Source organism: Lagopus muta, chromosome 13 (genome assembly GCF_023343835.1).
Source record: "Lagopus muta isolate bLagMut1 chromosome 13, bLagMut1 primary, whole genome shotgun sequence".
NCBI lineage: Eukaryota > Metazoa > Chordata > Aves > Galliformes > Phasianidae > Lagopus > Lagopus muta.
In genome coordinates this window covers 3,549,916-3,683,221 of record NC_064445.1, presented here as the reverse complement: position 1 = coordinate 3,683,221, position 133,306 = coordinate 3,549,916, and the positions used below count along the sequence as shown (strand labels likewise).

The 133,306-nt window shown below is 47.4% G+C and overlaps 1 protein-coding gene and 1 long non-coding RNA gene across 3 annotated transcripts; both read left to right on the top strand.

Moving 5' to 3' along the window:
- Nucleotides 1-9,609: 9,609 nt before the first annotated feature.
- On the top strand, nucleotides 9,610-12,163 carry LOC125699768 (uncharacterized). Of its 2 annotated transcripts, none has more exons than XR_007379695.1 (3): nucleotides 9,610-9,721; nucleotides 10,246-10,379; nucleotides 11,333-12,163. It is a non-coding gene; the product is annotated as an uncharacterized LOC125699768 (long non-coding RNA). The 2 variants fall into 2 exon arrangements; XR_007379696.1 differs by having other exon boundaries at nucleotides 9,611-9,721; nucleotides 10,189-10,379.
- A 9,680-nt stretch (nucleotides 12,164-21,843) lies between these two features.
- Nucleotides 21,844-123,950, top strand: HS6ST2 (heparan sulfate 6-O-sulfotransferase 2). The gene is made up of 2 exons (XM_048959273.1): nucleotides 21,844-22,418; nucleotides 121,294-123,950. Exons 1-2 carry the CDS (start codon nucleotides 21,907-21,909, stop codon nucleotides 121,991-121,993), a joined length of 1,212 nt encoding a protein of 403 aa, XP_048815230.1. The 5' UTR covers nucleotides 21,844-21,906; the 3' UTR covers nucleotides 121,994-123,950.
- Nucleotides 123,951-133,306: the final 9,356 nt, after the last annotated feature.

Here is a 133,306-nt window from a genome sequence, read left to right as displayed (position 1 = left end):
CAGGCTAGTGGAGGAGGAGGACGCTGTCTCAAGAAGCAGTAACTCAGTAAGGGAGCAGTGGAAAACTGAATGCGTGTGATTTCCCACTTGTGGTTGCAGCTGAAAGACCAGTACGTTTCCTGGGTATATGGCTAAGTATAGCAGGCAGTAGGAGTAGGGAGTTGCGTTACCTTCGTGTTTGGCACTGGTGCACAGCTGCTGGGGGTTTGCTGGGTTCTGCTGTCCGCACGTCAGAAAGTATGCAGACACACATATCCCCTTCCCCTCCAAATGTCTGCAGTCAGCACTCAGTGCTGCACTCTGGTCCCCTGGTTTGACAACCCAGCATCCCACCACGTGGGCAGAGGGGCACAGGCTGCCCACTGGGCAGGGGCTGCGGCTGCATCAGTGCTGCTGTAAGTGTGTGTTCACCCACACTTCGCATCTCATCGTGCTTGGTGCCTCTCTGGTCACTGCATCGGTCAATGTGACAGCTGAGTGTTTTTGTCTGTTATAATATCTGTTTGCATGCAATTTGTTTTCTCTTATCAGCTTGTCCCAGGTCTCTCTTACACATTTGCAGGAGTTATTTATATAGAACACTTCATTTTCCCACAGGTCTCTCTGCCTAAAGTAATATTGTAAGCTAATTCCCTCTGGTAAGCAGTCTTATCCAGACTTTCCTTGTTCATCTAGAATCCAGCAGCACAGTTTTCAGAGATCTGAAGCCCCAAGATATCATGCTGGAGCAGCTGAAGCCAGCACAGAAGATCAAATATTAAAGAAGACGGGTCCGAGCGAGGCATGGTGCTCCATGAGGCCTCCTGAAGCTCTCTGCAATGCTGCTGATTTCTGCAGACTTTTTTTTTATCGGATCCCATTTGCTGCATGTTTGTTTCACTCATTTGTACTGGAATTATTGTGTCTTGGATTTTCGGTTTGCCCTTCCTCACCAAAGACAAGTAGGCGGCATTGCCAGTAACAAATAGCTCCTGCTCTTAACATACTGTTATTCCAAAGGTTAGGTTATCTCCTTGACAGCTTGACATTCAAGGATCACAAAGCTTCTCCAGAAGAACCATGCACAGAATGATCTAATTAGGCTTTGACAGGTCATCCCACAAAACAATAGGTGGGACAGGAGGCATTTTATCTTGCTGCTCCGTGTGCTACATGTCAAAGGCATGAAGGCAGGAGAGCTTCAAAACAAACAGAGCTCTCAGGGCTGGTGGTTGCTGATGCAGTGACCTGTCTGATTCCCTTCCACCTCCCACTGCTTGGCTGGCACCAGCCTTGGTGCCCTTGCAGGCATTTTTATGCCAACTCCTGACTAAATGCTTCATAAGAAAAGCACCAGCCAGACCGAGCTGTTAGTTTTTCCATGAACTGTGCCTTTCAGCTCATTGCTGCCTCCTCTATTGTAATTTAGAATGAGATACTGTCGTGTTCTTGGCAGTAATTACACATGCATTATTATAAAGGTTTTGTTGATTAAAAAGGTAGAATGCATTATTTTAAATGGTCCAAATACTGTTTCCATTAAGATAAAGGGATTATTTAGTAGAATAGAATGTTGTTGAGCACTTATTTGGCATTTTTCCTCTTGAACGCACTTCAGCAATGTTTGTCTAGGAAAAAAAAGTCTTCTGTAAGACTGGAGGAGAGTGCTGGAACTCAGAATTTGACATTTCAACATCATCTGCTGGAAGACTGGAGCTCTTTAAAATGGCTTCCCAGTTTTGTGCAGTAGAGAAGGTAACCTGAACAGTTTCACATGCCTCCTGTGCAGGAGAATTGTCCAATGCTATGATCACCAATCCAGAAGAAGACATTTCCCTTTTTACAGAGCCTGTGTCAAGGTTTGTCCCCAGGCACTCAGGGCTCTGAGTGGCCCTGAGCATTTGGAAATGTGCTGTGGAAGGAGAGACACTGAGCACGGGGGGGCTGCCAGAGGGGAAACGTGAAAAATGTACCTTTAATTGCTTTTCAAATGATTATCCCGTTGTCCTTAGTAAATGTCACGTTGGAAGATGTCTCATACAACTAGTTGTTTTCCTCTTTAAAATAAAGGTTAGTTTAAGCTTATTGAGTAAATTAATTGCCATTGCAATGTACCATGGAAAAAATGCTTTCACTCCATCCTGAAGACAGCTGTGAGGCTGTAACTCTCCTTCTGGATATAAGAATAAGTTCTTTGCCAGGATAGTAATTATCTCAGCATCTCTCTCTTCCTTTCTCTGCTCCGAGAGAATCGAAAGACCCTGACAGGGTTTGCAGATCAGAAAACACGAGGGAATTCTCAGCCTCACTCCCCGAGGATTGATATTTCTGTCCTCACCTTCCCATAAGCTGTCCCCTTTCCTTCACACCAGAAATGGGAGCAGTGCTGGTGTGCACTAATGACGGCACGTTCCCCATATTCTCCTGTCCTGGCATTCATTGCAGGGTGAGTGTTTGCAGGAGACGAGAGGTAATGGCCTTAAATTATGCCAGGGGAGGATCAGGTTGGATATTACAAAAAAAAATTATTTTCAGAAAGAGTGGTGCTGCAGTGGCACAGGGCTGCCAAAGGAGAGGTGGAGTCACCATCCCTGGAGGTGTTCCAGAACCATGGGCATGTGGCACTGAGGGATGTGGTGAGGGGCATGGTGGGGTGGGCTGGGGTTGGACTTGGGGATCTTGGACGTCTTTTCCAGCCTTAATGATTCTATGATTCTGTGGTCCAAGGCAGAGCCATCACCTTGTGTGTTGACTGCTCTGCTGTGCTTGTTTTGTACTGTGAACAGATTGCATAGCTGGCGTGTGCCTTCCCCCTTCCAGGTTATTGACCATACAAATTAATTAAACCGATTCCAATATTGATCTCAATGGCAGTGTATACTTTGCAGCCCAAAGTGCTTTCTTTTAACAACTCATTCTCATCAATATCACAGCCAGTTCTTTCTCCACTTGGGCAACTCCATCTATGCAGCATCCACATGATGACCTTCCAGAAGAGGCCTTGCAAATTCTTCCTCTTGTCCAAGCCTTTCCCTACTGTTATCTAAAGTGTGATCACTTTTTCTTATGCTCCTAGCAGAAAAAAAGGGGGCAATATAGGCCTTGCAAATTCTGTAGATATAGAAACAATTATTGCTGAAAACAGTGGAATCACCCTCTATGTGTAAGGCAGCTTTCTCTTTGAAATCCAGTGCTTGTCAGTGTGTATCTTCCCAGGGCAGAGCTCCCTGCTCCAGCCCAGGAGCACATGGAGCCTCTGGGACTCCTCCTTGTCCTCCTCAGAGGGTAAGGCTACGTCTGCTGCCTCTCCAATTGCACTGACCTTCTATTGGTAACCACCACCCTTGTCTTCTGCAGAGGTGTCAGTTTGAATCTGCGTAGCTCCCAGGGGTCTGATACATCTCTCTGCCCTCCCCCATAAGTTGAAGAGAGCCTCTCTGCCCATTTCCAGTTTATCACGATCCTCTGCCTTGGGACTGACACTGTAAGATCTATTAATTTCTCATTGCTCCACGTTTAAACTGAAGACCCTCCTGTAACCCACTCATAACCTTCACAGGAGAGTGGAGTATCCTTGCCAATTATCTCAGAGATAGCTTTATAAACTCATTCCCTCCAAATACATTTTACAGCGGGAATAACTCATATGAAAAAAAGATTCACCTTCCTTTCAGCAATGTCACCGGAGTCACAGCACATTCAGAAAAAGTGGAGGCACCAGCAGGAGCTGTATGAAATCACACACGCTTCCTCCTTGCTCCTTCTTGTCTCTCTGCCATCTCTCCTGGCTGTCAGAGCTCTCGGTCACACCTCCAGTAAAAGCATCCCCATTTCTGAGTCCTCACGCCCTTTGACATAGTCGATTTGTTCTTACCTCCCTTAGGACCCAAAATAAATGGGAGATTTCTTCATTATCTTCCAAATGAGATGTGAAACTGAGGTCCTGACCACTTGTGATCATTAGAAAAATCCCATTGGCACTTCTTGCAAGAGCAAGACCATTAGCCCTGATGTCCTGGCAGAAGTCCAGTTTGGGTGATTATAATTACATTTTGCCTGCTTTTGTAGTTTCAAATGGACATTATGCCTTCCCTTCCTTGGTGTCCTGGCTCCCTGTGCAGGGCAGAGATTGCTGGTGCCTCAGTGAGGGCAGGTTGAACCCAGGGCTGCTTCACCGAGGTGGGTTCCAGCAGAGACAGGTCATGGGCTGCTTCTCTCCCAGCTCCACATCTTGGCTTTTCATTCAGCCCATGACTTCTATTATATGGGACTGCATAGTAGGTGTTTATTTTTATGGTGTTTATTTTTGTGGTGTTTTGAGTTTTTATAGGCATGCAATCTGGCCAAATAACATGCTCACCTGCTCCAGGTAGAGGAGTGAGATTTTTTTCCCAATCTTCTGCATGTTTTCTTCTTGTACTTGTATATAACCAGTAGTTCTCTGATCGTAGTAAACCCTAAGAACAGCCTGAGTTTGAACCACGCTGGAGAGGAACCAAACTGGGATGAGTTAGTCTTCAAAGCTGCCACAATGGGAATTCGGCATCCCAATCCCTTTGAGGCTGTGTTTCAAAAGCATTCATGGGGACTGTGAGCAGAATGCCACACAGCTGGGGAACACAGCAGACAACCTGTTTGCTGGCTGGGTTCTGGGTGGGCTTTAGGAAACTCAGAACATTTGGGGTAGGTTTTTCAGATACACACATGGCAAAAATGGTCCCAGTGCTAAAAACTGCCTCTAATCACATTTAATGCAAACTCAGTTACACAGATGATAACTGCTGCTGCCTTCGTCCTAAAATAGGCACTTCCTGTGAAAAGCAGGCACTTTCTTCAGTAAGAAAATACACTTTTAATGTGCCCATGGGCTCAGTTCCTTCAGGCTGTGGACACGCCAAGGACACTGCTCAGTCCTGGGCTTGCTCTCCGACTTTCCTGGAGCTGCAGATCCGCTGCCCTCCGGATGTGCTGGGAAGCTGCCCAGCTCTTTAAGACCTTTTCAATTCCCATTTTAAATCCGGAGTTTTGGTCTGAGTTCATTTTTTCTAGCGTTTTCTCCTGTGTTTGTTTGCCCATTTGGCTGGCTTGGTATGTGTTTCATTTCCCTGGCTCCTTTGGCTTTTCTTTGAAGTCTGATGAGAGCAAACATTTGAGCCGCCTTTCCTAGTGGGAAATTCCTTCCGTAACCCCACGGGTGCCAGCCTGGCTCTGCAGCAGCTCAGCAAGGCAGAGGGCTTAGGGGGGGGCATTGCAGAGCCATGCAGCCAACAGCATCCGCAATGCTGATTTCCAACGGCATCAAATGTGGATGTCCAAGCCAAGCTGAGGCCATGAAGCCTTCCCGACAGCATCATCTTTGCCACTGTGCAGCACGGGGACAAGCAGTGGCTATGATGGAAGCTGCATCCTGGGCACAGTTGTGTGTGCAGTGTCACCAGGATTCTTCCACCACTCCACCACTCACCGCTGCGTTGTGCCTCGGCATCTGTTGGCATTACCCCTCCTTGCTGTATTATGGAGTGGCCAAATACTGTGACAGAGAAGAACTTGTAGGAACAAAAGATATTTCTCCCTAAGCAAAATGTGGCTGGGAAGGGCTAAGGCTTTAGGAAGCTTTTACTCCCCTATCTGTATTTGTAATTAAGCTTTGCATTAATATCAGATGGAATTAAGGCTCAGAGCTCTTTTCCTATTAATCGGGAGGGTGGCTGCTGCTGAGCATACGTGTTTAAAGCAGAATTGTACCTGCTGATCTTGATGAATGGGTCATTCGTGCTCTGAGTTTTCTCTGAAATGAGGAGGAGAGTACACAGCCCTCGTGCTGATAAGACATGCTGTTATTTTGTGTTCTGTAGCCATTTCTCCAGGAAGCCGTTGCTTCATTTGCATTGCTTTTTTAACCTTATATGCTCAGTGGGCCCAGGCGAGGCTTCTTTCTTCTTGAATTAAATGTAATCAGGCTGAGCAGTGAGGAAGAAATGATGAACGAGGACATCATTTTGGAAAACACATATCTCCTGACTGCTTATCTCAATGACATAAGAGGACTTGAATACAGTATGGAAAATATATGCAGATAGGGGCTCATCATATCATGCTGGAGAATAATAGCTCAGAGGGCTAGACCTGGCCAGAAACTATTTATTATTTAGAGCATCACTGTTGTAATTTATAAAGGTTGATCATTAAAACTTTAATTCTCTTGGAGGAAAATGGCTGAGGAGTTCTGTCATTCGTCAAAGTTGCAGAGGAAAGGGACCAGGGGCAATGGAAGGAGCAACCTTGAGTGAAGAGTTGGTGGCAGTGGTGTGCAAATTTGGTGTCACTGGGGATGGAAAAACAAATTGCTGACCTGGCTGGGATTATACATGGTCCTTAACGCACGGCCAGGCCCAGGGTTTTGCTACAGGGGATCATGGGGGACAAGGACAGGTGGCAGGAGCATGGTGTGAGGAGGGGACAGGTCAGCAGTGCACAAGGAGCAAGCACCAAGCATGGAGATCCTGGGCTGGCAGCGGCGACTCACAAAATGTTGCAGCATATGAAGACTCTGGGGGGCAAGAGGAAGAGGAAACTCAAAATGAAACTTCACAAAGTGCAAGAGCACTGAGGTTGTCATTGGGAAGGCTGCTTTTCCAGCTCAGGGCGTGCTTGTTAATGGTGCTATAAACTGGGTGAATAAGGAGGAGAAGAAAGGGAGAATACCTGCCAAATAATTTGCTTTTAAAATACGCCAATGTACGGTTGAAGTTATTTATTTGTGATGTGACTTCCTCCAGATAGAATAAATCTGATAAAGTCTGGCCATGCAGAACTGAAATAGCATTTGAGCAGGCTTGTTCAGCACAGGTCAGTGTGCAATTATGGAAACATCCACATTTTCATCTGGATCAGAGCGAGCCATTGTGCCATGAAAAGGAAGGAGATATTTTGCACTGATAATATGAATCCCGTGAGAAACAAAGTGCCTTTGCAAATCCAAGCCATGGCCACGCTGTGGTGGGGAGTACAGCACATCCCAGAGCAAGGCCAGGGAGAGTCTGCATTAAGGGAGTACTAATCATGGTAAATAAAAATGGCAGAAGAGTGAGCATTTGGGAAATAAATGGAGGGCCTGGTCCCAGCTGAAGCCCTGCTCAACCCCGAACAACCCCCAGACTCCCACTATTTGAACTGTGAGACTGCCGATGGTCTGCAGTGCTAATTGAAGAATGCTTATGAATGCAGCGTGGCACAGTTTGCCTGACCTCCATGCTGAGCATATTTCATTGCAGAAAAGGCCCTGAATGTTGTGCGAATCCCGACACAGCAGCAGTAAATCAGCTCCCAAGGAGCAGCCAGGAAGCGTGCAGCCCTCCTCAAAGGTCTGCAGCAGCCGGATGCAGGAGAAGAAGAGCTTTGGTTAGCAAGCCGAGCCCTAAATGAATTGAATTACGAGAGGGTATTAATTAGTGTCTCTGCTTATTGGCATTGCCATAAGATTTGCCACTAATTCACAGAGCGACTGGTTTGCCTGGCTTATGAAATGTGTGCTCTGGGATGCAGTCCCCCAGTGCACTCTTCACGCTCCCGGTGTGCAGACACAGCCAAATGCAACTGTTGGGCATGAAATTTATGAGCTCATGTTTGCTGCTGGCCTCCCTCACTCTTGGGAGTTATCTGTCAGAGCCAGGCCAGCCTGGTGGTAGCTTGGAGGACTGCATTCAGAGTCCCTGAAGAACTGGGTGCAACACTCATGGCAAAATGACAGACCAAGGTTTGGCAGAGAAAACAGAACTGGGACTGGTTTTGGAAATCCACCAATGGCTTCCTTTCTGAAAATGACAGTTATCAAAATGACAGTTATCCTTTTGGTGTTTCTTTCCCTTTCCTCTTTCTCTTATTTCACTTCCAGTGCATACAATTTCCAGTTTTTGTTAGGTTCCCCTTCGTTTCTGATTTACTTTGGCCATTAACTCTAAGTCAAGTGCCCCAAACCCAAGGTGTTCTTCTGCCTATCGAAAAGCTGCTGAATCTTGGAAACTAATCATGAAAACTCAGCACGAGAAAGCAACAGCAGCTGGAGCAACACCTCCTTGGAAAAGGAGTGGCAGAAAACTCCAACACAAATGAGGTCTTCAAGCATAAAATGGTGTTTGCAACAGGTGTCCTCCTGCCCTGGGCTGTGGCGGCTGCTGTCTAATGTCCAGATTGTGCCTGGAGCTGCCTTAGGGAGATGCCATCCTCTCCTTCCTTCTCTTTCCATCTGTTAAATGGGAATAGAAATAGCACTTGCAAAGGGAAGTCAGGCAGGGGATGCATTCAGCAGCTCCTGTTTGGAAGACCACTGTGTGTGATCTTAGAGATCACACAATAAACGTCAAAGTGTTATCTATGGCAAAGGGAACCTCAGGCTTATAAAACAGCTGTTTTTGGGAGTGCCATAGAAATCTGTCAAGTGTTCTTCCTTCAAAAGATGTTATTGTGCAAGCCAAGGGCTCCTCACTTGCATGGAGATCAAAAACAATGCCTGTGAGTTCAGAAAGTGTGAAGGGGACAATAGTCTTCCCCTCACATTTGCACACTGGTCCTTAGATTGCATATAAATCAGCCCCACCTACGGAATGTGAGTGTTCTGAAATATTGTATTTGCTTTGGATCAGTTCACAACCAGATTGCTTTTATTTTGTTTCATAAGAAGTTGAGATTGGAGATGTATGGACATGTTACTCTTTATGTTTGCATCTGCCACGCTGGCAGGAGAAAAATGGTTGCTTGGGTTTTGTGAACGTTCTCCAATTATTTTTCTAAAATGGCTTGGATGAAATACTGTTGGTTCATATAATTAGCTGAAATAATAAACTGGCAAGAGTTTGTTTTTGTTTCCGTTCAGAAGGAAAAATATTGCAATGAGCTCAACACCCTGCATCTTGGCATGCACTGGAATGCTGTGGTGCGAGCAGCTCCGTTCGGATCATGGGCTGCACCCAATCCAATGGAGGTCCTGGTAGGGGGCAGCGAGCCCTGTGAGCCCCCACCTGAAACAGGCAAAGACTTCGGGGAAACCTGAGGGCTGGGACTGGGATTTGAGTTCTGCAGACTGCTAAAGCGATCTAATTTTGAGTTTGCCTTGGAAGTGTGTTTTTCTCTCTTAACCCTTCTGGATGGGACAGTACCGATTTTTACCCTTGACTTCTGCAACAGCCCTGCCTTTCCTCCCTGCTCTCAGAACACCCCTCCTGCACAGCATCTCCTGCTCCTCCATCCTGCAGGAGCTGTGTACACTTGGATTGAGGATCAATCACCATAATAGCTGTTGTCTTCAAGGTTTATTAATGCCTTCCAACTGAATTCCTGTTTTCCTGCTAATAACCCTTCCAGTGAAACACTTTTGTGGATACACAATTATTCATGTGGCAAACTTGCCACTCGAATGCTGGTAGGTAATTAGTAAGCTTTGCATCCAACCAGAAGCAAGTCATTTTTAATTTCTGCAATAGGCTTGAAGCTGGGATTATTGCATTGCAGGATTTTTACTTAAAGCAACACTCCGGAAGGAGGAACAGCTGCTGTCTGTTGAGGGAATGAGGGGGCACAGGTGCTCCCCATAGAGATTCATTTGGCCCCACAGTTCATATTAGTAGGCTGATCTCTACACTCATGTTTGCAGAGCTGAAACTGGAAGTAGTAGGGGTCTGAAATGAAGAAGGTGAAGAGAGGTGGGCTTGGTGTGCTGGCCTTTCCCTGTTAAGGAGAATTACAGGTACTATTTCACCAGCTTAGTAAATAGCCACTATCTGTCCCCAGCTGATTTTGGTAGATAGGTGCTACACAGGACTGGATGTAGAGCACAGCTTTAATTTCCCATAGCAGATGTGGATGCAGGACTGCACATGGACTAAAGATAGTATGTGCTCCTCTGCTTTGTCATCCTCTGTCACTTTAATGCATGTTATGTTGGATGGCCAGGATAGCTGGCTGAGCTAGGAGTCATCTCTCTGCTTCAAAATACTGCAACTTAAACAGTGTTTATTCTTTGCTAATTCATCTAGGTGGAAGTTGGAATTTGAGGTCAAAAGTGAAGAGGCAGAGCCTGATTGCTGTAAAGCACAGATTTAACTTGTGGTTTTCTATTTCTTCCTTACACTTTCCTTACTGGCCTGAGGCACGATGACAGAGCTGTCAGTGTCTTCAGGCTGACTATAACAATCTCCTGAACTATTCACTCAGGAAGCCAGTGCTTCTCTCAAATGCAGCATTGCTGTGGCCAACATATCCTTCTTCCAGACAACTGAATATGGAAAAGAATACAAAAGCAGAGCCAGTCAGTCACCCCTGGGTGGTTGTCAGCGTCTGGATGGATGAATGCAGAACTTAAGAGCAGCCATCTTCATCCTGTCACCTGTGTGCCTGAGTCAGAGGTAACTCCTAGGGAAGTGGGGTGCAAATTCTTCTCTGGAACTCTTCTGTGGACTTGTGGTAGAGCTTAATTATGAGTGTCCTGTAATGCTTCTCCTCTTTCTGCCCTCCATATGTCACACAGATCCTGCAGGGTCCCCTCCAACACCCTTTCCCCACCCATCTCCTTCACTGTGAGCAATGCATCGCCCTGCACGTGCTGCTCCAGCCCTGACCCAGCAGCAAGCACCCATCAATCTGCTGATGTCAGTTCAGCCTGCTTTTATTCATTTCTTTTATTATGCCGTTATGGCCCTCATCAGACACAGTGCTAATTAACTCAATCCCACCCTAACAACTCCCACCTCCCATATCATCTCCAGGGTTTCCAGTGCAGGGGTCTTCAGGCTGTGAGCACCTGGGAACTGTCCCCAGCTGTTGTGACAACCTATTGACGGGATGAACTGCTGGTCAGGAGGGGTTGGTTCTGCCCCATCCACCTTGAGAGGGGCAGAAAGCTCTCAGCACCTATTCTCAAATGGAAACCTTTTGTTTCCCTCTTGCTTTTATGCATTACAGTCACATTATAAAGAAGTCCTGCGGAACATTCAACTACTTACTGCACAATTATAATCATATTTGTATACCTACAAGTAGGTCACCAGTCTCTTAGGTTAATCAATTATAGTGGCATTCACTCCGGTTTCTTTCATAAATCACTGGTTTTTAGCGTATCCACTGAGATAATAGAGGAAAACCGTCTAATTTTGATCTAACTAGAATGAAATGTGAACGTGTGCAATTTGCTCTTACAAAGTGTATCTAATGTTCTCTACATCTTTATTTATTTGTGCTGTTTCATGCTGCATATCGCTTAAGTGGCAAAAAAAAAAAAAGCAGAGGCTGTTGCACTTAGAACTAAATGACCCACAATAATACAATTTCTGTGTTAATTTTGCATTGTTCTTCATGACAGATATTTTAATCACCCGTTCCTGATGCACTGATTACAAATCACAGTGAAATTGTGAAATCTGGGGCCCAGCAGCAAGCTCCTTGGGTGTGATGCAAGAATATTTGGGAGAGCTGTTTTGCTGTGTAAACCAAGCAGTCAAGTGGGAAGGGAGGACTTGACTCAGGCTGGAGGCTGTGAATGCTTTAGGACATAGTGGGATGCCACTGTGTAGCATCTGTTGAGCTACAGCCACTGCAGCTGCTTTAATGCCTACCCAAGCTCAGTGAATGGGCTCCATCAGAACCGAGCGTGTCTCTTTTATGCCTGTCTCACCCACGTTTTGGCTGGCAAGGGTGTTTGGACTGATCCATCAGCGCCTCACTGAGGGATGCACCTCACCTTGGCAGACAGGTGGAGAGTGTGTCAGATGGGACCATTCCCTGCCATGAGCCTCGTGGTATGCTTGCTGCAAATAAACAGCATTTGTTGGGAAGTGCAAACGAACTGTCTGGATGAGGTGCTGGCTCATACCCATTGCCTAGCTGCAAGCTGCTGCTCTCCATCCAGCCCCTCTTGGAGCAAGCATAATGCAAAGCAGATTTAGCTTTCTGTCTCCATGAATGTCTGCCTAAGCACCCACTTAGCTGCCAGTCTGGAAAATGCTGCTGTTGGAGAGGTTACAATGCAGGGAGCGCATCCTGAGCCAAAGTGGTGTGCAGGTGAAACAGGGCCTCTGTGCAGAGCTACTGACTGCTCTGGAAATGAGTTATTGGTTAGGAAATGGACTCTGCTTGGAGCTGTGGAGCAATTTTGTGTTGGTTTCGAAACAAGATCTGAACAAGCAGGTGAGCATCTGAGCTTAGGTGGCGAGCAGCTCCTTGGTCTTGCCCAACTTCCAGCCATGCTGCAAGCTTGCTCTGGTCATGCCATGCCTTACAGCTCCAGATGGGGGGTGAGCTCAGGGTCCCTGCAGACACTATGGCTCTGCCAGCAGGTGGGTCTGGCCCCCCAGAGAGGGCTGTGTGCCTGCTGTGTGCTCCTTGCAGCCAAGCATCCCTGTGTGGGAGGTTGGTGCTGGGAGAGGATGCTGCCGGAAATGTGCGTGGTGGGAGCCAGCTGCTGTCACATTGCTCATCCTAAATGAGTTTATGAAAGAGAGCTGGGTGGAAACAGTTCTTTTTTTAACCTTAGTTACAACCTTATGCTAAAAATATTCCTCTTTTCAGAAGCGGCTTCTACCTGAGAAATGAACAAACAGAGCCTTCAGAAACTCTTGTGAGTTTTTGTGTGTGTTTTAGCACAAAACCAAGGAATTTTTATGCTTGGGTCAGTCAGTTATTCTTGCTTTTTTTTTTTTTTTTTTTTTTTTTTCTCTCTCACTTGAAATTGTTTTCTGACAAAATCTTCTCCAGCCTGTGTGGCCTGGCTGGCTGGAAGGTCTGGCTTGTTACGAACATCATTACTTGCTGTTTGGTTTTTGGTAGTCCCAGGAGCCCTCAGCCCACGGGTGGCACTGGTCTTGGGCACTGAGTTGATTTGGAGGCCATGTCTGGGGATGGAGGCACACAGAATAAAGGGGAGGGAGCTGCGCTTCGCATTCAGCAAACAACCCTCGTGCTCCACAGCATGAGCAATGGGAAGCCGTGCAGCCCACCTCCGTGTGTCAGCTCTGCCACTGCCCAGCTCTGCTCTGGAGGAGTGTTTGTGAGGATTTACGTGTGTCAGGCTCCTACTTCAGGAGAGAAATCTGTCAGAAGATCATAAATGTCCTGAGCGATTTATGTTCACTGGTTTGGGCGCCTTAGCCCCAGGAGTAGATAAATTGTGGCTTAATGTTTTATTTCACACTTTCAGGGAATTTAGTGCTTTTGGAAAGCTCTGGGTCGATAGTCCCAGAGGGAAATTCTCTCTTGGTGGGATGGATAACTCACAGGAAGGGTGATCCCGATGCTGTGGGCTGCTCCCAGGCACCACGCAGTGCATAGCAGAAGGTGCTGGAAAGTGTCTTTTTTGGACATTTTGTATCTGAGTAGAGAGCATTAATCTGTTTATATTTCAATGGGAGTTCGGAAATCCTGCATGTCTGAAATGACAGCAGATGGCACAAAAGAGGGTTTAGTTGAGTTTTAGGTACGCAGACAAGTTAAATTAATTAACAGTAATCTCTTTAAAATGTATGGCAGAGTAATACCAGCCTAGTCTATAGAAAGATTCTTAGGGACTTAATAAAGCTCTGAGAGTAATTAATTATGCAATAACCCATGGTTAAGCAGATATTATCATCCAGTCAGTGGGCAGAATTTGTGTTTGCCATTTGCCAAAGAGGACCGTTAGTGTTTGCTTTGCTGGTGCCCACAAGGGGTGCCCACAGTCCCCCAAATGCCCACATGAGCACAGGATGTCATCAGCATTGAGGGTGAATGATTCCAGTGTAAAGCATGTGGGGTCAGAGAGGGAACATCGCTGGGGAAAATGGAGAATTTTGCTAAGAACAGATAGTTAGCTTATTACCTTATAAGCACCTATCTAAGCTCTGTTCAATTAATGAAACACGATTTAAAGTAAAAAGGATTGGTACCAACCAAACCACTGAAATATAAGCTCTTCTAATTATGCTATAAGATAATGTCTACCGAATTAAAATTTTAATTAGCTTAATTTAGGAACAGAAAAAGCATTAGACTTACAGCTCTTTTGAAACACACAAGTGATATCAAGGGGAAGGGGAAAGAAAGTGAAAATGGGTTGGGCTTTGAGTACATCCTCGCGCCCAGTGTTTGCCATGAGAGCTCAGAAGATCCCATTGGGTTTGGGTGGCCAGGTTGGCTGCAGCAACTGCATGGGAGTGAGGGGCTCTGGATGCGAGTGCCTGGGCACTGCAGTGTCCTTGGTCTTCTCCAGCACTCCTTTCTAACACCAGCTGCCTGTAGTCCCTCCAGTTCTGCTTTCAGAAGGGAGAAACATGCTGGTTATAACAGGCACTTTTGTTCTGTTGTGGTTTCTTTTTTTTTTTTTGGTTGTTTTTTTCTTTCCTTTGCTCTATTCATAGATTTAAAGGCCAAAACAGACCATTAAGTCCAACTAATCCTACATCCTGCTTGACAAAGGCCATCCCGCCCATCCCCTAATTCCTCAATACCAAGCCTGACCATGACCGTGTGATTATATACAGTCAGGAAAATGCACTATGAGAGCCTCTGTGTGCCTGAGCACGGAGCAGGACCCGGCTGCAAACACCCAACCTTGATTTAAAGACTCTAAGTGATGGATGATTGATCCCATTCCTCCCGAAACCATTCCAATGCTTAATTACATTTACAGTAAAATAAGTCATTGGGGCTGATGGCGTGGGGAGCTGTAACATGCAAAGTGCACGGCGTGTAGTTGTGTTTGGCTGTGAGGTAAGGAATCCAGCAAATCTCTTTTATGCCTTTTCAGGGAAGAAACAAAGACATTTGAACCATTTGCACAACACAGAAGCTCTTCAGCATGAGTCCTTAAAGGGCTGGAGGCTTGCTGGGGAAGCTTTGAGGAGGAGAGTCATAAAGAACAGAAGGTTTTATGATGCAAGGTTGAATGGGAAACTTTTATTGGAGAGGCTTGGCCAGCCTCTGTCCCATGGGAGAAAGGCGGAGGAATCTGAATGTACTGTTTTCTCTTCTGGAAGGTCAAAGCTGTTGCACACAACGCAACGCAGCATAGGACAAATACCCTTTCTCCTCTGTCATCACTGTCAGAAAGGGAGGAGGGGAACAAGTCCCACACACATTTCAGCAAAGCCCTGAAGGTAAAAATGATCTGTCGGCTTGAAATTTATCTTAATGAGCAAAATCCAGCCAATGGAACAGGGTGCAGATGAAAGTGACAGATGGAATCATTTAAAGTTTGATTCTCTGCATGAAAGAAAATAATATTTCTGATAAGTTTGTGTGTGGTTTTTTTCCTTCTTTTCTTTCGGTAGATAGTGTTCTGCACAGAGTCGCAGCCTCCAATTGGCAGTCCCAGGTCTTTGGCAGATGATTTTATTCAGGGTCAGACTCACAGCTCTTGAAAATTCAGAACCTGAGGGAGTTCTGGAACTCCTCAGCTCATGGTACACCACAGAACTGATCCAAGAGCCGGGGGCAGCATTTCTTGGCCAAGAGGTTTGTGCTGGGTAGGAGCTGAGACCCTGAGTCTGAAGCTGCCCAGGATCAGCGTACTGCGAATACCAACAGGCATCAAGCAGGCAGGCTGGGAGAGCATACAGAAATGTATCAATTTGTTCCTGAGTATTTTCAGGCACAACCAACTGCAAGAATTTACCACTGCTATATAAAAATATAGTCTGGGACCCAGGCAGGTCTGTAAAAGTTGTGTGAAGATGGAGGATGCATTTCCTTGTGGGAGATGTGCTGAATGTTGATGCTGAGAGGTGCTGTCATACGCCGCTTGTAACAGTACCATGCTATTGCTTATCTTTAATAGGGAATGGTAGGCAGAAGGAATAGAATCAGTGCTGTGCAATAAAATAATAGCTGTTTTACCATTTCCTTGCACAGGTAATTTTGCTTACTGTAATCTAGTGCAAACACAGCACAGTGCATAGTGTGTGCACAGCACCAGCAGACCATGCCACCCGTGGCTGAGCAGGAACAAAAGCATTACCATTCTTCTTTGCCCAATTATTTCCCAATTTGATCAATCAGCAATTAACAAAGGTTCAAGACAAAATAAAAGAGGTTTTCTGTTAGCTCCTATAATTTAAAAGCCTTCTTGGGTTGGATTTTACAAAGCAAAAGGCAAGTGCTTGACCATGCATGAGCACCACCAGCAGCTTCCAAACCCTGCTGTCCTGTAAGACAGATCCACATGGGATGTGTTAGCACCCTGCCATGCTTCTGGGTCATCTGGGAAGAGAAGACAAGCACTGCAAGGAATTTCTGCAGCTGGATTCCAGCAGCAGATGAAAATAGCTGCTCCTGTTTTAATTTGGAGAAGTGGCAGCACTGCACATGCAGGACTGGCAGTCAGAGCTGGGATTCAAAGAGCAGCTGTGCTTCTGGGAATGCAAATGCAGAGCAGGGCAAAACGTGGCCCCAGGCCATCTGGCCCCAGTGGCTCCAATTTGGGATCAGGAGGTAAGGATTTGTGCTTCCTGTTTTCTTCCTTTTAGCTACTGCAAAGTGTGTTAACACTGAACACGAGGCATTCTCAGGAAGCAACGAGTCTGCCGTGCTCCATGTCCTTCATTTGCACGTGGCCCAGCTGGGGTTTGTCTGCTGAGTTGGATGTTGATTCTTGCCTAAATCCAGAAGTTTCACTGCAATATAACATACATATTGCATTTCCTCATGGATTTGCGATGGCAGAGGAGGAAGATACAGAGAAAGGTGACCTTTTTCTTTCTTCTTTTTCATTTTCTTCTCTGAGAAGTCTTTCGCACATCAGGAAAGTGGAAGTCTTGCTTTATCCCTCTTGCTTTTTTTTTCTTGTTTGGAAGGGAACATTTGCTGGATGCTCTTTTACAAGACTAGATTTGAAAATAAAGGACTGAAAATTTATCGCCACATCTATGTAAAGGGTGAATTATTCATCTGCTGTCTCTGGTAAATCTGCTGTTGCAGAATCTCACTGTGAAACAAGAGCAGCTCTTTGTTTCGCTGGGCTGTGAGATCGCTCCCCGCAGATCCATCAGCTGCTCTCGGAGGCTCCGCATAGGAAGCCAGCCTCAGAGCTTCCTTTCCTTATTTGATTATACTCAGGGTTCTTTTGACTTCACATTCATTTATTCTTCACTTCGTTTTGCAAATGAGGTAACCACAGGAAACCATCCGTGGAAATTTAAGACTTCTTCCTGTGATTTTGTTGTTCCTCCATGTGATTCCCCTCTCACACAGGGTTAATTCCCCAGTTCTGTGGTTCCTGAATTCAGCGTCAGTTTCAAGAAGCAAATATTGCATCTAAGGTGCAATCTGTATGCAGAATGACTCCAAGTGATTATTAACTACTCTTGGAGCGAAGAGCGTCCAGGCAAAAGGGCGATACCATTTTACCTACATCCTTTTCAAAGTCAATGAAATTAATTGCTCTATGCTCCTTCACTATGGAGGGCAGATTTCATAGGCTGCTTGGATTTCTGAGTCCCTTTGGACCAAATCCCTCTGTATTTACTCCATACAGGAGTATCTATTATAATAACATTAGGTAATATTGTGACTTTTCCCATTGTTCCTTTCAGAGCAACACAAAATGATTTCCCTCTTGGCTTTAGAAAGATGCAACAAATATTGTTTTATAGTCTTCCCTAAGGTGTGAAACTGCTTCTGAAGCCCACTTTGCATTACCTGAGTTAGGCTTTTAGCTACCTTAATAGGGAGAATGCTGCAGGTTTTGTTCTGAAAGAGGTCAGAGCCACGAGGCTGATGTATGCAAGTTGGTGTACAAGAAAGTAAAAAGAGGTGGGGGGATTTGGGAGGATGAGTGCTTTGCCAGGCTGCAGTTGCAGACTGGCCCCAACTTGATCTCAGGACTAGGCACAAAATGTCTTTCAGGCCATATGGCTTCTGTGCTCACCCCCTTTCTAATGCCAGCTAATCTGCTGGTAAGTCCCTCCAAAGAAGGTGCTTCGTACTTTGCACACCTCGCCCATAATCTCTTTCAAGGCCTGGTTGCTCTTTGGCTCCAATGCCAGATGGAGCTAATATACCCATCACTGTAATTATTCAGACAAGCAAACAGTGGCAGCAGTACGGCCGTCCCAACTTCTCACTTTTCCCACTGATTCAGTGGCATACTTGAAAGAGTCCTTTCATCCCCATGGATCCTGTTCCCTGGACTTGTCCCAGGCTGTCCTCATCAAAAGGGAACTTGATGTTTCAGCAGTTTCTTGGCCAATTTCATGCTGGGATAAGGATCAGTGGTGATGAGATACAGAGTGAATGAATGATACTGACTGTTGCCCACTAGCTTGGTATATGTCCAGCCCCTCCTAGGGTCCTCTAAAACCTTTCACAAATCTATGTGTGAAATGGGAATTCTGCTGACAGCTCGTAAGTTGAAAACTAGCCTGCCTTTTGGCCAGCTCCAATGGATGGTGGAAATCCAAGGTTCATTGCAAAGAGCATCCTGGATGGATGGCATCTGAGGCCATGTGTACAGAAGGAGACACTTCTGAAAGCCTCCTGCACCCAGCAGATACTATACACATACCTCCCACTGAGCCCATCACCCCACATGTGATTTCTGCAAAGCTTATTTAATAGTCAGCAGCGGAATGAAACCATCAAGGATTATCTTCCAATCTCAGGTAGGTCCTTGCCATTTCCAGGTCGTTAACTCCAGCCTTTAAAGGTTGTCCAGTTTCCTACTCTTTGGTTCCAGCCTTCAAGGGTTGCCCAGTTCCCCATGCACCACAGAGCTTTGAGCAATGTTTGTATTTGTGAAGATCTACAGGGAGGGGTAACTGCTAGGTGAGCTCAATAGCTGGAAGAAAGAGGAGCTTTTGCACACTCCAGGCTCTCCTCGAAGCATTGCATGATCCAGAGAGAGACATTACACTCTCGTCAAGTGTGCTTGGTGTTAGGAATGAGCAGTGGTGATGCCATAGTGACTAGAAGTGAGGCTTTGAGGGCTTTGATGCCCATGTTACAAAGAATATGCAAACTTGTATTATTCATTTGATTAGCTGCTCTCTGATATGTCAAGTCCATGAATAATCAAGCTTCATTTTCTAATTAGTTTTACTCATCACCCTGCTGCTCCATGCCTCTGCTCATTTGCATACCCTTTTTCCAGATAAGGGCCTTATGCTGTGAAGCACCGGGAAAGCTCCTGTCCCACGATCCCATTTCCCCAGCCCTTTGCTGGATGTTTCCTTGCTCCCAGCTGTTCTCCTCTTCCCATGTAGTGCCCTGGCTGCAGAAGGTCTTTCTGCTCAGTGCTTTTCTTAAGCCTTGTTTCCTCCAGCAACAAGGTGGTGTGTTCACGTTGCCTGGCTGACCTGGCTGACGTGTCTTGACTCCAGGATCCAATTTCATCCAGAGTGGACAGAGAAGAAAGGCTATCAAAGCACTGGGTTTGTACAAAGCTTGCGGGAGCAGGAGGGGTCCTGCTGGGCAGTGGAGGGAAAAGCTGGAGCATGAGCTCCATCGTTTTGAGGATGTGCTGGGGAAAGAGTGGCTTTGAATGCCCTCACCACAAATGCGTTTAACCATTGGCTGTCTCCAGCCAAGAGAAATCATACCATAAAAGCAAGTTGCAGAAGCTAGGCTGGTGACAGTTATGATGATTGTTTTAAGAAATATGCTATTTTTGTAACATAGGAGGCTCTTCTGTAGTCATTCCATTTTTCTTCTCCACCTTCCTGCACAGATACTCAATAAGAATCATCACCTTACAACGGAACTTAGCAAAGCAAAGGGCTTGCTTATGATTCATTTAACCAGGTTCTTCTAATTGTACCGCTGTACAAATATGGTTTCTCCTCTGATTTCAGAATAACCCTACCTTGGCTGCTGTGGTTCCCAGCAGTTGGTGTGTCCCTGCCCATGGGGCTCGCAGCTCCTGCTGACATGAAACCATGATCTTCCCTATGAGGCAGAGGTGTTAATGCCCAGCAAAGCTCAGTTTGCACACTGACAGCCTGCTTACTTTGGAGCTGCCATGCCTTTTCAAAGCAGTCACCATTTGTCAGCCAAACACAGTGGTGAAATTCAGATGCTGTGAAGGTCTTTATGAGAGAGACAGGGGTGTGATAATCTGTACCGCACAAAGAGCTAACAAGAGTTTCCCACAGCTGCAAAGATCAATTTTGTGCTTGAGGCACGAGGCTTTGCATTGATCCATCTCTGGGCAAATACCTGGTGCCTTTACACACAAACCACTGCTTTCAGAAAGGTTTACAGGTGAACGGGGTCAGCCCAAGAGGAGTTCCTGCACCAGCTCAGCTTGATCCTGCTTTCATGTCCGTTTTGTCACTTTAGCTCCTTTCATTCCAGCAGCTCCTCGCCTTGTGCCTGCTGACCAGGAGCCCTGCTCCCATAGGGAACCAGCAGACCTTCATTTCATTTGAGGCAATCTTCATTTTGCTAGTGGTCCCGGATGAAAGCTGGGAGCATCGTTTGCATACAGCGGGTGAGAAGGCAGCAGGCTGGAGGCCATCACTCATCGCTGAAAGGATGATCATTGTTTGTTTAGCTCATTCCAGAATAATGGCTCTGCTGGGAACACCAACCCAGTATGCATCATATCTTTTATAGTATATATTAATTTAGCGTAGACATTAGGCCATCATTATTCCCTCCTTTTAATTCTCATGTCTTAGCATTCGGGATCAGTTTTAACCCAGCACACGTCTTTGTTATTTCATAGTGTAAAATAAATAAAGCTGGAGGCAAATACATTTTTTTTAATACAAACGATTGTGAGGAAGTGATGGATATAAAGCACGAAAACGTCTTTATAATTTTAAAGCTTGGATTTCAGAACACAGCGTTTTCATTAAACGCTGCAATCCATTCATTTTGGAGAGACAGATATAAACACAAGCAAATTAACTCAGTAGTTCTCATGCCTGGAATCTTTGTGATGAAATTGCTTATTACTGTGAGTGTAAATGTTTTCAAATAGTTGAGGCATCAGGAAAAAAAGCAGGAAGGGCAGGATAGGCTGCTCAGGGATAGAAACCATGGGGACATCCTCTCCAAACACCTCACGTCTTTGGTGAAAGGACTTCAGGTAACCTGTGGTTGCCCCATGGGAGGAGCAGAATGGAGGCTGCTTGGGATTTTTTTGTTCTTTTTATGATGAATAATGGTCTGGGAGGGTGGTTTTGAATCATTTTCTTTGCTGGCTGCTGTGAGCATTGGAAAATCCAGCTCTTAACTGATCGGGTGAGCAGAGGAAAGCAGCACACATGCCAGGAGCCGAGGGCTGAGCATCATTGGCATGGCATGAATACACGAAGCGCTGGATCGGTGATGAGTCCAGAGAGTCCTTGTGACTGCTGTATTTAGAGCTCATACGGCGCAGAGGGGTTTCAAAATACGCCGACAGAGACGGTGTGTGTTTGCCACCTGAACACAAGGAATCCACTCGGCGTGTGGAGCACCGCGATGAGCCCGGCACCAAAACCTGGGGGTCGGGTGGGGAAAAAAGCGCAGCGGGAGCTGAGCTGGGGGTGAGCAAAGCACACGGGCACGGGGAGGGCTGCGGGACGGACGGGAGTCTCTTCAGCGGAAAGGCGATCCGTAGGTTCAGGCCCGTACGTGCGGGCTGACCGCGCGAGACGAGCCAAGGGGTGCGGGCCGGCTGCGGACCGTTCGCTCCGGGACCGTAACAGCGGCGGCGCGCACGTGGAGCAGGGCGCCACTCCCGCTTCGGCAGCGCCGGGCCCGCGGCGGGGCGGGGCGGGGCGGGGCGGAGCGCGGGGCGGGGCCGTGCCGAGCCGGAGCTGAGGGGGGGCGGGCGGCGGCGCGGGGGCTGCCGGGAAGGGCCGGCGGCGGCGGCGGAGGGGCGATGGCGGCGGAGCGCGGCCGGGGCGGCCCCCGGCGGCGGTCGCGGCGGCTGTGAGCGGCGAGGGCGGTCGGCGGCGATGCGCGGCGCTCCCGGCGACGATGGAGGACCGGTCGCACAAGGTGCTGCTGGCGCTGGTGATGCTCTTCCTCTTCGCGGTGATCGTGCTGCAGTACGTCTGCCCCGGCACCGAGTGCCAGCTGCTGCGGCTCCGCGCCCTCAGCCCCGCCGCGGCCGCCGACCCGTACCGGGCGGAGGACGAGACGCCGGCCCGCTTCGTGCCTCGTTTCAATTTCTCCGCCGGCGATTTGCTGCGGAGGGTGGACTTCAACATCAAAGGGGACGACCTGATCGTCTTCCTGCACATCCAGAAGACGGGCGGCACCACCTTCGGCCGCCACTTGGTCCGCAACATCCAGCTGGAGCAGCCGTGCGAGTGCCGCGCCGGGCAGAAGAAGTGCACCTGCCACCGGCCCGGCAAGCGGGAGACGTGGCTCTTCTCGCGCTTCTCCACCGGCTGGAGCTGCGGGCTGCACGCCGACTGGACCGAGCTGACCAACTGCGTGCCCTCGGTGGTGGACAGCAAGAAGGAGGTGCGGCTCCGGCCCTCCAGGTGAGAGCTGCGGCGGATGGGAGCGGGCTCGGAGCGAACAAAGCCGTTCCCCCGCGCTGTGCTTTGAGCGTTTAAATGATAATAACCCGCAGGCTGCCGCAATTAGAAGGAGCTTAGCGAGCTGCCGACGGCGAGTGTAGGTCGGGCCCGGGTTGCCGTCGGGCTCCTCGGGCTGCCCCGGGGCTCTGGCGCATCCCCTGGCCGTGCTGCAGTTCCCTGTGCCCCTCGGATGAGTGCTGGCTGGGAAGGGCTGAAGTTTAGGTTACGCGAATGTTGGCAAAGCGGAGGTTGTTTTGCGTCTGAGTGTTAGCTGTAAATATTTGTGCTGCCCTCCAGCCTTAACCCTGTTTATTTTAGGTTTGCGTTTAGGATTTTAACAGCGCTGTTCTCTTTACCCCTGCACTTTCCATAGAAGTTGCCAATCGGACCGGAGTGCAGCTGGCTGCCCGGCCGGAGCTGCCCCTGCATTCCCAAAGCTCGTTCCACAACACTGCGATGGTCACAACAAGCAGCCCGTCCACGGCTGAGCGCTGTGCAGCACTGCGGTTGGGGTTTGGGTGTCCCTTCCCATTGCTTCGCTGGGAAATGAGGAGCTAAGGGTGTCGGTCCTATTGTGCTGATAGATTAATGGCAGGTCCCCTCACAATGAGGGTGCTGGTATACATCATGCTGTCTGAAGTCAAGTCTGAGCACAGATCTGCTTGAAATAGAGTGCGATTTCTTTCTAGAATTCCTTTTATATAGCGTGACACCACACTGCCATCTAGTAGAAAAATGGTTAGCGTCGTTATCTTTCTGTAGCCAGGATGAAGCTCTTCATGAGACTCAGCTATTGTGATTCTTGCTCTTTTGTTTTCCTCCTTGCTTCAAAATTCAGTTGTTTTGTTTTTGTGGCGCTCCATTTGCAAGCACAAGAAGCTCCATTTGCAAGCACAAGAAGCGAAGTCTTTGCCCTCTGGGCATATTATCTCCCCAGTTTACCAGGCTATGTACTTTATTTTACCTGTCCTATGAGTGCGTTGTTTATCAGCAGAAATGGAAATGCATAAGTGCTGTCTCTTTTGCAGAACACCTTCAAGTGAGAATTCTTTCCCCACCCCAGAGATGGCTCTGCCCTGCAAAGCTTTGGGGCACTGATTCCATTCCCTCCCCGGAGTCACTGGGTCCCCTTGGTGCTCAGGGTTAGTCAGAAAGATGGGACAGCCCTTGTCCTGGGCTGTGTGAAGCAGAAGGGAACGCTGGACTTGGAGAGCTGAGTTTTTGTCAGTGGCTTTTGGCTTTGATGGATTTTCTTTTTTTTTTTTTTTTTTCTTTTTTCTTCTTCTCTTTTTACATTACTGAACGTGCTTTTCTGAGTCAAAGCAGAAGAGTTACATCTACCTTCCCAGCAGCACAGAGTGATGGTTCCTTGTCCAGCAAAGCCACGTGTACCATCAGAACTGGCTTTGTGAAGCCTCTTGACTTGAGATGGAAACCCAGGGAGGGGAAGAAGATAAAGCTGTGATGATTGTGTGTTAGGTAGAGTTCTGCTCTCTAAAAGCCTTTGAAATTATGTTACGTTTTTAATAACCTAATTACACAGCTTGCTTAGTAGCTACAGTTATTCTCTCAAATAATGTCTTGACAAGCAATTATTTGGACTGCAACTTCTAAATGTTTAAAAATACAGAGGGAGACATTCTTAAATGAGCAATAATCTCTTCAGGTCTTTCTACACATTGTAACGTCCAGTCTTTAATTTTACTTTGCGTTCTCGATTTAGCAAAGTTCAGCTGACAACCAGTTAATTAGCTCCTATTTGGAGTGCCGGTAACGGACACTCATCCAGGCGCGTTCTGGGCAGATAATCGCTCCTTTCAGAGCGGTGGAGGTGTGGGATGAGGTGGCGGAGCGGAGGAGCCGTGCTGGCTGCGGCTCTGAGCGGGGCCAGCCTGGCTGTCCCTGTGCTGTGGTCTTTGGAGGGGGCTGGAGGGGTGCAAGGTCAGGGTGGGTGCATCAGAGCGTGGAGCAGGATTCAGTCAGGAGCTGGGGAGCACGGCATCCTCGAGTGAAGCTCGGTGACGGTGGGAATTCCTGCTTATAATGAGAGTGGTTAAAAGTGAATCTGCTGTAAGGGTGTTTTGGATGGCTCAGCAGCTGCATTTGGTGCTTTGTAGTTAATGTATCCTAGCTGCCTAGCCTTGTCTGGGAATAGAAATGAGAAATAGTTGTTGGTTTGCATCTGTATGTCATTAGTTTGCACAGAGGTTTGTGCTGAGGAGCACAGGGTGCCTGCTTGAGGCTGGTTAGATTGGCAATTAGCTGGAGCATTCCCTAGGAGCTTCTGCTTTTAAATAAAAGTTGAGCCTCTGTTTAGGAAGTCCAGAAGATCCCCTGTCCTGGATCTCTAAGGTTCAGCATCACCGTGATGTGACCTGATGGGATCAGCCTTGGGGCTTTGCCTGTGGAGAATCTAGTTGCCTGGATCACTTCTTCAGGCACTGCTCTTAATCCCATCAGTAATCTGACTGTGTTTTCTTTGGGAATCGCAGAGTTGAAGTTCCTGCACTGGAGCTGTAGATATAAATACTCAGGATGACTCTTAGTGATAGGTATATATATTTTTTACTTTGGATTTATCACAGCAGTACTTTCCTGCCTCTGAGCATGTCAGTTACCAAAACTTGCCCTTCTTTGTAGCGGCGGCCTGTGCTCCTTAATATGAATTAAGTATATAGAGCTGCTGCCTCGTCCTCCTGACTGATGGCAGCCTGTCCCTGAAGTCGACTTTGCTTTAGTTGGCCTTACCAAATGGGCATGGAAGGGAGCAGCAGCGCTGCAGCATCCTGAAAGGTCAAAAAAAGCAAAGGGGGAAAGCAGAGGCAGAGCTGGTGCTTTAGGAGCTCTGGATTTGCTGCTTGGGAGACTGGTGGAGTGGGCTGATGGCAGTGGTGGAAAGGAAGGGGCTGTCTCAAACACTTGGCATCAATGGTGAGAAAGGAGAAATGTGCCTTTTCCTAGTCATGAGTGACTGACTTGGGTCACTTGATTGATTGTGGAAGCCTCAAAGCTTTTGGCACGCTGAACTGAAGCAGCATTCAAAGCAACTGTGCATGAGAGCATCCCACGACTGAGATTCCACTCGGCTCTGGCTAATTATTATGGGAGGTATCTACTGAACTTGTCTGTAGCAATAAATCCAGTGGCACCGCTGTGAGAAACAAAAGGGCTTGGGGTTAGGCTGGAAAATGTAATGAGACGTGGGAGCAAATACAGTTACCTGTGTTTTTAAGTGATGTCATGACTTTGTACCCTCACTGGGTGAGTTGTGGCAGTGGATAGGGGTCAGGCTGTACTTGGTGTCCCTTCTGGCTGGTATTGAAAGAAGGAGGAGATGTCCTTAACGAGCTCTCAGAAGTCTGGAGCCAGCAAGTCTGGAGGCAGTGTTAGGCAGCTCATGCAAGCCTGCTGGGCCGGCAGCAGGGCTGGAAGTTGCTGGCTTTGGGAGAATCTGACGCTGGCACCATGTCCTTGTATTCTGTGGCAAAAAAGCCCTGGCACTGCATGGGCGTCCTTGCCATGTAAGAAGATTTGGAAGAGTTTAATTAACATCAAGGGGCATCTTACGAAAATCTAAAGAAAAGATGCATTCAAACATTTATGGTGTTTGGCTCCTTCGATCGAACAGATTAATCACCTCACTCTTAGACAATATGGTGGGAGTTACATTAGCAATTTTTTCCTAGGAGGCCGCATGTGGGGCTCCTTGCTGGTAGAGCCCCTGGAAGAAGGCAGCTCACTGCAGGCAGTGTGGCCATCAGCTCTGGCTCTCGGCTGCTCCTGGGGTGTGCCCCGTGTTTGGCTTTTTGCAGCTTCTGCTTGAAAAGGGAAAATCCGTGTAGCAGAAGCCTCTGCAGGGGTTTTGCATCAGTGCAGCGTTTCCCCTGTCTACAGGGGCTTTCGGCGAGTGCCAAGGTGCTCTGATGCACAGGGCTGATAATGACGAGATTCTGTCCAGCTTTGGCAGGAGGTGGACGATTAAAAACCACTGGATGCTGATGGAGCAGAAACCCTTTCTGCACAGGTGCCTTCCACCTGGGGAGCAGTCACAGCCTGTGCAATGTCAGGTGCTGGCTTCTTGTTGCTACTCATGCTGTGAGGCTGGTAGCGAGCGCTCCTGCGTCTGGATACTGCCTGAATTAGGCAGGGCTATCGCTTAGCCACAGTGTTGGTGACCTAAAGGCTGGAGGAGAAGGGCAGGGAACAGCCCACCGTGGCTGTGGGGTTCTCATGCTGTCACCGGGCTGAGCTGGGCCTGATGCGGTGTGATGGAGCAGTGGTGCAGCCTGCAGCCGGGGGCCCTGAGGGGATGGTGTGAGCACTGCCATACTGCAGGCTGCATGGCATAATCCCCTTACAAGGCCTGAGCTCGAACGCCTTGGTCATGAACTTAAATTCACGTTTTTAAAGCTTGCACAATAGCTCCCTAAATGGATAAGGCCTGTTTGCAGATGGCGTTGGACTTCTTAAAGACCATCTTAAAGGGATTAAAAAAATTCGTGTTCCCTATTAGGCCTTTTCAGTTCTGCTCTAACCGTTTAATAAAGCACAAAGTGACTTTTGGTGATTTAAATGCGGCGATCTCGTGCGCGTTTCCTGTTGCCTTTTATTTTAAATTCGGAAAATTGGTCTTTGGGGGTGAGGGATGAATATACTTCTGCAATAAATAACAAGCAGGGATGGCAGCAGAACAAGAGGCGAGGCAGTGAGGGTTCCCTGTGCTGCTTGTTCCATTTGTTATCCAGGTCAGTCCTCCCTGAAGAGCGGAGTGGGGATGGGAGCACCGTAGCACAGTGCAGTTGTACTGAGAGACACCATTTCTTTGTACTGAAAAGGTGCCTTTCTGCAAATACCCGTGGTTTGGTTGTTTTTCTTTTTTCTGGGAATAGATAAATATTAAAAGGAAACTATAAATATGTGCTTCAGTTGTATTAAAATAGACTCTGATTGTGCCATGTGATTCTTCTTCATAACTTGATAACCTTTGCTAAAGGTTATTGAAGGCACTTTGAAATCGAGCATCACCGATAGGTTATTTATTTTTATTAAAAGACAAATTGTCAAGTTTTACATTGGTTTTACGTATTAACTGAGATAATTTGTCCCTCATTTATTTAATCTGAATTGTCAGGAATCATGTTCTCTACTGATGTAAATGTCAGAAAAAAGGACTTATTAGTAGATTTGATTGCTTTTTAAATTTAACTAGCAGAGATGCACTGGCATGCCTAAGAGAATTGGTCTGTTTCTTGTGAACAGTTCAGTGCCTAATGAATCACTTCAATGTACTTTTCTGAAGGAAAGTGGAGCAATTTAAATGTGCAATGCATTGATTTACCTCAAATGGATTAGGCCTCTGTGTGCAATCCTTTGCATTAATTTACTTTCTCCATGACCATAATAATAAAGGCAGTGTTTCTGTGTGGTATCAGCTCAAATTAACTCACGTAAGTTGCTAGAAAGCAAAATAATAATATGTGGCTGACCACTGAGTGTGGGACTGGACCTTTCTGCAAGCACTCAAGTGTAAGGACGAGAGAAGTCTTTCCAAGGCACTGACCTTATTGTGGGGAAAGAAGTGTAGATGTAATCTGTGCAATTATAATGGATTTTGTGTGCATGGCCAGATCTGTTTTATAAAATAGCTGTTGTAATGATAGAAAATCTGTGACTGCAGTAGTAAGTTTTCTGTCCCACTCCCTGTAACATCCAGTCTGTGCAGCTGCAGCCTTGGGCTCTGCTGCCTGAGCAGCTGGGGGTGAGGATGCACAACTCTGGGCAGTGCCTTATTTAACCGCTTAGCTGCAGGCATGGCTCTCTGCTTTGTGTCATGCTGTGGGCTTGCTGGGGCTGAGCAGCCCTCCTGACTCTCAGCCTTTTTTGGAATTACCCATGCACGCTCCTTACATATTGGAGGGGATTAATTTCCTCCCACTTCTCCAGCCACTGTTCCTCGTTGCTGGACTGCTGCCTGGTGCCCTTCCTTGCTCCCTGTCTGCAGCTGGAAGCCTGCCTGGGCACAGCTGGGGAGGATGGAGGTGTCGGATGGGGTTTATGGACAAGAGGGGCTTGGTATGGGAGCAGCACGCTCCTGCCTTCCTCCTCCAGCAAGCCAGCATGGTTTACTGCTCATGATTGATTTGCTGATGCTGGCTATTGTACAGTGTGTTCCTGGATTAATAGGGTAGCGCCGAATTATTCAGGCATTATTGAAATGAATCACATTTGAGATGAGTAATAAGTAGCAGACTTTCGTATTTATGAATAATTAACACAGTAAAGTTTTTTCTTAAACAGACATGAAAAAATGATTTAATTTGTACTGTGAACGCTCTGTAAAATTAATGAAAGATAATTGCATTTTCTAATGTGAGACTAAGAAGCCAAAGCTATATATATGTGTATCTATCTGCATGTAAGTTCATACTGCTGATGTAAGTAGTAAATGTAGAATTCCTTCAGCACATTTGCACTGGGTGCGACCTGTTTTTAACATTCAGTGGTTTGGTGGGTTTTGGTGGTTGTTTTCTGTTGTTGCTTTGGTTGAAATAAGGAGTTTGTAAACACTTAGCACACTTGTTCGTTCCATACACTTGGATATCTGGCTGGACAGTATATGTACTCATATGGCAAGTTAAAGTTTTTGAATGAGTGACAATTAGGATTAGCTTTTTCCTTCCTCCTTGACCCCAGTCTTCTCCATCACCCATTCATGCTTTTAAAGGCAGAATCCATTTGAGGTATTGCTTGTTTACAGCTTTGAGTGGAATCTCTGTTTATTTAGCCTTGAAAAAAAATCGTTAGTGCTTAGAGGACCTACGAGTCATAAGATCCATTAGTGATGAGACTCAAATCATATTACTTCTTGGTTCTCGACGGCTTATGCAACTCTGAAGGAGCCAAACTTTTGATGTGAGAGCACTAAATATATGCAGCTATGAGAGAGAGGATCTTGTAGCATTAAACGATTTTGTGCATTTACATAAAAGCATGAAGATGACGATGCCTTTCATGAGATCCTTGTAGCAAATGCTCCTAATTTTCCATAATCAAAAGAACTGTGAAGTTTTTATGCTCTTAGAGGTCCGAGTAACTGGGAGATCAGTTCTTCCTTTATTCTATTTTCGCATTGGGTAAATTAGAACGTTGCAAGGCTCCCAGCAGCAGGGATCTGCCCTTTGAAAGTACAGTTTGAACTGTAGGGTCCTTCAGCAAACAGCCAAATCAAATTGCTGAAGCACTCTCTGGGAATGATTGTATTCTTCCTTGAACGGCAGCTGTTTTAACCCTCTGTTAAGAAAAGCAAAGTTTCATCTGTCAAAAGTTTCTCGTGTTGCTTTTTCAGGTTAACTGAGGAGAGAGCATCCTTAAGCAGGTCTAGGGAAGGTTAATCTAATTTATGTGATACTCAAAACTCTGCTGCTAGAGAAACTGAGACTTAGGTGGAAGTGCTTGATGTGTTGCCTTCTGTTTGCTGTCCGTTTGCCCGTGGGAAAGCTATTCCCAGGAGCAATCCTCAGCTCTTCGGGGGCTGTATTTTTATGGGAAGATGCTGCTGGGTCCTGCCTCTGTGCTTGCTGCACAGACTGAGGACTGCAGTGGGGAGGCTGTGGGCAGAGGCAGCTGTGTCTGTCCCTCAGGCAGCCTTCCACCTCCAGCCCATGCCACTGCTTGTGGAGAGGGAGGGAGGAAGGGGCTGCATGGCTTCTGTGTTTTGCAGAGCTCTTCTTTTTTTCTGTGGGGGTGTTGGATCCCATCAGTGCAGTGGGAGCACAGGGAAGTAAGACAAAAGAGCTCAAGGAAATGTCAGACGCAACAGGATGTGTCTTCCTGATGACTGCTGAGTGATTTGCAAAAACATAAATGGCATAAATTAGCCTTTAACTCTTTCAGTTCTTACTATGCTGCCAGCTGGTCACTGGTAAGACAAAAAGCATCTGTGTTGGCATGCTCCCCCCTCCATTACATTTTCTGTTTTTCTGCCCTGTGGGAAGCTGTCATGTTGGTTCCCTTCCCATGAAAGGAAGAGGGAAGCTTTCTGACTGCTGTGGTCACGCTGCTCACTGCCTTCACACCACAGCTCTTACATCAGTTGTTGGTTTCCCCCCACTTCCGTGGGTGAAGCTGTCTCAGTCTTCACTCTTTGGGCAGAACAGCTTGGAGGAGTCAGAAGCACATAGAGTTGTCCTGAAATATAGCCTAAGCATGTCCTAACGATGGGTCCGTGGGACTGGCTTATGGAAAAGAGTGGCGAGAAGAGCTAGGGTCTGCTCTCTCTCCTGCTAAATAAGAAAGTTTGGGTACATAACACTAGGCATTGATGGCCAAAGCCATCAAGCCCGCAGAATTCCTTTTCTGCTTCATGCTTGTGCATTGTCTGCTCCCAATGGGCCGCCGCAGCCACTCAGGGCAGATAATTTAATATCCTTGTCTCTTGAATAGTGTTCATTTCAAAATGTACCCTATAGAATCAAACCACTCCTTCTGGAATGAGTGAGGCAAAGCCCAGGTGAGTCCGTCTTCTTGAGTATAACTAATGCATTTTGCAGTCTGCAGTTGTAAATGCCTTTTTTCTTAACCCCATTTACAGGGGAGGGAAGGCACAAATGAAACCAGAGGAGCTGCACCTGCAGCTGCTTCCCCTGAGAAGTTGCTGGCTTGCTTTTCCTTCTGCTAGTCGAATTTTGTATGTCAGCAGCACTCTGGACTGGAATATGATCCCAGAATGTTATGGATAGAGTTAGATTTATAGGGTGGAGCTGAGATATAGCGGTAATACCTGCTGGATTTTGGAGGCTGCAGCTTGCTGGCAGCGGTGTAGAATGGGGCAGTGGCTGGGAATGAATTTTAACTGAGGAATAGTTTGGCAAGCTGTCTTAGCACCCTGTATTTTGCAGGATATCCAACGTGCTACCACGTGCAAGAAGAGATTGCAGTTTTTTTGGAAATAGTCACCAGAAAATGTCTAGGAAATGCTTTTGTGCATTGCCCTACGTTTGGGTTACTGAGCTCTTTTATTACTTTCAGGGACAAAAGTGTGTGCATAGCTGTCCTTGTCTGTGGGTTGGGTGAAGTGAGTTGGGCCTGAGGCTGGTAGAGGATGGTGCTTGGAAAAACCTGCCCTCCATCTTTTTATTGGGACATTTAACCCAAGGCATGCAGCTGAGAACAGTGCTGACATTTCAGGGTGGTTCCTGCTTTGCAGAGTTAAGGTTTCATGCGCTGGGGATGTCTTTGCTCTGGTTCTCCTTGCTGTAATCCTCCTTTTCCTACAACTTCAGCTGCTCAGAGCTGCAGCTGTGAGTGTACCATGAGGAGCAGTGCGTGTAGGGGTGGAGATTGCTGAGACAAGTGAAAACTGAGATTCCCCATTCCGGGGCCCAGAGAGCAGTTTGGGTAAGTAAGCTGATGCATCCATGTGGCAGTGTCTGTCCTGGTGGTACGTGGGCTTTGAGATGGAGTCCTGAAGACCCAAGAGCAGCAGCAGTTCCAGGCTTCTCATAGCAGTGAAGCCTCTGCAGCAGTAGATACTTTTGCTGGGCAGGTTTGGTTTGGAGCTTCAGGAGGGTGTGAGTTTGGACATCTTTTCCACCAGCCTGTGGGGAAGTGGGGCCAAAAGGCAAGCTCCATCTCACCCACATTCAGCCCTCGTGTCAGCCAATCTTTGCTATAAAATCAGTCAGTGTATCCTGCAGCACAGAGGTAAAACGGCACAGAAAGGACTTGAGAATAGCTGAGCTCACAGAGAGATAAAAATTTCTCAGAGCTGGGATTATGGAAGGATCTGGCTATTTGTAAGATAAAAGCAGATTCTGCCTTGGTTGTGGTGCTGGGGGATTTGTGGGCAGCGGCCGCCTGGCCCTGCTGCTGCTGCTTCTCTGTAGCACTGTTCTTTTTCAGGCTGACTGTGTACTGAGCTGCAAATTAATTTGCTTTGGAGGCTGCCACTATATTCTTTTTTAAGGAATCTGAGGTTTTCTTGTTTCTTGTCTGAGGGTTTATTTTTACCTTTTCCACCACGTTTTGTTATGTTCCTGGAGAACGCAGGACTGTTTTGCTTCTCCTCTGCCCATCCATCACCTGAAGTCACAGTCTCCCTAGGGTGAATTGATTCCTGCGATAAACCTGTGTATTCAGGGAAGAGTTATGGGTGTGAAGTACAAGATCATACTTTATTTTTTCCCTGTACAGTAAAAATACTTAATGTCCTATATATAAAGTTATATCAAGCTAAGTGAAATTCAGGTCTCTTTACTCCTGTGATTAAAAGATCTTCTTAAGGTTGCTTATATGTCTCATGGTACATGGTGGAATCCCAGTACTTCTACTTACTGCTTATGATGGAAGCCAGGTTGCTTACACCTGGGCTCTGACACCTCATGATGATCAATACTCCAGCTGAAATCTGATCATCAAGCAAAAATAAAGCAAGAAGGGGCTCTCTGAGCATTAGGTGTTACTGCTGTGACCTTCTCCTCTGTATGTCCAGCTTGCTTAGCTTGTTTCCTTATAGAGGGCAGCTTAGAGGTGGACACCTGATGTTGCTGCCTGGCTGCAGTGGTGTGGGAGGTCCAGAGGTGATGGTGAGCAGTGTAGAGGCAATGCCTGTGATCGGAGCCTTTTTGCAGTGTGTGAGGCAATGCGTTTGGATCTTTGTGTGTGAGCTCTTGGTGTGACCGTTTCTATTAAAAACAAAGCACAGATAAAACAGGCATTGCATTTCATCAGGTGATTTTTCCAGTTGCTCTCTGTTCGTAGCAAGCCATGCTAGGTTAGGCATCAAGTAAGGGGTGTCCCTGCAAACACAGGTCAGGTAGAAGTCATGGCTCACACGAGCGTTTGCAGATGGCTTGCCTAACCAGGGCTGCATCTTTTACAACGCAGCTAATCGCTTCTGTTACGGCAGAGAACGGACTTAATTTACTATGAAAAGTGGGCATCTGGGATGTGATTTAAAGGCAGCAGTTGTTGTTCTGGGCTGCTAGAAGGCACTGCCTTTTGGTATATGTGGGAATTTGTTTTGGGCTGTGTTATAGGGCTTGAGAGATGCACTTTCTACTGGAAAGTGGATTTCAGTAAGTCTGTGGATGCTGAATAACATGCTGTGGTTCAAGGGCACGACCTGTACTAATGTCAGTGGTCCTGAGCTCTGCAGTGTGTTGGAGTTGGTTTGGGATGTTTGGAGAAGAGAAGCAGAAAAAAAACTGGGCTTCTTAGCTCATGTGGACAGCATCCATTTATTTTACAAGCTGCTTTTCATCTTTGGGCCGTTGAGATGAAACATTCCTTTCTGTTAAGAACAAAAGCAAAAGCCTTCACTTTAATGCAGGTACCAGGGCTGGGAGTGCTGCAGCCACTTATTGCATCGCTTGGCTTTGATCCTCGGCTGCGGCGTAGGAGTGCACAGCACAGCTCAGGAAGGTGTGGTGGTGAAGTGCTTTCAAGTCCCCGGTCTAGACTGACGCCTGTGAGTGCTCCTTGAGCTGGTGGGGTCACTGACAGCAGCCCCATCCCCTGCTGGGTGCAGCTTTCCCTACAGGCATGCCCCAGAGGCAGGGAGATGGGCAGAATTGCTGGAAGAACGCTATTAGGCAGGCTGTTCCCTTCCTTTTTTGAAGATTCTCTTAGTGGTGTTTATTTTCTGCTCACTTTTTCTGTTAAACGAGTGCAGCCTGTTTGCAAGCTCTGCTGCTCCTTGGCCTGGGAGCAGGGTGAGTATCTGCCTTGCAGAGATTTTTGTGGTAAATTCTGCTGCTGCTGTACTTGAACACGAACCTGAGGGATTTCTTCCCTTCTTTTTGTAAACAAGTTGTTTTTGTGTTGGGTTGTTTTTCTTTTCCTAATGGAAAATTTCAGTTTGTCCTCCACTTAACCACAGCTCAGGCTTCTCCTGGAAAATGGAATGAATGAGTAACGCTTCCCTCTTTTCTTCTTCTGTGTTTAGCTAATAGCATTGTCTGTGGGTTTTGATTGCATTAAGCCCTTCTGTCCCCACCAACATGGCATCTTTCCCTGACAGCAGAGGACAGCCAGACTGCTTGGAGATGCAAAGCACCTTCTCCAAACCTTCCTCCATGGCGTTATTACCCTAAAACTTCAGAGCTGGCACATCGCTGCTTTAGGAGGTAAATGGGAGCAGTTGAGCCGTGAGCTGCTGCAATGAATGGTTCCTGGGGCCATCACCTGGCTGCCACTTGTGATTCCCAGCGAATGTTCTTCATCTTTTCACCTTTCATATAGGCTTGACGTTCTCTGAATTGCTGTGTTGAAACATGAGTTTCAAAATCAAATAGCAAATGACTGCACTAATAATGGATGTTGTTGTACTAGACATTATATTACAGAAGTCTCTGTGGTTAAGTGGAGTACCTCTGGAATCTTGTTCTTATCAAGACGTTTATGTTCCTGTCTAATTTTTGTGGAGAGTCATTTAGATGTTTTCCAGATTAGAGCATAATGGAACTGTTAGCTATAAATGTTCAGAGGAATCCATTACACACGGTGATTTAGTGGTTAGTCACTATTACTTGGGAGCTGCAGTGTCCAATTCAACACCAACCTTCAAAACCACGTGTTGTGGTCATCTTTTCTGCAAGATGCTCCTCCAGCATCCTACAGGAGATAAAGACCATCTGCTGCTCAGTATTTCGTATAGCAAAATACAAAAGCAATCTGGAGGGGACAGGGAGATACTGGAGAAACAACTCTGTCAAGGGCAAGCCAGCAGCAGGCAGTTTTTCCAGTAGTGTTTTAACCTTTTTCTTTCTGCTTGATTAAAATCCCATTCCACAGGATTTCAAGGTGATGGCCTGCAATCTGAAAGCCCTTGCATTGGCTTAAAATAAATGAAATGGAGTGCGGAGCAACTTTTGTATAAGGAAGACATCAAATTTGTGTGCCTTGGCATCTCTGAACAAAGTTGGGATTAACGTGCAAGCTCATGCAGTTGGGCATCCCAGTGCTCCTCTGTCACCTTTGTTTTCAGTGTATATCTGTTTCTGCAGCAGTTGGTGCTGGAGATGCCCAGAGGGCATCTAAATGTATTTCCCTGTCAATATTTTAATGGCAATGATTTAATAACGTGCTTTAAAAAGGACAAGAGTTGTGATTGTTAAGACTTGGCCTCGGTTTGGGATTCCTCCTCAGTATCTGGAGGAGGAATTGAAGATTTGTGCAGACTCACAAGGGTCAGCGCTCTGATCAATAGCTGAATTTAATGATAAAGCCTTGTAAAATATTTAGGATTTTTTTTTTTTTTTTTTTTTTTTTTTTTTACCTAATTCAGGTCAGATTCTTCTTTCTTCTTACCAGCTGCTTAGAAATCTGAAGAGTTCAAAAAGAAAACTGTGTAACACACATTGTCCATCCCTTTCATTTTCTTTACTTTAGAAAGTGACTTTGAGGGCCCTTTTCATTCATGAGCACAAGGTGAGCTCTTAGAAGGAGGTAACATCAGAAGCTCTCAGTTTTGTGTTGAAATTTGAGTTTTCTGGGAGCTGTAGCATGGCAACAGGGTTGCCAGGAGTCTGAACTAGCTGGGGAAGGAGTTTGTGCTGGCTGTTGTGCCTTCAGCTGCACATCTTCGGCTTGCTCCTGCAGGCATCCAAGTTCATGGGAAGGCCTAAGGGATGCTGTGGCGTGGGCACAAATCCTGGGGCTCTGCTCTGCACCAGGTGCTGACTCACAACCCCCCATTGCCTTCAGCCTGAGCAGAGCAGGTCTCCATCTGCAAGTGGTGCTCATCCCTGGGAAGCAGATAATTCATGCCCCGCATCCTCCTGAAGAGCAGGATCTGGCTAGCTGCAATGATGAGAGCTGCTTTCTTGCCCTGTCAGCTCTTTTTCACGCAGTTAATGCTGGGACCACAGAACTCTATTAAGAGTCGTATGATGGGATGAGAGATTAGAAGCCAGTGTGATACGGCACCGAGTGCTGCAGCCTTACAAAGAAGTGCTGCTGCATCCTCCTTAAACCGCTGCAATTAGCAATTGCTGCTTGTCCTGGCCCTGCAGGGTGCTGTGTGGGGAGGACAGCTCTCCAGCAGCCAGCCGGGTCACTTAAACAAGCACACAGCTTCTGACATCCTTCATTTTTAGCACTGGTTTTCCACATCTTGCTTTAAATTAGCAGTTAGCTGGGTTTCATCTCGGTGATGGGAGGCCGTTTTGTGATCTCTGAAGCATTCCGTAATGTGGCAGCATGCAGGAGTGGCAGGACATAAAATAGAGCTGTATTGCTTTCTAAGTGTGGTTTTAAACTTCTTTTTTTTTCTTTTAAACTGATTCCTTTTGGCAACTCGACTGAGCAGATGTATCACTGCTAACATTTCCTTAAAATCAAATCTGGTACACACAGTTTTTTTTTTACTGTCGATTTTAAAGGAGTAATTTCTTTTTTTTCCCTTTCCAGTAGACTGTGTTCATTTTGCTCTCATGACATTTTTCCAGTTTAATTGCTTCAGTATTGCATTGCATTCCGCTTTCACTTTTTAATTGGCAATCATATCGTGTCCGTGGTGGAAGAGAGAGAATTGTAGTCAGAGATTTGGACCGCTGTGGTTTTATTTCATGAAGACCGTGGGTGAGAAGGGCCTGGTTTAGCTGGAGCAATGTGGGTATATCAAGATGATTTTGAGGTAGAAATTGCCTCTTCCCAGTGGGTGGAGGTGCACTTCCTGCCCTTGCATGAGAACTCAGATCCACCTTCCCTGGGTGAGGTTTTAGCAATGGTTGCACCTGAAACCAGACAACAGCATTGTTTGTGCTTTTGCTCAGTTCTCATCCATTGAAACCACTCGTGCTTTTCTGTTAGCGGATGAACGCCGAGGCTCTGCTGAGTTAGTGTATAAATAGCTTTTGATATAGGAGTCCAGCCTATATAAATGTAATGTCCTGTCTGTGATGGTTCCTGCACTTAGTATTTTAGGGTTCTTAGGGTATGGCACAGACTGCTATTGATTGCTCCTTACAGGTGCCTGTAGTTAGCATAAAGCAGGAAGCACAACTTGTCTTGTGGATGCTTATAAATACCTCAGAGCTTCTGAGGACCCTGGGAGCCCTCATCCTGTGTCATCTCAGCACCTGGGGAGGTGGTGGGATGAAGCTGCAGCCCTGCAGGGATGGGCACTACCACCAGCCCTGGGGGGGAATCCCAGCCTGGGCAAGGAGGCATGAAGGAAAGCAAAGCAAGAGATGCTTCAGCATAATAATTTATCACTTCCCCCCACCTGCCTAGGCGATGTTATGCTGAGGTCACACTGATGGAAATGTGCTGTGCTGTCTGCATGCATCTTTCCTCTACCCTTTTGAAATGCATGCTGCAGGCTCTTGGAACGCAGCTTAATGAGAGGCAGGAATGTTTGCACCAAAATGGGTGATGTATTTACTTTGCTGGGATTGATTTATAGACCCTGGCTCTACCTGGAGAGGTTTGATTAGCATTATAAGTCACGCAGTAGACGTTGAGGAAACCTACCAGAAAAAAAAGGCTGGGAAATTCGAGGGAGAATTCTGGGCTAAATTGCAAGATTGGTTCTTCAGTTCATGTCCCTTGAAAAAAACCTAGGCCGTATGGGATATTTATTACTGACATTAAAAACATTCTTGACACAGCATCTTCATATTTAGAGGTGCTAGCAATAACAAGATGCTTCATTCTAAAATACAGGATATTTCATTCCTTAATATGACCCTTGGAAATAATAATGGAAATTCCACTGAGCAGCTGTGATTGCAGTTTTCATCTCTGTGATGCACGAGATTGCAGCAAATGTTAGGACCTGACTGCCAAAAGAGCACCCATGTGAGCATGCATCTGTCGTGGAAGTCAGATCTGTGCCTGAGCCTGACTGAGCTCCCAGTGGCCATTCTGCAAACAGTGGCAGAGTGGCTGTGTGTGCAATTTGCTTCTTAAAAGTTCTGAGTGCTGTTTATTTTATTTTTTCTCCTCTCCAAAGGAAGATGCATTGCTTAGGGGAGAAAGGGAGATCTTTTCCTGAAGGCTGCTGCCTAGTATTGATAAAATTTGTTATTGAAATTGATTGTGACTGCAGTTCTGCTTGAAGTCAAAGGGATGTTTTTATAGAATAAGAAATGTCTTTTTTTTTCTTTTTTTTTCCCCCCCATCTGTGTTCCTCCTGGAAGAGCACTGCAGCTGTTGGTAGGATTTCACTGGAAGGTATTGATATCTTTTGTTTGCTTTCCCAGGTGTTCCCCACTACATGCTGAAAGGATTCTGGAACCTAAATGAGTACAGTGCATGGATGAAGGAAGGAAGGCAGCTAGAGGGAGAGAGGAGAAAGTGAGGTTGTGTTTTGGGATGCAGCTGGAGTGAATGATGCTGCTGAGTGGGGAGGTGGCAAGTGGCCATCTGCTCCACTCCTGGTCTCTCTCCCATTGACCTTCACTTTGTTCATCAGTGCTTTCTCCTACAGTCTGTTGGAGAAGCATTCATGGAGAGGAAAGACCAACCACAATCTGCTTCCCAGAGCTTGCTCCTTTATTTCAGACCTTGCCTGTCTCCTGGGCTGGTCTCGCATCATCTGTCCTCATCCCAGAGCAAACGCTAATAGACCCAGCATCCATCCTGCTGACGCAGGCAGAGGGTCCTTGAGAGCAGGCAGTGACAATGCAGAGTTGGCATTTTCCACTAGGTCTGCTAATTAATTAAGGTCACATGTTCTAGCTATTAGTTTGGCCATTGCATTTCTCCATTAGGCAGGCAGTGAAATGACCTGGGAGGCCTGCAAGCAAGCAAAGTATTACCAGCTGAACTTGCTAGGTGCGTGCTGGTGATGCTAAGAAGCTGCTTTCAACATCTTTATGTAAGCAATCATTGCTTAGTTTTTGTTTTCCTGCTCTTTTTTTTTAAAGCCAAACTGAAAGAAAACCCTAATTTTAATCAAGGCTTATTGTTGAAATCTGGAGGACTTTCCAGTGCAAAGTACGTCACCTCCGCGATTGTCTAGACAGGTTACCCGTGTCCCTGTTAAACAACCTCATTATTTATTTATAGTTATTTATTATAATAAATGTGATTGCCTGCAGTAAGACGCAAACTCCACTGAGTCATATTTCAGATCACACAGCTGTGTTGTTTGAATTTTTCAGAATGCATAAAACATTGGCAGCTGCAGACAGGAGCAGCAGCCCCGTTAACTCTGCTGTCTCCGGTAGGTGCTGCCCCAGAAGGACAGGTTCCACCTTTGTGCCTTCAGGGAGGATGAGGAAGAGGTGCCCTTGCAGCCAGCATGCTGCCTGACCTCTGTGATGCCCTTGGATGAAGTGCAAAGTCGGATATTGCTATCAGTAAAGCTAGATATGTGTGTTCTTTTAAATAAGTAGTGTTTGGATCTTATTTCTTTCCATGTAGGAGAGATTTGAACAGGCAGCAGTCTCCTTGCTGTGCTTTTAATAACAGGTGTTCAACCTTGAAAATGTTCCTTGGCCTTTTCCCCTTGCTGTCTCAAGTCTTCAGCTTCTGGGACTGCTCTGGCTGCTTTTCATGTTGTTCTGGACCTTGTCTGTGAAGCTTTGAAGCTATTCCATTTGATATTGGACACGTGCTGCTTGCATGTGCCTGTCCTCTGGGTTGAGGATGCTGTGAGTTCAGCTTCTTGGCTCTAGGGACAAATAATCTCCTTTATTTATCCTAAATGAAGTGTAACCATCGTACCCATCTGTTCATTGAGGTGGAACCCAAAGCGTATGCAGAAGACAACCTTGCCTGCTGCCAAGGAACGGTGGTAGATTTTGTATGCATTCAGAGTGACAGGATTTCATACAGTAGATCTCTTTTGCTCAGCTTTGGTTAGGTTCATCTGATGGCAACATATGGTCATATGGTTGAGCTTGGCAAGAAGGATGTTTTCCTTCCTATGGAACTTAATTTTATTAAAGTGTGAAAGAACATTAAGCCTGGCATTTTGCAGAATTACTTGAGGGAATTGAAGCTGGTTGTTCCCAATGTAGCATTCTATAAAATACACAAAGACCAGAAGGAAGGAATGATTCACTTCTCAACTGTCAGCTGTGGTGCAGGAATGAGGTGAAGCTGGATTCGTGATTTGAAAATCTGTTCATCAGCACTGGAACTTGTCAAAACATAATTTCGGCTTGTTAATTTTAGTGAGCTCCTGAGTCAAAAGTAAATCATAAAGATTTGTAGAAGGAGAGCAAAACAGTGTTTTACAAGGAGTGCTTTTTTAAGCTTCATTTGTTTTTTCCTTTTTTTTTTTCTTTTTTTTTTTTTTCAGGGAAGATTTCATAAAACTTCTTCCTGTTGTAAAGTTAATGTGATCTTGCTCCAATAACACCTGCCTGATTGCAGAATTTGAGGTTTAATCAGGCACCATCAAATTCTATTTTCAAATGCGGAGTTTAAACAGTCTTTTAGGCTTAAGTTAACCTGCTCACTTTTGTTTCAGTGCACATAAAGCAGCAGGTAATCATTGTGTGCTGTATTTCTCTCATTAACGTTAATAGTTTAGCATTACAGCTTCTGCCAGACCACAAATAATTAAGGGGTCCTGTAAGTATGACTTTAAAAGAATTTCCAATTGTATGCAGTTAGGTAATGAATATCTTGGAGCAGAGACCAGGGAGAGGACTTAACAGATCCAGATCAGCTGGAAGTTAAGCATAAAGCCTGTTCGAGTTTCTTGGTTAATTTTATCCATAAAACCAACTGCCTGTTCTTCATGGGTGTTAACCCGATTATGCTCATGTTTTAAGGTTTAAAGGGGGAAAAAAAAGTAGAAAATTTAAACCTGAGAAGGGAATAATGAATGAGCCTTTCTGCTGTAATTAAGCAGGCTGATTAAGCAGACAGCGGGCTGATTCAGGCACTGCTGCTCAATGTACACCTGGTTGTGTCCAATCACTGCTGTTGGATGGGGTTAACTGGCTGCATCCTGAACAAGCTGCCAGGACAGGGACTAACAGAGACTGTTTGTGCATGGATGTGACAGGTGGACCTGAGAGAGAGCAGGAGATGGAGTGGTTTGGGAGGGAGATAACTGGGAGAAGGAGCCCTCCTGTAGTGTTATCTGCTGAGATGTGTCCGTGTCTAGTAATAGGTGCAAGTAATGCACATGCTGCACTAGTTGTGCAAATTACTGGAGGATCTCAGGATGGAAGAGACTCTATGGCTATCAGTTACTTAAAGGTAGTTCTGCTGGAGTAGAACAGCAGAGCTTTGGGTGGTTTGGGTCGTTCTTGGGCAGCGCAGGGTGTCTGCCTTCTTCAGTGTTGCATTGGGAGACATGCACAAGTCCAGCTGATCTGGGGGAAAAGCAGGAATGGAGGGATGTGTGGCTGGTGGCACCGAAGTTGCTGGCTGGGAGAAGGGCTGTTGCCCTCAGTGTTCTGACTGGATCTTAGCAGAGTGAGGTCTGTTTGTCAGGGCTGGGGAGAGGAATTTGCTGTAATTGAGCTGTGAGATGAGAGGGCCCCAGGAGGGAGCTGCTGAGGAGGAAAGGTTGTTCGATAAATGTTATGCAGAGAGGATCTGCACGCCTGAGATACAGCCTGGCTGGGAGGATCTCAGGTGGTTTGTTAAAGGAGTGTTAGATGAGCATAGAGATGAAGAGAAAGCGGGAAGAGGCGGCTGGGGAGGGGAGCACACCTGAGCCTGGGAGAAGGAAGACAGCTCATCCTCCCCCTGCCCTGCTTTCCACCCCTGATTAAACTTTGCTCACTTTAAAGAGGAGATGCCTCTTGGAAGAAGTTGTGTTAGTGGAACCGCTCGTGCCGGGTGTTTCTGGTGCTTCTTTTACTGAGATGAAACTTTGCTGTTATTTCCTGTCTCAAACTCCAGATAGGAATTGTAGAATTGCAGAATCATTAAGGTTGGAAAAGCCTGTGGAGATCATCTAGTCCATCCATCAGCCCATCCCCACCGTGCCCACTAAATATAGGAGCAGTTGAGTTTATTCGCTGCTTTCCTATTAATTTACCCTGTAACATATCCATTCAGTTTGTATTTGGCAAGATCTTCAGTCATACAATCCACCAAATAAATGCTCTTTAGTTGAAATAAAGAGCTGCTGTATTATTTGGGAGGATGTATTTCCCTTTTTCACTGCATCTCTTTTGCTGGTGTTAAGATCAATGTTAAATAAGCACCACTTTGAGGAGGGGAAAGACAAAACCCAAAAGCATTCAGGTGGGCAAGAACAGTAAGCAGTGGGAATGGCCCCAGTGCGGCCAGGAAGGAAGGTGATCGTTCATCACTCTGCCAATTCGTTAGGAAGATAATGCTTGAGGAAATTAAAGTGCAATGCAAAAGTGCTTGGGGTTCTGTCCATGGCCCGTGCATATGTTTGTGCTTTATTTGCAATTACTCTGATATTATGTATGTTTGGCTGGTAGCAAGTACATGAAATCTAATATCTGGCTCAGACTGTGCCTCTTTTATTTATAAACAGCTTTTCTTTTGCGTTACGCTGACGGAGCGTGATACAGAGACATCTTGCAATAGTCTATTTTGGTATAAGGTGCCAAAGGAAAAAAAACAAAAACGAAACACTGATGTGATTAAACAACTGAGATGTGCTGACAGATGTTTGCCTGACAGAGTTCACAGGAGGAGAAGCATTGTTGGGATCCAACCGGTGCTCAGGGATGTGCTGGTGTCCCAAACTGGGAGGGATGTAGGGGTAGCAAACAGGTTTGTAGTGTGCTCAGACTGCTGGTCTGGGTGCTGGGATGCATGCTGAACCTTCAGCCTTCCCCCTAGCCACACACAGCTTCCTGTCTTCTCCCACCTTCCTTTTTCTTCCTCAGCATCTCTTTTGGCTCTCAGCTATGTGGATTTCAGCAAGTTACTGCTTCTTTCAGCGGAGGCTTTTAATGTAGATCTTACCAAATAAAACCAAAGCAGCGGTGCTGCTCCTGGCCTACCTTGATGTCCTTCCATTTAAATTCCCAGCCCACTGTGTCTGTGCTTTAGAGGCAGTTTATACTGGGGCTTTGACAACTTTCGAGTATTAAATGGGCTTTGATTTGATGTCTGAATTCAACATAATACAGCTATGGCTTTTGAAAAGTCACAGTTGATTATTTCTTGTTCTTCTGTAGGTGGCAGAAAGGCCTTAAATATTTTGATGTTTTATTTGGAGGAGAAATAAAAAATGAATTCAGACCTGTTCAAGCAAACTGCCCCTCCTCCCCCCATTTTTTCCCCTCAGATTAGTAGAACAGAGTGGACCTTTTAGTGATGCATAATCAAGTTGCAAACTGGTGTTCTGACCACAAAGGCGTAATCCCCTGTAGGGATTATGGTGTGCTTTGCACAGTGCCCATCTGAGGATTCAGTGTGTGCTTCAGCCTTGCTGGTATCTGTAGCACTGTAGGAAAGGCTCATGAAAGGAGGATTTTAGCAATGTCTTTGCAATAGCAGGGTGGAAAGCGGGGTGCAAGCCCGCGTGCTTCTAAGTAAGCACAGTGACAAAAACATGCTGCCTCTTAGGTTAGGAGTCCTGTAACTCGTATGGATTGAGTTCACCCCAAAAAGGAAGAGCAGGATGAATTAATCCATCAGTTGTGGGCTACTGAAGATGCACTGCTTCTGGAGCCAACTCAGGTGGTTCTCACTTGGGTTTTCCCCTGATATTGTACAGATTTGGGAGCAGGGTGAGTGTAGAATAGAAATGCCCAAGATTAGCATCATACAAAGGAGTGAGGTAGTTATCCTCCTATCATCCTGTGCAGCCCTCTCTTCAGTGGTTTGAGCAGTGCTGGTTCTCCATAGCCTCCCGCTGTGTCCTTCTGTTAACCTGTGTCCCCATCTCACTGCATGCTCCAGCACCAGTAGGTGCAACAACAAAAAAAAAGCAAAAAAAAAAGGTGTGTTTGTGTCATCTTTGATCAGCTCCCCAAATGCACTGCTCACTACAGGAGCACGGATGGCAGTGCCTGCTCTGTTGCCTTGTGCAGGCAATGTGTGCCAGGGATGCTCTGGGCTGGGAGGCACAGCTGTTGTGTTGTGGCCCCATTAAATTGCCAGGCGCGTTGGTACAGCGATGTGAGCCGTGTGAAAGCATCTTCACATCTGCCAGGTCAGAACGAAGACCTGTCCAGCCCCTGGCCTGTCCCCAGCAGCAGATGCTTGGGGAGAAGTATGAAAAAGAATCCAAATCTATTCCCTCGTAGACTTTATTGAAGCTGACAACCCAATGTAAACTCTCAGGCGCTGCTAGTGTCTCTTTATATGTATTTGGCAATGCTTACAATGGCCAGAACTGCCCGGTTTTCATTACTGGGACTCAAGATGTTTTAGCAATGAACTGTATGCACAAGCCTTCGTAGGCCAGCTCTCTGCAGTTGTTTATAAGCAGCTGTCTGTGTTGCAGTAAACCAATCGGGGCTTGCCATTAAATCTTAATTAGTTAACAAATGGTAATGTATTTACATGATCTCTGCTCAGTCTCATTTATGTGGAGTGGGAGATAGCTGTGTGTGGCTGAGAGGAATGGATGTGCCTGAGCGGAGGGGAGGAGGGACAACGTGCTGCTGATGCTGGGAGCGCTTCTGTACAGAGAACTGCTCCTCTGCCCTGCTGTGCATGTGCTGGAGGAGGCCTGGCTGTTCCCCGTGACTGTGGAAGGATGTTAAATCATCGTTCTGTCCAGTGAAGGCGCTGGGTGAGCGTAAAGGCTAAATAAGTGTAAAAGATTTAAGCATTTCTAATTCATGGCGCAGCGCTCACAGGGGAATGCGCTCACCAAGACCTGCAGCATCTTTTCCTATTGAGTGAGCGGGTTAATGATGGCAAATTCGGGTGTGCTGGGGACGTGTGTGAGGTCATTTCTCGTGGTTGGCTGTAGGAAATATTTCAGCTGCAAAAAGCCACCATTTCCTTGCGGCTGCTTTGGGTTCTGCTTCTACAGTTGAGAGAGCACACTTTTTTTTTTTTTCCTGGGATAGTTTTGGAAAATATTTAATTAAGCAGCTCTAATGAGAGGCCATTATAACTGCAAACAGAATTATTGTTATCATCATTTCAGCTGTTAACATTTTAAGGGCAGTTGTTCACAAACTGTTCAGTAATTAGGGCCCAATTCGCTGTGGAAGAATTGCAGTTGTGCTGCAGCATCAAGCATGATGTGGGAAGCAGCAAGCGTGCAGGGGAAGGAGGTGGCCTTCCTTGGTGGATGAGGTGATCTTAGCAGTCTTTTCCATCCATAATCCTTCTATGATTCCTGTGATGAGCAGTAGGTGCATGGACCCATTGCTGTTCTCCAATATCATCTCCCTCCAGTGCAGGCAGAAGGCTTTCGGTCATAGTCATTGTGTGGGTTCCTCCAGCCTATGAATGATGCCTCAGTATTTGCCATAAGGTGAGGGGTATGCACCTTTTTTACTTGTGCTGAGCAACAGCCAGAGGTTTGGGGTAGAGCTGTAGAAAGTTGTTCTTCTGGCACCGCTGTGATGCTGGGGGTCTGTGGCACTTCTGTGAACACAGCGATGTCGGTGCATTAAGGGCCAGGTGGGCCTTCTGAGCTCCAGGAAATTAAACAGTACAAGGATGGGTAGAGCACAAATTGCCTTTCTGTTCTTGGTAAGAAGCAGCACCTTACACAGCTTGATGCATTGCAAGACATTCCTTAACTAGAAACAATTTGCAACTCTGCAGGGCTGTTCAGCTGTAGCTATAGTTAGAGCTGCAGCTATAGATAGCATTAAATTTATTTAAGTGCTTATAAAGTGAAATTTAGCATTTCCTCCAGGACTTATTTTAGAGCAAGTCTGTTTGAATTGCTCAGCACTTTCCGAGCCTCATGTCTGCACTTTCACACTGAGCTGATGCCTTTTGCTCCCCATGTTCCTGCTCTGCGTTCAGAACACCACCACCCATCTCTGTGCTGTTTCACCCTGGGGTCCTTGGTGCAGAAAAGTTGGTGGCATTTTGGGGAGGATTTGGACCTCACGTCCTCAGTGAAGCAACTCCTGTTAAATCATGTGCACTCTCCCTGCCTCAGCTTGTCGTCTTCCCTGTAGGAGTAAGGTGATGATTGGTGTGTTTTCCTATTTGCTCTCTTTGCATAAGCTGCAGTGCCTCACAGCAAGCTGGGAGGTGTGTGGGGCTCCTACAGATGTCCCAGGCCCTTCATGGGTTTGTGGTGAACCAGGCACAAGTGGTTTTGTATCAACGCTCCTGCGGTGCTGTAAGGGATAAGCCAAGATTTGTGATGCTGGAGAAGCTGGTGCTCATTTTTTCTCCCATCCTAAGCAGTCTGCTAGCGAAGGAATTTATGATAACAAAAATATTTTTTGTGCAAAGTGCAGTAACATAGAGCAATAAAGCCCTGTAATTGCTGCAGGAATATTCCATGTTAAACCAAACTATCAATTATAGTTTGCAGAGAGGTTTGAGAGACGCGAAAGGTGGTGCTTTCACGTGGAAAAAAATATTCATTATCTTCTCTCAAACACACCTTAATTGCCAACATCGAAGTTATTAATTAAGCAATAAATCTTGTAAAACTGGATTGGCTCATCCCGTGCTTTTGGAGAAGGGTATGTGAGGCTTCTGGATCTCAGCAAGAGAGCTGCTGAGGTGAATCTATTCCTCTCTACAGGGGCTGGATTCCAAGGAGTTGATTTAATGAGGGATGTGGTGGGTTGAGGTGCAGCCTACTTGTTTTGGCAACAAAGCTGTGACAGAAACAGCGACCACTTGAGTTCGCTGCAAGAATTCAGGGTTGGCATCGCTGCCATGAGGGTTCCCTGGCCCTGGGGCTCAGTCCAGCCGCACCAAAATGCTGTTTGGAAACAGCCATAGCAGCCATTGTTGGCAAGGAAAGGCACAGAAGGAGTGGGAATTCTGTTCTGCGTGTTTGTTTCCTATTATTTCTGGTAGAGTTTTGGGGTTTTTTTTGTTTTTCCTGGGGAGGATTTTCTCTCCTTTTCTCCCTTTTTCTTTTTTTTAAGTTGTGTTTTTTCACACCATAGCTGTCCTTCTACAGTGCACTGGTGCTTATGTCTACGTGTGCTTTCTTCAGAGGTGTTTTGTTTTGATGCTAGCAGAAGAACGTGGATAAAACTCAATTTTAAGACTACAAGTTTAGACCTGGAAATTTAATTTCTTCAACCTCTGGTAATTCAATCCTTGCTGAAAAATGGCTTTTCTGTATAACGTGGTTGGTCAGCATCATACCTTGTTAGCACAAGGAGAATCTCAGATCAGCCCTGTTGTGTATCAGATGCTCCTTGTTTTCTTTCTGTTTTCCTTTCCTGCTATTTGTTGTATAGCTCTGGAACTCCCTGCAGTTCATGCTGAAAAGCTGTCACAGCGAATGGCCCTCACTGTTCCACGGGAAGCTTCAGCACACAGCTGTAGTGGCGGTGTGCTTAACACCCTTCTTGTGCTTGACCCTTATTTTGTCCAGGTGTGGGCTCGTCACAAGAAGGAGGAAGGTCTTTATTCTGCTCTGTGACTGCAGAGAATGGCATTACCCTCCGTTTCACACTAGCTGTGGAGGAAGCTATGCCTCGGAAGTATTTGTCTCATCAATTTGCAAAGACATCTTTATTGCCCTTGGTGGGTCATAAAGGCTGCTTTCCGAGAGGGATGTTTACTGTAAAAGCTAATGAAGACATCATTGCTTTCTGTGGCATCTTGTAGCTTGTTCTCCAGAAAGAGTGATTGACTCTTTGGTTATGGCTGTATTTTAACTTGTGCGAGGTGTGTGTTTATGAATTCTTTATCAGGTTGTTAATGGTGGAGCTGAGGGAGCAGATGAAGAGATCGTTGTCAGAACGGTGCTTTGCAGCATGCAGGAGGATACCTGGCTCCGTTTGCTATCAACAAGCAGATGCTACTGTGTGTATCATTTAAATTCAGCATTTCATAATTATTATTTTTTAAGATTCCCCTTCCCTCGTCTCGGTGCAAGTGGGAAGAGCGTTCCCAATTACGCTTTTTATGACTATAGATTTTCCACTTCACATTCTCAAGAGCGTGGAAACATGATTAATGCAAAAGATTGTCAAACAGCATTAATCACTGTTGATTTCTCATTGATTCCTGCCCTCCCCTTCTCCCGGGGAGCCATGTGCTCTCACTGCCCGACTTATGTGCAGTGAATAAATCCCTTTGCCTCTATCGGTGCCCTCCGGCCCTGCGGTTCAGGGAGCACGGTAAGAGCTGCTCACCTGGGAACGAGGAGCTTTAGTCACAGCAGAGAGTGATAATGGGAGGAGAGGAGCGATGCTGTGCTTGGTGAAGCTTCGCTGCTGCACGTGCTGAACTGCGGATGCAAAACATGTGGTTTTACATCTAATGTGTATTTTCAGCCAGGGTGGCCTTTGTGAGACACAAATGACATAAGGTGAACAAACTGCTTATTAAGGTAAGACAATGAAGGCCCAATTTTAAAAGGTTAAGATGTACTAGAAAGTATCCGTGCATCCTCCAAGTCATTAATGCTATGCGGAATGCACAGCGTGTGGTATTTTGAAAGGCCACTGTAACCTTTTCAAGCATGAAGCATGCTAAAAGGAATCTATTTCCTTACTGCTTTGAAAAAGGAAATCGTTCTTAAAAAGTCTGGTTTCTGTTTGTTTAAAAGGAAACCTTATCTTGGAGTGTAAAAAGAGAGGGAGGATCCTTACAGTGAGTGGTGAGCTGCCTGCTGCAAGGGAACGAGATTGGGAGTATACAGGAGATGTGAAATTCTGCTTTTTGAAGAGAAGAATGTTCTCACTGCTTCGTTTTCTCTCCCCAGATTTCTGGCTGAATTTTAAGCCTGGCACAAGCTTGTTTTTGTCTCCGTTCAGAACTACGAAGTGCTGCTGGTGGTGGGCTGGTGGGCAATAGGACGGGTAAAGCACCGTGCAAATCCCATCTTACTGATATGCTGCCACTTATGGATTCTTTGGAGGGGGTGTTGCTCACCTTCCTGCTTTCCATTTGCAATTGCATTTGAATGGAGAGTGTTGTGAGGAGCTCAGAAGCCTGCTGGGACTCAAAGCACCAAGCTGCCTGTTGCTGAAGCCCGCTTGCTTGTTGGGTGTCAGGCTGAAGCAGCTGGGCTGCACAGCAGGCACCTTGCTTTTGCTGCTGAGGTCTTTGGAAAACAAATTGATGTTAAACAAATGCAAGTTTTGACTTAAGCCCGAAAGGAGGAGAGTGAGCCATCTTTCCATGAGCTTAATATTAGCACTGTGAAAGAACAATGTAATTGCTACTTGTAGTCTGTCCTTGGCATCTGTTGGCTAAATGGCTTCTTCGGGTACGTGCTACATCTCCTGCTTCACTTAGTACAGCTAAGCTCCTGATTGCAAGATGCTTCTTCCTCCTGACTGTTCAGCCGTTGTCTCCTGCAGCGTCAGTGGAATCAAGGAGCATCAAGAGCAGGGTTGTGCAGCCAGTGCTGCTGCTTCTGCCCATGAATCTTGAAAGCAAACTGCTCCGGAAAGCAGAGGTTTTGTGTATGTGTGGGAGAAAGAGATGAATTAAAATATTCTGTCCCTTCTGAACACGCGGAAAGAGATTCCTTATGTTGAGATGATCTCACTGAGTGGGTGTCTAAGAACTGAGTGAATGATGTGCAATGTGCTGGGGTTTGCTGCGTGTGGCATGGGAGGGGATGCTTGATTTGCTGGAGGGGAGAGGGAAATCGTGGTCCATCCAGGGTTTTTGAGCTCGGAGTTCAATTTGCAGGTGAGGCTCAGCAGGCTGGCAACCAGGCAGCTGTCACCCCCATCTCTCCTTGCAGTTACAGCTCCACCACCCATCTCTAGTGCTCGTTTTCCTGAAAGCCAATCGCGGTTCCGGTGACCTGTCTGGGACTCCTGAGGGGCCGTTTGTGGTGTGACATGTTCAGAGATCAGCTCATAGGAGGACGCATGAGGCAGGGGAGAAGCAGGGCTGCTGGCAGCTTCCCAGCTCGCTATCAGCCTTGGCTGAGGCTCGCAGGCATCGAGTTGCACTCCTGTGTGGAGGAACAGTGGTTTAATGTTTGATAGCGATCAGATCGGGAGGAGAGCAGAGCACCAGGCATCCGACAGGTTGTCAAACCTGTCACTTCCCAGCCTTTTCTTCCCCTTGACAAGGTTAGCCGCTGACTGACAAGGATACACTTTGCCAGAATGGCAGCGGAGCCTTTAGAAAGAGGAAAAATGCTTTCAGAAAATCCGTTTGGCTGCTTTCTGTATATCGCAGCATCTCTGGGCAAAGCAACGTTCTCAGGGGTGTCTTTGCAGTGACTTTGTGAAGTTGCTGGAGGAGCAGCAAGGCGCAGCATCTCCTCCCCAGGCCACAGCTGCTTGTGGAGCGAGGTATAAGTGGGACAAGAGCAGTGCTGCTGATTTGCAGTGGGTGCTCCTGCTTTGGGACTGGGCTTACCATGTAAATACGCCCTTGGTGACATTGGTGTAAGAGGTGATGAAACTTTGGGGAAGATGGATTTGTTTGCTCTGGAAAGATTTATCTCCTGACACCTCACTGCCCACACTTGCTTCTCATTTCTCCATTTTGTCTTCTTTTTTTATTTTTTTTCCTTTTTTTCCATGGTGTTGCAGGGGCGAAGCGCCACAGCCTGCCCATCCATTTGTCATGCAGTGTTGACTGACGAAGAAACCAACAAAACAGCAAAACAATTCTAGCTAAATACTTGCCTGCACATCCAGCATCACCTGCAGGGCTCCTCAGCTCCAGGCTTTTGTGACACAGAGTGGTGTTCATGGGTGCTTTTCCCTGTGTTGTGTGCATAATCATATAAGTCACTGCTTGCTGCCAAAGGAAAATCTCTTTTCCCAACCAGTGGCCAACCTCAGTTCCGTCAGTATTAATGCTGTAGGTTTGCAAAATCTCAGTGGGGTCTGCATTCACTGTAGGAGTGGAGGACATTTGTTAATCCATTTCCCATGACATACGTTATACTGCCTTGGATCTGGCTTAGTTTTTGCGCTTTCAGATGAAAATCGTAAAGATGATCGTCATAAGGCATAAAGAAGTTAGCACACACTCATCTATTTTAATTTTGTTTGAATGATGCCATCTGCTTTTCTGAATATGGCAGGTAGTTGGAGAGGGGGGAATGTACCGGTTGGGAACTGCAGAAACAAAACAACAGTATATTTCTTATTGCTGATGGATTTTTATTCCTCCCCCCCAAAACCCTTTTTTTTTTTTTTAAATGCAAGTTCAGTCATGGGTGAGAAAGCAAAAATCAATGTTAGGGAGAAACAAAGGAAACAAAGAAGAAAAATGGAATTATCAAATTAGTTTGGCTAAGGTTCACAAGCGAAGAACTTGAAAGGCAGGTATGCTGGTTAAATGAGAGCTGTGCATCCGTTTGCATCCTCTGTGCACGGTCTGTTCAGTGCCCTGGAGAGCTCTGAGCTCTAATTGCAGCAATGTTTTCCTCTCAGAACCAAGTGGCTACGTGTTTGCAAGGAGGTGGATGTTTGTTTGCTTTTGCAGGATGGATCAGTTGCTCACTTTTCTTTGTCCCTTGAGAGGCTGAAAGCTGCTCACCTGTGTTTCTGGACCAGGTTGCCCAAGAAGGTTGTGGATGCCCCATCCCTGGCTCTGGGCAGCCTGGTCTGGTGGTTGGTGACCCTGCACATAGCAGGGGGGTTGAAACTAGATGATCTTTGTGGTCCTTTTCAACCCAGGCCATTCTATGATTCTATGAACTCTGCTGTAAGAAGTGCCACTGGGGTGTTAGCTATCCCAGCAGGGGAAGCACTGGCTGTGACCTCAGCTGTGACATACACAAGTGTTCCCCACCCCGTATGGGACAGCTGCTTAGGACTAATTGCAAGACTCGCAGTGAATTCTTTTCCTGCTGAAGTATTATGATGACAGAGTGGGTGTGATATGTGGAAAGGTGTGCATTTGGAGCACATGCTGCGCTTTGCCGTGGGATCCAGGAAGCTGTAAACTGCTTTTTTTGTTGGCACTTCTATCAGCAAGGTGAGAAGCAGCTGCTGAGCTGAATGGTGCTGCGCAAGTTGAATGTTTGATATTCATCGTGCTGCTGTAAGCATCTGTTGGCGGGTGGGAAGAGTTCTTGGTAAGCAGACTCATTGCTTTATTGCTTAGCTGGGTGTAACTGCTGCTTGGAAGGCTGACAAGTTAGCAAAACCCACTGCTTTGTGTTGTGTGTGGAGCTGTTGTGTTTGTGGGTATGGACCGAACTAAACTGATAAGAAAGTCATTAAGCAAGTGCTCTAGACAGGAGAACGAAGAGCTGAAGCTGAGCTATTGTCATACTGGTCCTGCACAGGAGCACGTTATTAAAACTGCAGTTACGCATCAGCAGAAGTGGTGATGTATGGCAGTTGCTTCGTTGTGTTTCTTTCCATGTCATGTTGGGAATTAAGCTTAGCTTTGCAAGGTGATAGCAGTTTGACACCGGTATTAGAACCCAACCAGGTGAAATGACTTGTTTTGGAGGCTGAGAGGGAGCTGAGCTCTGCAAGATGCTTGCTGGGAAGTTGTGTGACTTAAACACGTATGTTGATGGGGGGTTGGTGGCGTCTCTACTTCTCTGCGAGAGGTTTCCTGTGGCTAAATTACATTTAAAAAAAACTTAGAAGTAAAAAACCAAAACTTCATCTTTTGACACAATGCCATATATCTACTATGTGTCTTCGGAATGTATGAGGACAGTCTCTGACCTGCGCAAATATCAGAGGTCCATACAGTTCCTTTAAGGTCACTTGAATAACCCCATCGAAGATCAGGTTGGCAGTGCCATTGACAGATCGCCTGGAGATTTGCTTACTGAAGCCTGTCTTCAGGAGCCGCTGTGTCTTGCTAGAAAAGGCTGTAATAAAATTGTTCAGTTCCAAACACACCGTTCTTCATTGTGACTGGTAATCAATAACTGTCTGTGCTGGTGTCGGCTCGGGCGCTGTCTCATGGGGACTTACTGTACAGTGAGTCCTCTATGCTAATCTGCACCTATAAATAACGATCCAGCTCGGCTGCAGACTGCTGCCTCCTTCTTGAGGGCTGAGAGGAGGAGCCCGAGTTGTTGAGGGGCTTGCTGGGCTTGATTAATTTGGATTCTGGATCTGTTTTTTTTCCTGAGAGGAGACAGGGCCTCATATATTCAGCCAGACAAGCAGTGCGTTTGCAGCGTCCCAGCAGCATAGGCGTCTTTGCATTCCTCAAGGCAGAATGAAACAAAAGCTGCAGTGTTTCTGGCCAGTGTGCTGGGAAGATGAGTTGTGGCCAGCCCATCTCGAGCATGATGGAGCGGCTGTAGGACATGTCTCTGAGTGCTGGCGCCATAAAGCCACCCAGCCTGTGGCTGGGACAGCCTCAAGTGGGTGCGTGGGGAGAGCTTATGTGCAAGGGGGATGCAGCACATGGCCATGGGAGAGCGTGGGTGAGTGCTGCTGGATCGTGATGCTTAGGAAGCAGGAGCAGAAGTATGGAAATGTGGATGTAGCTCAGTGTCTGCCCACGCTGTTTTAGAGCGCGGCTTGCAATGTTTCTCTCCATCGGCTGGAGCTGCCTCTGCAGCTTCCCTCATTGGGGCTACGTGGGGAACCGGGCTGGGGAGGCAGGGTAAAAATAACTGCGAGAATGTGGCTATGGCATGTGGTACCTCTGAATGGAGTGCTTGCCAAATTGTGTCCACGGGGTGAAGCAAGAATGCACTTTGAGTCTTGAATGGCGAGCTGTCAGGGAGAGAGAAATGAACCACAGCAGTTTTTCTGGCTTTATGCTGTTATCTGAATCATCTTAGGATAAGGGGGAGGCTTAAGTCTGGTTTTTGAGGTGTCCTGACTCAGCACAGTGCTCTGCATGGCTGTAATAGAGTGGGGTGGTACTCCAAAATGTGAGTATTTGGGATCTTCCTCCCTTTGGCGTTGAGCTTCCATGCTTAAATTGCAAGCTGGCAGTAAATGCTGCCAAAATGTCATGTAGATGAAGCAGCTTCCGAAGAGCTTTAGTGCCACAACCTTTCCCAACCCCTGCAATTACATTTTAATTCAATATTTCATTGGAGTTTTCAAATAATTTTAAATTAATAGGCACCAGATTGTAGAGGGAAGAGTTGGCACCGGTCTCCGTTTAGCTTACAGTCTTCTGCACTGCAGATATGTGCTCGATACACACAGCTGGGGAGCCAGGTTTTCTCTAAGGACAGCAGAATGACTGCTGTGAGCAGTGACAAACCAAAAGCCAGCCTGGGGCTGGGATGCCCAAACTGGTCCCAGTACAGGAGCTGCTGGGAGAAGGTGCTGGGGTTCGGGGAAGGAAAGTGGAGAGGAGGAAAGTATTATTTCAGTGCCATCATTGGTTTAGGAGAGCCAAAGCAGTTGCCCTGGTGCTTGGTAGTCCCACTGGTTTTCTAAGGAGAACACAGTGAGGGTGGGCACCTTTGTGTCAGACTGTTAAATACAGTGAGACTGGCTTGATTTAAGCTCTTGAGTTTAGATCAACAAGCAGCAGCCTTTGTTTGAATAACTGACTTGAGTTTTGGTTTTCTGTTTGTGTTTATTAAAGTGATTCTCATGGGCTGGCAGCCATAAAGTGTGCTGAGAGAGTTGGATGGATTTGTGTTTGTGTTAGGATTTGTATCATTCTTGATATCTTAATTGCAGTTGTTTTGGTTGTGGTTTTTGTACCAGATTCTCTTTTTTAGAAGGGAACTGGGATTCATTGAGTGTGCACAAGAGCAGCACTTGCAAAGCTCCAGTGCATCATAATTATCCAAAGCGTGTGAGATGCACACAAAGAATGCCACGACACCCTTTGCACTGGGACTGCTCTCCTAATGAGAAAGTGCAGAAGGTGAAGTGGGATGGATGGGCTGTTCCTGCCGTGCCTCTAAACATGGAGGCTGAGCAGGACCCCTTGCGTCTTCACCAACAAGACGACCCCCGAAAGTCCCCAGCTTTACCTCATTCTTGTTGGTCTTCCAAACCTGAGAGGTTTTTCTCCTTAAAACAGAGGCAAAAATCCTGTTTCTGGGTAACAAGTGATGAATAGATGTACCTGAAGTCTTCGGCCATTAATAAGAGTGAGAAAATGTGGTTTGAGAGTACTGTGCTCCTAGTGCTGTGGATTTCCAGCACAAATCATTACGGCATATTCTTGTCTTGCAGCCCTATCGCTTTCTCTGGGAATCCCAGTGGGAAATTGATGGCAGAGGTGTAAGTGCAGGTTTTGAGCCACTGCAAGTATTGCTAATAAATTCACCTTTCTGTCAGCTGAGGAGAAAATAAGCTGCTGTTAATGAGAATCTTTATCTATGAAAGTCAGTTAAGAGTGGAGAAACCATGGCATCGTCTGAATGTGAAAAAATAAATGAACAAGCATGAAGAAATAAAAATCCCATTCTGAGCATTTACTAAGGACGAGATTACAGGACAACAAGCCAATGTTCTTTAAGACCTAAAGATAGGCACTCAGGTCATTAGAGCAAGGAATTGGCTCCCTCTGGGCCGCTCTGTTTCCTGACAGCAGGGAAATGCATTAGCTTTATTCAAAAGGGATGCATGATTTTTTCATCCTATCTGTAAGCAGTTTCATTAACTTTTCATGATCAGTAAACAGTGAGAAAGAAACAATAATGACAGACTTATTTGAGGTCGTATTTTGTGTTTTTGTGGATATAAAAAGAGCCACAGTTATTTGTTGGCACGAATTGACGTAAATTAAGCTTGACGTTGCCAGCAGAATTTAAAAAAAAAAAAAGTTAATGCGATTAGAGTGATTTAATGCTGACTTTACATGGAAACGTTCTTAATATTTAATCGAGTTAAACACAACCTCAGTCATTTTCTTTCACGACTTAATTTTCCATCCCACCGTGGCACTTGTGGGCAGCAGTGTGTGCCAGGGCACTGCTGTTGCCATGGGCTGTCCCACATCAGGGCTGCCCCACATCAGGGCTGCCCCATCCATGCTCTCACCTCATGGTCCTTCTGCAGTGCGGGCAAGCAGATTTGCTCTTTGGCTGCCAATGTTAGAGCTGTCCTGTAGGATCGTGGTGATGGCTGGAATCGTCTCAGCTCCGACCCTCTGTGAACTTTACGGTGCCTTTCCTTGCACTGAAGCTCATCCACTCCCTTATTTTTGACCCATTCACTCAATTTTCTGAGATCAAAGTCGCTGAATGAGGTGTTTTGAATCAGTATTTAAACCACACCTCGTGTTTACTACAGGCTGCTTCCCTTGGACACGGGCCCAGTTGCATTTGCATGCAGTTGGAGTTTAATTAACACAGAAGCATGGTCTGAGTTTGGTTGGGTTTTTTTTTATTTGTTGATGAAAAGTCTTAAGTGGAATGCTTTAAAAAAAAAAAAAGTATATTTAAACGTTATTTGTTGATTTACTAAGCAAAGGAAAGGTTGGGTTGGATGAGTTACTGGAGTCACTTCTCAAGCAATGTGAGTGTCAAGCTATTTATTATAGCTATGTGAGGACTGTAAAGTATTCATCTGTAGCTGACACCAGGGAGATCAGGGCGGCTAACAGATTTTAGGATGCTTGTAAAAATCCGCTGAACTCCTGTTGGTGCTGTTTGGATCCGAGACAACATTTGAGTTTCCTGTGTCTGTGGCTTCTACCGGGTGGAGGTGCTGCTGAGCTCTTGTGTTTGGTGGCTTATCTTTGGGGTCTCTCACACAGAGGGTGGTGAGGCACTGGAACAGGTCACCAAGCAGGCTGTGGATGCCCCATCCCTGCAGGCATTCAAGGCCAGGCTGGATGTGGCTCTGGGCAGCCTGGTCTACCCTGCACACAGCAGGGGGTTGGAACTAGATGATCACTGTGGTCCTTTTTAACCCAGGCCATTCAGTGATTCTAGGATGCTCCTGTTGTGTTTGGTGGCTTCTCCGTACCTTGAAATCTCCACCTGAAGACCACACATCTGGTTCCTCTGATGGATTTATTGCGGTCTGCTTGCTGATCAGGTGGAGGATTTTGTAAACCTGATTTGCCATTGGCAGCTCAAAATCTGCCTGTTGGGAGTTGGGTTTGACGATGCGTTTTTATAACCCACATTTAAAAAAATGTCAGCTTTATTTTCCTCCTGGAGCTGTGGCTGGAGGTGGCCCTGGGGTGTCTGTTGTGTGGGTCGGTGCTACGTGGTGCAAAGCAGCCTTCTCCAGGTTGATGGCTGCTGTATGGATCCCTGGGTCCTGCATCAGGGTAGGGCTCAGCACCGGGCTCTGAACACAGAGACACACCAGGACGTGGCTAGAAGAAGGGATCAGCTGCTTTAATGTCCTACCTCTGACTGAAACAACCTCCCTGTGTGGGAGATTATAAATATTGCTCTTCTCTTAAGGGAAAATCATGCACAGACAGAGACAAGCACGCATAAATAATTTACAAAGCTGTAATACACTGTAAATAACAAGCCTGCTGAATAATGAATTAACCCAACTGCTGATTCATAGGTAAATATCTCTTGTAAAGCAGATTTTTTTTATGGGTTTTTACAGCTTGGTTAATATCCCCTCGTATTTTGCTCAGGTGAAGTGTTATGGTGGTATTGTGCCTACCTCCAGGCTGCTGTGCTGGCTGCAGGCTGAGCTGTGGGACTGGGGGCAGCACATTTGCTGTGGCCCCGTTGTTTGCTCTCCTCCGAGCAGTGGGAAGAGCTGCTCAGCAGCTCCAATTGTTTGTCAGTGGAATTGTTGTACTCCTAATGCAGATGATATTGAACACGTCAATTTAATTTATACCTGAAGAGATGGGTGCTTTCTCTCTCACTCCTGTTTAGCGTAGGCTGGTGGGAAAGGCATTCTCTGCGTTGTGTTCCATCAGTTCTGGGGGCACGTTGCTTGTCAGACACGTTGTTGCTTTGTCTTATTTCTGATAGCTTAAATAATTGCTTTCATAAAAGATAACTAGATTTCTTTCATCTGGAAGTGCATTAGTTGTAAATTGCATTTTCTTTTTAAACTTAAAAGTACAGATGTCAACACTGATTTCCACTGGCAATGCGCAGTGCTGCTGTTGGAGTTCTCTGTTTTTAAAGGTACGTCTTCAGTGCTGAAATAAAATGGTCTTAAATGAGAGTTATTGCTTGGATGTGTGCATGGAATCCAGTGGACTAGACTGTCCCAGCAGGGTGTCCTAAATTGGGTGATCTTGAGGTGCTTTCCTGCAAGGAAATGAGCATGCTGCAGAACATGCAAGGCTTTCATATAAAATGTAAGAATGTATTTATCTCCTTAGGTGCTCTTGTCTTCACTTTCAGTCTGCCCTGAGCATCTCACTCCATATAGGAGAGTACATCTGGAGGTATTCCTTGCAGAGACTGCTGCTTGTTTCTGTGTACATAGCTTGGGGGGGGAGGGGTACCTGAATTTAGCCCTATTTGCCTTTATTGTAGCTGCTCTACATAGATTTTTCTTATATATGATTTAAATACACACACACACACACATATATATATACAACTAGCCCCACTAGGGACATGTTTTATACATGCTGTAGCAAAATTGATTCTGAAACAACTCAGCATTCTGGGTTCTTATCTCCTTTCTCTCCCACGCTACCCATGGACACAGAGCCCTGCCATGCTGGGTGCTGTACTTAACGAAGCAGCAGGTAATGTTCCCCACGCTCAGGAACGAGGGGAAGTGCTAATTGGCTGCACAGACAGCTCTGCTCACGTTTGCACTCCCCTTGATTGCTCTGGGTGGCCCTGGACCCCAATTAATTTGGGAAGTTGGTGCACACACAGCTGTTTCCTCCTTGCCCTTCTGCCAGGAATGAGCTGCTGGATTTTTAGCCGGAAAATGTCATGTAAAAAGTATCACCAAATTACTCAGGATGTAACTTGGGCTTGAAAGAAGAAGAGTGTGGTCCAGCTCATAGCGAAGCATTGGCTTTTTGTGTTAAGGGTGTTTCTGCAGTCTGGCTGGCTGGAAAACTGCATTGGAGCTGATGGAGCCTTCAAGGCACAGCAGTGGGAATAATTTACAATGCAGAATGCTACTTTCTTTATTTCAGAGATTAAACAGAGCCTAATTTGGGGGACAGAAAAGTGTGAAATCAGTTCTCAAACGTTTGTAGCTTTGTAATACTTAAATTCTTCTTGATTAAGAGAAGATAAAAACGCTTCTGTTGCATTCTGCTTTTTTGCCCATGAAGCATTTTCCTTTATTCTTGCGATCCTATGTAGAGGGATTTCCTGGGGGCTCAGGAAAACTTTCTATTGTAAAGAAGGAGAAAAAGAATAACCAACTGTGAAGACCTTCAAATAGCTGAGGGGGGGGAAGAGCGAAAGTCTTTCAAGATCTTTTTTAAACAATATCTTTTAGATAAGGATATTTATAGTTCCAGACTGAGTTTGTCAAATAATAACATGCTGTGAGCTCAGTTGTGCCTGGTGGGCACTGTGTGGGTACCGTCATGGGATGCAGGGTCTGCAGGCTGCTTTGCCCTCTCTGGCTTTGGGATGGTGTTCCTACAGAGGTGGAAAGTGGAAATGAAAGAGACCAAAATTGCATATGGAAAATCCTATTTAAAAATTTTGTTTCCACCACTCTCTATAAATCATGATCTCCTATCAGAGCAGAAAACAGCCTTCTATTTTCCTTTGGAAAAAAATGAGCTGTGAGCAACTTTTCATAGAATGGCCTGGGTTGAAAAGGCCCACAATGCTCATCCAGTTCCAACCCCTGCTATGTGCAGGTCACCAACCAGCAGACCAGGCTGCCCAGAGCCACATCCAGCCTGGCCTTGAATGCCTCCAGGGATGAGGCATCCACAGCCTCCTTGGGCAACCTTTTCCAGTGCCTCACTGCCCTCTGAGTGAAAAACTTCCTCCTAATATCTAACCTGAACCCCCCCCCCCCCCCCCCCCCCATCTCAGTTTAAAGCCGTTCCCCCTTGTCCTATCGCCCTCATAAACAGCCATTCCCCCTCCTGTTTTTATGCTCCCTTCAAGTATTGGAAGGCCACAGTGAGGTCTCCTCGGGAAGTCCAGCTGGAGTCCAGCTTTGCTGCCTGTCATTCTCAGACTGATAAGGCTGGTGGGACCCTATGGGCATCGGTTTTGAGGTTTGATGCCAGAGCATCAGTGTGCAAAGTGCTTCCTTTCCTGACAAGGAGTCAGACCATCCGCTGCCTACCTCCGTCCTGGTGGAGCTCAGACCTAACTTCCTCTCTTTTTTCTGATTATGATCTGTGGTTTTCATATCTGAGGGGAGAGGAAATTCTTTTCATAGTAAATAATCTGAAGGACAGGGTAACAACCCTGCTGCTTCCACTTTTTCCAGATAATGTTGTTGAGCATCTCATAAAACCATGTTTTTGAGCTTCCACTGTGCAGCTAAGATAAATAGACTTACTCCTAGGTTAATTATTTTTGGTTGCTTCTAACTGTTGTCAGCCTGAGCCTTGTTTAGTTAATGAGACTTCCCTTGCCACCTCTGTCTGCTGTCCCTCCCAAGACTCGCCTGTCAGCTTTGAGCACTGAGCTGCTTGCTGAGCAGTAGGCAAATGCTGCTAGGAAAACAGGTGATGGGGTGAGAGGGTGAGCAAATCCTGTGACAGCACGTGTGGCTTTGAGGGCCAGGCAGGGCTGGCTGCTTGCTGTCTCTTGCAGCACCAGGGCCTGCAGGCAGCGACTTCAAGTGACCTGTAGGAGGGGGTTCCTGTTGGCTTCTCATCAGCACAGGCAACGTGAGCTCACAGGCTGGGCAAATTCACCTTAGGATGTGAGGCTGGAAAGATCTTTGTCCTGAGGAAGCACCACAGCCCTTATGTTTTAAGTCAGCCTTGCTCTTCTGGATCCTGTTTCGGTATAGGCAAACTGGCTTTGATGCACAGCTCTGTGCCAGGGATGCCAGCAGGTGAGAGGGATGGAAGGGCAGAGTGAGAGAGCACACCTCTTTGTACCACTTCTCTCTGGCCCTCATTCCAGAGCTCAGTGGTTCTTTCTCCTGGTCTTGGGCTAGTGAAGAGCTGGGCTGGGAAGCAGCCCTGTACTGATGGATGTGACAGTGTGTAGGAACACCCCCACACCAGCTTTCCTCTTGGAGTTTGTTAAATTTAAGCTTCTTTAATGACCTGAAATTACAACTGACTTTAGAAGGATTAACGTGTTGTCTGGAGCCTTCTCAGCAGAGTTGTTTATCTGCAGGGAAGCAGATGCATCTTCAGAGGCTAGCAAGGCTTGAAACCTGAAGTTGGATGCTTACGGGCAGCGTGTTGCTGAGGAGAGGAGCTGGCCTGAAATACGTTTTGGCTGGAAACTGAGGCTGAAATGTTTATTAGAGCCAGAGGTTGTTGCAGCCTGCTGGGGAAGACAAATCCTGATCATTTCCAGGAGCATGCTAGCTTTTAAGAGTGGGATGAAGAGGTGCTGCTGCTTCCAGGCTGGTGTCCTGGCCTTGCTGCAGTGTTCTGGGGCAGAATGAGATCCAGAACCCAGTGGTTCTTAAAGGACAGGGAGGGAATTGCTCATCTCAATGGTAGGACGTTCCTCCTTGGTGTCAGGCTTATCTTCAAGTGGAGTAGAATTGTCTGCTAGGTGATGTTTTGATAATGGCATGGCCCAGATGATATGCCACTATCTGATGTCACCTGTTTCCTTGTGCATGTGTGTTATGTACTTGGATCTGTTTGTGTAATGTTTGCTCTGCGCGCAATTGATGGATTTTTTTTTGATTGCCCTTTTCCTAAAGTTCTGAATTGCTCACATGCTGTGGGTACACCTGGCTCCTCTTCTGAATCCATTGGGTCCTTTTGCCCTTGGATGTGCTTTGTCCTTGTTGGAAAACACATATTCAATATGCACTGGGCTAATGCCACTTCGCCTCTTATGATGGGTGAAGCAGGAAACTCATTTAATACCAAGATGGATCTGCTTTTGATTTTCCTCATTTTTACAAGGAGCTGCAAGACTTTAAAAAAACCCTCTTTTTATGTTGTTCATGACTCTTTTTTTCACTAATTTGACACTCAGGGATGTTGTTTTACATTTCGTTTTAGTCTCTAATCACAGAAAATTATAGCTGGCCGCACATGCTGGCTTTGCATTCTTGCATCTTGTTTATGTTCATTTGTACTAAGGGATGGCACTCACTGCGTCGGCCCAATTTATTTTTCTCCACAGCAGCAGGAATTTCCAATACTCTGGAGCTTCATTACCATGTGTGGGAAGCAAAATTCAAGGTTATCTTATTTGAACTTTATGACTTCTTGATGTGCAATGGTTTTATTTTATTTATTTATCGAGGGTTTATTAAACCTTTCAAAAGAAAAAATCAAAGCAAAAACAAAGCCAACAAGAACAACCTGCCCTTTAGAAGAAGTGCACGATGTGTGGCTTATTAAGAAAACTTGATTTAATATTAAAAATTTAAGGAGCTTGAATTGCGAAGATCCCAAATATTTGATTTCCACCCTGAGATGTGTGGGGAGGAGAAGAGGAGCTCTGGGAGCCGATGCTTTGACTGCAGATGTTTGTAAGTATGCAGAAAAAAAAAGCCCCCATGTTTTCAGAGAGAGATGAATGCATACATTCCTGCTAATGGTCTTCCTTGGTGGTTTTGTGTGAGATCTCATTTTAACTTCAGGATTTTACCCCATGACCTTTCCAAACCTGCCTTTACTGATGAGTAGGAAAGAAGCATTTTTTCTCCTCCCGAGCTAGATTAAAAAGTTTAATGAGCTGTTGTACTGCAGCCTGATGTTTTTGGTGGCTGTTTTTTAATGATGATAAGGCTGCTACTTAATTCTTCACACACCCGGGGTGGTCAGAACAAAATCTCAAGATGTTTCATATGAGTTTGTAGTAGTGAAGAATCCCCACAAGGTGGATGAGAGCTGTAGCTGCTTCCTTCCATAGGAGATGGACCTCTGACACCAAACTCACCCTGCTCCAGCACATAGCATGAGAGGTCGTGTCCTTGCTGATGCCTCCTAAAGCAGAAAAGCACTTTTTGGGATGGTGTAGTAAACAGAACTGACATTACACTTTAATAGGGGCTGAAGGATTTTACTGTCCCTTTTTTCCTTCTCTTTCCATAGGGTGCAATTTAGCAAAGCCTGCTCTTTGCTTTATTCCAGCAAAAGCACCCTTGCGGTGCTATGATGGTTTGCTGGGCTTTGGCTGTTCAGCGCTGTGGGTTGGTGGGGGAACTGGGGTGGACTGTGAGATTTCTGCTACCAGGTAGGAATCTCTGAGATCATTTGGTCCAACCCCAACACACCCATACCCACATCCCTTGTGCCACATCTCTGCATTCCTTGAGCACCTCCAGGGACAGTGACCCCACCGCTCCCTGGGCAGCCCTGTGCCAGTGCAGCACCACTCCCTCTGAGAAGAAGTTTTTCTTAATAACCAACCTGACCCTCTCCTGGTGCAACTGAAGACCCTTACCTCTTGTTCTACTGAAGGTGGTAGAGATGGCAGCACAGGGCTGTAGGGCTGTGCTCAGACAGCATGGCACTGTGGGTGGTGGTGCACAAGTGCTGTCCCATGCCCTTGTGCCAGGCTGCAGTGCAGTACCTGAGGGCTCGCAAGCTTTCCTGCGTGGTGTGCTGCAGGTTCTCAGGGCTTGCAGCCTGCTCCCATTACCTTGTGCAGTTCTCCACCAGTTGCAGAAGCACCAAGCTTCTCTCCTTGGTAAAATAACCAAACATCGATAAAGGATTAGTGAGGGATTTTAATTTAGCGCAAATAATTGGATTAAGCTTGCATTTGCTTCCCGTTAGCTTTGGATGCACCAATAGGAGTAGACAGGGGCTGGCTCTGTGCTGCTGTGTGTACGCGGGGTGCTGTGTGGAGCTGTGTTTCAGGGCTCTGTGCTCTGCTGTGCACAGGAGCAGTGCTGTAAGAGAGGAAGATAAACTATCAGCTTCTCATTTGTACATACAATAATCCATTGGAGACTGGGGCTGACTGCCGTATTGCAGGGCTCACAGCCTCTAGGGGTTCTCCTTGTACCACTCCTGAGTGATAACAAATGTTTCTCTTGCTCAGACTGAGGTTCTGTGGTACTCTCATGCCTGCAAATGTAAATTGCAAGTTCAGTAGTAAAGAAGTGCTTATATGGCATGAGAGATATTACCTGGTGCTTTGGAGAACAAGAGGAGTGTAGGGGAGCACGAGGGGGCTTTGCTGGCATGTTGTCCCCAAGCTGTGCATGGTTCCAGCTGGGGCTGTGCTGGGAGCCCGAGGAGGATGCAATGGGCTCTGCAGTGGTCCAGTAGTGGGATGTCTCTGTGCTGGAATTGTTCCTCTTGTAAAACTCAGCTTAAATCTCCTTGGAGGGAGGTCTATGTTGCATGAGTGGCTGCTAATTTTCGCTAAGTTGCTTCAAAGAACTGCGTTGAACATTCTTATTTACAGTCAGCATTTGTCCTAGGGGTAGATTTCTTACAATGGGTGCTTTGTAAAACTATGCAGCGTGTAGAAGATCTTAATTTTTTTTATCTCTTTCTGATGTACCACTTCATTTGATTTTTTTCTTTCTTATCACTCCCATTGAAGGGTTTGTGATCCGAGCCCTTTATTTTCAGAAGAGAATACCAAACAAACAGTGATTAGCATGAAATACGACTCATGGCTTCCTAAAGGATGTGCCTTAGAACCCGTAAACAGTTGTAATTGCTGTTAGATGAAAGTACAAATTGAATATATTCTCATAATAATTATAAAGAGATAGACTCAAGTCTAATTGGGATTAGTACAATGTTCAGTTCTCCTTTCAGTGTGTGATCTGTGTAAAAGTCAAATGTAGTTATAAATGTGTTTGTAAATGCTGATTCAAGTCAGTGCAGAAGCCAGGGATGTGAGGCTGTGCTGGGTGCAAAGGATTGAATGTGGAGCTGTGTTACAGCTTTGGGAGGGTACCACATTATTGGGATCTCTGCACAAAACCCCAGTGTGGGCCGTGGGTGAGTCTTGGAAACTCTTCTGTTTTTGCCAGAATCACATCTAAGGATGGGTAGAAGGGGGGTATTTTTGGAACGTCAGTACTTTAAATCAAAAGATAGATTTAATAAAGGCAACACTGACTGTAATTCATTAAAGAAAATCTGTATTTATTTTTATGCGGCTGCAGACTGTCTTGTAAGTTGTTGGCTCCTCTGAGTCCAGTTATATCTTAGGGGATGTGCTGGGGTGCCCATATGGTGTGGGCCTGTTTCCTGCAGCATCTCAACCTGATGGATGGGGGTCTGCCAAAGGGAAGTGTCAGCTCTGTTCACACTTCTAGTAGGGCTGGAAAATGGCTTGCTGGAAAATGAGGTTCCCCAGTGACCTGACTGTCTCCCAAAGTCCTCCAGCTCCACTCTGGACACCCATGAGTACTGCTCAAGCTGGATTCTTGCATTGCCAGTCGTGGCCAGAGGCTCTGCATTCAGCTCCTTAACAGGGGAATTGTTTTGGAAGAGCCAATTTTGGAGCTAAACTTAGTAGGCTTGGATGTCATCCAAAGCTCCGCAGCAGTAATGCAGCAAACACAACTGGTTTAAAGTACATTAAATATGCAGGTTGGCTCAGAGTTGTGAAGCCCTTGCAGACAAAGGGTAGGTGAAAACTGATAGCTTGCATTGTGTGCAGTATACAGCATGGTTAATCATTTCCAAATAAATGTCCAAGTGGGGAGAAATAGTGAAGCGTACCATCAAATTGCAATGTTACAGGAATGTATTCTTGGCAAGAACTCTTTCATTTCTGAACTGGAATTGTTACTAAAATCTGAGCCTTAAAGTATCCTGAAAGAAAGAAAAAAGAAGCCTGTTTTGCTTAAACAAAAGCAATGCATTCAGCATTTGCTAGAGGCAGATTTTGAAGAGAGAAAACAGCCTGAAACGAACACAGGAATCCTAATTAGTGCGTTTTCCTAACAATGGCATCGTCTTTCCGAGTGAACAGAAGAGCTCAGCTGAGGAGTTTTGAGCAGAGGGCTGTTTTGGTTTGGAGGCACAGTGCAATGAATGAGCACTCAGTCTCCCCAGGAGTCCATCCGCGTGCAGTTCTTCCTTGGTAAGCACACACATGAGTGCTGATTCACGTGCATGTTTAAAAATAACAGCAGTTTGGTTTAAAATGGCAGCAGGAGGATGATTTTCATCTCTTGAAAGTATTTTTTTTTTCTCCTTCCGTCAGGATTTATAGGTTTTTGTTTATGGATATTACTAGAGATTTTATTTTTTTAACAACAAAAAACCCATCCCAGCAACATCCCCCAAAAGCACCAGCATGGCCCAGCTTGGTTTGGAGCTGGCAATCTTGAACTGACTGTAATATTTCATAATGATTGAAGCTGACAGTGTGCCCTTTTTATGGTACTCAGGTAAGGGATGCTACTTCTTAATTAAACACCAATTCAGGGGGAAAATAGGTGAATATCTGTGGGCAGGCTCAAACAAAAAAAAAAAAGTGGATGTCACATGCAGATGGATCTGTTATTTTCGGTTTCCACTGTGGATTATAAAAGCATACATGCATGCTAAGAGCTGATGAGTCAGGATCATGAGTTGGGCCAACAAGGAGGATGCCTGCAGTAGGCAGAGGATGATGGGGAGGAGGTGAATGAAGCTTACTCCAGTACCAGGGAGCCTCCTAGTTGCAGTCTGTGCTCTTGCTGATGAATCTGACTGCTCTGATACCTGCAAGACTGCGGTTTTCTGCAGTATCCTTGTAGCCAAACGGGGGAGGTTTGTACTGTATGGCTGGGCTGTAAGTTGGGTGAGAAGCTGGTGAGAGCAGCAGGTACAGAAGGCTGCTGTGAAAGGTTATGTTTTGAGTTGGTGGCTGGGTACCAGCAGCACTTGTGGGTTGATCAAGCCTTGCCCTGTTTACTGTCTCCATGCTAATATGATAGAAGTGTTTTGCTTCTCTGTGGTTATAGAGAACATGGAGGTGGGATGTGTACTGTTCTTTTCATACCAGAAAGCCAATTGCTTTAATTACCTTCGTCAACTTAGCTAACAGGGACAGAGAGGATATTTTCTAGTTTGGATTTTTGTTTGAAGTTGAGAAATTGACCGAGAGCTGGAAAAGAAGAGGGAATAAGTAGTGGTGACGTATAATCCTCTGTCAGCCCCTTCTGAAAGCTTTGGGGCAGTGAAAGCGAGAGCAGCAGGAGTGACCCCACTGTAAGGCATGGAATCAGGAGGTTCCCCCTCTGACATCAGAAGACTTGAGGACTTCTGGAGTAGTTGCAGCGAGCACCTGATCAAATCATACAGTGAACTGCAGTTGATCTCGCTAGGAAACATTCCTCTGAGCATTAGATGCACAAGTAAATCTTGGGAATGTAGCCTCTTGTGACTGGAGACAAACATACCAGGTTTACATGCATTTATGCACTTTTCATTATAGTAGCTTGAAGTACCAATATGTTGTTTAAACAGTGCCATTTGGCTTTTACCTGCTTAAGCTGCCTTAAAGATCCAGAATCTGTCCCCTGGTGTTAATATTTCCCCACTTCAAGCCTCTGTGGTTTCTGTGGGGTGACGCAGACTGAGTTAAACTATGGGGTTTTTTTAAATATTTTTATTTTTGGCCTGTGGTCACATTGTGGCAAGAGCATGGTTACCAGCTAATTGCAAGCAATGCCTCTTCTTGCTGCAGATTGAGTTTGTTAGAGGAAGAAAACTGCTGGTGCCAGGCCAGGATTTATTAATGACTGGCAGCTGTGGGTGTTCGTATGCCTGCCTCCTGCCAGAGCCAAGTGCTTACAGAATCATTAAGGTTGGGAAAGACCTCTAAGATGATCTAATCCAATCGTCCACCTACCACCAATACTGCCCACTGTGTGCCACTGTACCACAGTTTCTTGAATGCACTCAGTCATGGTGTTGCTGGTTAGGGTAAGGATGCGTGTGTTTGGTGTTTGTTTCTAAGAGCCAAACAGTAAAACCTTCTGTTGGTGAGGGTGGGAATGAAGGGGCTGAGTTTTACTCCTTCAGGATTTGTTCTTGGCTGTTGCCCATAAGACCTCTTCCTGATGTAGGACTGAGGATGAAGGGAAGCATTACAGTAAGGAATGTAGCGGGATGTGTGTGCGAGTGCTTGGAGGGATCCATTAAAGTGTGATTCAAAGTCTGACTTCTGTAATGAGGGGTTTTAATTTGGGCAGAGGCACTGAGGCAGGAAGGAGGAAGCCCAGCTGGTGTTATTTGTGAAATAGAGACTTCATTTTGTATGTTTGATTTGGTCTGGGTTGGGTTTCTGCTTTTTCTATGTCCAGAAAAAGAAACTGCAACAGTGCTGTCATGTTAATACTTCTATTTTAGACAAAAAATGGTTTGCCTGCTTAGAAGTAAAGGTTTCAGTCCCCAGGGGAATGCCTGTTATCTGGTTACAAGATAATACATGGCTGAGGCATGCTAAAGAGTGGTAATACACTAAATGCTCCAGCTGTAATTGAACCGCACCAAGCATCACCTGCTCTTAAGTAATTAATGAGTTTGAACTATTTATATACAAGGAGCAGTGTGAAGAAATAGGGCTTGTTTGTCTCTGGAAGAAGGTCCTTGTAAGGTCTTGCAGCATGTATTTTGACTGCGTGATGCCTAGCTGGAATGACACCCATGGATCTACTGCTTGAAGAGTCTGAAAAACAACCTGGAACCAAGTGGAACCCAGCGTTGTTCCTCTGCTGAGCATCCTACTCTCTGCAGCCTTTCCTGCCATGTTCAAATGCTGCGTGTCAGGGTGGTTCCAAGCAGGAGCTGTGCTTGGGCTGAACCAGTTGCCAGGAGTGGCTGGCTTGAGTTTGTGTATACCTGTGAGTCAGTGCTGCTGGAAACACTGCTCTCGCAGCTGGTTCTGCTGCTGTGCTGGGTGACCCTGTGTTACAGTGGCTTTGGGAGCATCTCCAAGGTGACACAGCATAGGTCACTGAGCTTCATTTCTTGCAGTCTACAGGAACTTGAGGGGAGGTGTTTCTTCCTCCCCATTTCAAGGATGTATTGCCAAACTGCCTGGTGACATTTGGTGAAGTCAGAAGCTCCAAGGTAATAGTATTTTGTAGGTCAGCAGTGGCTTCTGAACGGGAAACAGAGAGATGAAAAAACAAGGCTACGGATCAGATTTCAAGGGACCTAAATAGACTGCTGTCGGTGTTCTCAGATGTGATTTGATCTCAAAGCAAAACAGATCTTCGCTTCATCATTTTAAACCAATTTCATGCTTGGGCAGTTCTGCCTAGTTCTGTCATCTCAGCACTGCGGGTCGCGAATGGGACCCGTGCAACTTGCAGAAGCTGAAGCATTACAGCTCACACCCCTTGTGTGCTCAGCCCAGCGGGTGATGCGAAGCTGTAAAGGCCAAACATAGTTTCTTCTGATGTCCACAAAATTGAGACCTTAAATCGGGTTGTTTAAAAGATTGCAATGTCTTATATATAAGTGATGTCTTGGAGCAAAAATAGAGACTGCCTGTCTGACTTCAGGGATTTAGCTGTGAGGCTGTGACCTCTAGAGGCTAAAAATAAGCAAACATCTTTCCATCATTCTCTGCTCCTGCAGAAATGTGCTCCTGTGGTGACACATTTCCATGGTATCTCGTGAGCTCATGGCGATTCTTCTAACTTAGGACACCTAGCTACAGTACATGCTGTAAAGTTCTCACTGTTGGTGAGAAGATTAGCAGTGGGCAGTTTGTTTGGGGAGGTTGTTTTCGTATCTGTTCTTAAACCAATGCCTTGAGCAAGTAATAGATGTATGGATATGGTAATACTTGTGCTTAAGGTGCTACACAAATATTTTTTCTTTCTTCTTTTTTTGTACACGTGTACTTATGTGTACGTTGCATTAGATTTAACTTCAAGTAACTTCTGTTATGGCACTGGAGATGTTCCTAGGTGGAATATCCAGCTGCATTTTGTTTACAAGTTTACTCATGTCCAGCTTGCCATCCACCAGTGGTGGAATTGGTCTCATGGTCTTTGAGCTCCAGACACGTCAGAAGAACTCTGATAGACCATAACCCAAGTGGAGGAGGATGAGTTATATGCAAGGTTCAAGGCCATGCTCTTTGTTCCAGAAAATCATGGGTTTTGTTGCTGGTAGTTGCATGGTCTGGTAGTCCTGCCCATGGGTGGCAGACCTCTGCCCTACAGCATTGCACTCCGCAGTTGCAGCATGTGTTGCAAGGGGAAGGCTTTTTCCTTAGCGTTTTAAAAGCAAATATCTGATATTTTGTGCATGTAGACCAGAGAAATAGAATCTGTGGATCTAGTTTCCCTGTTAATATCTGTTGCTTCCTCACAGTCAGATGGTGTTTTCTCTTGTTGATACGGCTGCACATCAACGCAAGCTGTTCTGGCGGAGCGCGGCCCCATGGAGGCCTGGCTCTCAGCATCTCCAGTGCATTGTGCGCTCCGAAATTCATCTCTGAGGTTGCTCTCAGGGCCCTGATGTGGGAGGAAGAAAAGTTCTTGGGATCACAGCTGGCTTCTCTTCCGCAGGTGAGGCCTATCTGGGCAGCCAGGCCACGGGTGTTGGCATGGTGTCAGTCTCCTGGCATGGAGCACTCTGACTGCGCCCTGCCAGCCCTACTGTTCACATCTGCATCCCTTTCTGCATCTATGGACCTCACTCTTTATACTTATGCACGCTTAGTGTTACTTGTGACATGAAATTAGGAGGGTTCCTCTGAGGCAGGAAGCTGACAGAAGCCAGCCAAGTGCCAGCTCCCACCCTGGAAGCTCATTAGGATCACAGAATCATTAAGCTTGGAAGAGACCGCTAAGACCATGCAGTCCAACCATCAACCCATCCCACTGTGCTCGGTGGGACCCACCCAGCAGCTGGCTGTGCTCTGCCCTCTGATAACTGTCTGAATGTGCTGTAGATTTGATGAGCATTTCTTCTGTCCTCCTGATTCATGCTTTTACTGTCTTTTTTTGTTGTTGTTGTTAATGATCTTAGCCTTTTGTTCTCAGTCTGTTTGAAGACTGAGTTGTTTTGTGTGCCATAGTTTCATAGCGTTCACAGTTTCATAGAGCATTGCAGGATGCCATTATTTTCTTCACTTCCTTCGCTGAGATACTGAGCAAAATTTTGGGTCATGCATCCTGCCACAGGTGGAGTGAAGGTTTCTTCTCTAGAGGGAGGGAGAGATGCCTTTCATAGTGAGTGGCTGTTGCACGGCTTGCACCGATCAGGCAGATTATGTTGGGAAAAAATAGGAATTATGGACCGAGCAGATTGAGCAGAATTAGAAAAATCCTAATGAACATCCAGATAGCTTTGTGATATGATGTTGCCATAGAAACGTAGTTCATAGCACTTCATAGTCAAAATTGTGCCAATGCTCTCATAATTTACCCCATTGTAGTGCTGTTGTAAGCAGTGGAGAGCCCTTGGCTGGAATATTGTAGGGATTCTCCATTGAAGTTGGCAAGGATGAAACTGAGCTGGAGTGAGCATCGAGCATAGGAGAGCCTGGGCTGTGCAGTCCTGGTGAGGGCTGAGCCCCCAAATCTGATTGCATTGCACCCATGGAGGGCTGCACTTCTTGCTTTACTGACAGTGCTGAGATGCATTGTTGTCCCACAGCCTCACTGCCTGCTGCCTCCTTTCAGGCTTTGAGTGAGTTAATGAAGGACAGGGCACCAAGGTCTGTGAGGAAGGGGAATACAAGTGTTTTGTGAGGTGCTCTCCATGTGCAGCGTTCAGACTTGCAAAATAAACTGTAAAGCAGCTCTCTCAGGGCAGGCAGTGAGTGCAAACCTGACTCCAGGCTGAGAAAAATAAGAAGGGGAGGGAGAAAGAAAGGGCTGCCTGTTGAATGCTGAGGGCTGCGCTCTGCGGAGGGGCTCAGGGCACTGCAGGAGCAGCGCTGCAGGGAGCCCAGCCCCCAGGGGTCCCTCTCCTAACAAAAAACAAAACAGCCCCCCCACGTCCCCCTGTGCTACGGGGACTTAATTAAGCAACAGCATGTGGTTCTTGTGCTGCTGGATGATAAGAGAGTGCCAGATGATAGGGTGTAGCAGAGCTTTTCTTCCGTGAGTACTGGCATTGTGCTGTGAAAATGAGACAGGCATTAAAAAAAGTCCTCCCGATTAATAGTGGAAGTTGAGTGCTTTGGGTTCTTATGGATGAAATTAAACATTGTACGTCTGATGTAAAACGCTTGCTAGACAGGTAATTAAAAACATTAGAAACTAATTAACTGGAAGTGCCATGTACCTACCTGATGATGGCTGTGTGAGCAAACTTGACTTGCAAGTCACTCTGGGGGTGGTGGAGGGGTTTGGGGTGTTGTCTTTGGGTACCTGTTTTTGCTTGGAGCTGGAGCAGCCCTGAGCAGGGTCCTGGTGCCTGTCCTGCATCTGCTGGTTCCACCCTCGTCAACCTCTCCTAGAAGCATTCAGTGGAGGAAATAAATTATCCATGTGTGAGAGCTTTCGTGTTTTTGCTCCCTGGTGAGGGATATGCAGCGAATCATAGTATGGCCTGGGTTGAAAAGGACCACCTAGTTTCAACCCCCCTGCTGTGTGCAGGGTCACCAACCAGCAGACCAGGCTGCCCAGAGCCACATCCAGCCTGGCCTTCAATGCTTGCAGGGATGGGATGAGATGCATTGGGAACTAAAAGCGTCTCCCTGGGGAAGAGGACGTGCAGAGCTCGGACTTGCTCTGCACTCATACAGCAGTGCCAGCTCTCGTGCTTCCCTGCACCCACACCTCGCTGGGTGATGTCTGCCAGCAGGGCAGCGTGAAGCGCAGCAGAGCTGTGATTTGTGTCTAATTAGCAGTGAGGATTCTGGTTCTGGCTGCAGCCAGCCCTCGGTCCCTGCAGGTCCCTTTCTCTGCACGGCCGTGGCTCTAGGATTGCATCGTTGGTTTTTTTTTTTTCCTTTTCCCTGTGTTTCTGCCTTATCCAGCAGTAGCAGCGCTAGGGGGAACGGGGGTGCTCAGAGCCAAGAGGCCTGCTGATGCCTCACCATGTGGCCTTACAGCCCTGTGGTTCCTTTTCTGCAGGTCTGCTATGGTTCTCCATTGGGTTCAGTGGTCAACTCACAGATGTGTTTTTGGGGAATGAAGTAAACGGAACAAATTAACATCTGTCTGGCCTACCTGTCCTGTATCTGGACATCTTCTAGTTGGAAGCACAACTTCCAGTCGCAGAGATGGGCTTCTGCAGGCACTGGGGAGTGCAGGAGAAGGCAATGTGCACAGGCTGTGGCTATGGCACGCTGTGGTGGGGGTGGCTGTGTGCTAAGTATCTTTGCTCATCTCTAATCCATGCATGAGTAGAACATGATATAAAAAGGCTGGAGACCTCAAACCATCGAGCACATGGGGGAAAGTTAAGGGAAGAAAAAGGATAAGAAAGTTGCATGTCTGCTTGCCTAGTGTGGGGTGTTTTCCTCGCCATGTGAAGGGATAGCAGGCACACTGCCAGTGTGAAATGAGTGCTTGAAAGAGTGAGCAAGACCCTTTGGTGCTTTTTTGTTGCCTTGCTGACAGGTAATAAACAGGGCTCTCCTCCTCATTATTACTAAATCAAAACTCTATTGATTCCTTGTGTGAAAATCCAACATGACATAAAATGTTTTATTTATGCTTTTCACCTGGCCTCGCCATAAAAATGTTGGTTTTGTTAACAAACCAAGTGAAACCGATGGCTGAGCCCCAGGCCCTGAGAGCAGCCCTGGAATCTCCCCATCGATGGGAGGCTCAGCTGTTCTGTGGTGCTCTGACAGAGCTGTGAGCGCGTTGCCTTCAGTGCTGCAGTGCCAGGACCAGCAGCAGGACAAGAGCTGTGCAGGCTATGGGCAGTAACAGGGGACGTGACATGCAGAAGGGGTTGCTGCTCAGGGTGCTGGGGATGGAGGCATCACGTGCAGCAGCGTGGCACTTTGCTTGTCAGCACAGCATTAATTGTAGTTGTTTAATGTGGTGATTAGTGTTGTTTGTTCAGATGTCTAATGTAGCAATTAGCCTCGCCGGGGTGTTCAGTGGTAGGTTACGAGTGCTTTCTTCCTGCCAAGGAGTACTCTGCATCTCCAGAACTAAAGGTGTCAGTGGTGCTGCCTGCAGCTCAGCTGTTTTGCCCTGTGTGGCTTTACATGCACTGCTCTTGCTCTGATGGCTGGACCACAGCCTCTCAGCAGGAGGGGATTTTGACCCAGAGAAGCAGTCCGTGGTTAAAGCCTACTGCGATATGCCAGATGTTCATAGCTGCTGCACAACCACCCTGATGCATTATCTGGGATCATGTCCCTTGATTAAGACCCTGGGAGAAGAGACAAAATACATCCCCTGGCGCTGGGAGAGAAAGCTATTGATTTTAGTTCCACCGAGTGAGATCGGTTTCTGGGGGTTGATGGATGACAAGCTGAAGTGTAACATAATCCCCGAGCTGTGGGGGACTGGTGTTCTGGGGGCTGATGCCATCCTATTCCCAAAGCTATTAGCACTGCCAGCTTGCTCGTGTCACTTAATGGTGCTGTGCTGCTTTGGGCCGTGAGGGAGAGGAATCACAGCCCAGCTTCACAATGGATTTGTTAATTAGCAGAATGCTTAAATGCAAACAGCAGATTAAAAGGCTGGGGCCGAGAGGTGCTGTGGCTCTCGAGGGAGGGAATAACATGTAAGATTTACACACATGGGTTGCACAACATCAGCACCTTGCTCTGAGACTTGCTGCCCCTCCAGCAGTTTGGAAGGGGAGGCCATGGGCTTTGTGCCTTGTTCCTGTCCCACTCAGCTGCTGCAGTGTGTGTGATGAGCATACTCAGGGGTTCTGGGGAAAGAGGAACCAGAAAGTTGTTTCCAAGCTAGGTGAGCTGTTCTGCTGGGAACAATTTCTTCCAGTTCTTCATCATTTGGGGAAAAAGAAAAAGCAGATCCTTTAGGCTGAGTTGCTTCTGAGGCTTTCTGATTGTTATCAGGAAAGCAAGCACACTTTTTCCTGTTTTTCTTCTTCCAGTTTTTACATTTAAAAAATAGCTGCTGGCTGCAAGAGCATGCCATGGGAAAGCAAAACATAAAGATGCAAGAGATGCAGATGTGGGCCAGGCCTCCTGCAGCTACAAACCCACCTCTGTAGCATGCGGGAACACCAGCAAGAAAGATTGGCTGCCTCCTTACCTCCCCAAAAGCCACTCCTTGAGAAAGGCAAAGAAGTTCTGGGGTTTGCCAACCTAGGGAGGACGGCTGTACTGAGAAATGCTTTCTGTTGACCGAATGTTTGTAGAATGCAACTGTATGTTGGTTGCTTCTTCGTGCCTGGAGGCTGGGAACTTCAAAGTGAATTATGCAAGCATTGCACGTCCACACCGGGAGGGTGGTTGCTGGAAGGAGCCTCCTTCCACCCCCTCTTGGCAGCCCTTCAGGCAAGAGCGAGCTGGCTGCAGTGGATGCACTAATTCAGCCCTGGGGCAGCAGTGCCATGGCCAGTAAAGACAGCTTGGCTGGACATGGTTGAGTGGCAATGCTAACGCGCAGGAGAACAAGGGAAAACACTGCGCTTAAGATGTGTTTTCAGTGTGTGGTTGGGCTGTATCTCCTTGGGGGGGTTTTCTGGTGTTGCCTCGCGTTCCTGCACATGTCTCCCCATGTGGGGGCCCATCCGCCAGCACTGTGTCCTCGTGCATGAGGCGGCAGTGGCAGTGTGCTGCAGGACTCAAGCAGCAGCCAGACCTTCAGGTGAGCTGTCAGCCCCAAAGCCTGTGGTCTGGTGGGGGCTGCTGAGTGGCACGTGGGAACCATGAGCAACAAGCATCCCGGGGAGGAATGCTGCAGCGAAATGCACCCGCTGCGATTCCCAGCACACTGTGATAAGCTCTCTTGATTTCTTTGTGAATTATTTAAAATGCAGGAATTGCAAACAGAAGCCTGGCTGGTTTTGTTGTGTGCACAGGCTAGATTAGAGCAGGAAGCTTCATTATGATAGGCTTAGATGTCTTCAAAGGCTTGGATGTATTTTCCCCTTCATTGATAAGCAGTATCGATTTCGGCAGCAGTTGCTTGCTATGCTTGGCCGCAGGATCGCGGCTCTCTTGTGGACCCAGGATTGTACATTAGCACAAAGTAGTGCACTTACTGTTCAGTGAACGAGGGTGTTGACTGCAGACTGTTAAGCATTTTCTGACAGTGAATTAAAAGGGAGATTTCTGTTTTTCTGTGCCAGGTAAGCAGCTCACAGCATTGATGCCCCTTATGCTAGCTACCTAGCATAAGCATGCTACCTTAGCTAGCACCTAGCCAAGCAGGTGAACTCGGACCTGCTCTGCTCCTGCACAAAGCCCTCCCCAGTGAAAGGCAGTGCTTACCAGTGGTCTTTGTGCTGACAGCTGCCTCCAATGAATGAAAAGAATGCCTTCTTTTTAAAGCATAGCATTACATCACATATTGTGGTGCTGCAGGAAAAGAATTAAAAAAGAACACTGACAACTAGTCAACTACATGCAGGAATGGATTTGGTCAGCTACCCAGCAATAGCAAGGTACTAGTCATGAAAGAACAAGATCCTAAAGGGAAGTGCTTCCCAACCTGCTGTGGTGTGAGCAAGGCAGCTCTGCTGAAACACAGTGCCTGTGAGCGTGGCCATTTTGCTGATGCATGTGTGAGAACTGATCCTGATGGACTGTTCCTCGTGTGGTGCATCAGTGACACCCACCAGATTCTGTAACACAGCCTGACGGAGTGTGAGATTGGGGTCTCTGTACCCTGCAGATGAGATGCATGTTTCATGCACGTGGTCTCTCTTTTCCCCCTCTGCTTTGCTCTCCTGAAGTTTTTGCAGCAGCAAAATGACACGTGGCAGCTTCTGCCTATATTTGACTGAAACGTAGAAATCATGCTGCTCTGGCTTTTTTCCTTTCATATTGTGGACTTTTGGATGCGCTTGGGTTAACTGAGTTTTTGGTAGTTTTTCTATTACTTGCTTCCAGAATGACAAAGACCCAAATGTTTTTCTAAGTGAAAATTCAGATGCCAAAAGCTGAGGCTATAGGAATATAAAATGTTGTGAGGTGTGTCATGAGGTCACGTGAAAGTCAATGAGACTTGATTATCTTTTCCTTTGCACTCACTTAAATCCACACTAACCCCAGTTCAGCTGCTGGAAGCTGGCATCAGACCAGCCTTGACTGTGGCATTGAGAAGGTTCTCATGTTTGCAGAGAGGGGTTTTGAAAAGACCCCAGACTCTCAGATGCTCCCATCTGAGTGCTGTTCGTCCCCCATGTCCTCAGCATCAATTCTGCCCTCCTGCCACTCGGATGTTTGGTTTGGAGCTCCAGCACTGCTTTCTGCTTGGTTACAAACTGACCTCCCCAATGCATGAACTGTAATGGAAAGCACAGGTCCTCCAGGCCATGGTCTCTAAATCTTGCTTCCATTTGTCCCTGGATTTTCTCAATGTTTTTGTTCTATTCTTGTGCTCTCATAGCTTACAGTTATGTTTGCTGCAGCTGGAGGGGATTAGAGCTCTTCCTTCTCTCTTTGGCTGCTTTGCTCTGGGGAGAAGTGTTGTTTTCCCAGACCACTTGACTGGCAGTGCTGAACACAATGGCAGAAGAGTCTGTGGCAAGCATATCTGGAATATATTAAATCAAACAAAGTAATTAAAAGCAGTTGTCATGTAAAGGTGAACAAGCTGAAGCCAGGAAATACTGGAGTCATTGCAGCCCTTCACTGCTGTACCAGTTGTCTGGGAAGATGGAAGCCTGCATGGTGGAGATCCATCCTCTGCAGATACAGGTCAGCTCACAGGAGAGTTGGGGGACGAGAGGCGGTGGCAGCTTTACCTATAGAGAGCTCAGTATCCCATTTCAGGGTGGTGTGTTCTGAGGCTGATCCTTCAAAGTCCACTTTATCTTTTATTCGAAACGCTGATGTGTTGAAATGAATGGTGCAGTGCAGTTGCTATAAATAAGTGAGTGTCAATAGGAGGCTTTAGGAGATGAAAGGCTCATTGATGGGAGCCAGCCCTGATAATGGCTCTGCAGGTTCCATCAGTAGTCTGCAGGACACAGGAGAAGAATCAGTTCTACGATCTGTTGCAGCTGCTTTTTGATCTTGGTGGTGGTGTTGCTCTGTGCCGGATGGGAAATGGGCAAATAATGGAGAAACCATTTATTATTATTACTATTGTAAAAAAGTAGGGGCGATGGGATGGTGCAGGTGCCTATTATAAAATAATAGTACAGGTGCCTGTTATAAAATGACATCTTACAGAGAGTTTTTGTGCCCCAACTTCTCTCTGGTGGCTGCAGGAGCCCATAGCTGTCAGTTGACATCCATCCTTTCAGCTCCTACTTGGCATCCTGCATTTGCAGTCTCTTCTCTTGTTTTATTTGCAAAAAGTAAAATATCAGCAAAGTATTCCTTCCTCGTGCCTGCATCTTTTGCCTGTGGCTCTCATGGAGATACGTATGACACACCTTGCACCAGAAGATAAATGTTCTAATAATGGATGCTGTGCATCTAGATCTCCAGGCGCAGCAGGGAAGCTGTGAGTGCAATAAAAGCAGTGTGCTCATCTGCCTCACTGTGCCCTGCTGGAGCCCTGCAGAGTGAAGGGGAAACATGGTGGGTCGGGGAGGAGAGGGAGCACAGGATTGCACTGACGAGTCAGTGAGCTCAGTACAATTGCACTGATGTTCTCGGGAGGAGACTTTCTGCTCTGGAGATCATCTTCATTCAGGTTCCTGTTGAGTTTCACTGCTCCCAACACCTGCACTGAAGGCAGCTTAGATGAGAGATCAAATAGCTCTATTGCAAGGCACTGGCTCTAACTTGAGGGCTGTTTCTTTGTGCCCAGTGCATCTCTTTCTGCGTTCAACATCAGCTGACAAGGATGTGTTTTATTTTCACATCTGTTTGCAGATCAGACAGCAGGTTGGTGGAGGGCGATGTTTGAGTTCTCAGATTGGGATGTGTGAGAGTGCCTTCATTTGGCGTTTCCAAATGTATTTTTGTCCTTAAAAATGCTCTTGACATAGAGACAGATTTTTCTCAACAAGGAGGCTGGTCCCTTCCCCCTGCCAGGTTGTCTCCTTGGTTTTGTCAGAATGATTTGTTAGCTTCAAATTGAGGTGGAATTGGATCATTATTGGTCTTTGGGAATGTGCAAGGTGCCTCCTTGCACTGTGTTTTGGTGTTGTCCCAGAGCAGCTCTGCCTGCATTGCCCCTGTCCCCATGCTGCTCTCACTTTTTTCCCTGGATATTATTTTTAATGCCACCGGGGCTGTGATGATGGCTGTTTTCTTTCCCCTTCCTGTAATAATTGATGCTTCAGAAGAACTGAAATAGACAGCCCTGCCTTCCTGCTGGATTGCTTAATGCATTTGAATTTCATTAATTAAATTGTCCATTTATGTTGCATCAGTGGCGGGGCACAGGAAGCCAGGACCCGCAGCCGAGCAGCCTGGCTTGCTTGCAGCATGCAGCCTTTTAGCATCTGGAAAAGGCTTTTGTTAGAGGTATGGGTGGTTGTTTTCCCCTCTGGAGTGGCTCCATTAAGTCTGCTGGTCTGCAGCAACAAAGAGTTAAGTATTCCCATTCTGCATGTAAGGTTTGTGCTATGTGGTGTTCTTGTTTCCAGCTCCCAAATAGGAAGTCATTCCGCAGCAAGGTTCTGCTCAGCTTTCAGAATACAACACTTGAGCTTCCTGGGCCCTGTGCTGCATTGCTGAGCCCTGTGGTCACGCTGTTCTTGCACTTAACCCTATGCACAAGGCTGGCTTCTTTTGAGAAGAGAATGACTTTTGTATGCATTGTCCCTCAGGCTCCCAGCTGTTGATATGAAACCAGAAGGCAGCATCACTGCTGTAGTGGTGTTGCTCACCTCTTGGCCCAGTAATCCTGCCTGAATCGCTGCATTCCTATCTCTGAAAGGTGCTTGCACAGCAGACCCAGAGGACTGGAAACTGAGCTCTTAAAGCATTTAAGGCTGAAGACTTCTAAAGTGCTGCCTGTAGTGGGTAAAGCAGATGGACAAACAAAAAAAAAAAACATTTCTGCTGATTTGGTCTTCCATCATTTGGCAAGAAACGAGCTGGTTGCAGTATGAAACGTTATGGCAAGCAGTGTCATGACAGTTCATCCATCAAAATACTTGTCCTGCTAATGGCTACAGCTGTTTTCTTGCTGATGTTGCCACCTAGCAGAGGGTGGCCAGTTGCCCTGGGATCAATTAGGCAGCTGTGTCCCTCACACGTGGCAGCATTGGGGCAGGATCTTCAGCATGACCTGCATGAAGCTGGGCCACGAATCAGGTGTGAGGTTTGCTGACCTGGACACAGCAAAGATGTCTTGGAAAAGGCAATGAAAGTGGGCAAAGGCCAAGGAAAACTGATGGTCCTGGAGGTGCTTCATGACAATGCTGCTGATGGGCAGGATTGTGGTTGTGAGAGCTTCCTATGGCTCCCATGTGCTTGGGAAAGGAGGAATTGGGCACTCAGAGGGTGAATCATGGCAAGGAGAGCAGTACCTGTTTAGAAGGCAGCTGGCTGAGTTTCTTAAAGCTTTGAGATAAAGGGTTGAACTTAAATTTAACTTTAAAATGGGATTCTCAAGAGCTGCTGGGGCTGGAGTTAGGGAGCAGTGCTGCATAATTCATTGCTGATTTTTATCACATCGTTTAAATAAAACAAACAAGCAAAAAAAGCTGTCAAAGGGTCAACTGAAGAAAGTCAGCTGCTGACAGTTACCTTTCCTTCACTCGCCCTCCTCCATCCCAAATGTGTCAGCAATGAGCATCCTGCAGGCACGGCAGCCCGCAGACTGCAGCGAGGGACTGCTGCCCGTATTCTAACGTCCCACTCTTTGGGAATGGGGCTGAGCAAAGGTCCCCTCTCCAATGCAGGCACACATTTGAGAATTGTGGGCTGTTTGGCCGTAGCTCTTAGGAAATGGGGCTGGATTCCAGTGCCCAGGGCTGTGCTGGGCTTTACTGCTCATTGCTGCAGTGCAGAGGGTGTTTGCAGAGACCCTTGTGGGGCACACTCCGAATTATACACTGGAGTGTGTTCTGTCCTGGCACCCAAACCAGCAGCTCCATGCCGGGGTCAGGCTGCAGCAGGTGGGCCAGGGGTCTTCTAATAATGCTGACAGAAAGGATTCAAGAGAGTTAATTCTGCAGCTCTATTGGAGAGACTTGAAAATGGCATTATGCTTAATGCCTGCCTTACGTCCTGCAAGGCAGAGGGCTGGGATTGCGTCGTGTCATCCAGAGACTATAAAACATAGCTGGCATCAGCACAGCATGGCAAGAACCTGGCCCTTCCTGTTGGCCATCTGCCACTGCCCACGGGGCCTGTGATTAATAAAGACTTTTTGCAAGGAAACTTCATAAAAGCTGCGTTTTATAGAGTTGCTTTTAGGGCTCTTGCTACTTTGGTAGTTAGCGTTTCTCCTTCAGACCGGCTGACATTCAGATTGTGTTTTTTCTGCAGTGAAATGGCTTTTGGAGTGAATGATTCTTCAATCCCGATTTGGCAGTGGGTTGTCTGTAGCATTTCCAAAGTGGTTCACAGTAACTGTTTGTTTTTCTTTAGCTCTCTTATCGTTTGCAGATCCACATGGGGAGTTGTTATGTGACAGTGCTGTGTGTGTGTGTGTGCGCAATGCTGAGGAGCAGGAGAGAGGAGCGGAGGAAGCGTTTGATTGCTGCACTGGGTGTTTGTTTCCAACACCTTTAATAGATGTTAATTTAGGTTCACAAAATAAATTGGCTGCACTTGTGATGTTTAAAATAGAATGTCTAATTTTGCTAGCATCTGGCAGAACTCCTGGTTTGGTGAGCAGAGGTAGACTGACTGCTGCTGGAGGTGGTGGGCTTCTGTCTGAGATGAAGGCACCGTGTGCCCATGTTCCTGAGCCACCATGCTAAGGTGATGCTGTCTGACACAAATGCAGGTCTGAAGAGATGGGTCAGTGTTTGAAGCTCTGGGTAGAGCCTTGAGATTGAGCTGTGAATGCAGTATTGGTGGCGTCCAGCCCTGCAAGCCCAGGGAGTCCTTCCTGCATGAGAAGGAAACCTCCACCAGGAACCTGCTATGATATTTATGGAACTTTGTTTTCATAAACTGCTGGTTGTTCAATAGGGCATAAAACAGCCAGTATGAGGTAGTTATTTGCTCTACAAAATCATTTTGCTCCCCAGCTCCGATTTTACACAGTGCTTGCTGCATTTCATTTAGTTCTCTAAGAAATGTGACACAGTAGATTAACTATTGATAGCAAGATGTAGTGCTCCTCCATCATCTCCCTTCTAACCCCAGATGGTTCAATTGTGGCAGACCCTGGAGCCCATACAAAAAAACAGGTTCTGAAATGCCTCAGCAATGAGGGGTTTCACTGGGATGTTTTAGGTGCTTCTCCTTCAAGTTAATATCCAAAGTGCTGAAGTCTTTGCTGTGAGTGAAGCTCGATGTTCAGACTAAATGTTGGCATTGATGTGGTGACGGCACCTTCAGAACAGTGAAATATTGACATCATCAACCTAAGTTAAAGTATGTTGCCAGTATTGCATCACGAATGGTGTGGCATAAACTTTACTGTGCAGCCAGCTAGGAAATAATAAATAACAATACCAGAGAAATGCTGCTGGTTTTTGCACAGGACAAGAGCCCCTCTCTCTTTGTCAAACTCCTGCTAGCTTGGAAGGCTCTGGTGTCTCTCATTGGACTTTTGGAAGAAATGCTGATGTAGCATCACAGCTGTCAGGGTGCTTCCAGCTGCAGGATTTCAGCTTTGAAATAGATAAAATGCAAAGGTTCAGGGCAGTGAGGGGAGGGAGCAGTGAGCCGGGGCGGATGGTGTTAGCAATGTGACTCAGCAGGCAATGCAAGGTGGTCAAAAATCTGCTGGGTAGCAGGGAAAGGTGAGCTGCAGGCACAGGGAGAAAGAGTGATGCATCCTGTGCTGTGCAAAGGGCAAAAACTGTGGGCTCACCGTCAGGCTGGTACGCGTGGGAAGCTGCCAGCAGGCAGCAGGTAATGAATGGCAGCAGCATTGCAGGTGGAAGGCAGGTCAGGGTTTGCTGCAGCTCAGTGTGGTTTTCAGACCTGGTTTGTTAGGGGTTGGGTGGCAAAAGGGGCTGATCTCGAGGGACGTTGTAATCCATGTGCAGGAAACAGTGCAGACAGGCTGCCTGTGTTGCCCTGATGGAGGGCTTGAGTGATAAAACATTTGTTTCCAACAATGATGCAAAATAATGAAGAAATGAGCCAAGCTGTCGAATGCCAGCTAACTTTTGCTGTGGTATTGAAATAAAAAGAATAAGATCTTTTATGTAAGCTATGCAAAAGCAGTAGCAATTAGTGAGAAGCAAGCGATTTTGGTGTCCTTCCAGTGCTCTTTCTAGGGGGATCGAACAATGCTTTCAGGAAAGGATGTGTGTGCAGAGGGTGGGTGAAACCTGGGATTAGTAACTCAGCAGGAGAAGCATTTCTTGTGCCTTTTTGCATGCTGAGAACCAGGACTGGCTCTGGATGATCTGGCAGCCCTGCGCTGGAGAAGGGACGCTCGCTGGGGAGCAGGCAGGTTCTCTGAAGCTTTGAGGCAGCATCTTTTGGTGTGGGGTGCTTGTAAGCCCAGGCAGGGCCCTGCTAAACTATTGCACAGTTGCCCTGATAGATACAGCACAAACTTGGTTATCCTGCTGTCTGCAGCTCACATCAGCACAAGCCTGGGTAGGAGAATTTGGGATCATGCTATCAACTCTGGCGTTAGCTGGCCTGGGAAATGTGGAACTGCTCTGTTTTTAAGATAGTTAGATAAAAAGTTTAACTTCTGTTTTTCGGCGGCCTTCAGTTCCTCCTTAGAGGACCGAGTGTAATTTCAGGTCTGCTTTGCTTGACCTTTCAGCTTGGAGAAAGGCAACCTTTATACATGATGCATGAGCATCGTTCTTTGAAACCTGCAAGAAGTGGTTTGTTCATTGAACATGCAAACAAATTACTTTCTCTGGCCTTGAATTTAAGCGGACGTTAAGCTCAGAGAACATCTATATTTAATAATGTATAAGAGCTGGGAAACAATTTGTAACCTTAAAGTGATGTAATTAAAAGAGAAGCCCTCACTATGGAAGGACTTTATCCTAAGAAAACCCTTGCTTTTTGCTTTGCTCCTTTCAGAACCAGGGATGTGTTAAGTAAAGCCAGCCATTTTTAGATTGATGTGAAGCTTCAGCATGTCTGCTCGGAGCTTGGTTTCAATTGCTGATGCGTTGTGAACAGCTTCCAAGGAAGCAGAAGCGAGAGGACCAAGGAGCTCAGAAGGGATGGAGAGCTCAGAAATAACTGTGTACTTGGGTAATTCCCATTGGCAGCCCTGGCCAAGTTAAGGTTCTTTGCTTTTCTCACATTTCTTCTTTTTGCAGCTGTGCTGTGTCCCCTCTTACCCAAAAACATTACAGTTTCAGGGAAGTGGTTGCATTCTGTCATGGCAGCTTGCCATCGGCCGTCTGAATTGTCAGCATAAAAAATTATAGCTGCAATCTAGTGGTGGCCCTTTGCAAAACCCATTGTAAAAAGCTGAACTGTGAAATGCTTTCCTCCTTTCAGAAGGAAGGCCAGGGTTATTGAACGCAAGCTATTGCGCATTAAAATAGCATTAATCAGCTTGACTAAACAAAAAATCTCCCAAATTCTTGCAAAATCCGCATCAGAGATGAGGTCTGTAGCTTTGTCCTTGGCTTGTTTTATTTTTACTGTGTGAGATTTCTGCATTGTCTTGGATTGCTGCAAGCACAGGCTCTTGTTGGAGAAAACCAGTTGGCCGGAAAAGAGGTTTTTTTGAGGGGCATGGGTTATGGGCACAGTGAGGAGGGGCTGAGGGTTGGACTTGGTGGTCTTAAGCTTTTTTCCAATTAAGAGTGCTTCCACGATCCAGGCTTAAAAAAAAATCCTTTTAAATGACAGCATTCAGCTAATAATTTCAAAATTCTTAATATTCAGATATCCTTTCAGTATTTTCTTTTTCCTGCTAACTTGCAGTGTGCAAACATTGGAGAAACTGGTTTTTTGGAGGAAATGAGGAAAGTGCATGCTCTGTCCCATGCCAAAAGCAAATGTGGCAGTGGGTGCTCTTAGGATCACAGAATTGCTCAGGTTGGAAAAGATCTTCAAGATCAAGTCCAGTGGCAATCAGACCATACTGCTGGCTCCATTTCTGTGCTGGTGGTGGTAAAACAAGCACTCAGTATATGGGAGCTGCCTCTGACATGGGAACAGAGTGGTTTCTGCCGTAGCAGAGTGCTTTGAAGGCTGGCTTTTGGCTGGGTCTTGGTGGAGGTTGGGACGTTGGCTGGGTTAGATTGGAAGGGATGTCTGCTGTCTCTTTTCTGCCCATTTGTTCATAGCAGGGCCGGCTTCAAAATTAAGTGAGTTGGCCTGAAGAAAATGCATGGCAGTTTGCATTTCATGGGGAAAATGCACTCATGTGCAGATACGCATCTTACACTGGGGTGAGTCACACAGTCTGCCATCAGAAAAGGCATCTGAATTGTCTGCTTAGGCAGGTATCTTCCTAAGGTAGTGTGGAAGCACTTGAGGTAAGCCAACTTCTGAACATAAGACTTTAATCTTTGCAAAGCTCCAGGCGGGAGCAAATTTCACAGCAAAGGAGCTCGTCTGAGCAGCAGCCTGCAATGCAGATTGTGCCGGCCCCAGGCTGCGAGAACACCAGAACACCGGTGGGTACGGGGATGGCGTGGGAACACCGGGCTTTGCTCAGCTAATTCGCAGTCCAGAGTGGCAGAGCTGTACCTATAAATACAGGGAGCAGAGTGCTTTAAGGACCTGTATATCAGCGAGCGTGGCGTGCTTAACATTCGCATAGGCAATAAACACCATTTGCTGAAGATTTGTTCAGCAGTTCTCATCATCAAATCCACTTATTTTAAAAGATGTGATTGGTGCCTTGGTGAATGCATTGCTGGGGGAACGCTCCTCTCCTTCTCCGAGTAAGTAGCAGGAATATCAAAGTCGCTGGTGTTTATCGCAGCAATCCGGCAGTAAAAATAACATTTGGGGGAGAAGTGAGAAATGAGCATTAGTAGAATGCATTTTTATAGTTTAACGGCTATGATAAAGCAATAACTCAAAACGTAGTTTGTTAATGGCTTTTAACTGTCTGCTCTCTCCTGGTTTTGATTGCAGATAGGTTTAGAAAAAAGGGTACAGCAGAGGTTTAGTCTACTTCATTATGGCTGGAAAGTACTTCAGCACGTACCATATAACTTCTTCTTGTTTGCTTGTTCTTCGTCTCTCCTCTGCTTCAGTGCAGTCTGTTTTTGTTTTGTTTTCCCTCTCCTTGCACCGTATCAACTTCTGTTTGATCTCCTAAAGAACCCTTTGGAAGAACTCATTAAAAATGAGAAGTAATGGGAGAAGGCGTTGAGTGTCATTGAGTCTTCAGTTGTCAGTATCTGGCTGGAACGACCCTTGGGGAGACAATAAAACATAGAGTTGGCGTCAGAAGCGCGTCAGTTCTGAGAGAAGTGCGGTTTGTTTGTTGGTTTTGTTTTTTAAGTGTTGAAGCTAATTCCGAGGTCATGTTAATAATCACTCCTTGTTAGCTGCTATGAATGCAACAACCTTGACTGCAGGCTTACTGTGCCGGTCAGACGTTTGAATGGAATCTTGCACGTTCTTTACTTCCTCAAGTTTCATAACGTGGAGAGTTGCTGTTGTTTTTCAGGGCTGTAGCTGAAGCTGTGATGCCTTGGGATGAAGTGCGTTAACAATTCTGTCTGTTTTTTTCCCATTTTAAGCCTGGCAGGGTTGAAGCAGCGCACGGAATGCATGGCAGTGATTACAGAGAGGGGCAGTGGGGGCTTGGGGAGCGTCTGCTAAGATTCCCTCACCTTCTTAAGGTCTGCAAAGACCTCTCACCTTTCTAAAGCCTTCTGAGTAAATGTTTTTATGCAAGCATGTAAAGCTCAGCACTCCGCATTTAAATTAAAAATCATGAGCTAGGCTTTGGAGTATCTGAAATACCATTAAGTGAAGGCTTAAGGCTGTCATTTTTTTTTTTCTCCTCAGTTTGATCCCACAAATCTCTCTTGTGCTTGGAGTCCTCCAGAAGCTCACCAAGTCCCATTGATTTTCACAAAATTAAGCATGTGCTTAAGTGCTTTGTAGGATCAGAGCCAGACTTGAGTTTGCTTTAGTTGCTTATACTGAGCACTCAGGGATCGTGTTTTCAAGCTTTTCCCAGTTATCAGGGAGTGGAAATTAATAATTTTTTATGGCAGTTCATATTCTCATTTCACCCAACTGCAGAGCAGAGCTGCCTGGCACTTAATAGAACGCATAGAGATAACAACCCTGCAAGGAGCGACCTGTTTGTCCTGGATCCTTTGAAATGGCTGTCTCTATCTTCTCCTTAGAGGAGAAGCCATGAAAGCCATCCCATACTGCTGTCCCTAGGAATAGATGGGAAGCAGAACGTTCCATCAGGCTGGAGGAACCCCTCAGCTGTTTAATAGTGTGCTCAAGTATTATAAAACTATGTTTTACAGAGTTCTTTTTATTACGGCTATGTGAGGCTTGATCGCATAAAGTTATATAGGCAGCCAACAGACTGGTGCTGAAATGAGGTTCTTATGGCTTTGTTTTGATTTCCACAAGGAAAAAAGAATGAATTTGAAATGCACCTTCCAGCTGCAGATAGAAATCTTATTAGAAGCAGAGCAGACTCTGAATTGGAAGTTCTGCTTGCCACGGGGTATAAATTACAGCTGCCCCCTTACTGGTTATTGGGGGGGGGGATTCTTGGCTGGGAGATCTGGGCCTTCAGGCAAAGCTTTCTGTGCATTGCCATGGCTGTTATGGGAGCTTTGTCTGAGTAAGAGCTGTAAGATAGAGCCCAGCCTTCTGAGCAGTGTATAAACCAACGTTAAATACAAGCAAGCCTTTAAAAAAAGATATACAAAACTGGAATGAGAACTCTTGGTTTGTAGTGGAATTATGGCTACAATTAAGAGTGATAAAAATCTGTTCTGCAAACGCTATCCTCGTGATGCTAATCAGTCTCTTTTTGTTTCTCTCCTAATGTCTTTCACCTGCAATGATCGGAAATGCTTGAAATCGCTGGATATTGGGCATTTTGCATTCTTCATCTTAACTCTTCTTATGGAAATTCCTGCTCCAAGGTAAGACCATTTTTATTGGCAGCATTTGGATCTGTGTCTTCGGTCTAGCCTGGAGTTTACATTGCAGCTTGGGAAGAAAACTGCCAGCAACTGGAACTGATCAGTCTGTGACATATTCTGTTCATTTCCCTAGGATTAGACAGTGATGCTGCAAAGCACTCACCAGACAGGCTAAAATTCAGCTTAGTGTGCCATGTTAAAGAGTTAAACACAGCATAACAGGGTCTGCCGTACATTTCCAGCTCCCGGGATTCCATCATGTCTTGGAATTGGTGTGGGTATTTCTTGATGCGCTTTGCTATGAATTAAGGTTCTGCTTGCATCACTCTTCTGCCAGGAACAAGCAAGGTTTTTAATTCTCTAGCTCCTAAGGACAACTTTAAGATAAGTGTCTAAGTGCTCTGAGAGCAGAAGTGAAACATGAATGATTGTTTTCAAGATCTGAGGATTCTTGGGGCTTTTCTTAGCTTTTGAAGGCTTGATCTTGGCTTCCCTTTGGATGCCATTCTTCAGTTGCTCCCCTACACAGCATTCACTTTTGGAATGTTGCTGGTTTTGGTCTTCCAGGGCTTGTGTTTAGGTGTAGCCAACTCTTTGAAAGGGCAGATAATAGCAGGACAAGAGGAAATGGGTTTAAGTTGAGGAAGGGAAGATTGAGGTTGGATGTCAAGGGGAAGTTCTTTGCTGTGAAAGTGGTGAGGTGCTGGAACAGCTGCACAGAGAGTCTGTGGATGCCCCGTCCATCCCTGGAGGTGTTCAAGGCCAGGTTGGATGGGGCCCTGGGCAGCCTGGTCTAGTATTAAATGGGGAAGTTGGTGGCCCTGCATGTGGCAGGGGGTTGGAGATTCATGATCCTTGAGGTCCCTTCCAACCGTGGCCATTCTGTGGTTCTGCAGCCCTTCCCTGCTGCTGCCTTGCACCCTCTCCAAGTCATTGAGATGGTCCCGTGGGCACTGTGATGGCCTAGGAGCTGCTTTTCTTTCTTTCTCTGCATTTAATATCTCACCTCAGTTCCTTGGCAGTTCTTCCAGGTCCGCCTGATCGTTCTTTTCCCATTTCCATGATGCAGCAGGTTTTTTCGTCAGGACACAGATTGCTGTTCTTATTCTGTGGAAGGAGATGTAATTACAGTGCAAGTGAGCTACATCCATCATTTCCAGTTCAGAGCCCATCCGGAGCTTCTCTCTGAGTTTTGGGTGCGTGAAGTCACAGGGTTGTTTGTGCTGCATCTCCCTTCCTCTTGCCAAAGCAGTAGCAAACTGGGGCAGAAGCTGGCCGTCCTCTGGGCTCTTGCCTTGCAGGAATTTTTTTGGGATGTTGTCACATGCTTTCCCCAGCATTATAGCAGCTTATGTTCTTATCTTCATTTCTCTGCAATAAGCGTGGAAGGTTCTGAATTGAGAACCTGAAGTAAAAACACAGTGGCACAACGTTGGTTTTTCTCAGCTGGAATGACTGGGCTGGGAAACAGGACAAGAAGCGAGGTGAGTGTCTGCTGGCTCAGTGCAAGGGGGAGCTGCATTGAACTGGGATGGTGTGCAGTGAGTTGGCTCATCAGCATGGCTTAGAAAACATCAAAATTAAAAACATGCAGCGAGGACAAGGAGGCAACTATTGCTTTAGCTTCCCCTCTTGTACATGCAGTTGCATAAATGTGCTAGATTATGATTATCTCTGCCTCATAATTAGCAATTTGCATAACTGCTTGCTGTGAACAAGAAGTCCCATCAGTGTTATGAAGGATTTATTTAGCTGTCTGAATGTATTTTTGTTATCCGGTGCAGAAAGAAAACAATCAAAATGGAAGCAGTCCCAAAAGCTTGGTGTTATTTCTAACCCGCACGCATAATTAACAGGAGTACTAATTGTTCAGCACCAGAAACTCATTTGTTTCTCTATAGATGGGAAGAACATTAATTCTCAGAGTGCCTCTCTTTCCCCACAGCCAGCAGTATCATAAAGTCTGCAGTTGGTTGTAACCAGATTGTATTTGTTGTGTTTGCAGTGTATCGTTAGCCATAGTCTTCCCTTTTCCCAGGCTTCTGTCTGAGCAGTGAAATGTATGTAAATGTATGTAGTCAGGGCTGTGTTTCAGCTCCCAAACAATGGCTCCTTGTATCTCTTGTTGTCACACCAAGCAAAGGCTCAGCTGAGGGACCAGGCAGCGCTGCAGGTAGCTGCTCCTGGGGATCTGCCCCTGCTTTCTGTGTCTGCTGACAGCTTCCAGCAGATAAAGTGTACTTTGGCAGAGGAACTTTGTACACGTGGTCCTGGTTTTTGGCACGTGTGAAGGACCAGGGTGGTGCTGCACAAAGCGAGTGCTGTGCTTGCACTTGGGAGATGTGCCCTTCTGAGCAGTCTGAGGGGTTGTGCTTGTTAGCAAAGCTGTTGAAATGGCCTTCTTAGGCAAGTCCTGCTTTGTGCCACACAGCCTGAGTTTGTGATGTGGGGCTGTGTTGGTAAGATGGAACTACGGATGCATTGGTGTGAGCCCTACCTGTGAGAACTTTCCTGTTTCTGAACGTCTCCTAAAATGATTCCTTGCATACAGCCCAGCTGTGTTGGTTGTTTAGCTGTTAGGACCCGGTGGAATACATGTTGCATGTTATTGCAGATATTTAACATGTCTGGACTCCAGACATTTCCATGAAGGAAATACAAACATGAGGAAGAACCGCTTCACGACCCAGAGAGGTTGTAGAGTCTCCTCTGGAGATAACCTGTGTGGCCTACAGCAGGGAACCTGCTACAGGGGGTTGGACTCAATCTGTTGAGGTCCCTTCCAACCCATGCAATGCTGTGATTCTGTGAAGGTCGAGGGTGCTCCTACCCAGGAGCCTGAACACATGCTCACTGAAATGGCAGAGCTTGAAACACGATAACACTGTGTAATCTAAGAGCTGAATGATTTAATATGCAATCAACCCAAAATCTCATTTAAAGAAGTGAATGTGCAGGCTGGCACCAACGTAATTTACTTATTTTTATGCACTGCTAATAAATATGAACTATTAACGGGTTTTTAATCGGATTCCTATTTATTACAGGTTGAGTGTGAGCCTATAAATAATGCTCTCTTCAGAGGCACGAGGTTGCAGAGCTGTGTGTGTGGGGCTGCCGTCCAGTCCTGCAGGCAGGCTGTGTTTGCAATGCTGCAAGGCCACATATTTGCAATGCTGATCAGAGCCAGCTCAGCAGGGCACCCAGGTGATTCGTCAGGCAGGTTTTCTGCGTGGCTTTGAGGTGCTTTTCTGGCAGCTTGGCACTGCATTTCCTCTGCAAGCAGGGCTTGCTCTGACCACGTGGGTTGAAGTGGGTATTATGGGGCCCTAATCAGTGGTGGGTTTTTTTCTGTCAGTTCTTTTTTTCTTTCCTTTTCTGGAGCCTTTTCTCTCCTACGAGGTTGAATGCCCGAACAGATGGACTTTATAGGGGTGGTGGATTGAATAAGGACAAAACAGAGATTGTTTGTTTGGGGTGTGCCGTGGTTTTAGCAAAGGGGAGAAATGAGCACCCCTAGCATCTTAGTATAGCAATAACCAGGGCAGGGAAAACTTGTGGTTTTCCTCCTGGAAATCTAGCTTTTATTGAGGAGAATTAGAAAGAATTAGAAAGAGGCATCCCCATTGCTCGCCTGCTGCTGCAGGTTGTGAGGGATGCAGCTCGAACTGGGGAGGCTCATCCAGAGGGAAGAGCAGGAGGCAGCTCAAGGGCTGGGCAGAGGGATGGTGCCATGTAAAGCTCCCCTTGGCTGGAAGCTCCCTGGTTGTTTTATTTCCAGTGTTTACTTCACCAATACTCCAAAGCTCCCCGAGGAAAGGGAGCTCTTGGTGACAAATAGTTTTGTCAGAAACCCAATTTTCCTTCAAAAGCGCTCCAATGGAAACTTCATAGTAACATGCATCCTTGGTCTCACTTCTCCCTTGTTTGCGCACACAGATGTGATTTATTTTGCCCCTTGTATGGTCTGACTCCACTGGAAGCTGCTGCAGTTGTGAATGAGTTGTGGAAGTGACTTTTTGGTGGTGCCCGTGGGAATGACTCTTTGGTGGTACCCACCATTGCATTTAGGAGTGGGGCAGCCCACGGCGTGAGGGCTGGCTGGTGGAGTCACAGCTGGCAGAAATGAGTTGGGAAGCATCAATCTAACATCTGCACCAACACAGATATGTTATAGGTATGGTGGTAACTCTGCTCATCGGTGTGTTACGATTTTCAAACTGTGGTTTCCATTCCGTGGCTAAAATAATGCCAGTGCTCTGGCTCTGGGCAGCCTGGTCTGATGGTTGGCGACCCTGCACACAGCAGGGGGGTTGGAACAAGATGATCATTGTGGTCCTTTTCAACCCAGGCCATTCTATGATTCTGTGATAAGAGCAAGAAGGTGCATGCCCACGGAGCTGTGTCTGGTACCAAAGGGCACCTCGGGTGTTTTTGTGGCGTTCACACTAACAGCTCATGGCTCCATGAAAGGAGGTGAGGAATATGATGAATATTTTATGGTGCTTTACGAGTGGAGGAGGAAAAATATGAGAGATCCCTTGTGTAATTGGTGCCATGTCACCTTCGGTACAAGGGCAGGGTGGAGGAGAGGCTGCTCAGAACTGCCTCCTGCTGTCAACTCAACACCACTTAGTGCTTTGCTTTCTCAGATCTTTCCATATATGTTTCCTTGCCTCATAGGAAAATCAATAAACAAACCCCCCAGACCCAAAGGCCACCTCCTTCCCAGGGCACAAAGGAGTGAATGGGCTCCCAGCACAGCCCTGGCAGCTGTGGTTGGTTCCCACTGAGGTCTGCAGAGATGTCTGAGAGCTCGTCGGGCTGCGGTGAGCAGTGCTGGCTGCCAGGCACTGCTTCAGCGTCCAACTTTAGCATTCATCCTGCTTCCTGCTGGCAGATAGGTGTCTATTGAATGCAGCCTGTAGCACAGACTTGCTGCCCAGACGATATTAAATGAAACGAATTCGCAGCGCCTGCAATCTTGTTTGCTGCTTTGTTATGTAGTCTAAAGTAAGGCCGGGTCAATACCGCATTAGTTTGGGCTCGATGTGACCTATCTGAAGCCACAAAAGTAAATTCAATTTGTGTTATTTCTGTGCTGGAGTCTGTTCTTCTCAAGCTTGACAAGGAATTCATCTTACCTTGTTTTTACTGATGCTGAAAGGAAGAACAGTGGAAGGACTTAATCCAGGGAAGACTTTGTGCTAGCTTTCAAGTGCTCCTTGTCTAATGTTCCTGTGCAGCTTTGGCCTATTGCTGCTCCAGCTAATCCATCTTACAGTAATTCTTTTAAAGTCATTTGCAGTCCCTGTTCCCCCCACCTCCAATTCCCAAGAGCTTTTCTTTGTGTCTGAGACAGAGATGTGGAATCGTTCATTTACACGTGTAAACGCTGCAGCTCTTACCCAGGGTATTTTTCCCCTTTGATGCCCTGGAGGCAGTAATGCTCAGTGACTTGCCAGAGGAAGGGCACATGCAGGTTTCCTCTCTGATGCCTGAACCATGACTGCTGGAGTCAGTGCATGTCTTTGCAGTGACCCTGTCTGGCTCTGGGTCAGGTGTTGGGAAGCATTTGAAGTGAAAGCTATCAGCTTCTTTCTAATGGCTGTATCGTATGGCATAGATGTTTCCTAGTTCGGAAAGGGTGTGAGAGCTGTGATGCTGGAAGTCATAATACTTTGTTAATTGGATTGTGTTAAAGCACCTTAATCAAACTGAAAGGGAGCATCAGCATCACCAAACAAGTGCAGTCCTGCAAAGATGAGAGTGGTGTATGGGGACGTGTGGTGAAACCAGTGTTCTCTTGGAAGGAGCTGTGGGATGCTCATGTGGTGTTGTGGCAGTGGAAATCGTTGCCTCTTAGCACTGTGGGTTTATGAAACAGCTCTGGTGGGCGTGAAGTCCTTGTAGGTAGAGATAAAGATCATAGCATCGTTTTGGGTTGGAAAGGGCCCTGAAAGGCCATCTGTTCCAACTCCCATGCAATGAACAGGGATTCCTACAGCTTGGTCAGGTGCTCGGAGCTCAGTCCAGCCTGATGTTAAAAATTCTATGTTTTTTTGTGATTTTTTTTCTAAGAATTGCTTATGAAGGACCGTAGATGAGATAATAAAGATATTCCTTTGCCTATTAGTCTTCTTTTGCATATCTCTCTCTTCTCCAGGCAGCCTGTTGGCTGCAAAGGTGTTGCCAGCCACTCAGACACAGCAGGTTCTTTGTTCCCCCTCACCCAATAAATGATTTGCCATTTCGATGGCAGATTCTCATTATACAAGAGGGAAGACGGCCAAGGCGAGCATTTAAAACTACTTAAGACTTGGATTGTGTCATCTGTATAATTAAAAAACACTGCTTGGGTCATTGTTTTGTTGCAGCTTTGCCACTGTTGCTTTGGCAGGCGCTCAGAACTGGTTTCTGACCACTAAACCCAACACAGGGACTCAGCTGCAGTAAGGGGACCCACTTCCCTTGGAGCTGCAGCTGAGGGATGGGCTGCAGCTTGGTGTCCCCAGTGCTGCCAGTCATCTACCTCAGTGAGCTGGTCTTAAATCGAAATTGGCTGTTAAATTCCTGTGATAATTGGGATTTGTGTTTCCAAAGGTGGAAGATATATGAAGGAAAATGAGTACATTTGATGAAACATGCTTCTTGTCCTCAGCGTTGGCAGGCAAAGGAAATCTTACAGTTGCAGCCAAGCTTGGCAGTATCTCTGGTCATCTCAACCTTCATGACAAGCTTGCAGTTTCCATCTTCTTGCATCTTATTTTCATCCATAGACTGACATAAGAACAAAAGCTGTCATCCAGTGTCTTCTCTTGTTCTCCTTCATAGTTGTGACTGATCTGGCCATTTGTGGACCCACCTGAGTAAGGGAATGCAGAGGATACCGTTGCTTCTCTGCAGAGGGTTCCTTGCTTTCCTTGTTCTGCAGTACACTTAGGAAATCACTATCAGAGCCAGAGCAAATCAGCAATGCAGATTTGACTCTATGCTGTCAAATTATTGAAATCACTTGTGTTAGGATTGATTAATTTGGATGCTAATTCAGAGTTAAAAGGGATTGTCACTGGCCCTGTCGTGGCTTGTTCATTGCCTGATGACAGTAGCTGGCATTGGAGGGAGGTTGGCATTTTCTAGCTGTGTAAGTTTGGACGAGTGTTAATACTCAGATGATAATTTTGAAGTAGGCATTGTGCACAAAATATCCAAACAGAAGTGCTCCTCTTTGGCAGACAGAGGTCGGGGCTGGCTCAGTGCAGGTGCTGTGGGACCAGGCTCACCCTGCAGGGCAGCACAGGGCCCCAGAAAGCTGTGAATCGTTTCCTCTCATGCCTTTTTATCCAGCAAAACGTTTTGTTGCCTTATTTATGACTTCTTCCGTAACGTGGGAGCCTGGGATAAAAAGGCTGAAAGCTTCCTCTTATTTTTGCCTGCACGCCGCCGTGGCTTTGTGAGTTCTTTAGCAGGATGAAAGTTGTGGCTGAGTCTGGCCTTCCTCTGAGTTGTTTCATTATGCTGTTGACATGAACACTAAATCCTGCTTTCCTTTGCTGCATGCTGAAGGTCACTGCTGCAGTATGATCGTAATGAGCCTCATAAGCCAGTGTCTCATCTCTGCAGGGCTCTCCACAGATTGCCTGAAAAAACCCCAACCATTTATTCTTTAACGTTATCAATCTGCAGATGCTGAAGGCATCGTGTGAGCTTAGAGTCTTGCAGCTTATCGACGTCAGATGTTGCTTTGATCTTAGAGAACTTGGGGGTAACACGAGGAATAAGGCAGTGGAATAAGCAGGCTGTGTTTCCAGCAGTAAGAGCAGTGCACAGCGAACGAGCTGGAAGTGATTCCTCTTGTGTCAATCCCTCTGCAAACCAACCTGGCCTGCAGCTTGCAAAGGTGCACGCTGCACAGAGCTGTGCTCACTCCTCCCTGCCCTTAGCAGGATGAGGTTTCCAAAGCTGTGTGAGCTTGGAAGTGAGCCACTGAGGTAAATGCACCTGCAGCTTCTCCGCTATCTGTCTGATTGTGATTTTCAAATTAGCACCTGCCCATTTGGAAACCATTAAAATAATAATTTCATGTTGTGCTGACTACCCTGGCTGTTAGAAAATATGGAGGGATGGTCTGGGAATACCCAGACAGTGTTATCGTGGAGGGGGGAAGTTGTCATTGCATAGATTGACATCAAGAAGTGATGGTTTGCTTAAAAGAAGAAGGAAAAAAAAAAGAAAAGAGTTTGTTATTTAGATTGTATGAGTTTGATTTAATTAAAAAATGAAGAGGGAGAAGATAAATTACCCAGTCTGCAATAAAGCAGCTAACAAAAAATGTTTCTCACAGCCTCTCGTGGAAGCTGTACGAGGCTGGTGCTATGATTGCAATGTGGATCCAAGGGAAGGGAGAAGTGAGGGCAGCTCATGGGCTGTGCTCTGTCCCCTGCACTGTCACCTGCACTCAGGGATGGGGTCCCTGATGGGTGAGCGGGTGACGGGGCTGGAGCATCACTTTCCATGCACTTTTTGCTTGCATTGTGGCTGCAACATTTCTGCTCTGAAAGCATACCCCGAGAGTGCAAGGAAGAGCTTTGGAAGGCTCAGGGACTTGCTGGGCTCAGCAGCTCTGGGCATTCACCTTTCCAGACACAGCTCCACTTCCTGGCTTGCCAGCACAGACCGCATCTATCGCCATGCGCTCCCACTGCTTGCAGAAAGGCTGTGCTGCAGGAACGCAGCTGTCTCAGCTCTCACACTTTGCACAGGTGTCACAATCTCTGCGTGCAAGTTTACTCCAGCACTTCAGACAAACATGCTGCTCCCCAGGCAGTCTCAGGTGAGTGGGAGGAGCTCATCCCCATGACCTTTTCGGTGTCAAGAAGCTGCCTGGAATTTAAAGTCTACCCAGTGAGGCTTCCTGTGCAGAAAGGGAGGGCAATGTGTACATTTCTACAGGCTTAATTCCTTTCTCCTTCACCCCGATCTTCCAGGATCAAGCCCAGCATCCTGCCCTGCGCTTGGGCTGCTAGCAGTGATACATTGGATGGGAGGAAAGGATCCTGCCCAGTGTTGCAGGGCAGAAGCTGCTGCTCTGTGGAGCGCTTCCCTGCTGTACCCCGAAACAAGGCGATGCTGGAGCTGCCCTGGGCATGCTGGGTGTGCAGAGCTGTAACCCCCGAAGAGTCAATTCACTCCCGCTCAGGTGTCTGCAGGAGGGTGAACTGAATGAGCTGTCATTAGAGTGGGAATTTTCCTTTGGATTTGTGAGCAAAGAAGAGGATCGGTGACCTTATGAGGCTGTGTTTAGGGCCATATTTGTTGCTCAGCATAGTGAAAAAGAGATTACTGCAAGGGGGGGGGGGGGGGAGGGGGGCACTCATCTGTGATACAGACAGCATATGACAGCTGATTCAGCCCTAAACCAGGCAGCGGAGCATGCAGAGCACAGCACCTTGTATATCTGTGTGCTCACTGTTCCCAGCACCCCTGGGTGAGAGCTGCTTGCTGACAGTGCAGGCACCCTGCAGGGGAAGGCAGCAGCTGCAGAGCTGGTGTTGCACAGAAGTCAGTTAGCGGGGCTTGCTTTACAGCAGGAGGGTCTTCCCAAAGCACGTGGGCAAAGGGACGTGCAAGCTCGAGGGCTGCCTTACACCAGGGTTGTTCTTGATGTTAAAACTTCACCTGCCACACTCCTGAGTTAATTCCCATCCTATCCCCAAGGCAGGCTCTGCTGGACCTTCAGCATCCTTGGCGTGCTGTGAAACCTCTTAAAAACTTGGTAGAGCAGAACTTTCTCCTCTTCCCTCCAGCCTATGGGGTGCAGCAGGGCCAACCTCTGCCAAAGGCTTCTGGACGGGAACGAGAAGGCAGGCAGAGGCATGAAACCAACTGAAGTTTGGTGCTGGGTTTTCACAGTTGTCTGCATGAAATGAAGGGACGACTCTCATCATTTGTTCTCTGGGAGAAGAATGGGCTGACATGGAGCAGCAGGCAGTTTGCTGGCCGCATGCTGCTTAATAACACATTCAGTATTGATTAACTGTAGTTTTAAGCCCATTTGGACAATTCAGCCACTTGACTGAGAGGTTGAAGCACAGTGGAAGAAGTGTTAATAAATGTAGTTCCCTGTTTGATCATGAGTTTAAATTTAAAAAGTCCTTCGTGTATGAATCAAGTTATTGTGTTCCCAGGAGGAAGGCGGTTTGATTTATGACCTTTTAATGTCCCAAATACAATCAGCTCTCCATCAGTATGCAGATGCTATCACGGGGTCTGGTGACTTGAATGACTTCCAGTTCCCCCTGTATCGGGAAGAGGTGTCACAGCTAATGAAATTCTCCCAAAAAGTATTGATTCATTAGACAACACAATCCTTTGACTGTCCTTTGCCCGGTGAACTGTCAGGAAAAATGCATCTCAGGATGTCAAAATGTTTGCCCTGTTTCTCATCACGGCGCTTTCTCCTCTCCAGTGCTCGCTGGGATTGCACACCAAGTTGTGCAGTGCCCATGTGAGTGCACTGGAGGCTTTTGCATATCCAAAAAGAACAGGTCTTGCTCTGGTGGTCCAACCCTGTGCCCCAGGTGGTGTGGAATGGATCTGCCCTTCCTAACAGATACGACCTGCTGAGCTGAAGGTATTCATCTGGCCATATTCAGGCCATGAAAATAGCGAGTGCATCTTGGAGGGATGCAGTGGGTGTATTCAGCTCAGACTGGCTCTTAGGAAGGGATGTTCAAGTTTTTATTGAGGGTTTAACCAAAAATGGATGATGGTACTGCTGATGTTATCATAGGAAACTGTTGGCAGCATGCGTGGGGTTTGTTTCTGTGAGTTGCAGAACAGCTGGTAGCTCCTGGGTTTGGCGTGGCACAATTGGGACTCCTAAAAGGGCAGTGACAGCCAGAACTCTGCAGGTACCTCCATAAAACTCTTCCCTGTGTCCCCGCTGTACTTTCAGCCACTGACACCTTTCCAGCACGTGGATGAGATGGGGAACACAGAGCCTCAGGGCTTGGCCAGCACCCCCGGGAGCACAGCTTTCTGCTTCCCTGTCTTTACGGATGCACCTCAGGCTGTTTTCCTTTCTTTTAATTACCTCAATGATAGCTGCAGCATTTCCAGATGCTTTTACATTTCTTTCCTCTCCTAAACAACCGCTGGAACGGCAGGAAATGTTCAAATAGCAGTGGAGAAGCAGGGCAATGCAAATCCAATGCCAGACTCACCGACAGCCTGTGCCTGCTTGTGTCGTACGGAAGTCTTTACCCGTCTGGTATCCGGAGCAAATGAAATTTGATGAGCTTTGTGCCTTTTCCGAGGGGGAGCTGCTGGGTTGTTTTCTTGCCCTCTTCGCATTGCCTGCACCGTGCATCAATTAATCCATGCTAAAAGGACTTACAATGAGCTCGTTATTTTGTGGGCTTGGGAGGTGGCTGCTCGCCAGATTTGAGCTTGTTTTCAGATGCTTAATAGATAGAAAGTTGATCACTTGGCAGCCGACCGGGCACCCTAGAGGTTCTTCCAAGACTGTAAAGCATGCTGGGACCCAGCAGCCTGGGGAAGGGCAGGTATTTGGGAGACGGAATAGCTTCCAGCCTAACTGGAACTAAGCACCTGGATGGCTGCCTTCACATGGATTATGGGAGCTCTGGCACGGCTCTCCCTCTGCTAATGCAGAGCTGTCCTGTTTCATCTCCCTGTCAATACAGCCAGTGATAAGCAAATAGAAAGATAATCACTGGCAGATTAGTTGTTACTGTGGGAGATTATGGTTCAAAGCTATGCAAATTTTGCTTTCTTCATCAGATCCAACATGCGCGTAGACCTAAATTTTCTTGTTTTATTGGCCTTGGTTGTAATAAACTCTAGCTGAAAAATATATTTGGAGCCTATTAATATGGATTTGTTTGAGGCAAGATGCTTCCTGGGCAAACTCAGAAGCATCCTTGCCAGCAGTTGATGAGGACAGGCCGTGTGATTCTGGGAGGGTACTTTGTTGTCAACATCTGCTGATATCTTAAAGGACAACATGAAAGCTTAGCTGAGGCAGCAGTAACCTCACTCAGGAGGAGGTTTTGTCCAGGAGAAGGAATATAAGCAATAAACCATACTCAAGCTTATGAACTGCAGATGTGATAATGGCAGAAGCTATGCAGAACAGTCTCTTCCACTGTCCTGAATGTTGTGCCAGGGAACAGCAGCAGTCGTAATGAAAGCCTATAGCTGTAAGATGCCAAGGGAGAGTATTTTGTGCTGAGCAAATTTGATTGGTTGGTTTTCCTCTGATCTGGGGTTTTTTTGGATCTTCTGGACTCCCATGTGCCTTGCTCACTGTGGTTTGGGGATGTACTAAGTCAGGCATTTCCACACTTGAACGGTCCTTTACAGAAGGCAGAGCTGCTTCTGGCTGTTGTCTCTGCAGAGCCCCCAGCAAGCCCAGGGAATGGGCAGAATACCTGAAAGCTCCGTGTTCTTAACAGGTTGTGTGTTCCAAAATCCTTTCACAGACCCTTGGGCGGTGTGAGCCCCACTCCCATCACTTCACCTTGCCTCTGTGTCACGAGGTGCCCTTAGATGGTGAACACCCCAGAGGAAATGTAAGTGGGCATTTGTTTTGCTTTTCTCCTTCACCATTCATTGCACAGGGAGCATGAGTCTGGAGAGCACGGGGTTTCCTTGCTGAGGAGGCACTTGATCCATCAGCACCTGTGGGGAAGTTGTCTCTGTTTAAAGGAGGGGTCCTAGGGTATCACAGCTGGGCAGAACCCTAAGGGTCAGCCCTGGGGATGCTCTGCTGTCCGCTGGCATCCGATGGGCAAAGTGCTGCTGCTCTCACACCTCAGTGCTCAGGTGAGCATCACAGCAGGGATCCAGCTGCCCTGCAGCGCTAGCCAGGGCCCGTTTCGTTTGCAGCTCTGCTCCTTTCCTACCTGCAGGGCCTATTTTGGGATGGCCTATTTTAGGATCGCGGCGTCTCATTGCTAACAAACGCCGCAGTGCTGCTGAGATGATGGCTCACTGTTCCTCGGAAGTGAGGGCTCTGCACAAGTCACTGCCCAGGTGGTTCAGTGCAGAGTTTGGGCTGCTGTGCTGCTTCTGAGCAACTGACAGGGCCAGAGGGGGGGAAGGACACAACAAAACCCATTGGAGGAGAAGGGCCACAAGGCAAGCTATCTCCATTTGAGCCTTAGGTATTGGATGGGAGGATCAGCAGCCTTGTCTAGATAAAAATATAACAGTGTTAACCACTGTGGGTACATTGGCTTTCAAAAATGCTAATGATTAAGTAATTACTCCTTTTCTCCTGTGAGCATCCTACCTATTGAGTGTGGCACAGCAACAGAGCATTTGATTATACCTTCAGTGCTCCGCTAAGTCTCCTGGTTGAGGGCAGCTCTTAAAAACACTTAAAAATGGAAAGTTATAGGTTATTATAAATGATCCAAGGCCTGTTATTTAGCTGTGATTGGTATGTTTGTATGCAGAGCAGAATGTGCATTGTTTTTCAAGGCTTTATATCCCTACGAGCGCATCCTGCCCTGCTGAAGACTGGCATGAGTTTATGCAAAAGACACTGTTTACCAGAGTGACTCGTTAAAAGTAGAAGTGAAGGTGTTTCCAATTGCATTCCCTCTAAGTTGTCACAGGCTAAGTGAAGCTTGCAAGTTATGTGCTGGAATTAAATCCCAATTAGTATAATAAGGAAAAGGCAATTGCAAAAGTACATGTGTGTCTATGCTAGGGCTACAGGGAAGATGTTAGCTGTGGTTAGCATGGGGCAAAGGTTTGAGAGCCCCTTTGTGCATGCAGAGCAGCTCTTTTTGGTGCTTGCTGGTTTGCCCCTTTGCTGTATACTCGGAGAACAAAAAACTTGAAATAAAATAGAAGAGCAGCAGCTGTCCTGTTACTGCCTGAACTGGTAGTAGGGTATCTCCAGTGTAGGGACGGCAACAAAGTGCATCAAGAGGAGTGTTGGAAGGAAAGGGGTATTTGGAGACCTGTGCTTGGTGTGAGCAGGGCATCATTCCCCAGAATCTGGAGCTGCACCTCCCAGTGACTGCATTGGTGTGGCACCAGCTGGTTTGGCTGCAAGTCCAAAGCTGGGGAGGGTGTTTTCCTGGAGTCATTCAGAGTAACCACAGTGTATCGTGTTCACCGCAACCAGTCATCAGTTGTGAATTTTTAATTATGCCAGATCATTTTCAGAAAATGGGACTTCAGGCTCAATTAGTGCTGTCAGATCCAATTTTTCACTCACCTACTATTGAGTTTGTCCTGTGTTGTTTGCAATAATTGCCAAATCCCCAGGAAAGACGAGCCCTGCAGAAGATGGATACCTGCAGCGTTTCCCATCCCCCCAGCCCGCCTCAGGCAGCGGTCAGGGCATTGGGTCCACGGGCACTGAGTGCTTGGTGAGCATTCTGCCTGCTGGGAGCAGAAGTGCCTGGCATTACAAGGATGCAAAGTCTGTGTATGAGAGCACCAAGGACCTGCATCTTCATTACAGTAGCAGGGTGTTCTTCCAGTGTGATGGTAGTGTTGTGGGGCAGGGGAGCACAGGGAGGTGCTTGTCCTCTGCACTGCCGTACCCTGGGGGCCTTTTCTCACCCTTTTCTCCCCTTCTGCTCTCCTAACCTGCTGGGTTTGTGTTGCCAAGCATTAAACAATAATGCAGTTAAATAGTGTTGCTCTGCAGAAATGGCTTTTCCTGGTCTCGTTCCATTTCTACGCCTGGTTTGAGGCAGCGCATCAGCTCCTGTTGGCAAGGGCACAGTCCTTGTGGGGTCTCTGGAACATCACTGCTGCTCCTGGGACATGGTAAGCACTCTGCAGAGCCATCGAGTGGGAGCTGCAGCTGACAGTTCTGTGCTAAAAATGACTGCAGCTCCATTAAAGTAAACAGCCAGAGGGCAGACAGCGTGGGGAGAGGGAGGGATCGCCTCCAACTGAGAAGTGTGCAGCGTGCCTCCTGCCTGCTACCCTTCCTACAGTGGGTGCCGGTGTGCCAGCAGAGCTGTGACTTCCCTGAGTCTGTGTTGTTTTGCTGAACAGCTCAGATTTGGGTCGCAGAGACTTTTCCAAGAGCTGCAGATCAGGTGGAAGCTGAGAAATGTAGCATAGGCAGGGAAGATGAAATACATGGCTGGAGATGCTCTCTGTGGGGTGCACGTGTTTAATTTCAAAGCAATACACGAACCCCTGCTTTCCTGTGGGTTTCTGCAGTTTGTCTCCTTTTCTGCTGTGTTATTCCCCACTCTTTCTCTCTTCTGCTTTCATGTGGGAAGGACCAGCATGTGAGCACAGAGGCACCTCACTGCCAGGGGGGTCCCTGTGCCCCTTCTGTGCCTGTTTGTGCCCCACTTTAGCAGAGCAGGGGATGCTCAGATGAAGAGGCTGATTAAATAATTATGAGGAGGCTGGTGGCAGGGAGGGAGACGGACAGACAGCGTGCTCAGGAGAGCCTGATTTCTTTAGCAAATAAGGCTAAAAATAAGTTTAATAATGTTTTACTGAGCTTTTGCTTCAAAGCAGTCTGCTGAGTGCGTCTCACTCCTCCCTGCTCTGTGCATCTGACAGCTGTCATGTTCTTGGCTATAATTTCCCAGCTCATAGGAGCCCCTGCTCTTTCAGAAGGGCCGTGAGATTTTTGCTAATCACAGAGGGCTGAGCAGACCTCTGCTTTAAAGGTCTCCTAAGAAGGGAAAAAGAAAATAAAATGAAGCAGGCGTCCTGTAAATAGCACAGGGTTCACCTGGGGAAGATGGAAGCCTGTGCTCTGATTGCCAATGTTTGAAGAGGCATCTGCACAGCTTGAGCCCTCCTAGGGACAGAGTGCACACCGCTGGCTGGACAGCAAGGAGCTCTGCTCAGTGTGGGTGCCACAGAGCCAGCCAGCTCCACAGGTGCAGCAGTGATGAAAAGGATGTGGCTTTGATCTCCATGCATGCACGCTGGTAGATAAACCAGCAGATGAGCTGCCTGGTGCTGCCTGAGCCGTCTTCCCCCCAGCTCTGTGTTGGGCACAGGTGAGCGTGGAGCCCTTCAAACCATGCACAGCCCACATGCTGATGGGGGATCTGCATGCCCAGATGGGGCAGAGCAGCAGTGCCACTGCAGCAGCACTGGGTGCTTTGCATGGAGTGTTCACTGCGGTCAGAACGACAGCAGCAGAGCGCTCCGCTATTAATTAACTCGTCCTGCCAAGAGCAGATATTGATTTGCTTTTACAGGACTTTGATGAGTCTTGATTATGATTCTATGGAGGTAGGAAGGTTTCCTGCCCTCAGAAGGCGAGAGCAGCTGTAATTATAAAATAATTGTGCTTGTTTTCTTCTAAAGTAGTATTTTATTATTTGATGAATCCCTTGTTTGCACGGAGTAGACAGTGCGACTTCACAAATTACTTGTTTACTGTCATGCCTTGATTTATAATTCTCCCTTAAAATTTTAGAGGCTCTTTTTTTTCTCCCAGATATGCATTCAAATTACTGTAAAAGTAGGTCACATCGTCTTCTGCAGATGTTACCCTTCCCCTCACACTCGCTCTCCGCTGGTACACGGGCTGATAAGTTTCTGCTGATGACCCAAGGCAGTGCTCAGGAAAGGTGAACCAATCTCATAAATCTTTCACCACAATCCTGCTGTGTGTTAAAGGCTCGCACGTAGTTTGGAATATTAATTAACAAGACAGTTAAGCTGCGTTTCTTAAAATTGTGTTTGCAGTCTCTCCTGCCTGGTGGAGCTGCTCGCTCTGCGATGCCCTTTGGTGTGAGATCCCGTGGCAGGCAATGGCTGAGCTGCTGGGAGACACAGCTTTTGCTGGTGGTCCCTTAGCCTTGCCTGGGCAGTTCCCCATCCCAGGGATGCCTGTCCTGCTCTGCCCTGCACTGGGTGGCAGGGAGGTGGCAGCAGGCAGTGGGTGAGCAGCAGGGCAGTGCAGCGCTGGGCTCAGCAGCTGCTGTGAGTGCAGGGGGTCAGATGTAATGACGAGCAGATTTACACCGCTGCTACTTCGGTGCTGAATAAGAGATTTCCCTTAGGAGCTTTTTAGAGAGAGGTGCAAAGAGCTGTTAAGTCATTAGTGCAATTTCCCATCGTGGCAGCATTATTCCTTGTTATCTCCGCTTTATTGCTTCTGTTCCTCGCAAGCAACTACTGACCCAATAAATATTTGTCCTGAACGTATTTTCTGCATCCCAAATGCTTACCTTGGCCTTTCATGTCCAACTTCCCAGATGCCTCCAGCACTCCTGTTAATTAGGTGCTAATTTATTATTCCCTCTGGCTGTTAACGATGCATACCCCAGCACTGCCCATAGCCATCCCCAGGCTGGGGTCCCCTGCAGTGACTCCACTGCTGGGTTGCCCACCCGGCCAGGATGGCACAGGTTCCCCCATCGTTATTCTTAGAGGCAGAGATGCAAAATGCTTGATAGCTTTTCTTCATCCTATTCTTATAATTCATTCTTTGAATATTCACTAGAGCTTTTCTGATTGAAAATCAAACTGTTCCAAACTCCCCAAAGAGAGGAGCTGACTCCCGACTGGCTCCCATTAGTGCATTTCACAGCTATCAGAAGGAATGTTCTCCTATCTCCCTGCCCTTGTTCCGATTCATTAATTAGTGATATTAATTAGTTGTAATATATTAATTATGAACGGATATTGCTAACGTTAAGGAGGCTGAGTGCATGAAGGAGGTTTGTAACCTGTGTGTTTGCCCTGGCTCTGTTTAAGCTGAATCAAATAAGCAACCGTAGAAACATAGAATAAATACCCTGGATTGGAGGGGATCATTGAGTCCAACTCCTGGCTCCATACAGGGCCACCCAAAAGCAGACCATCTCATAGGATATCCTGAGTTGGAAGGGACCCATAAGGATCACTGAATCCAGCTCCTGGCTCCACACAAATATCCGAAGTAACCCTTTTAGTGAGGAAAAGATGCAGTAGAGAACAAGGAGTCGGTGGAATATTCTGCAGCTCTCACAAGGTACTGTGCTAGTGAGGGGTGATTCCTTTCCCTTCTCCCTCACTTAGATTTAGAAACGTCACTTAATCTGAGTGCAGTGATGTGGCCATTGAGAAGCAGTGGTGGGACAGTCCCAGATGGAGCCTCAGCCCTCCTGTCACTGCTCCTCTGCCTGCCCTGGGAAACCACCGTTTAAATCAGTACCCATTTCCACAGTACGCATTGCTTTCATAGGATCATTCAGGTTGGAGTAGACTCGTAAGGTCCCCAAATCCACCCCACTGTTCCCATCACCACATCCCTCAGAGCCACATCCTCATGGTTCTGGAGCACCTCCAGGGCTGATTGCAGCACCAGTCTGTTCCAGTACCTCACCACTCCTTCTGTTCCACAATGCTCTTCATGTGCTTCCTTGATGAGCGGCTCCTTCCAGCAGTGAGCGGTTGCACTCACTGGTAGATCTGGATTCCACACGTGGCAACCTGCAGTGCTGCCAGAGGGCTGCATGGTTGGGGATTCCCAATGCCCACACAAAGCCCCTGCCAGCACAAGGTGAGTGCTGAGCCAGCTCCTCTGGGGGCGCGCTGCAGGCAGAGGGTAGTGCAGTCATCACATCCCCCCTGTTGTGTGCTCTCACAACTTGTGGTATTGGGTGATGTGACAGCATTTCTCCCTCACACCAAATAGAAACAGGCGTTTTGCACACCTGCTGCACCAGCGCAGCGGTGCTGGAGGTGGGGGGCAGAGCAGCTGACACCTCTGTAGTTAAAGTGCAGTGTGCTGATGTCATTCTAAAAATTGCTTTTCTGCAGTGTGCTAGCTGTGTGCGAGCTGTACTGCAGATACCCCCTGCTGCTGTCAGAGCAGTGACCTGCTTACCATCGGGATGGCTGCTGGTGGGATGCTGCCCTGCGCTTCTCCCTGTGCCGTGCCCTGCTCTGTCCTCAGGGCTCCCCAGTGGTGCACAGCAGTGTGACTCCTCCAGTTGAGGCAGCTGTGAATTCCACATAGCATCAGAATGCCTTTTTCTGTGCTGCTTCGGTGTTCTTTAAACGCGTGTTTGTGTTTTTCTTCTGTGTGCATGCATGGAAATACTGTGGTGAGGATTGAAGAAATTAAAGGAAGAGAAAGGCTCTGATTTTGCACCGGCGGTTCGCTGATGAAATATAAAGATGCAGTGAGCTGATTAGTGATTCTGGTAATGTAATTAATGCCTCTGTTCTCTCATACGTGCAGAGCTGGAGGTCGAGCTGAGTGCTCAGTGAAAATCTGCCCTGAATGCACAGTTGGGTAAGCTCAGCTCTCGCTCCCTAGTTATGATTCCTTCAGTAATTCCAAATGAAAGTCGATGTACTTGTAAACGTAAAGCAGGGCACGCTTACGAATTACGAGGGCTGGAGAACTCACAGGGGATGTGAATGTTAATTTGAGCAGCGGGTATGGGGGGGAAGGAGCAGCAGGACCAGGGTGGGGGAGATGCCTTAGTGGCTGTTGCTTCTCCCAGAACAAAGGTGATGGAAGAGCCTTGAGGTCCCCAGCTCTGCCAGGAGACCAGCCCTGCACGGTTCTGCTGCTGTTCTCTCCTCTCCGGCATTATGAGCCATTAATGTGACTCCCCAACCAAACAGGGATGGGTTGTTCTTACACGCAGCGTGGTTTTGGCGTGCCCTACGTGAACCCATTCTCTTCTCCTCCCCCCCGCCCCGTTTTTAATACACATCACATTACCAAAATATTAGTGATGCCGGATTTGCCGCCTTTGGTTTACCGTAGATAACAGCGTGGAGTGTTCTTCCCGTTTTGATTCAATAGTGCATGACAAGAGAATCCAATTTGTTCAGATTTAGATGACATGCCTCCAATTATGTAATTCCATTAGGAGGTGCCTGCAGCCAAGTCTGTGCTCACGGTCTCTGCAGACATAACTATAATGGGACATGTTGCAGTATTGCTGTGTGGCAAGTGCAACTTTGATAGAGAGCACGACCTGTCTCCCTGAGTCGTGTTTGTGGGAGCGGAGGAGAAGAAAAACGGCCGAGCTGCTCTTAGGGCTCTGATCCGGCCGTAAGTTATGTCAGTGCTAGAACAAAGCTTTGCAATGAAAGGTGAATTTGTAATGGCTATGTGTTTTATGTATTCAAAATCAGACAGTAAATGCAGCGCTTTGAATATGATCTTACATTCGATTCCATAAATGGAAGATATATTGGGTGCAGTTTTTCCTCTTGAATACCATTTCACGTTTCTATATACTTGGGAATGTTGGATATTTATGAGAATATAAAGCCGTGATGAAAACATAAGACTAAATCTTAGCACAGTTACAACTTGCCTTAAATTATTAATCTTTAAGAAGCGCGATAAAAATTCCGCTATGCAAATCCTGCAGGACTGGGGTTTGTGTTTGCGTCTGTTACCACAGAGCTATCTAAATAACATCTTTAAGGTAATTGGGCAGCATTGCTGCAGACTTGCAGTTTGTGCAGGCAGGAGGGCAGTGCTGTGGCGGATGTGCCTGCCTGGGGAGCAGGATGTCACACTGCTCGTAAATAAAGCTGGGTGTTAGGCTGGATGTAGCATGGCTTGCAATCCAGATCTGCCGTTGGGCAGCACTGCCCCAGTGGGGTTCAGCTGTGCTCTGCTGGATGGGGCTGCTGCTGTGTGTACTGGGGAGGCTGCAGAGGTTAGAAGGCATTTAATAGCCATCAGAAGCTCAGTGCTCTGATGGGTGTAAGAGAGCTCGTGCTCAGCCTGGCCTTGGGTTCCCTGGGTTGCTGCTGTGGCTCCCTGCAGGCATTGCTGGGCAGCCCAGAGGGATTCTGGTCGGGGTACACTGCTGCTCAGGACGGCTTGGCTGAGCACAGGTGGTTTAAACACATTGCTTTCAGTAGAAGGAAAGCTCCCTAATCCTCACTCTGGGAAAGTACTAGTGATAGCATCTCCACTTGCACAATCTTTGGCGTGAATATATGAAAGAATTTAATAATGTTCTGGGTTAGAGAACGGCATGCATATGTATACATCTTTAAAATCAATCTTCCCTGACTTACTTTTCCCTTATTTATGTTGAGAGAGGGAGCCAGCAAACGATTTCAATGCATGATGCACCCAATATCACCTTTCACATAAAGAGGAAAAATATGCTTCCTCCGCTGATACGATGAGACGAGGATGCATTTCGGTGTCTAGAGAAAGTGTCATTTTGTTTCAAATAAAGCCAAGAGAAGCCCCGTCTCGGTGTGTCAAAATGAGTTACGTGGCTGCTGCTGGTTTAACAACAGGATGGCTGGGATGTGGCTGAAGGTGCTGCTGCTGGACCACATCACGGCAGCTGGGGGCGGGGGGAGCCTCTTGCCCCCCCACTGCTCTCATCCTTGTCTCTGCTCAGGTGCTTTGGCAGCAAACCTGGCTCAGGTGGCACTTGGCAGTGCTGTGATGCAGCACCGCAGCGGATGGCTCAGCCTGCAGCTAGAATGGAGTGTGTCAACCTCAGGTTCAAAACCCAGTGTAATTTTGTGGGAATGAATTGTTCCGATAAAGTCGGTAGGACAGAGTTTCTTAATCTTCTAAATGGGAGAAGACACCGCTGCCTGGCGCTTATTGGATTTTGTGCAATTTGGGGAAGAAATCAGATTGTTTTATATTAACCCCTCCAGGGATGAACACCTAGCAGGGAGGCCTTTGTCACTCAGAAGCAGTCAATTTCCAGGTTTATTTATCTGAGCGCTCCAGCTGCCAGCGTGGCTGAGAGCAGAACCCATGCTGCTGCCATGCACGTCTCCACCCTGCTGCAGACGTCTGCTGCAAACCAGGCTGCTCCCAGGGTCTGCAGTAAGGCTGGTGCTTTGCCTTCCACCCTGCTAACAAAACGCCCAGGTGGGCTTCCCTGTTCTGCAGGGGAGAAGTGCTAGGATGGCACCTGTGCTCCAAAGCAAGGAAATGTTGAGTGTGTTATTTTCTGGGACACCTTTCCAAAGATGTTTCTTTGTGGTAATTACAGCAATGATGCCATAAGCCAGGGCAGCATCTCCCCTCAGTGTTTTGGGTTTGTGGTAGTGAAGATGAATGGTGCAGAGTATCAGGAAAGTTCTCTGAGATGAAGTTTTGCCACAGCTTATTAAATGAAGAGCCCCTTTGGAGAGGGCAGCTCAGGCTGACAGGGGAAATAGCCCACACAGCACGATGACAGCCAAAAACACAGCTCCCTCTCCTCATTCAGTGCTTGAGCAGGACTGCAAGCTCCTCCTGTTTGCCGGGGCGCTGTCAACTCTTCAGGGCTTTGCAGAAGACATGTGCAAGCCACAGGACAGATCCAGCTTGAGCTGGGTCTCCTGTAGTCTGCAGCTGTGTCCATTATGGGTCATGCACAGGCACAGCTGGACATGTCTGTGGAGCTGTGGTCAGCTGGAAGGGGCTCCAGGTCCTTGTCCCTTCCCATAGCACTCGTGGCTGTGCTCCTCTGTGGCTTGTTTCTCTGTTTGTATTTTATTTTTTTATGACAGAGGGAAAAAGAAACACATGAAAGGGCAGCCTACACAGGGAGCAGTAGGTTCCATTTTTTTGACCAGCAAGGAGGAATGGAAAAGCTTTTGGCTTTGCTCCCTTCTGATCCCCAGAGCTGTGAGACTCTCCGTTGGCAGGAGCCAAGGGAACGCACATCCATTCCCATCCCTTCCCCTTTTGGGCAGAGCACACAGAAGGGAAGAGAAGGCAGTATGAGAGGCTGCCACTGACACAGGTAGGATTCACCGAGTTAAACATGTGAAGCCCTTCACTGAGATGGAAGTAGCGAGGTCACTGCTTTTCCCTCTTGAGTAGGGTGGTCATTCCTTTATCCCTGTACTTCTTTTCCAGGGCAATGATGCTCTCTCACTTCACACACCCCATGTTTTTGGGGTGTATGGATGCTCAGTGTTTGTGCTTTGTTGGAAACACGTCGTGTATCATCCTGGAGGAGGATGACTCACGTTGTGTTTCTGCTCCCAGAGCTGGGCTCCCAGTGTCTTTGGTTACAACAGCTCAGATGTTTGGGGGAAACACAGCAAAGGCAGGACTTGAAGCTCACTGATTGGTGAACTGGAAATCTGAGCTGGAAAATGTGGCTGTACTGTAAAATTCAGGACACCATCTGTTTCATTGCTTGCTCGCAGTAACATTTGTACTTGATAATTAAAATGTCACACACATTTTTAGCCAGCATAATCCATGCAGGAGTGGAGCTGTGTCTTATGAAAATCATTTGGAAGATGCTAACAGGTAGAGCAGTGCTGTTTTGAACCATTTCCTGCTGCTTAAGGAGAGGATTTTGCCTTTTTTTGTTTCTTATTTTGAGAAGTGAGGCAGAGAGATGGGACCATTGGCAGCTTCTTTTGAAAGCTCATCAATCTCATCCAGTAACCCTGAACGTTTGTGGTTTGTTGTGGTTTCATTGTGTTCGTTCAGTGCTTGGGTTTGCTTCTTGTCTCCTCGGAGTGGAGAACTGGAGTTCCTTAGCTTTGTTCTTTTCACTCTTTATCTGTCTGCTTCCCTTGAGCACCAGCAGGGCTGCGTGCAGCCTGGAGAGAGACACCCAAGTGGAGGCTTCCAGTCTTTTTCGTATACAGGTGCTCCTTGGCTGAGGGTTTGTTCTGTATCACGCTGGGGCTGGCAGTGCCTCTCCTGGTTTTGTGCAGGCCTGTAGCTTACTTTGGGCTTCAGCTGAGATCAGTTTGTTTGTAAGGATTTCCAGCTAACGTAAGCAAGGCTTTTCCTCCAGCCGGCTCAGAGCACAGAGCCTTTGGTCAGCTCTGTGAGTGTGAAGCTGGGGGTGGTGCGTGCTGCCAGCTTGAGGGCCACGGCAAGAGGATGTGGAGAGAAAGGCCAGGCTTTGGTCCATCTTTGTGTCGTCATTGCGGGAGAGCTGGGCAAAAGCTGAAGCAAGCAGTGCTGTGTGTGGGCAGTGCATCTCTGTGCTTTTTGCATGGTGATGCTGCTCGTCACCCTTCAGCTGGCACAGAAGGGAGAGGGGTTCCTGGTCTTGCCTGGCCTGGTGGCTGCATCTCCTCTCTGCAGCGACCTCAGAGCAGCTGACATTTGGCTGAAGCTTCCTTCATGGCACCGAAAAGAAGCAAAAATGGGATTTGGTTTTGTCTGTCCTGAAATAGGATGTTGAACATCATAATGCTATAGATTAATTAACAATATAGGAAGCTGCTGAGATCCATAGGTGCACAATGTGTCTTAGCTGATAGCTGTGCTCTTGCTAGCCACCAGGAAAGCTGGGATGAAGGGCTGCCAGCTCAGTCCTGGCATGCTGGTCTCCTGTGAGCACGATGGACACATCCCAGTGTTGGGTCAGGGCTGTGGGAGAGGCAGAAGTGTGGCACTGCTCAGGTTGAGTGATGTGCTCTTCAGCTGAGTGTATGTGGTGCAACGAGTGGATGTGGGAAACGGGGTGCTCTGCTCTTCTTGTAATACCTGCAAAGCCTTGATTGCTGAGCTGAAATAAAACCCCTCCCAGCTGAGCTCTGGCACAACAAATGCATTGGCAGAGCTTTAATAGAAATGCATTCTGCTATCTCCCAAACATTTTAAATCCAGTTATGTGAACTGTGGGTGAGCGAGATTGTTAAAATCCGAGTGTGCTGGGAGGTACACAGAGCTCACAGCTTTACGGTGCAGCGAGTTACAATTAGAGATGAAGGCAGCAGAGGAGCTGCTGGGAATGCTTCAGCAGCAAGCGAGTAAGGGAGGTGCCTTCTGGGCTCTCCTGGCTTAAATCAAAGGAGCTGATGACGTGCTGGCATCTGTGCAGGCTTCCTGAGCCTCTGCACGTGTCCTTGCAGGGTCGGGTTCTGTGCTTTTGCCAGGAGACTGCATTGTAATGTGCGAGGGAAGGCTTAAAGCGCTCTAATCATCTCCTACGAAATTACAGTTTTGTTCCCTGGAGTAGGAAAGTGAGTTTAAATCATTAACGCCACAAGTCTCGCTGATGAGTAAGGAAATGTTTGCAAGTGACTTAATCAGTATAGTTTGTCTGAGTGGCCCATTTTAATATTACTGCGCTGATTAAGTTTTCTTAGCTAATGTGTGTCTCATTTCCAATTCAATTAAAGGAGAATCCCCTTCCACTCCACGATATTGCTGGAGTGCCCTGGTGGGACAGGAGCACACTTGGTGCTTTCCATTGATACAGATTTCTTCATTATTTGGTCTCAGGGCGCTAAATGAAATCAATGAAAGCCGAAATGAAAACTGCAGCAAGCTGCAGCTGCAGGCACGTTGTCCGTCCTCATCCCTTCCAGCAGTAGGAAAGAGAATATATTAGTGCCAGCTCGTTAATTACATTTTAGATGCATTTTCAATAGATGCTTTCCTTGGACTGTATTTTAGAAAGGCTGAGAGAGGTTTTCCTTGGGTTCCATCTGTCTGATAGTTACAACAAGCAATGTGTGAGTTGCATCCGCGTGCCTTCACTGTGCATGTCCTTGGTTCAGCTGTTAAAAGCACTCTGGTGTAACCTGTGTTAGCTGGAAGGTATCTGCAGATGGAATTAGCAGCAGCCGTGTGTTTCCTCACAGGAGCCAAACCTCGTTCCTGCATGGATTATTGAAGAGAATTGATTGAGGTTCATGATGAATACCTATCTGGAGTTCATTCCCTGCTGTGGGATAAGTGAAGTTCTGGAAGTTAACGTGGGTGATCTCGAAAGCTCTGGGATCCCTCCAGCGGGGGGGGAGTGGTGTGGTAAAGCAGAGACTGACAGAACCACTGAGGCTGGGAAAGACAGTGAGCTCACACAGGGCAACCATCAGCCCATCACTGCTCGCATGGTGCCTGGCTTTGTACCTGGAGGAGCTGCGAGGAGTGTTACTGCCATTAGGAAGTCACAGCATGGCGTAGCACACTGAAGGTGTAGCGAAGATGCATACAAATGCAAGGATAAAGCCTTTTTCATTAATACAAAGTGCATGCTTTTTATACACAAGAATCTGGATTAAAAAAAAATTTTTTTTTTAGAATATGATAAATATTTAGCATCATTATCCTGGCTCCGTAGGTGCAATGAAAATGTTGGCCTTGGCACATCAGTCGTGCTTTACAGATGGCTGTAATTTCCTGAATGTCAAAACTCCAAATTTTTCTGCTAAGCAAACTTTTCAGTAGCAAAATAGATTGCCTCCATAATATATCACTGTGTGCAGGAAAAAATGAAATCTTTATGTACTGCATTATGAATCAATGAGGCATTAAGATTTTTGGAAGGGTGAGTGGACTCTGGAAAATGAAAAACTGCCACTATTCCATCTCTGTAAACCACCGCTTATGGAGTGTCGGCTTTGCAAACCTCTGCCTGCCACGCCACAGGAATATCAGTTACAAGCAGAAACCGATTCCTGCGACAGCATTTAGACGGGGTGAGGAGAGCAGTAAATACCGTGGTTGTTCACCAGCTCCTTTTGGGAGAGCTGCCATGCTTTGCAGCAACAAGCCCAAAGAGAGAGCGGGGAGTGCTGGTTGTGGAGGGAGATGGGTGTTTGTGGGCACGTCATCCCTTTTTCTATGGGGTGGAGCAGTGGGTTTGGGGCCAGGCGCACCGCCGAGTCACCGTGTGTTGGCCGAGTCCAAAAACAGCCACTGAGATATGTATCTATAAGCACAAACAAGAGGGCTGCTGTTCTTGCTGAATCAGTTGCGTGCTCGGGTGTCCTGCAGAGATCTTAATAATATAGGTAATTAGGAAATTAATAGCGCTCTGGCAGATCTGCAGGGCAGCTCTCCCCTGCGCAGGCGGTGCTGTGGGCGATGGGTTGGTGCGTGAGGGTGCCTGGGGGCACGGGCCTGTGTGAGGCTGCATATTTCTCACTTATTTAAAGCCTGATTGTCAGCACATTAGCATGCAGGTTCCATGCCCACACATACATGAACGCGCGTCTTCAGCTGAAAGATATGAAGACGCAGGCTTCCTCTGCCCCTAAAATGCTGCAAATCTTCCCCATTTGATGAATGCTGCGAGCCTTTCCCATTTGATAATTTCACAGGCGATGGGTGAGCTGGTGTAATTGCCACTCTTGCAATTTGCAGCTCGTTTTTATGGGTTCCTTTGGCACTTTCCTCCCGCGGCAGTTACCGTGGGCAGGCTGCTGGCTTCCTACCCCCACCATTAGTGTTTCTAGACAAAACATCTCTGTGAGTCATTGGGTGCTGATAGAAGTGAAAACATAATGATTACTTAGAGGAAATGTAAATTTACATTTGCTAAAGGCTTTAATTCACAGCTCTGAAATACTTATCTCTTTTCCTCATAGGCCCTTGTTCCGAGCTAATGCTATGATTCTTCAGTGCCATGCTGACACCAGAGCAAAGGGATAGAAATCCCAGTGTGTATAGGTTTGCTGCTGCAGGGAAAAGTGGGGTTTGTTCCTCCTTCCCTGCCGTCTCTGGGAGCACAGGGAAGCACTGTGGGATGCTTTTTGGCTGCTGCTGTCATCCAGCTCGCTGATGTGAAGCATCTGGGGCCAATCTGGAGCCGACGCTCTGTTGAGAGCGAGCTTAGCAAATATTTTGGGCTCACTGCTGCAGGGCGTCCAGCCTGGGCACCTCCCAGCCTGAAGAGCTGCTCCCTTTGGCAGTTTACCAATGGTGGGGCTTCCCAAGCACACTCAGTTGCAGCTCTCCCCCTACCTTACAGTTGTGTCTATAGGTGGTAAAGCCTCTGTGCGAGTTGCAGTGTTATATATCAATGTTTTGCTTCTCTCTGGGCGACCTCTGAACAGATGCCTGCCTCCCTCACATTAGCAGTACTTCTCTTTGAGGAGCAGTTTGAGGTATTAGCAAATGGAATTCTCTGTGAGCAGCTCTTTATGGGAATTAACCTCACCTAGTGGGAGCCGGGAGCGCTGGGCACCCGGCCTGGTGTAATTGAGTTTGACTTCTCTGGGAGACGTGCTGGGGATGATGGATGGATGAGGGAGACCCACATCGGCCTCGTGCCCCATCTACTGAAAATTAAAACCCACCGATGCAGGGGTCAGGTGGCTTTGGAGCTGCTGTGAAGCTGTGCAGAGGAAGGGAGCTGTATGCCTCTCTTCCCATGTGCTGCAGGAGAAGGAAAAGAAACCCAAACTCTTCTGCTTCAGAAGACAAAAATAATGTGCTCTGATCAATGAGCTCTGTTCTTTAATTGAAGAGTATGAGCAGCATACGGGGGCGGTGGGGAGGACGCTGGCCATCTATGTGCTGTTGGTCACTTCTGATTGCGTGCTTCCGGGGCCGGGTCACCAACCACACGAGTACTTCTCTTTTTTGAGTATCTCAGTCCTTCACTGTTAGTACCATATGCAGCATCCCTGCTGCAGGGTTTGATTTCATTTTATTTGCTTTCTGACTGGACACAATGCAGATCTCATCTGTCCCTCTGCCCTATTCAAAGGGAACTTCAGTAGAGTCATTAAGGTTGAAGAACACCACTGAGATCGCTGAGTCCAACCATCAGCCCATCCCTGCCATGCCCAATAACCACGTCCCTCAGTGCCACATCTGAATGTCTTTCAGAATGTCCATCCTCACCTGCAGTGTAAATGGGTTGCACACTCTGCTGTTAGCCACAGAGTCCCCAGATGGGCCCCTCTGGGGAAGCAATCTCCCAGAAGAGGAATGTTCTCAAGTTTCCCCTCCTCCCCCATCTCCAGCCAACACATTGGAGACACCCGTGTGGAATTGCCTCCCATTCACTGCACGAGCCCATCTGTGTGTCCGACCGCCCTTGCCACCTGGCCGAGCCTGACCTAGATGCAAACTGATGTGCTTGAGCAAATTTCTAGGGTAGCTTTAGATTTATTGTGAGAGTGGGGCTGTCCCAGCATGTCCCCTGGAAGTCACAGCTCTGTTTCCTTGGCTTTGTGTCAAAATGGTGTTATGTTCCACCACAGCAGGAGGTTGGGCTGTCCCCAGGTTGTTTGCTCCCTGTGTGTAGGCTGCAGGTTTCTCCCTCTCTGTAGCCCCTTTTGCTTCAGCCTCATTTCTTAAGGGAAATGGGAAAAGGTTGCTCAGTCCCTCCCCCCGTGACCCATCTGCTAATGGATGTAATGTTGAGTGAATGCTTGGCTTTCAGCTTGCATTGCGAGTCCCCCAGCTCAGAGCTCTATCGGGCCAGGCTCAGGTTTCCAGGCTGAAGGCATGGCAGCTTCCAGCACTGACCTCCACTCTTCCTCTGCCTCCACCAGCAATTAAACAGCCTCAGTCCTCCAGTGGGGATCGATACCGCTCTGCTTGGCACCAGCGGAGCTGAAGCTTGGTGTAGTCCTTGTGGAGGTGCTGTCTGCTGGGATCAAGCTTTTCTGTTGGAGTTAAGTCATCATTTCCTTTCCCAGGAGCAAGTATAATAGGTAGAGCTGCTGTGCTCAGGCCATGGTGGTTTTGCCTGGGCTCTCGTGGCACAGCAAAGCAGTAGTGAGGGAGCTGTGAGTTCCCCAGGATCTCTGGCTTTGTCAGTGCTGTCATCCCCCCAGGCTGTCACACCTCCTCTGTTTGGCTTCAGTTTGTTGTTTTGTTTTTTATGTTGTTTTAAGAAGCTTTAAAAAAAAAAAGTCGTTAGACTGGGGGGAAAAAAATTGTTATTCAGCCCCTGTGCTGAGCAGAGGTGTGGGAGGGGTGGCACAGATGCACCGTTGTGAGCACAAAGCCATCTTCCTGAGGGAGCACACAGCTGAATGCACAGGGAGCTGGGAAACAGCTGTGTGCAGGGGGGTACCGGGAGCAAAGGGCTGTCACACACCTCAGATTCCTGATGGCCAGCCTGCTTTCTGAGTTGCCTGCCAGCTTTTGTTCTGTGCTGCGTGGGCACCCAGCTCAGCTCTGTTAGAAAGCTGCACTTGCAGTGAGCACAGCTCTGTAAGGCAGAGGAGCGATGCGCAGCGAAGGCTGAGCTCTACCTGCAGTCTGGGGCTCTGAAGCAAGAGCTTCAAGGAATGGGCAGGAACTCCACACCCCCTCGTTAAGGCAGCAGAGGGAACAAGCCGTTACGCACAGAGCTAAAAATAATTGCCAGGCTTTGAATCTGCTTCCCAGCTGCAGCAGGAGGATGCTCTGGGCGCTGATGGCCAAATCCAGCCCTGGCTTGGTGACACATTAAAGCTTTCAGGACTTTTTGAAGCTCAGTTCAGATAAGTTCACAGCGGTAGAGCTGCTTTTTGGGATCTGCTGTGATTTCAAACTTGGATGAGCGTGGCTTGGGGCTGACCCAAAAGCCAGTGTTCCCAAAAGGGACGCTGCTTCTTCCAGTAGAACTTTAACAGTGAAACTGAAGAAGAGGAGAAATGCTCAAAACATCTGAGATTGACCCTGTGTCTTGAAAGTGGGATTCAGCTGGGGACGTATAGTGTGGCACAAGGAAAAAGTACAGCCCTGACCTTGAGGATGCTGTGCTCAGGCCATGCAAGGCAGGAGCCCTGTGTAGGACATCCCATAAGCACATGGTGCTGCAGGGAGCCCAGCCACTGCCACCTCTCTGCAGAGCCAAGTGAGCAACTCTGTGCAGCTGCCTTCAGCTGCTCTCCTCTGACTTCTCTGACAGCTCCTGATGGAGAGACTTGCCTGGCTGAGGCCGTCAGCCCCCCAGAGTGACGGTGCTCCATTACAGCACGGTTTTTTCCACCAACATACACATTTTATTTTTACAGCAGCAGCCAAGTGGGGCACTTTGTCACTGCCTGTGACCAAAGAGCACAAAAGGAGAGAAGTTGAGGAGTAGGAGCTATGATAAGATGCTCGGTACATCAATCTTGGCTCAGGATTTGTTTCCCTTTGTGCATGAACTCTGCATCAATTGCTGTGATGACCTCAGAGCATGGGTTTGTGGCCACCTCACTCTGCCAGCAGCACCCCGTGGCTCCATCCAGAAGCACGATCTTTGTACAGAGGAGTGAGCAGAGCTTTGCTGTGGCCTCTTTTTTTGCAGTTTGTTGCTGTGTGTTACACAAAGGGCATGCCTCAGCTATGGCACCAATTTATCCTTGCTTAAGAATCGAGGCATTATTTTAGTGCAGGGTCCAACAAACTGGGTCCAATGGTGAGAAGTCCTGGCAGGTGTTAAAGAAGAGGTTTGGGTTTGCCTTTCCCCTGTGTCCCCACACTTTGTAATGGCACTTTTGGGCCAGAAGTACCTTTCCTCTGGGCCATGAACCAAGGCTTTGGCTCATCTGGTGTGTTTACATCCCCAGTCAAAGCTCTAGGAGCCAGGTGAGCCCACAGGCACGTGGCTGTGCTGATGGCTGTGTCCTCGCCCTCCAGACAGCAGGTGTCACCATGACCGGCCACTGATGCCTTCCTGGGCTTCTCGGCTTTATTTGGTTTGGTGAGTTTATTGTGCTTCCTCCTTTATTTATAAGCTCAGTGCCCTAGATGGGAAGAGGAATGGTGACTCTCTGCTTTTCCTTTTCCCTCGTGCTATTGCATGCGTTCGGTGCCTGTGATTCACTTTCGAGTCCATCCAGAGACAATTTTCTGTAAAACATTGACATCTAGTGGCTTTTCTGCTGAAGGAAACGGCGCGGATCAGAGGCTGAGCTGCAGGGTGGCTGCTTGTGATGTCACTCGGAGAACAAACCAACACTTCACCTTTCTGCAGCACCGAGGATACGGCCATCACTGTGTTTGGCATCCCTGTCCTGGAGGAGTGGGCTTCCCAGGCAGGGCAGTTGTTTATTGAGCCACTCTAATTCAGTTTAATTAAGCAAATTGCCCTTATCCTGGTAGGGTCTCCCATATCACAGCAGTGCATACAAGTTCCCCGTGTGCCGCCGTGCACCAAACAAAAGCCACCACTTCCCTTGGGCATTTCTGTTACAAAATGCTGCAACATATTTAATTTCCTGTTATTCACTTATCTTTCCTCTCTTGTCTTTGTATCAGATGAAAGCAGGTGGATGCATTGGAATTTGCCTGGGTTTTTCTGCGTGTCAGTGTAAGGAGGTTGGGGTATCTGCAGACACATCATTTATCTGGCTTGAGAAAGGAAATGTCCTGTAGGAAGTGCCCTCCTTGCTGGTGTAGCACTGCTGTTAAGGCTTGTGCAGCTGCTCAGCACAAACATCAAACAAGCAGCATTTTGCAGACAACATAAACTGGTCATGAAACCACAGCTTGTTGTCACGTGAAGCTCCCATGTATCTGGGGAGCAGCCTGAGCTTGCTCTCCTGGAGATGTGAGTGGTGTGGAGTGGCCAGAACCAGTGCCCTACATGGCCTGGGGCTTCCACCACAGGAGCTATATTGGCAGTGCTTCTGAGGTCGTTGTATCATGGAATTGTTTGGAGGGACCCTGAAAGGCCATCTGGTCCAACTCCCTGCACTGAGCAGGGACACCCACAGCTCCATCAGTGCTCAGAGCCTCATCCAGTCTGATCTTGGGTGTTCACAGGGCTCCCACCAGTTCTCTCGGCAACCTGTGCCACTGCCTCATCGCCCACATTGTAAAAAACTTCTTCCTTATGTCCAGTCCAAGTCTCCCAACTTTTAGTTTGAAACCATTTCCGCTTCTCCTATCAAAGTCATCTCCTGAAGCACCCAACATGGGCCTGTTGCCACGTGGGCAGCCTCACAGGGAAATCTGGGGTTCCCTTCACTTCTCTAGTGGTCAGGTTGGAAAAGATCTCCAAGATCCCCAAGTCCAACCCCAGCCCACCCCCACCATACCCACAACATCCCTCAGGGCCACATTTCCACTGTTCTTGACCACCTTCAGGAACGGTGACTCCATCACCTCCCCTGGGCAGATTGCCCCGAGTTTCTGTTGATTTTGGGTGTTCACTTGTGCTCAAGAAGCACAGAACTCACCGCTCTGCCTCTCTCCCCTCTGCAGGAATTTCTACTACATCACCATCCTGCGTGACCCCGTCTCGCGATACCTGAGCGAATGGCGGCACGTGCAGCGAGGAGCCACGTGGAAGGCATCCCTGCACGTCTGTGACGGGCGTTCGCCGACCACCGAGGAGCTGCCCAGCTGCTACACGGGGGACGACTGGTCGGGCTGCTCCCTGCAGGAGTTCATGGACTGCCCCTACAACCTCGCCAACAACCGCCAGGTCCGCATGTTGTCCGACCTCAGCCTGGTGGGATGCTACAACCTGTCGGTCATGCCGGAGGAGCAGAGAAACAAGGTTCTGCTGGACAGTGCCAAGGAGAACCTGAAACGCATGGCCTTCTTCGGCCTTACCGAATTTCAAAGGAAGACTCAGTATCTCTTTGAGAAGACTTTTAACATGAACTTCATCTCGCCGTTCACGCAGTACAATAGCACAAGGGCCTCCAGCGTGGAGATAGACGAGCAGACTCAGCAGCGCATCGAGGCCCTCAATTTTTTAGACATGGAATTGTACGATTATGCAAAAGACCTCTTTTTGCAGCGCTACCAGTACATGAGGCAGAAGGAGCACCAGGAGGCGCGGCGGAAACGCCAGGAGCAGCGCAAGATCCTGCGGGCAAAGCAGGCGCACCTGCGGGAGCAGGGAGAGAACAGCTCCAGCACGGACTATGTGGGGAACGTGGAGCGGTGGCGGTAGGGGAACGCTCTCAGGACACCGAAAGCAAAGAGGAACCCAGCGCCCACGTGGGAGGCGGCAGTGGTCCAGATGGAAGATGCTTGTGGAAGCAAAAAGAAGTGAAAACGTTGCCTTTGCAGTTGCCTTTGCAGTAAATGTCGTACTGTACGTGGAACACTTAATCCTAGTGTGTAATTAAATTGTCCTTTTTAGGTTTGTTGGATTATTTATGGGATACGGGAGCCAAGGAAGCTCATCGGAAATGGTTGCTTGGACGTTCATTTAAAACAAACAAAATCCTTAAATTAGTTATGAATACAAAACGGGATGCTGGCATATGTTTATGATGCTCTGCTGAAATCCATCTGGGAAGCAATCTCATTTCCTAACAGTGGGCATTTCGCATACTCTCACAATGCAGTATACGAGCCAAACCTTTTCCTTTTGATTTTATCTTAATTTTCTTTAATGGGCTTTCGAAGGGCACCGACTGATTATGGTATTTACTGAGTTAATGAGTGGACAATGAAGGGAACGTTAAAGGTCTGGGAAACAATACCGACCGGTTTTGTGAACAATATTGGCTTTCAAAAAGGTATAGAAGTAATTTCTCTCATTATATAAATATTAAAAATTTTAAACTTCTTCTACCTACCACTGTTCAGAGTCTTCAGCTCTGTCTGTCTCATACTTACAACCCAAATCACACTGTTCTGAGCTCAGTGCCAACACTGAAGACACAGCTTCCAGAGCCTGCAGGGCGCTGTGATTTTAGCCATTCTGGAGGAGTTACATCCTCGTGTTTCGTAAAGCCTTTTCCAAATTACAATCTTGTGACAGTATCTGACTGTAAGTCCTTCTTACCCATTAGAGTACATAATGCTGAGCTTATCATTCTTTAATAATTGGTGATATAAACTAGATGAGATCGTGTTGCGGCTCTTTGTATGGCGCCTATAAGAAGTCATAAAGCTCTCTAATCCCAGCAATATTATAAAGAGAATCGCTCGACTGAAGAAGTAGATTTAAACTTGAATTAGGATTTACTTCCAGTAAATCTTTGCTACACAGTGTAAAAATAGGGCTTTTTTTTCTACGCTCTCGAGCCCTTCTTAGTGCCGACAGGTTAGCGATGACTGGAACGATGGGAAGAAGTATTCCACAGCCATAGCTGCACGGGATGGCAAGGCGGGACGCGGGCACTGCTGGAGCAGGAGGTGAGGGGCTCCTGTAATCTCTATGCAAAAAAAAACAAGCCAACAAAACAAAAAAGAAACCCACCTCTGTGAGACTTTGGTCCTGGAGTCAGCGCGGTCGCAGGCTCTGCACGTGGGCTGCGGCGCTCTCGAGCTTCGCACCATCTCAGCCCCGGTGCGCGCGGTGCTTCTCGGCTCTCTTGCACTTTCTCCTGTAATAGTAGGTAAGCAAAGAGGGGCACAGAGTGAGGATGGAGGCTGTAGGAACGTGGCCCAGCTCTGTGCTCCGTGCCATGCCACAACCTGGGCACAACCCAACCCCGCAGCAGCAGCGGGGAAAAGAGCGCCGCGTCGCATACAGCAGTTCTTTGTGTTTGGTTTTTAATTGTTATTGTTTTAATGAGAACCACGGTTGCCAGTATGAAGTCTCGGCTGGATTTTGGTTTTGGCAGGGGGGAAATAAGTCGCTCTTTAAAATGAAAGGCGCTGCTGTAAACGGGGCTGAACTGGGGGCGAGCTGAGGGCCCATTGCAGAAGGTGCATTTTGTTATCCTGCTGTGGTGTGCATGGTTTACAGCGACTAGTTGCATTTCCTTTGTGTATACTGTCAGTTGTATATAGAGGATGTACCAATATAAGGATACCGTTTTGTCATAATCATATCAAATTCTGCTGATTCCCACTGTAGATGCTGTCTTACCGTGTAGATTTACAATCCACTGACTTTGATTGTGTAATTTAACAATAGAACCGATAAATAAAACTTAACTGCAGTCTTCTGATTTCCCTGTGATTATTTCCTTATCTGAAGATGTGCTGGGAACGGTGCGGTTCACAGCGAACGCTGATCTTGACACAAATGCAATAGCTGTTGACAGGCAAATATGTGAATTTATAATCGTGGCTTTTCTGAAGTGTGTCTGAACTGCAGCCTCTGAGGGCTGAACTCTCTCTGCTTCAGTGATAGGTTCAGTTTTTACTGCTTTTCTGAGCTGCTCAGGAGAACAGGCGGTGCTTTCTGCTGATTTAAAGACTTCTGCCACTGATCTGTGCAGAAGGAGTGGTGCTGCACCAGCACAGCTGCACAGGGAGCAGTGGGTGCACTGACCCTTCCTTCGGGTGTTCAGAGCCATGGGCATCTGAGGGACGTGGTGATGGGCATGGTGGGGTGGGCTGGGGTTGGACTGGATGATCTTAGAGGTCTTCTCCAAACTTAATGACTCTGTGATTCAGCACAGGGGTTGTTGGGCTCTGCTGATGGATGTCAATGAACTTTGCAATCTTTTCATATGACATCGCTGTGTATTTTAGCACAGCATAATATGTACTTGATTCCAGTCTTTTCTGAGTAAAAGTGAACTGGTCTCCTATTTCATGTAACCCCTGGAATGTTCGGGTTACCAAAACTGATGGGACGTGAACAGGACCTGAAGGACGCAGTGCAGCAGATCACGAAATCACCAAGAAAATGAGAAGAAAAGCAATGCATCCATCCAACTGCAGGCAGAACCATGCGGGAACTGCAGGAGCCTGGCTCAGCCATGCATGGACCCGAACTGCCAAGGACCACTTCCAAGTGGGTGATGGACTTAAACTTCTCCTTGCAGTCTGTGCCCTTTCTCTGCTGAGCTGTGAGCTCCTTGCTTCTCCTCCCTTGTGGCACAGCACCCAAACTGTCCTGTGGAACTCAGCTCTGTGTTCCCTGAAGTGCTTCCCCCCTTCCAGCAGCTTCATCAGGAGAGAGCATTGTCTCTCTTAATCCATTTCTTGAGTTCAGAATCAACCTCGTTGCCTCAATGCTAACACCACTGCTCAGCCATCTCCAGGGACCCGAGTGATGAGTTCAGACCAAATTTGTCTCAAAGCCTTGAGAGCTTTGACCTGTGGGCTCCTGGAGCTGGACCTGGAGCTTTGTGTGCAGCACAGCTCCACACGGTGCTGTGGGACAGACAGGTGAAGTTTGATGTCTGTGCAATGAAATGCTGCAACAAAATGCATGCAAAGCAAAGTGTGTATGGTGTGGACTGAGTGTTCACTTTCAGAATATGAAAGCTCAGCTCTCTGAACTCACATTTCCCTCACAGGACTGCAAATAAAGTCTTGTGAGGATGTCTGTGAGCAGTGGTGAGCCCCACAGCATGGATTTGGGGACCAGCAGCACGAGATCCATTCTGTCGGTGAGTAACAAGATTTCTGGTAATGAAGTTTAGAATTGACGAGAGCTGCAGTAAGGATGCGTTCAAGGGATGTTTAGAGCAAACAAAAGGAGATTTCAGAATGGCTTTTCATTTCCTTTTGCTCTCCATCCTGTAACATGATGCTGTGCCATAGCTGCACCCCTGTGCTGTTACTTGCACAGAAAGCAAGTATAGAATTCAAACATAGAACATCTGAATTGGGATCTTGGAGTCCAGCATTCAGGCGCTCTGAACAGGTAGGTGGATGGTCCTAAACCATGCAGGAGATGTGTGCTCTGTAGGGGAAAACTGGGAATTTCCCCTCTGGGCATGGCAAGCTGGGAAGCGTATTAATAGACATCATTACATTAGAATAATTGCCATGGAATCAGCAAGCGTGTACATAATCTTTAATGCCTGGGAAATCTCACGCAGTTTCAAAATAATTAAAAGTGGGATTAATCTCGAAGCCAGACAATGCCTGCCTAATTACTAAAGGATAAAGCAGCCGGAATGGTCGCAGCACCCTCAGCTCTCTGCGCCCTCTGAAGCCAAACCTCTTTGAAGCAGCACAGGGTGCAGACCAGATCCTGCACCCCGGGAGGTGCAGCTCTGTGCTGTGCTGTGCACAGGGCTCTGAGGCTCAGCATGGGGCTCCAGGCTCATCTCAGCTCATCCCGACCTCCTGCATAGCCGTCCTCTTGTACAAACACAATATCAATGCAGCTTTGCTGTCGCAGGGCTGTGCCAGCACAGGTCATGGCAGCAGGGGTTGCTCTGCTGCAGGAGGAGGCAACAACCCTGCAGAGCTGAGCACCACGCCGTGTGCCCTGCCTGCTATGCACACCACCAGGTCACATCCCATAATGGGGCAGGGACAAACCTACATCACTGGTGCCTTTTTGCCTTTTCCTGAGATCTGTTTTGGGTTGAAGGCTGATGTCAGCATCTCCCTTTCCCCGTTCCCAGCACTGTTGGTGCAGTCACACCGTGAGGATGACCTGTGCTGCTGCTGCTGCTGCTCTGGACAGTGCGTTTGCTGCTGGCATCGCCCCATTTGATGTCATCCTCAGAGGATTTTATGGACATATTATTTTCATTCAGTAGAAAAATGTCTGAAACGCTGCCCATTTTAGGCATAAGGAATGGCAACAGCAGTGAAGAATCATAAATCTCACTCAGACCTGTGCACACAGATGTGTCACGGGCAGCTCTGTAGCTCTATTTCCAACTTGGGGAGGTTGTTGTCCTCCCCAGGATGGGAACCAACCGGGGCACAGCACAGCTGTGTGGGACCACAGACAGATCCTGATGGGACTGTGATACGCAGCCAAAGTGCCCATCTCCCCATTCTCCGTGGAGCAGGGGAGCAGGAAGGGCTCTGGGCCCCTGTTTAACTCCTTTGGCTCCTTTCAGGCAAATGGCTCAAATCATCGCTGAGTCCTTTCCCAGAATGGTTGGATCTTCCTCAACTCAGATGAAGAGTTTTGAAGAGATGAAGGTGGGCAGAGGGGCGGATGGCTGCAAGCCGTGGTGCTCAGGGAAGCAGGCAGAGGCCCTCTTGGTGTTTGCTGCAGAAAAGACACAGGTGAGTGAGCTCAAACCTCACACTGACGAGAGCACCGATAGAGATGCACTCAGTGCTGCAGTGCACACTGCCCCGCACCAGCCAGACACAACATTGCAATGCACTTTTTATTTTCCCTTTCTTCTTCTTTTTTTTCTTTATGGCTGAGAGAACGCTGCGTGGCTCCTGAGTGCACAGAGTGCTGCTGCTGAGCTGTGGCTGCTCCCGGGCTCTTTGGGGATGTCGCTGCCCATCTGGAAGGAGTCGCGCCGGCTCTGTGTCAAGCATCACATTGATCTGAAAATTACTTTGATGTCTCTTTAAGGCAGCACAATTTGTGGCTCTCTGCGTTTGTCAAAGCTCATCTCTCTCTCTCTCTCTCTTTCCCATCTCAGGGTGGAGGGCTGGCATTATCTGGTATTGCCGCATTGATTTGCTATAAGCAGAGAATTGCGTTACGGATGGGGGGAGAGGAAACCTGTAATGGAAGCATCAAACTCCCAGATTGCCCCAGAAAGGCTGGAACTGTGCTCTGATCCTAACCCCAAAGGAGCCTGTTTGACCCCGCTGCTGTTCTGTCCCAAAGCTGCAGAGGCAACATTAGAAGTGAAGATGTAAAGGTGACTCATCCTGTCACCTTTGCAGGCTGCAGAACAGCCTTTCCTCGAGGATAACTGCCATCTCTGTGTCTGTACACTCAGCTGTTAAAACTGTAAATGAAGAACAATGTTTTCCAGCTTCCTGAATCATTGCTGTCAGTAAAACAAGCAGCCCCAGCGAGCTGCCAAGGATAGAGATGAAAGACATCATTAATTTTACATTGCTGATTCGCACAGAGGGGAAAGGTTCGCACCTGAACCTTAATGGAGCTATAGAACAGATGGGTTGGAGGGGACCTCAAAGCCCACCAGTCCCACCCCTGCTATGGGCTGGCTGCCTCCACAGCTCAGGCTGCCCAGGTCCCATCTATGGCCTCGGGCACCTGCAGATATGGGGCACCCACAGCTCTGGGAAGCAGTGCTGGGCCTCTCTGCCCTCAGAGCCCCTCTCCGTCTCCATCCTTCAGCTGCCAGCACTGGGTGCAGACTGGGAGCTGCTCCTTGCTCTTCATTTACCCAAAGGCTCTCTCCAGTATAGTCACACCTTTGGCTTTAGAATATATGCAAAGATTTTTAAAAAAATGACAGGGAAAAAAAGCCAACAACATTTGTTGAAGAGATTTATTGTATTTGCTGGCCAAGTTCTGCTTAGTATTCAGAACTGGAGGAAAGCAGGGACCTTAATGTTTACATCCGTACTAATTTAGGCTTTAATTTAGGCAACATAATGCAATCTATCTTCCTCTGGATTTTAATAGCTTTTGCATTATTTTGCTCCACGGCTTCTTGGAAATGTGAGCTGCTTTGCTGTGTGACTCCTTAGACCAACAAAGGAGCTATTTACTTAACACACAGGTTTCAGGCCCCCTCCCTGAGCTTGACGAGGCTGTGTGTGTGCAGATGCATCGTTAATAACTGTGATTTGCCACCCGTACATTCCTGAGTGTCTCCACTCTCCTTGACCGAGAAATGCCGTCTCTCCGAGATCTAATGGAAAGTTCAGCCTTTTTAATTTATTTTCTTAGATTAGACTCAGAAAATAACCTTATTATAATAGTACGTAGATTAGTCCCTGAGGAAGATAGGAATAAATGAAAAAGTGATAGGTGAAAATTAGGCCAGAGCTGCTGTTACAGAGGAATCTTTCTGACCTCTGAATTTTTGGTTCCCAGCTGTAGGATGGTGAACATGCAGCACACAGCCGTCAGTTGTTCCATTTTCCAGCTCAAAAAATGATGGATTTTCTCCCGGAGCAGCGTTTTCTCTGGAAATACAAGCAAAGTGCCCGGGTGCGTGGATCTATTTCGAGTTGCAACAAATCCATCCTTTGGACGGGAGCATCTCGCCACGTTCCGGGCTGCGCACGCTAGAGGGAGCCCCGGCAAAGCCAATGCAGCAGCAGCGCGTCCTGCGCCCTGCGCTCCGCTCCCTTTGGCACGCCAGGAATGCGCCCAAGCAGAGTGGCATGGGACTCTGGGGCAGCAGTTCTGTTGGAAGGGGCTGTAAGGATATTTGTCATTGTCGGATGGGAAAAAGCTTTTTGTTTCCAAAATGCTGCATTTTGAGCGCGTCCAAGCTCCCTGCTCCGAGTTATCTGTGCTCATACGGCAGGGAATGCTTTGATACAGCCGAGCAGGACGGACTTTCCCTGCTGCATGTGCTCAGCATGCACTTAAAACCTTTGGGTCTGATGATGAAGCACTGGGAATGATTTTTGCCTCCTCCCCCCTCAGCCCGGTCCTGGGTTCTCTCAGCTGTGTGTCACAGCCAAAGGGCGATGGCAGAAACACACACAGCTCTCCAAAGGAACACACATGCCCCTCTCATTAGGAAGTGATGGTAACATCACCGCTGCAGCCTCATGGAGGTCAAAGCACCGCTGCACCACGCACCAGGGCTTTCTCTCTGCAGTGTCAGCTTGCAGCTGTGTGAGCAGCACCGAGGTGTAGGAACGCAGCCTGTGCTGGTTATCCACAGTCATCACAGTGCTGCGTATGTGAGGCCTGAATGACAGCACTCGCAGGCTGTTTGCTGAGCTGTGCTCCGGCACAAGGGCAGCTTTGTTGCAGTTTGATGAGTTGTCTGTGCTGCAGCGCGGGGAAGGGCTGCCTTTTTGTCTGCAAGGAAGCAGCACTTCTGGTAAGGCAGAAACATTTCCCTCTGAACGGCATGAGAAGAAAAGCCGAGCAGTGGTCTTGTCAAGGGCTGTTCCACTGATAAAACAGAGAACAGGACGGAAGTTTTCTCTTGTCTAACACGATTATTCTCAGCAAAGAGTAGACATCTCCCATTTATTTATTTCCTCCTGCTTCCCAGCTGTGGCAGGCAATGGCTCTAAGTTCTGTCAGAGGAGGTTCAGGTTGGATATTAGGTAAAATTTCATCTTTGTAAGAGTGGCGATGCAGTGGCACAGGGCTGCCCAGGAAGTGGTGGGGTCACCATCCCTGGAGGTGTTCCAGAACTGTGGGGATGTGGCACTGAAGGATGTGGTTACGGGCATGGTGAGGTGGGCTGGGGTTGGATTTGGGGATCTTAGAGGACTTTTCCAACCCTTTTTGGGTTGGGTTTTGTGATTCTATGAGGTTAGGAGTTCCAGCAATTGCCTGGGAGTGAAATGGTGTGCAGGGTCTCCAGCTGCACCATGGCACAGTGGCTGTTGCAGGGCTCACCCAGTTGGGTGAGCACACGGCTGCATTTCAGGGACCGGGGGGTTGGAGCAGGAATGTGTAGCATTTCACAACCCTTCCCACCCCTTCTGTTCTCCCACAGGGATTAGTGCACCTTTTGTGAATCAGGAAAAAGATATTAGCTGAGTAATGCTTCAACAAAGCATCTCTGTGCGTCAATACAGTGGGGAGCACACAGGTTGCTTTGCCCAGCAAGGGGTGGTTTTAGGGCAGCCGTCTGCTTCTGAGGGAGCCCAACATGTGCTTGTATGTGGGCCAGTGATACCAGAGGAAGAAATGGGGATCTCTTTGGAAAAAGGAAGATCCTCTTCAGCATCAGCCATACTCTGAGCCCATCAGTAAGCCAGTCCGGTCCCGCTCAGAGGCAGTGCTGCAATCCAGAGGGATGCTCCAGGGATGGTGCTCATTGGAGATTCCCTGCACTCTGGGTACCATTGAGAAACCATTTTTTCTCCTTCTTGGATGCATTTCAGGCTCTCCAAAGCCACAGCTCAGTGTCATGAGCCAGAGCAGTTTTCTGTGTGTTGTTCCCCACTGCCACAGTGGGTTTAGTTATGAAAAAAGGCGTTGAGGCAGGAGCTGCTCTGCAGCACGATGCAGCAACTGAAAGTAGGAGCTCTGCTTTTATGGCTCTCATACCGACATTTCCTGCTCAGCCGAGGAGCAGCAGCTGTTCTCCCGGTTTACGACACACCAACAGAGCACATTGTTTTCTGATTTGCCTTTTTTATTACAGCAGCTATTGGATGAGGAGCTATGGAAAAACAGCAGGGGAAGAGCAGCCCGGCTGGTTCATCCTTGGGACTTGGGGCACTGCATCTGCACCGCTCTGTGGGGTGTGGAAGGGGCTGCAGCACAGAACCTTGGGGGCAGAACAGCTTTGGGATGAGGCATACAGGTGTATGGCAGCCTGTGGGTCTTTGGGGAGGCTCCACGAGCCGGGCAGGGGCTTGCTTTGTGCAGCCGATGGGAGTGCAGCCATTCAAAGGGACTTTTTTCAGTACATTAATGTGAGGGAGCAGGCAGTGGCCATCTTAACCAAGTGGTAACGCCTTTGTCTCTCTCTCTTTATTTTTTTAGCATACCTGCAAACGGCTGAACTGATTTCTCCCCCTGTGTGGCAGGTGCTCAGGGGGCAATGGCTTCTTCAGCCAATCCTCCTGCAGCACACGGAGGACTGTGCAAGAGCCTCCTCAAGGTCACACATCCCACCCATGTGCTCTCATGGCGTAGCAAAGTGCAGGGGCTGCTCCCCAGGGCTGCTGTCTGCATTCTGGTGATTGAGAGCTGGTGGATGTAAGGAGGTTCTCAGCCCTCGCTGGGCTGTGTCAACACACTGCTTCATTCAGCTCTGCTCACAGCTCAATCCAGCCCTATGACACTGCTATTCCCATCCCAATCTCCCTTGGCAGCAGGATGGAACAGCAGGAACTCTCAGGTGGAAATTAGTGTCACTGCAGAGCCAGGGTTGGGTCTCTGCCATGTGTGTGCCCAGGCTGGCTGCAGGCTCTGGCCATGGGGAGCAGCAGTGCCAGCAGGCAGTGAGTCATCCCACAGCTGTGGTATTTGCCAGGCCTGGGTGGGGTTTCTTCAGAAATGCCACTTCATTTCCAGAGAGCCATAAATCACTGCCTTCCCACAAGTCTCCATTCCGCAGATCCCTGTTTGACAGTCATGATGGGGTTCACAGTTAATTAAAGGAAGAAAATAAAAAGCGAAGAGAGCATGTGAAAGCAAAACCCAAATGTCTGGAGCAATTAGCCAAAGAGCAACAACTTTCACTCATCCTTCAGACGCTGACATGCAGTGCGTGGCTGCGGACTCTTGCCCTGCTGCTGCCCACTCTGGGGCTCTGCTTCCCTCACCAGACAGCACAGCAGTGAGCCTGGGAGCCAATGTGTTCCTCATGCAGTGCTGCCCGGCTGCTTGCACAGCCATGCCTTCCCCTGAGGAGTAGCTGTGTAGGAGAGGGGCGCAGGTACAATGCAGCTCATTGCAGAGCCTCAATATCCAATGTTTTGTGATCTTGTCTGCTGCTTGTGCCTGGTTACCCACCGCCCTTGTTGCCCTCTGGTGTTTTTGCCTTCACTGTGACGTGACTTCTCTTGCAAGTCCAAACAACAAAGCTGCCTTCCCCATGCACTGAGGCATTTCTTCTTTTCCTAACTGAGTTCTGCAGTGCAGATTTATTAATAAAAAATCACAATGTCATGTGCAGCCCCGTGCCATCGCATCTGTCAGCGTCACCGTGACATGAGATGGCGTTTTCGTTCCACCTCTTGGCATCTCTTTGCTACAGCCATCACTGGAGAGGAGAGCTGAGGTCTGTGCCCAGCTGCCAGAAGGAGTTTTGTTCAAGGTGTGGCACTCTGGTATCTATCACGTGTAGGATTGATATCCAACAATGACCAATTCAAAGCAACTGCTGCCTGAGTGGGGTTGGGTTTTGCAGAGCTTTTGCAGTAGCACAGCCACAGGAATAAGGTGTAGGAGCCTGGCACAGCAAAGCTGAGTGCCATCACCACAGCTGTGAGAGCTGTGCAAGGTGAAAGTGCACCTGGAACCCCGGGAACAGCCTTCTGCAGGAAGTCTGCAGCAAGGAAATGCAACACCTTGTTAGAGAGCAGAAGGCAGGGCAGGAGAGCAGGCAGGGCTTTGTGGGGATGTGAGGGTGGATATTCTCCTCTACATGCTTTCTTTCCATGGTTTTCTTGTGGTTTGTCACAGCCGTGATGGAAGCTGCAGTGGGCTTCCTCCCAGATGCTCCTTGTAATTGTGTTTATATATACATATCATCACTGCGACGCAGCTCTAAAGCCTTCGTTCTGCTCAGCACATGGATTTGTTTCTATGGGGAGCCACGTGCATGCCAGCAGTGCTTCTGCAGGAGGCAGTGGGCCCTGAAGGGACATTAGGGACAGGCAGGAGTGACGCTGCGGGTGTCCTTGTGTGCAGCCTCTGCTGCTGGCAGCTGTGCTGTGGGCACGGGCTCACAGTGCTCCCAGAATGGGACCCAAATGGGTTTGCTGGGATTGAGCCAACACTGAATTTAGAGCATGGCTGCTGTGTCAATGGAGAGGGTAGGAACAGCCCTGGACCTGCTAACTG

Bases quoted from the DNA above. Each gene is read 5' to 3' on its own strand.
- HS6ST2 (XM_048959273.1), top strand. From the start codon at position 21,907: ATGGAGGACCGGTCGCACAAGGTGCTGCTGGCGCTGGTGATGCTCTTC. The intron at 22,419-121,293 runs GTGAGAGCTGCG...TCCCCTCTGCAG, and splicing joins GTGCGGCTCCGGCCCTCCAG to GAATTTCTACTACATCACCA.